The sequence below is a fragment of the Ambystoma mexicanum genome, chromosome 6p (assembly GCF_040938575.1).
Source record: "Ambystoma mexicanum isolate Mex_15411 chromosome 6p, UKY_AmexF1_1, whole genome shotgun sequence".
Lineage (NCBI taxonomy): Eukaryota > Metazoa > Chordata > Amphibia > Caudata > Ambystomatidae > Ambystoma > Ambystoma mexicanum.
In genome coordinates, this window is record NC_090935.1 from 231733216 (window position 1) to 231877394 (window position 144179).

Consider the following 144179-nt stretch of genomic DNA (forward strand, 5'->3'; position numbering starts at 1 on the left):
ATGGACCGTGCAATAGATTCTGCATCGAATGTACTAAATCAAAGTGTGGATACACCAAAAACGTTGCAGTTTTATCGAACTGCTTTGCTTGCACGCATCCCCAGATTGTTAGTCTTCGTATTTATCCATTAACCTAGAAACAAAACTGTCAGCAGGCAATAACGGGTTAAGGTAAATTGAATAGACCCAAATTCGTTGTCATAAGCTCTATAATGGTCAAAAGAATACCTTCTAAAGATGACTTAAGGTCTAAAATATTTATCAAATTTGCAAATACAAGATTAATACACTGAACGCTTATTACCATTATTTATTAGGATGCATTCATGTACCTCCATAGCACCAAGGCATTCGACGGATACGGGGAGAGGGGGCCGTTAGTCATTGAAAGGGACTAGTTGAGTTCATCCCACCGCCCTTGTGCAAGTAATTGCAATATTACGTTCTGGCAAACAATGCAGTCCCCGGATCAGCCAACATTACTTTCTACCTGCACTTGCAGATTCTAGAAAATGACATACATTTTAAGACCTAGACTTTATGTCAATAGGCAACTAGCGTAAAAAATGAATCACTGCATTGAGTAAATCACTAAATTTAAAAAAACACACCCTTTTTTACAACTAGCGTTAAATTGAATAAGTCATTACATTCCATTGCACAGAGAAGCACGGTATGCCATTGGCACAGTTAGCGCTTCAGCCCTTAAAAGGGTGGTCATACATTTGTCCTACACCAATGCTCGTTCGAATTCTATGTTCTGCTGCACGAATCCCAGTTTGCATTATGAACACGCGTGGAGAAAAAACGTGCATATGACCATCTCTTTCAGAGTTTTATTTGATCAATCATTGCTTAGTCCAGAAAACATGTAGAGGAATGGCTGTTGGTGACCGATTTTCAGTTCAGATTATGTAAAAGAGTTTCTCCACACGGTTTAACCAAACAGAAGGAGCAACACGATTGTAACTGAGTTCACTGCTATTAATGGCACTGCAATGAGAAAAAGGAAAACAAATTAGTAAAACAGCCTCCCTTACCCAAAGCTCATATCGAAACGCATTAACTAGTTAAGAAAAAATAAAAACACATTCTAACCCAGGTTATCCAGCACATTGGCACTTTAATCAAGTGGGATGTTACATTCTTAAGATTTATACCACAAACCACTGCCATATGAAGGTCTTATGGCATACCTGAAAGGGGGGAGCGAGAGAATCAAACTTGACGTCTTAATCAATTAGGGCCCAAACATGCACAGCGTCTTTAACTAGCCAAGTTCACCATTCAAAATGATGTTATGTTTATCAAGAAATTGGGTTGAGATGTGCCCCGATTAGTTCAAAGTGATCCCAGAAGCCTGAGTGGTACAATAACGCTGCCATGTTACATGCTGATTGGTCGACAAGTATCACCAAAGATATCAAGACATACGTAAGATCATAACCAAAGGGTCATTCACATTTAAGTGAACAGCATGGTGTAGGGAAATTCCCAGGCAATACGTCCCAGTATTTACTGTATTTTGCAATCCCTCTGGCAAAGCCATTAGTTTTGTCATTCTTACCAGCACTGAATAGTCATTTGCAATGGTATCACCAGTTAACCAGTTTCCTTCACCTGCGAGGTCGCTTAAGCATTGGGTCAGTCTAACCAACATCAAAAAGTGCGAGCAACTAAGCAAACCATGGCACTGCATGACAAATGGGACGGAGGGTGAGTAGTACCCGGGTGCTAAAAAATGTTTTTCTGAATACCATTGGTGTGGGGTTGAAAGAAAAGCCAGTTGTGCTGTGCTATCCCTTTACATTAAACCAAACTCACTGGAAAGCGTGATTCAGCCAAGGCTTTATTATTATAAGAAGTGGAACTGGTGTCAATGACAGATCACTAAGACACAGGTCAAGCAGTGCCCACGCAGTTAAGTACTGAAAATATATACTTTAACACTGGCCATGCGCTTCATGTTACAAGTGTTTGTTAAGTAAACACAGAAACAGAACAGTAACGGGTCCCAAGGTGTTGAGGTCAAGCCTTCAATAACCAAACGTGACAGCGATGTAACCACAGGCTTTATTCATTTCACAGAGGGCAGAGCAGCGACCTTTGGCTCAACAGCCAACTGACTCCCTTGAAACCTCCCCTCCAGATCATCCAATGGTTCCATGTGATTATTTGCATTGGAAGGGACCCACCCACACCTTTAACAATGCTGATGTGGACCACAAACACAAAATGCAATATTTACAACACATGAAATCCTGGCCAATCCGAACACCTCCCTTTCTTCCACTACCCAACAGCCACATTCCTCTTGCGCATAACTACCACTCAACTCCTCCACCTTTGACCAGAACAGATACCCCCAAATCTTTGACCACCTCCTTGGGCTCCGAAAATCTCACTTGGAGTGGCAGCTTCACCACATCACCAGGCTTTACATCAACATTTCTGAAGCAGTTTCTTTTCATCAAATCTTTTCTAAGTCTTGTAGCCACTAACCAACAACCTCTCCCTCGCACACTCCACATCCACGGGTGTGGGTCCATTCCAGTGCAAATCACCACATGGAAGCGATCGTTAATATATTTCCAAAATGGCTGCACGCAGGCAGAGGCTCCCAGGTGCCTTCCTTTAATTCCTGAGAGGATGTCAGCATTAACGTTGTACTGGAAATGCCATGTCCTCAACTGGTGGTCAGAAATTAATTCACTAAGGAGCGCGTGCGCGCATCACAGGGAAATCTACTAGTGCTCCCAAATGTACAACTGCGGCTCACCTGGGGACCTGCTCACAGTATGGAGCTTGGGCTCGCCAGCTCCAGTGTCCAATAACTCAACCGTGATATCTTCAACTCCCCAAAGTATGGCACAGCAAACACCGCTCACAGCTCTCGGAGGTCGCTGATCTCCTTTAATCCTGGTCGCCAGTTGTTAAGGTCAAGCCTTCAATAAGCAAACGTGACAGCGATGTAACCACAACGTAGGGTTCATTCATTTCACAGAGTAGAGCCCTGAGCAGCGACCCCTGGCTCAACAAACAGCCAATCGACTCATGGTACCTGGAACCTCTTCACTCCAAAAATGGTTCCTTGTGAGGATTCGCAATGGAAAGGACCCACACCTTTAACAATGCTGATGTGGGCCACAAATACAAATTGCAATATTGACAACACATGCAAAACTGACCAATCCGAACCGAAGGGCACTACCCAAACAATACAATATTAATTGTCAAAACAAAAGTGAAACAGTTATGGTTTAAAGTGGCTAGGAGTGCAACAGCTTTAAGATATACAACACACAAGATTGTAACTTTTTTAAAATTTAAATCCAGCCATAGCCCCATGGTCAATGAAAAAACGTCAGAGGTAACTTTCCTTAGGAAGCATTGAAAGCCCTCACAAAAGGATATAACGGGACACAGTCATTGGTTAGAACGCAGTTCTAGTGTCCCACCAGATATGTATTTTGGATCCCTCTAAGGAAAGAAAGCAGCCACATATTTTGGGTAGCCTAAGGAACCCCACTGGAAATTCCAGCACCCAGATTCCACCACAGATTAGTGGGAGCAATGGGGGAGAAGAGACTACTCGCACAGAGCACCAGGAGTCAAGGGTGCAGAGTGCATGTTTTCAACTTTGAATTTGGTCTGGCTGGCACTAGTTTCTGGTCCATACTTATAGACTCAAGGTTCTAGAAGACGACAGGGGCTGGACATTAGTTGCGGTTAGGGAGAATTCTCAGAAATGTGCTAATTCCTCGTACCTTAGAGACCCCCCACTCCCCCTAGCAAAATTACTGGATTTTGAGGGCTTGCTTTTTTTTTTTAACCTGGAGAGAGCGAGACCCTTTTTCCCCACACTCATGTATTTTAATGGATTTTGTACACAGTTTCTTAGTTGTGGATTCTGACAGACTCCGTAGGCATCATCTTTTACATTGTGTCACACAGAACCTTCAATGCAGTGACACAGGGAAGTATTTCAGATTTCCCAAAGATTTAAATACCTTCTCTGGGATAAACTACTGTTTCCCAGAGCAGTAAAGTGAAAGAACAAGTTACTTTCTTACCTGGTAACGTTCTTTCGATGGGATGGTCCGACGACGTATTCCATATCTATGACATGTAATCACCACAGCTGTGCTGCTTCGGAAACTTTTTTCGGCATCTGCGTCCTGCGTCGATGACGTCGAAGCGCCGTCGTCGAGGACCTCCTCCGACGTCCAACGTCATCCGATGTGATAAGTAGGACGCACGACGGCCGTAGCCTCAGTTGTAGTTCTTTCCCCCAGAACGTGTGACATTAGTCAACTGCCAGTCAGACACAAAGCCTTGCGGAACGTAAGCTGCAATCGCAAAAGAAATTCTGCAGCGGGGAAGGCAGGGAGGGAACGATATGGAATACGTCGTCGGACCATCCCATCGAAAGAACGTTACCAGGTCAGAAAGTAACTTGTTCTTCGAGGGGATTGGGTCCTCCGACGTATTCCATATCTATGACAGACTCCCAAAGCAGTACCAGAGCAAGGAGGAGGGAAAGAATTTAGAATCAAAATTTAGAATTGCCAATCAAATAGCAGAGCAAAGGACCGCCTTGCCAAAGGCCAGATCCTGTCCTCGGATGGAATCGAGGGAATAGTGACGTAAAAATGTATGTACAGAAGCCCAGGTGGCTGCATCACAGATGTTGCGAATAGGAACACCCCTCTGCAGGGCAGTAGATGCAGCCATACCCCTGGTAGAATGGGCCCGCAAGCTAGCCGGTGGGTCCTTACCCGCCAAGCGGTAACACTCCGAGATGGCCAAAATAATCCAGCGAGACAGTCTGTTTCGTCACAGCTTGCCCCAAACGCTTTCCAGCGTAACCAATAAAGAGTTGATCGTCCACTCTGACCCGGGACATGCGTGAAACATAAAAGCTTAAAGCTCTCTTAGGATCAAGCCTATGGAGCCTCTCCTCTTCCTTACCAGGATGCGGAGGAGGATAGAATGCCGGAAGAACAATCTTCTGGGCCAAATGAAATTCCGTCACTACCTTCGGGAGAAAAGAAGGACGAACTCGAAGGACAACCCTGTCCTTGTGAAATACAGTGAAGGGTGGTTTAACTGAAAGTGCCTGTAACTCACTCACTCACTCTGCGAGCAGAAGTAACTGCAACTAAAAACACAGTTTTCAGAGTTAACAGCCTCAAAGGGCAAGAATGTAAAGGCTCAAACGGAGCACCCATAAGAAACTTAAGAACAAGGTTTAACAGGAAAGGTGACGGAGGGAACACATTAGTGAGCCATTTCAGAAACTGTGAAATTAAAGGGATTTTAAAGTAAGAACACTCTTCAGACGAGCGCTTAAAGATGGACAGCGCCGCCAGGTAACCTTTAATGGTACCCACTTGCAAGCCCCTGTGGACCAAAGAAAGTAAAAAGGGCAGAACCATGGGGATGTCACATGCAAAAGGATCCACATTCTGAACTCTGCACCAGTCGCAGAACTTACGCCAATGGCAACGGTACAGAGACTTTGTTGCTGGCCTTCGGGCCGAAAAGCAACACCTCCATCACGTCTTCAGGCAGGTCCCAATCCTTATACCTCAACCTTTCAGAAGCCAAGCGTGAAGGTTGAGGGATCTGACCTCTGGATGGAGAACCTGACCCCCCCCCCTCCCGTGAGAGCAGATCGTCTCGGTAGGGAAGACGACGTGGAGGGCAGATGGACAAGTCGAGAAGGTCCGGGTACCACGTCCTCCAAGCCCACGCCGGAGCAATGAGGATCATCCGGGAACCGAACTTCCGTAACCTCCGCAGCACTTGCGGGATGACGGGGACTGGAGGAAACGCGTACAGCAGCGGGAATGACCACTCCACCACGAACGCGTCTCCTAAGGCTCCGTTTGGAGGAAATTCCCGCGAGCAAAACTCGCACTTCCGGTTGACACTGGAGGCGAAGAGATCCACTTGAGGGGTCCCCCAAAGGGCAAAGATCTCCAGGAGAATCTCCTGAGCCAACTCCCACTCGTGAGAGATCGTGCTCTGCCTGCTCAGAGCGTCCGCCGTCACGTTTTCGTCTCCGGCCAGATGAACTGCCGAGATCGAAACTTCCTGCTGGATGGCCCAGAACTCGAGCTGCATCGCCACCCTGCACAGAGGAAGTGACCCTGCCCTCCCCCCCTTTTTGTTGAGGTAGTGCATGGCCACTGTGTTGTCCGTCAGGATCAGGACACTCTTTCCTCGCACAGTCGGCAGAAAAGCCTTCAGGGCTAGCCTGACGGCCCTCAGCTCCAACAGATTGATATGGAGTCTGGACTCCGACGGAGACCAACGACCGCTGACTGTCAGCCCGTTGGCATGAGCTCCCGATCCCGTGAGGGATGCATCCGCCACGATCGTCACCTCCGGCCAGGGAAGCCAAAATGGAGCCCCCTTCATCAAGTTACCTTCGACGGCTCACCACAGAAGGTCCCGGGCGACCGAGGGCGGCACCTGAACCGGGTCCGACATCCTGCCGGAGGACTGCGACCATTGCATCTTGAGTGCCCACTGCAAAGATCTCATCCGCAGGCGAGCCTCTGGCACCAGAAGAATGCAGGATGCCATGAGGCCGAGCAACCTCAAGAACCCGAACGCTGGGAGCGTCTGGGAATGCTGAAACTTGTGCACCATCTGCTGAATGTGAAGAGCCCTCACCTGGGGAGGAAAACACTGCCCCAGGGAAGTGTTGAGCACTGCTCCGATGTACTGGAGCCGCTGTGTTGGCGTCAAATGGGACTTCTTTAAATTGAGGGAGAAGCCCAGCCTGTGAAGGGAGTGGCAGGTGACGGACAGATGATCCAGGACTTGCTCGGGAGAGCTCCCCCTGATCAACCAATCGTCCAGGTAGGGGTAGACGTGAATCCCCTCCTTGCCTGAGATGCGCTGCCACCACCACCACCACCATGAGCTTGGTGAGAACCCTCGGGGTGGAGGTCAATCCGAACGGCAGTACCCGAAACTGAAATTGCGAGTCGCCAACCGTGAACCTCGGGTACTTCTTGTGCTTGGGATGGATCGGCACATGGAAGTAAGAATCCTTGAGGTCGAGAGACACCAACCAGTCCTGAAGCTGAAGGGCCTGGAGGACTTGAGAGAGAGTAACCATCTTGAACTTGTCCTTCCTTAGGAGTTTGTTCAAACCGTGCAAGTCCATGATGGGTCTCAATCCCCAGTCTTTCTTCGAAATCAAAAAATAAGGGGAGTACCATCCCTTGTTCCTCTCCGCTACAGGCACCAGTTCTATGGCGCTTTTCTCCAGCAGGGCTTGAATTTCCTGTGCAAGGAGCGGATCCGGACTCTGCAAAGAGAGGTTCCCTGGTGGATTGTCGCGAGGCCTGTGCCGAAAGGGAAGACAGTAGCCGTGGGTTATGATCTCCAGAACCCACACATATGAAGTAATGGCACGCCACTCTACAAGATGCTGCGCCAGCCTTCCCCAACCGGCGAACCATGGGGCATGGCCTCATGACTGAGTGGTAGCGGCTGCGGCGTTACCTGAGGGCAAAGAGGCAACTGCCCGAGCGGCATAGGCACCACGGGTACCCTGTCGTCCACCTCTGGTACCCCTGCGTTGGCCTCTTTGACTGCCAGCTCCTCTCGCTTTACTGAAGGACGAGTAATAGCGAAAGGAACCACCCCTCCATTGCTGTCCCCTAGGACGAAAAGGCGGAGGTTGGCGAACTGCAGCACCAAACGACTTCGCTGCAGCTTTTGAGGTCTGCAACCTCTCAAGGCTCTCGTCAGCCTTGCTGCCAAAAAGGTGTTCACCGTCAAAGGGCATGTTGAGGAGCCGGGACTGCACATCAGGAGCGAACCCCGACTTCCGCAACCACGCAAACCTGCGTATCACGGTGCTCGCCGCCATGGACCTGCTGACGCATTCAGCCAAGTCCAAACCCGACTGAACGGACTCACACATGGCATCCTTACCATCCTGGACCATAGCAAGGAAACCATCCCGTTCGTCCCCTTCGGGAATATGTTCAGCCGCTAACGCAACACAGATCCACAGAGTGTGTGTGAAACGAGACAAGGCACAAATGGAGTTGGCCGCCTGAAGCGCCATACCACCAGAAGAAAACACTTTCTTCGCCCAGCCATCAAAACGTTTGTCGTCCCTATCAGGAGGGATGGTAGGGTACGACGTCTGCTTTGCCGGGGCCGTGGCCGCCTGCACCACCAAACTCTCCGGAGTGGGGTGCCTGGTCAAGTAGCAGGGGTCGCTACTTGCTGGACAGTATTTTCGCGACAAGGACCTGCCCACCGCCGGGAGACTCTACGGAGTAGTCCAAGCCGCCGCCACCCTTCTCCGTAAAGCCATATGGAACGGCAGTACCGGGTCAGTTGGGGGACCAACATCAAGGATGTCTGTGAGATCATCCTGCACAAACTGCCCTGGGGGAGCAGACCATCCCAAGTACCCAGAAACCCTAGCCATAAGGCGTCGGTACGAGGAATCGGCATGAGAGCCAGGCTCAGGCCTACAAAACTCCACCTCCGGAGGGGTGTCCAGTCCAGTGGCATCATGCAGTGACTGCCTCAAATCGTCAAACTGACTATGGCCCGAGACAATTTCATCTGGAACCTGACTAGGAACCAGGCCATCAGAATCCTCATCCGCCTCTGAAATATATTCCAGTTGGCGAAAAGAAGGCACTCGAGAGTGCTTGCTCTTAACCAGAGCCTTCCTAGGGGGTTCCCCCGTGCCACGGGGTACCTCCGACACCCCAGCCTCGAAAGGCGTCGAGTGAATCGGCGCCGAGAGAACAGGCATCGGCGCCGAGAGGATCAGCGTCGACGTCAGATGCAGCGCCGCCAGCATCGACGGCGTCGACAGTCCTCGAAGCCGGAGCTCCGAGCGTGTCCTTCGACGACCTAAGCGTCGACGGCTTCGACGACTTCCTCGGAGCCGGAGCCTCGAGAAAGCCTGTCGACGCCCTCGACGCCTCAGACGTCGATGTGTTCTTCGAAGACATCACAGGTGCACACGGTCTCGAACGAGTCAAGGACCGGGACCTGGAACGGGTACGTCGAGAACGAGTCCCCTTGTCCGAACGGGACCTCTCCCGTGACTCGTGCCGACCACTCTTGCGAGCGGCGTCCCTCGACCTCTCACGACCGACCCCACTCGGGGGCGGGGACAGCTTAGTACCCTGCGACTCGAGAATCGCCATCATTTTCTTCCCGAAGGAAGCCCATTCCTCCGGCGTTGCACGGCTGGTGGGGTAAGCGACGTGCCGGGCAGAGTCCTCCGAAGAGGACCTGGAAGATGACCGGTGTCGGCGCTTCCGAGAATGCCTCGAAGAGGCTGAGGAGTGGCGAGACCGACTCCTAGAAGGAGACCCACGAGACTTCCGACAATGACGCGGAGAGTCTCCTCTCGAATCATCCGTCGAAAGCCCCGCTGAATTCGACTTCCGGGGCTTGGACACCCGACCTACTGACAACTTCTTCTTACGTTCACGTAAGGCTTTGGACGTGAGCGACTGGCAGTCGATACAGTCATCCGTGTCGTGGGCCTCCCCGAGGCACCAGAGGCAGGCGTCGTGTGAGTCCGTCACCGACATCTTGGACCCACACTCCCCGCACTTCTTGAAGCCCGGACGCGGGGTCGAAGACGAAGTGGAAGACATCTTCACACAAAGGATTTTCACAAAAACGAACAGGTTCGAAGAACCGAGAAGAACAGAACTCCAAAGAGTCGAGGCGTTAACAGAGATTCACGAAGCAACACGTTCGCGGAAAAAAACGTAAATGAGGCTACGGGCGTCGTGCGTCCTACTTATCACATCAGATGACGTCGGAGGAGGTCCTCGACGACGGCGCATCGACGCAGGAGCCGAAAAAAGTTACCGAAGCAGCACAGCTGTGGTGATTACATGTCATAGATATGGAATACGTCGGAGGACCCAATCCCCTCGAATTGACTTTACTTACATTTGTAATTTTCTAGACCCAGCACACACTATCTCACAAAAGGGTGCCAGAGGGGGTTAATTAGTATCCCCTTTGTCTAGCTTCTCATGTAACATTTTTGTTACCCTTTCCTCACTGAATGGCTGGTGGCAGCAGTTTACTTTTTACTACCATTATGGGATTTTACCACAGGATACGTTCGCAGCCACGGTAAAGCACCCATGGGTGCCATTTTTGTCAAAATGGCCATTCTTTTTTCGCCATTTCTTTGTGGAAAGGATCTTCTTGAGATTTACTCTGCATGCCAAACCCGGTTTGGTCACTTTGTTCATTTTGCCTCTTGCGGGATTCACGAGCGAAGCCCGCCTCTGCCTCCCCTTTGTCTAGTTGCTCATGTAAAATGTTTATGTTGCCCTTTCTACAATTAATGGCTGGTGGCAGTGGTTTACTTTTCCCTACCATTGTGCATTTTTACCGTGGGCTGCAACTGCAGCTGCGGTAAGACACCCATTGGTGCCCATTTCGTCAAAATGGCCCCTTTCTTCTTTTTTCACCATTTCTTGTTGGGAAGGTCCTTCTGGAGATCTACTCTGCACGCCAAAACAGGTTTGGTCCCTTTGTTATTTTTGCCTTTGGCAAGATTCATGAGAAGACCGCCTCTGGCTCCAGCATGTCTAGCAGGGCAGGAAGTGAGGGAGGTGCCTGAAACTCCCTGTGCTTAGTCTCCCTGGTTACAGGATTGCACCCAAGGGTGATTGGCTGGAGGGCTGTCCTGGGAGGACAGCCACCCATGCTGTGTGATTAACAGCTAAGCTGCAAATGAATGGGAGAAACATGCATAAAAGGCGAGGCTTTTTGCTTGGATGGCAGAGTCGACCACTGGATGAAGGAATCCGAAGAACTTGGAAGAGATGCCTGCTGCAACTCCTGGACCATTGGTTTGCCTGGTGAAGCCCTGCTGAAGCTCCGAATTCGCCTAGACTAGAGAAGACCTGCAAAGGACGACTTCTCCCCTTGGGTTGGTGGGACCAATCGACCCCAAGACGAGCTCTGGAAATCCTCTCAGAGCTGGCTGTACTTCCATTGCTGCTGCATGAACCAAAGTGCCAGGGAGAGGAACGCCAGTTAAGTCGGACCCGAGCTCCAGGAAGATCCTCCACAGTCCGAGGAAGCAGGACTGACCAAGATTGAGCCACCTCAGAGTGCTGGACCCCACATGCGAGGAAAGTCCATAGTGGTATCTGAAAACCGCAGTGGTGCTATTTGCGAGAGCTGCAAGGAGCTGAAAATGTGAAGTGTGCGGATCTGAAGTTTGTCCATTGCTGCCGCCGACCTTCCATTAGTAGTGCAGGAGTCCCTAGACGTCCTCCCTCTTGTCCCCACGACTGAGGCCCAGGAACAACAGGACCTGCAGACCTAGACAGGAACAGAAGCCAGCTGGAACCAATTTCTTCTAACCAAAGGTACTGTAAAACTAAGGGGACCTACCTCTCGTCTTGTAGCCTTGCTAGTTCTCAGTTGAGACTTGTCTTGGTTGCTTTTGCAGCGTTGCTTGCTGCTTTGCCCCCCATAACACTCCCAGCTTGTGGCCCTACAGTGATTCTATTTTTTCTACAAAGACCTCTAAAACATGTAGCAAGACTTACTTACCTGCAAGAGGTATTTCAGCTCACCTAAACTTTTGTTCAATTAACATTGGCTGGCCTGGCTCCTTAAAAGACTTCTTACCTCCGACTTTGTGCTTTACCTTTCTTCCAGGAAAGGGTTAATTTACTTTCCATTGGGGGGTTAAAAAGTACTTACCTGCTTCAGAATATTTGTTTAACCTCTGTTTCATTCCCAAACCCTTTTCTTTGACAACAAACTTAGTATTGCTCTAAATGTACCAGTAATATATTAATGTCCAGTGTCCTAGTTATTTAAGTCACCTTAGGGCGTAGGAACCATCTGTGTGTCATACCAAAGGGGTACTTCCTGATTTAGAGAATCTAAGGTGGATTTTTGTGTTACATATATATTGCTCTCTTCTGAAGAAGGTTTATTCAACTGACTGTTAAATTAATAATTGTTTGATCAGGAAACCTTGTGTAAGTTTATTTGAATACTAGTCAATAAATTTGCGTAAAAACCCTGCTACTCACATTGACCCCTCTCGAGATGAGCCTGGCTGCTCAGTCACACTACCAACCTGTGTAGTACAGACTTATACCAAAGGTTATGTTACCCATTACCAGGAGGACAAGGTTGCTGTAGGTACTTCATATAATCCTGCCTAATACCACCCAAAGTGCTTGGTGCTAAAGGAAGTGGTAGCAACAGGAAAGAAAGAGGTAGAAAGACAAAAAGGAATCCAACTATGCAGAGTTCCCTCTGTCTACACTAAGCCTGGACCCTTCCCTTTGTTATGCAACAGCATGGTGTGTGGCTAATCCTCTAGCCTTGGATTAGCCCTCTGATGCTAGTTTCCCTGGACAGCCTCTGCTCAAGGCCAGACTTCCTGTAGAGAGGAGTTAACTGATCTCACAAAGGATCAAATGAGAGGCACAGTCATCCAGTCTCTTGCCCTGCTAGTGGCAGTCCCAGGCCGTCTCACCAGAATACACACAAGCCTTACACAGCTGAGTTGGGCTAACAGTGCAGACACATTTATGATATCAATCAATCAGATGTTGCTTTAATAGTTATGTTACTTGGCATTTATATAGCGCCATATGTATCATTAGTATGATCTCAAAGCGCTGGTAGGTTGAATGCCCTCGGGAACCGTAGTTCAAGTCAGTAGAGAGAGAAAGGGTCATAAGGTGCGTGTGCGCACCGGATGTGTGCAGCCGGTGTGGTAGTTGCATGATAGCTGCTTCTTAGCTTTAGGTGTATGATTGGGAGGTCAGGTATATGTGTTCATTCTGGAGGGATGACGGCCAGACTGATTTGTGGCTGCGTTAGGCCTGAGGAGACGCTTAAGCTAGCGGTGTGTGCTCAGCTTGCTGCGTTTAATTAGGATGAGGAGTATGTGACGGGTGTTAGTATGAGACAAACTATACCGAATGGGTCATAATATCGCTGTGTTCTAGTTGAGTGTTGGTGTAAAGGAGAGAGTAAGCATGGTAGTGTAATATGGTGGTTATAAGTTAGGCGCTTGAGATCGGGCACTCCATCTGTACCATCTATTCTATCCGTTTTATTTACTATGTCCGTTCGTTCTACTTTGTCTGTTCATCCATTTTGTCTGTTTTATCCATTTAATCTATTAATCCTTCCATTCAACCCATTGTCCATATAGCTTACTCCATCCATTCCGTAGACCAATTTCATCCTTCCCATCCGTTTAATGTGTTCAATCCGTTTTATCCTTCCTATTCATTCGATCAGCAATGTGTGTTCCACCCATTCCATCAGTTCCATCCGTTCCGTCCACTCCATCTGTTCGATCTACTCCATCCAGTCAGTCTACACCATCCGTTCCCATCCACTCCGTCTGTTCCCAGCCACTCCATCAGTTCAGTCTACTGTGCCCATTTTATCCACTGCATCCGTTCCATCCACTTGAGTCATTCGATCTGTTCCATTCGTTGAAACTACTCATACTTTTCGTTCGTCCCATCCGCTCCACATGTTTCAACTATTGTTTTTTCTTTAATGCATCCACTTCATCTGTTCCATCCACTCCATCCGTTCCATCCACTCTACATGTTTCATCTATTCTGTCGGTTTTTTCTTTAATGCATCCGTTCCATCCAATGCATCCATTCCATCTTCATCCATTCCATCATCATCCATTTCTTCCGTTCCCATTTGCTCCATCTGTTCCATCCGTCCCATCTATTCCTTTTGTTTCATCTACACCATCTGTCCCATTCATTCCAGCCAGTACGTCCACTCTGTTCCATCTGTTTCATTTGCTCCATCCACTGTCTGTTCCATCCATTCCATCCGTTCATTCTAACAAGTAGACTCAGTCCAACAAGCTCTCTGTTCGATCCATTTCATTCACCATCCATTCCATTCACTTAATGTGTTCTGTCCGCTCTATCCGTTCCATCCATTGCATCCACTGCAGTCCACTCCTTTTGTTACATCTACTCCATACGATCAATTTGTTCACCTTTTCCATCAATTTCATTCTTTTATCCACTTTATCCATGCGTTCGATCTACTTTTCATTTCATCTGTTTTTTATATTTCATCCGTTGCCAGCCACTTCATCCGTTCCCATCCCTCCTACTAAGTTTATCCGTTTTATTTACATTGGCCAATTTAGTTTTCTGCTTGTTTGATCAGTCTCTATGTTGGATTGTTATTTTTGATTCAACAACCTTGGGTTTCTGTTTATTGTGGTTGTTTGTTCTGTTTGTGCGAAGAGTCGATTTTAAGGAAAGAGCCACGTTTTCAGTAATTTGCGGAAAGACATGAGGTCTTCGTTGCGTCGAATGTGGGATGGAAGTGAGTTCCACAGAGTGGGGCCCCCAAGGCTGAGAATGATGATCCACCTAACTTGACTGAGTTGGTGTTTGGTATCACTAGGAGGCGGGCAGAGCTTGATCTTAAGAGTGCACGATGGATAGTAGGGTTTTAGCTTGTTCCAAAGGTATTGAAGTCCATTTTTATGCATTGTTCAGTGAGAGATGCATAAGGATTTGAAGGTCACCCTTCGTCCAACCGGGAGCCAGTGGAGAGTTTTGAGAGGTGTGATCTCTTGGGCCAAGTGCTAGTAGTAGTTTGGCTGCAGCATTTTGTGCTCTTTGTAGTTTAGTCAGGTGGTATGCTTGGACTCCGAGTTAGAGCAAGTTAGCATAGTCCAGTCTTGACATTAGAATTGCTTGGACTGCGGCAAGTCTGTTGGGAAAGGAGAGGTGTGGAAAAATGCACCTAAGAATTTTGGAGGTGGTAGTGGCAGGCCTTTTTTTTAACTTAAGTTGAGGCTGTCGGGGGATTGCCCATGGATGATGGCCAGGGTAGAGGGTAAGGAAGAAGTTTGGTGTTGCCACACATCAGGATTTCAGTTTTGGTGGGGTTTAAAAGGAGGTGGTTTGTAGCCATCCAGTAATCAATGTCAAGTAGGCAGGCAGCGAGGTCGGGCTGGCAGTTGGGTTTTGAGTTAAGGAGTTTTAGGATTAGTTGAGTGTCATTGGCGTAGTTGTAGCACAGGATATTGTGAGAGCGGATTATTCGTGGGAGGGTGAACATGTATAGATTGAACAGGAGGGCTGATAGGCACGCTCCTTGTGGAACTCCGGTATTGACTGGTTGGGCGGCGGAGACAAAGGAGGAGAGGAGGGTTGTTTTCTATTGTTAAGGAAGGATGCTATCCATTTGAGAGCGTTTCCACAGAGTCCTAGGGAGTGGAGGCGGTCGAGGACGATGGAGTGGTTGATTGTAAGGCAGCGGAAAGGTCAAGAAGGATTAGTGCAGCGCATCCCGCAGAGTCTGCAGTGTTTTTAAGGTCCTCCCAGATTGAGGTCAGGGTGGTTTTTGTTCCGTGTCTGAAATCTGATTGAGCGGGGTCAAGGAGATTGTTGGCTTCGACAAAGGCGTTTAGTTGTGAGTAAGCTGTTCGATCAATGAGTTTAGCAAGGAACCTGGTGTTTGAGATGGGGTCGTAGTTTTTGGCATCGAGGCAGTTTTCTTTTTTAGGAGGGGTTTGACACAAGCAGTTTTGAATGCGTCAGGAAAAATTCCAGAGGAGAGGGAATCATTTATGATGCTTCTCACGTATTCTCCTGTGCAGGTGGATGTGAATATTTCTTTGAGGGTTGAGGCTGGGCAGGGGTCTAGCGGGGAGCCGGATGGTTTCTGGGCAGAGAGAAGTTTGGTAAATTGGTCAGTTGATATTGGTGTGAACGAGTCGAAGGTCAGGTGGGTTGTAGTTGCAGGCAGAGGGTTGGCAGGTGGGGTGGGTGGATTGTATGGTGGGTGCAGGAGGGCCAGTTTGTTGATTAGGGAGTTTGTTCTTTCAAGAGCAGTGGTGGAGAGAGAGTGAGTCTCAGAGTGATTGAGAAGGGGTTAACTGGGTGGTGGTACATGATGGTTTGGTGAATTCAGAGATGATTTTGTGGAGTTCTTTGCTGGGGTTTCCACAGTTGAGGATTCGAGAGTTGTATTGGCCTTTTTTCGCTTTCCAGATTTTGTCTTTGTACTGGCGATGGTGCCAGGCTAAGGTGGATCTGCTCAGGGCGGTTTTAGCTTTCCGCCATTTGCGTTCGAGGGATTTATATAGTTGTTTTGCAGTCTTCAGTTCTGATGTAAACCATCTTGGAAAAGGGCCATGGTGAGCGGATGATTGGCAAGTGGGCGTGAGCAGGATTAATGAGGTATTGAGCATGTGTCAAAGGCATCAGGGGTTAAGCGTACATTGCATGTGGAGGTAGGGGGGACTGAAAAAGCGTGTCGAGAAATACTTGCCATCATACCCTACCCTCAATTATGTGGTTTGAAACAGTGGTTCCACATTAATTGCAGCCTATGTGCTAGTGTGACATTACTGTGATGTCACAGTAGCTGTCAAACAGGGCACCTGTGACCTCTGAATCTGCCCTATGCCACTGGGGTGTAGGAGCTACAGTTCAGGCGACTGAAAGCATGGGACTGGTGTCTGCTATTCTTTTGAAATGGAGCTCATGAAGGCGGGGGGTCTCGTCAGAAGCTCACACTCTGAGATGAAATACCTGCATAATATTCATTTAATCTCATTTCATCATTTGTATAGCACCTTCCACCATGGGTATAGTCCCAATGTACTGTAGGTTGAACGCTCTCGGAGGAACCGAAGTCCAAAGTATGGGCCATTATGCATGTGTGCATTTATGGCCATTAAAGGTTAAGGGAGGTGGCCAGGTCCCTGCCAGCCACCCATGTCTAAATGGTATGTGGATGGGTGGCAGGGGGGGGGGGGTGGGGTAGCACTAGAAAGATACATTGAAGGGATTTGCAGGAGGATAGACTATTGTGTATAGCTACAGAATTTTGGTCGTGAAAGGTAGCAGCATTATGGTAGAGGTGTTGTGCGAAGTGTCATTCGAGTTGTGCGTGGAAGCATATGCGTGCAGGAGTGTGGCTGCATCTTTGTCCACCTCCAAAAGCATGGGTGCGAGATGAAAAAGCAATGATTGTGCAATACAGTGCCTGCCTCCAAAATTCTTCCAAGTGCAATGCATTGCCCACCCCAAAATTAAATCCAGTGCAACTCATTGTCCATTCCAAAAATTCATCCAAGTAGAGGTAGGAGATTGTCATTATGTAGTGCTTTAATCCCATAAGTATGGCCCCAGTACACTTGTAGTGCGAACACCCTCTGTGAGGTAGAATCCCAAGGCAAGGGAAAATTGTCAGAGCACTACAATGTATGCGTGAATGGCCATAGTATAGAGATGGAGGAATGGCTGAGCAACAGCAAGCCACCCATGAAGGTGTCTGTTGCCCCCTCCCCATACATGCAAGTGCAATAAGATTCCTGCCCCAGAAATCTACATCCAACACATTGGCTCTCTAAGGGGCGCAGCAGGTAATGTTCTGAATTGCAATGACTGCTCACTCCCCTTACCATCGTAGCTTAATTGTTGCTGTAGGGTGTTCTGTCCGGAGTCCAAGGGCAAACAGAGATGGGAGCTGCCCTATGCCATGGCTCTTGGCCGTCTCCCCTAGGTCGATCGGTGAAGAGGACTTCCTAAAAGCATTGGCCAATCACACTGCGTGTGGGTGGAAGGTGCAGGGAAGGATACATTGAAGGGGAAGGAGGGGAGAGAAAACACACACAGGGCTCTGGTGTTTGCCGGGCAAAGCTGCTTTGGGAAATTGCCTCCGGGGACTGGGTCTTGCTGCACTCATGGGGTCTCGGCTCAAAAGGATTCATTGATAACCAAAAAAAATAAATAAATAAAGACAGGGCTTATATACAGTTGCCAGATGGAAATTCACAAGAGTCATGCAGTAGAGGGTATAACCTCACATAATAGCAGCGATGCATGATTTCACAACAGACAAGTGAAGAATGATGAGCACAAGTGTGAATGTGTATTTATTAACAAATGCCATCCTCCCCTCACTAACTCACAGTTTTGGATAGCATCTCCTAAAAAACAAATGCGATTTCACCAATATGGTCTTAATGAAACGCAATGGTGGCCCATTTCTGTCAATACTGGTTTATGAGGCACTACATGTACTCCTTACAAGCTCATGCCTATTCTTGGACTACTCCAGTCCATTAAATTGTGGCGGAATAGCACTTGGCTAAAAAGGAATTAAGTATCAGTACAGAGTATTCCCTTCATGGGAAAGGGAACATTGCAAACAGTAATCTGTGGAGGATTAGGACACGGATGCTGTGAAGACATTCTTACCATATAGTTTAGAGTAAAATAAGGCCGACCTTTCCCTAGGTTTATGGGTAGTTACCTACCTAGTTTACTAACTAATGTGCTCGTCAGTCAGAGTGAATGTCTAAAACAAGTCAGTCTATGTCCAAATCTAACCTACCTTACCCTAAGGCCAAGACAACGACTCCCTTCTACTAGATGCTTTGTTTCTTCACAGGGTTATACTCAATAGATCATATGCAAATAGTCTATGTATCCTTTAGAATAGGTTCTGCAGTTCTTTTAGGGGACTGGTAGCTTCCTTGTCCTCTTTCTTATAGATGATCTTTGTTCTGCTCAAGCTCCTTCACTCTCTCTCTTGTAGGACTCCAGACCCCCTTGTGTATGGTTCTACGCTCTGAATTTTTGTTTGGTTGCTCAACTCCCAATTGTAGTTAAACTAATGCTGGGGTGCTCTTCAATGTATGATATTTATCTTACTGACCGCACAGATCTTGACTCCCCAAATGCCTCCCTTTAGTTTCTGTCCTTTTATTTTCAGGAGATGGTTGACCTTCTCCCAAGGCAATAGGATTTCAACTATTTCACTGCAACTCCGTTTGTGGGATTCTCTTTATCTCATTAATATAGTTCCGATTCATCTGCTTATTTCCAGTTCTTGTCCCATTAGTTCTGTACCGTGTCTCGTTTCACTTATACCAAGATCAATTTGTGGTATACCCATTCCCATATTATCACCTTCTGCCTTCAGGGGGTAACGTTACCGGTATCTATAGGACTTTGGACACCCTCTTGGATTCTAGGTAGATCTGCGATTCACTTTCCGCACAGTCTCATATGCATCCCTTTCTCACCTCGTGGATAGAACTGTTGCTGGCACTAGCGCTGGGAGCGCTTCCTTTCCCTGGTGGCGACGCTGTCATTGTGCGGGCCAGCTGCCCACCACAATTGCTGCGTGGTCACACCACCACCAAACTCTCGGTTTCAACTTATTTGGATTTCCTCCGCTCACACACAGGAGTGTCACAGCATTTCACATTCCGAGTTGGCACTGCTCTGGCGAAGGCCTACTCTGCGTTCTGCGACAGCTCTGCCTCCTTCTGCTCTGTTACATACAGGTGGCTTACCCTGGTATTCTCGGCTTTTCACCCTCCCTCAGCTTTCTGCCTCCTCTCACTGGCTCTTTGGCTTAGTCATCCCTTTTCAGCATCCTCTGCACAGTTAATTGGAGACTCTTCATTTAAAGGGAAATCCTCAGTGTCTGTAGTTAATAACATAGGTTCACTTTATTTCATGAATCCGATAGCATTCTAGTGTATTGGTCAAGCCCGTATAAGCCATCACTTGGAGGGCATCAAGGAGTTTCTCACAGGAACGAGTGTCCTTGTCCCCAAAGAAGGAGTGTCGCCTGGAAAGGACTCACTTGGCTCGACCCCCAGATAGGGTGTTGCGTCGCAGGCTCACCTCCCTAGCCTTAGAGGGCGGACTCCCCCTTGGAGCGAAGGGATACATTCCCCTCAATTCATCAGTTCTTAATTGTTAAATGATGACTTCTTGTGCCATGTGTACGCTAGTTTAACGAAGGAAGGGGGCGACTCCTAAATCAATAGGAATGTAATCCACTCCCTCGCCTTTATTTAAGCACATTTGTCTAACTCTTTCTCCATTCTTCTCATCTACCAGTCACCTTGTACACAACCTCTTTTTTTAAGACTTATACCTACTTTCGCTGTCCTCTGAAGTGCCAGCCATGCTCATGGGAAACTAAACTCCTGAACATGACCAAAACAATTGCCAAACACAAATTCCCACACAACGCTCTAGTTACCCTCCACAACCAATCAACCCACACTGGTGCAAGCTGACTGGGCCTTGTTTCGCTCATTCCCCATCCAGTCTTAGCCTCCCTGAATTCACCAGTCTCTCTAAAAACACCCTACTGCACTTCACTGATCTGTCCCTTTGCCACTAGTTGAGGCAAGGGGAGTATTTTAAGTTCATTTAGAAAGCTACATTTGTTATATAAAAATAAATTGCTTTCTAAATTCACTTAACATGTGTGGAAGGGGATATTAGGGGGCCAAAAGTGTTTTGGGGTGTTAACTGGTCTAATTAAGCTTATATTTACTCAATTATTTCATATAAAATGTGCAACAAATGTCCATGGGAAGCCGTTGGTCATTTACTATATCCTTTTTTGTGATTGGACAAGCTTTTCATGCAACTTAACTGTGAAGATCACGATTCTTGATCCTGGGAGAGCTATAGGAGGGAGGATCACATTGAGGAGGGGCGGTGGGGGAGAGGGGTTTGGGGGTTGGACAACCTAAGGGAAGAGGTCATACCTAATGGCCTATTGTCATACTACATCTCATCCTGCTATGAAGGGTAGGAACCAACTGAAAGACCGCAGGAGAAACCAGGGACACCAACCAGGACTTGCGAGTTCACTCAGACAAGGGGAACACCAGGGCATATTGGTGGCACATGGAATACAAGCAATAGTAAATAAAGAAAGCAAGAGTGAAAGAGCGAGAGAGCTTATTATTAAAAGGGGAAACTGAAAACCTTACAAGTATGTGAATGTATACAGTTCAAGCGTATGGGAATCCTGGACAGCATAATATATCAAGTATTATCAAACAAAGTAAATGTGCAAGTCTGGGAGGGGGCAGAGAGCCCATATGAACAGAAGCCCTGGCAGGAGAGTATTCCAGGCAGTTACAAGAAATGTAAAAACGTTAGAGGTCCTGAGAAGAAATATACGGATTAGAAAAAAAGGATTGTGTTAACCAGAAGAGAAGGAGAAAAAACCCTGGCAGGAGAACATACCAGTATCTTAAAAGAGACAAACTTAGAAAACCATCTGGAGCAAGGATCTTCATCTTTGAATTTCTGAGCCGCAGCCATTTATTCTTCCTTTGTGAACACTTTTTTTAAACCACCCAAGGCTAAAGACATTACCATCTTCACATTAGAATTTACTTTATAGTGTTTGGATCAGAACAGAACTTTTGGACAGTTTTGTTTGGACATTCTGACGCAGACAGATCCTTAGTTCAGGTAGGGAGGCTCTTCATAGCAGGGTCAGGGGCATTTTCCCAACTCCTTCATTTTTTAATGAAAGTCTTTAACCAAAATCATGACTCGCTCGTTTGAGTTTTATTTCTGACTCCTCACAATGGATATTGATAACATACCGGATACCATTTGTTATCAGATGTCAAAAGGACAGAATTATAGGTGGGAGGTATAGAATAACGAAACCCTTGAAATTGTGGAAAAAACGATAGTTAAAAACAACGTTAAGGTGTAACAATCCGATGCAAAGAAAGCCTGGAAATTTGGTGTAAAACATTTTGTTGGCGTGACTTTGAAGTGCCGTTTAACACCACAAGACCCCGGAATTCGGCAGGTGCTGAAAGCTATGCCACCTTAACCATGTTACATACCCCCAAGCACAGAGTACATCACAAGTGGCAACAAGAGTGACATCACTGGTACAACAGATAATGCAAGCAAGAAAGATGCAACATTTAAAATCTGCCTTCAAGGGTGGATGCAGGTGCAATAGCTTGGTTGAGTTTAGTTTAACTACTGTCTATTTACAACCATTGTATTCTGACACATCAGAGTTACTCTTTATTGATTGAGCATTCTATCTAGTACCTTTATCACTCGTTCTCAAAACAGTCACCTATGTAAAAAAGACATCAGAGTATGACTTTACACCTGTCCGACAAAGAATACAACATATATTGACTTTAAAAACTGCCCATTGTTGTGCATCACATAAGGCAGGCAACTTACTGAGACGGGTCAGAAACGTGAGGTGGACAACTTTCCAAAGAGTTTTCAACTGTAGCCATTTTATTAAATAAACAGGTCAGATTAACGCCTCACTATCCCTACCCTGATTAGGGATTCCCTGCCTAAAATAAACTAAAAGAAAACCGCTAACAAAAGAATATCTGACCCTCCCACTTCAACAAATAAAGCAAAAAGGAAATATATGGCAATTCAATAATAATGCATAGCATATGATCTGATAAACAATAGGATCAAGGTTTCTTCTCAACCTCAGTGAGATTCCCTTCCCCAGATCTGAACAAGGATTTTTATCCACAGTTCAAAGGAAACAAGGAAATCCGCTTTAGTCCAAGGTTCCAATATAGTTCTTAAGGTTTGATAATCACACAAAGTTCTGTTGCTTTATTAAAGTATCTCAAATCACAGGTGCCCACTCCCGCTGAAATAAGAATGGTCTCACAGTTTTCTTCAAGTAAGCAAGAACATTTGTGTTTGTCAGGATAAAATTCTCCCAATCTTTTGACTTCAGGAAGAATTGAAATTGTTTATTTCTTTCTTAATTGAGAACAAGTTTCACCTCTGTAGAAACAACAAACGTCTGTCAGGATGGTTTACTACAATTTTGGTTTAAACAAATAGTAATTTTTCTTCTACAAGCTTTCACAATGAGTCAACACTAGTTATTGTTACAACCAAAATTCAGCACTTGCATTAACTACCACCTGGATCATTCCTCTGCCAGAATGTTTTAGGCATCTGCCCTACGGGTATACTAGCCTGCCTGTCTTCTTCAACAACAAGAACAGAAAAGTGCTTCAGTGGCAACCTCAAATTTTGAAAAGAAGAAAAATACTTAATTATGCTTTTTTAGCATCAAACTTAAACAAGTTGCGAGGAAAACAAGGAACCACCTTTCTTGGCAACTATGCTAATTTCCCTCTGGATATCCTTCTCCAGAAGGGAAGGCCGTTTGTCTCCTTTTTTCCCCCCGCTTTACCAACAACAAAATAATGACCAACAAGTAGTCTCACTTTCCTGTAGCTTGGCTTTGGCAATGTAGGTTTCTATCGCCTGAAGATCTGTAGGTCATGGCACATAAGCAGTAAATCGCACAATCATTAAGCCTCTCAATAGTCCCCTCTTGCCTCGAGTATGGTTTGTTATATTGGTAATATACTCTTGGTTGGCTTGGGTATGGCTTGTAAGCTTTAAACAGTTTAAAGCTGAACCATGGGGTTCTTGGCCTTTCCACACATGCATTTATACAGTTGTTTCTTTTTAACCAGCACCGCTTTTGTGGGTTTCGTATAGTTCAGTATTCAAGATTACTGTTGCTTTGACTCGCAAGTGAAGCAGCTTCCAGGGAACACACGGACATCATTGGAGCGCTCCGGAGTCACTTGCAAACTGAACTCACCGGGTAAGTCGTTAGATTATACTTCGCTCGGTGTTCGCAGGTCTACGATACTTGTGGTTCCTCGCAGCTGGGTGGACAGCTTCCTGAGAAGGGTCCTCCTTCGCTCACGCCACTGTTGAATGTTGCCTCTGCCGCTCCGGAGAGGTCCAGTGCAACCCAGCCACCTGGAACCTCCAAAGAGGGAACACTTCCCTCACTACGGCTACTTCCTGCTGCGTGAACTCTGCACAACTAAATCCTTTTGGGAAAGCATCTCCTTCGTGCTTCCCACTGCGCAACCTCTGCAACCGGGAGAGTCCGAGGAAAAGGCTGAAACAGGACCCGCCACTGCTTCTGGCGTTTGTGGTCCCAGCATTTTCCCCTCGCCACAGCCCTCCCGCTCAGCTGCAATCTCAGCCCGCAATGCTGCTTCTTCCACTGCTCTGCTTCTCGCTCGCTCTCTAATGCCTACACCGGAGGAGGCTTTTTAAGACTCAGTCCACTTTAGGTGTAGGTCATTTACGCTTACACTAATTGGGAGATCTCCCTCACAGTAGTGTTCCTCTGCATTCCCTCTGCCTCATCCTAGTACTGAGGGTATTCTGTGACTTGATGTCCCTAGCAACAAAGTTAAGTTTTCTAACTCTTTATACTTTACAACAAGCCATCAAAAGAGAAGGGTTTCAGGGAAAGTTAAACAGGGAGTGTTCCCTTCCTCCTGACCCGTTTCCTCCCCATGTGAACCTCCTGCTGAACACCACCACCAGGGTCAGGATCAGAAGGAGTCTGCCTTCCCCTAACCAGATGAGGAAGGTCCCAGGTCGAGGTTGGAGGGGGTCTATTACGGATTCATCTCATTACTGTCATTCTAACAAAACAAATGCTAGGCCTTGACCATGTAAAATAGTAAAGGGTACAGCAGGTAGCCTGCAAAGGTCAACAATGTTACAAATCACTTTTCTTGTTGTGAGGCCACAAAGTAATCAAGACTAGAGTGGCTGATGTACAGGATGGACAAACATTGCAATTGTTTTCATGCTGGGGTTAAAAGCCAGCATTCCACAACGCTTTGGACTAGGACTCCCATTTATACTCACCAGTGCCAAAGCTGGGTAGTGCTATTGGAAGTTGTAATGTAAAACCTCTGGGAATTCAAAGCTTGCAGCCTTACCCTAATTTCCAACTAAATTGTCAAGTGCTATGTGCAAAAAGAACTTTCTGCAGTTCCCCAATCATTATTTACAATGCTTGATGAATGTTTTCAGAACTTCATAAAAGAGTATATTGCATCTGATCATTTAGCGCAGATGCAATTGGGGCGTGGCCAGCGCATAGCTGTAAAGGCACATACCTGAGGAGCTCCTGCGCTGTTAAAAATAGCTTACTTCATAACAGAAATAACAGCTACAGACAGAGGAACCTCTCCCCTACAACTGGACGCCACTCCCGTGAGAAATCGGAGCCGGCAAGCCCTGAACGGGATCGAGGCAGAGAAGCCCCTCGACCTCCCAAGATGGCGGCACCCGCTACGCACTCTGGCGATGGGACCTGGCGCTTCTGAACAGCGAGGTCCGGACGAGCCAGAGGGGCACCATCCACGCTTGCCCCTTCCTCGTACAACCTGCATTGGGGCGCTGACTCACCCCTTGCCCCATGCAACCTGGCAGTGTCACCCCGAGGATCCCGAAGAGTCTGAACCGGGAGACGGGAGGAGACGTCTTCCTTTCTCTGCGCTGCCTGTGAGGGAACCCGGTCAGAGAAAGAGGCAGCGCACGGGCCGACGGGGGTTAGGAGACACAGCTGCGGGTCTCCGCACCGAGATCCACGAACAAAAAGACGCCCGGCCGCAAAGAGTAAGAGGCGCGCCCTGGGATTCCCACAAGGACCCGCCACGGCAAACAGTGAGTCCCCTTCTCCCGCGGGGGGCAGGCTGGATTAATCAACCAGTGCGCAAGACGGGTTGGAACGCCAGATCGGCCCACGGCACTAGGGTCCAGCAAAGCCCTGAGAGCAACAGCCCATGCACCAAATACACTGGCATAACGCCGCTTGAGGACGTCGTCCTGAGGAGCACATAGGGGACCGTCCCCCCCCCCCCCGACTAACGCAGGTCGAGGGAGATTTGATACACCTGGAGTGTGACCCGACCCCGGCGCAACCAGGAGATTAAGTACGCGCACAGGGGGCCCTACTGAACCTACCCAAGCTGGGGATATCACACAGCGACGCCAAATACAGAGGTGACGGTGCACCCCGTGTGAGACCCCGGGGGCCATCAAGCTCGAGTGCGGCCTGGAGACCCGTAAGCTTCACTGGGGGGTCCCCCTGACACTGCATAACGCTGTGCCCGCCTACACAGGCACACCAACTTGAGGCACAACAACCCAAAAACCCCAATACGCCTGGCTCGACGCTGGAGGAGACTTAGGATCTAACTGAGCATAAAGAGTCAGCATGTGGCATTCACTGCATAGCACCACAAAACCTCCCACTACGCGGAAGGGGCAGCACACTGGACCCAAAGGCAGAGATGTCCCCACCCAAATCCAAGACGAAAGTATCAACGACAATAGACTCCTACACGACGGTTAGGCCGAAGCAGTTACTGCAGCAAGACCCCACAGCCAATGCAGTGCCACCGTAATTGGAAACTGACCCCAAAGACACACCAGTCCTCCAAGCTATTGCAGCACTGCGCACCTCTGTTGAAACCAAGATAGAAGAAATGTGGGCAGACATGCAGCTCATGCGCCAAGATGCTCGGAACCTTACAGAGTAAATACAAACAAAGCTACTCTCCAGGACAATGTCGTAAAGACTTCAGAATTGAAAGCAAAAGGTACTGGACTTGGAGTAGAAAGTAGCGAGACTTGAGGCAAGATCTGAGGATGCGGAGGGGCGCGCACGGCGCAACATTAGGATTTTGGGGGTCCCTGAAGACATGGAAGGCCCAGACCCGACAGACTTTGTTGAGACACTGCTCCTACAAGAAATAGGGGCGGGAAAACATTTGCAAGGGTTTTCAGTGGAACACGCCCACAGGTCTCTCCAAAAGCGCCCCCCGTCAGGCTCACACCCACATCCGATAATAGCAAAAATACTAAATTTCCGCGACAGAGAAGTGATACTGCGACATTCCAGAGAAGGCGAGGAGATTAGAAGACAAGACTCCAGATTAGTCATATACCCCGGCTACACCCCTGAGTTCCAACGAGCCAGGAATTCCTTCATACCGGTGAAAGCCAGGCTGCGAACACTTAACCTCAAATATATGCTGCTCTACCCATCTCGCCTCAAAGTTTTGTATAAAGGAAAGGCAATCTTTCTAGAGACCCCTGCTGCAGCAAACATGTGGCTTGAGCACAATAATTTAGCAGAGAACGGAGAGGAACCACAGAAAAGCAGATAAAAGAGAAACAGGCGCCTTGAACATGAACACCAATGGAAGATCCCACGCTGGAGATAAGATGGTTAATAAAATAGCGCAAGGGACCGTGTCAAGATAACTGCAACATCGGCCAGGATCACAAAGAACCACGAGCAAATACATCGCTGACCCACCCCCGCGAGGAAAGTGCAGGTCAAATGCCTACACACTACCTGTGCCGAAAGGCCTGGAGTGGCCCAGAAGGGGAGCTCCCCCCCACCCCCCCGAGCGCTGCAAGTTGGAAGCAACTGCTGGGGGCAGTTTACAGTTAAACGTTTCCGTTTATTCATTCACCCGAATGAAAGTTACAAAAGTTGGTAAGTCTCCAGAATACATCGAGATGAAAGCAGGGGCGAGGGCGGGTGGGGGATACACTATGGGCACTCTCCCTCCGGGAAAACCAGCAACACCCACCCTATATTACCATGGCGGGGAAAATAAAAATAATGACATGGAACTTGAGGGGCCTTGGAACTTCTCTCCGAAGGAACAGAATCAAGTCATACTTGCACAGGAAAAAGGTGGGAATAGCGCCTTTACAAGAAACACACTGCACTGCAGAATCCATAGCCAAACTCCAGGAGCACTGGTACGGGCAGGGATTTGGAACAGCCTATTCAAAGTATGCTAGAGGGGTATATACCTGGATTCACACCCAACTCCCTTTCCGACCATCTAAATTCGTAAATGATCCGGAGGGCAGATATGTGATACTATGGGGACATATCGAGCAACAAGAGCTATGCATAGTGAACTCTTACTTACCCAACAACATCTCGGCCCACTTGGCCTCGATGTACACTAAAAATCACACAACATAGAAATAGTCTGTTCTTCTGGGGCGGGGATTTCAACTGCGTGCGTGACCCAACACTAGATAGATCATTACCACCACCCACCATCACAACACAACTGCGCTAAACACGCAAACAGGTTAGACTTGGCCGATATATGGAGGGAGCTCACCCCCAGACCCGAAATTAGTCGTACTTCTCATCCCCACATGGCCTCCATACAAGGCTAGAAACATCTACCCCAGATGAAAGGTGCAGAGTACCTGGGGAGAACGATCTCGGATCACTCCCCCTTGCTGATAGAATGGAACCACACCGGCCCCAGACCCCCCGCCCCCCATCCCCATCCCCATCCCCATGTGGCGCATGCCGATAGAGGCCCTGAAGGACCAAGCATTCAGGGATGAATTGCAGGACTCAATAGATGACTACATAGAACTGAATAAGGGGAGCGTAGACCATGTGAGCACAGTATGGGAGGCCCCAAAAATAGTGACCAGGGGTGCGATTATGGCAAAAGCAGGTGGCATCAGGAGACTGCTCTGTGATGAACTAGCTCAAGGGGAAGCGGAGATTGAGAGGCTTAGTACCGATCCCACAGACCCACAGCGACATGAAGACAGGCTTAGGACACTCCGAGACAAATGCTCAAACACCTGGAATGGACTTGCTAAGTTCGATTACGTTACCAGAACGAACAGGGCACACGGCACACAGAGGCAGACAGACCCAGTAGGCTCTTAGCCTGGCTCTGCAGAAAGGAACATCCCAGGCATACCATCACCATGATACAAGACGCGCAAGGTAATACACACCAGACCCAGCAAGACATAAATGACACCTTTAAGCACTACTACACACACTTATACGCTCATGAAACTGAAGTACCTGCAGACCAGATTTCGGACACCCTAGAAGAGAAAGGGTTGCCCAGGCTTTCTTCAGCACAGACAGAAGCCCTAGAGGCAGACATTACAACAGAAGACGTTGCTGAAGCGATTAAGACGCAAACTACGTGCAAAGCCCCTGGGAGCAACGGGTTACCCCCGGAATTTTACAAAACCTATGGCTCCACCCTGATACAACTCTTACATGAGGTCTTCCGGCAAACATACAAACGAGGTATCCTACCTGATAGCATGAGGGAAACCCTAGTGATCTCAGTTCTTAAACCAAATAAGCCGGCTGAACACTGCGACTCATATCGCCCGCTAGCTATGCTTAATTACGATGTCAAACTGCCAACTACGATCCTAGCTCAGAGGCTGTCCAGGCTGATAGGTTATATTGTGCATGTGGATCAATGTGGGTTTGTCCCAGGCCGGAACACGACGAACTTACGCAGACTTCAACACATTATTAAGCAAACAGACGCTAGCACCGAACCCTACGCCCTACTATCACTCGATGCCATTAAGGCGTTCGATTCTATATTTTGAGAGTGGCTGCTAGCAGTCTTGAAGGAATTTGGTTTTGGCCCAAGATTCATCAGGTGGGTTTGAATACTCTACACCAAGCCAAGGGCACGAGTTAAAACTGGGAGACACAGTTCAGAAGCTTGGGACATATGCAGAGGCACCCGGGAAGGCTGCTCGTCATCTCCGACGCTTTACATACTAGGCCTAGAACCCATCGCCATTTATTTTCGAAAGCAATTTTTTGATGCCGGAATAAGGCTGGGAGGGATAGATATCATCATTTCACTCTATGCGGATGATGTCCTGCTGTATGTCAGAGACCCACACCTTCATGTCCCAACCATACTAGAAGTTCGACAATTTTTCTAAAGTCTCAGGCATACAATTTAGTAGGGCAAAATCCTGCCTATTCCCGCTAGTAGGCCTTAAAGACAGGGGTGCAAAGGAGCTCCCAACGCTAGGGATACAGTGGCAGACTACCAAGTTTCGCTACTTAGGTATCCAGATCATGCACACCCCGCAACTGATGCACGAACATAACACAGAATCAGTAATACCCACACTGCACAGATCAATGACCTTCTGAGCAAAACTCCCACTGTCAGCAATAGGCAGAATTTCGATAACTAAAATGATCGTCCTCCCTAGGCTCCTGTATAGATTCCAAAACGTACAATATTACATCAGGAACCAGTTCTTCCGCCTACTAGAGTCGATAGTCTGAGAATTCATCTGGGGACGAGGCAGGCATAAAATAGCACACTCCACATTGGTCTTACACTATGCCCAAGGTGGAATCCAACTCCCGAACTTCGAGAAATATCTGGCAGCCCAACTCAGCTTTGAATCTAAATGGTTAGCCGACGAGACCACATCTGAGACGCCCCTGCTACAGTCCCTGATCTTCCCACTGCAGCTAAAGGAGCTTATTTTGCTGCCACCTACTGAGAAACACACCCTTCATAGCCACCCTGAGAAAACAAATTTGGCAAAGAGTGAGTCACTAAGACACCAAACACACTTGTACTCCCCAGAAATACCATTGGTCTGGGGCCTGTGTAAAACGGACTCGGACTTGCTACACCTTAGGGTCTGGGAAAGAAAGGGGTTTACACATGGGGAGACCTATACGAAGAGTGCTCCTTCAGGGAGTTTGGTTCATTGCAGAGCACAGATGGGATACCCACTGGTCAATATTTTATCGACGGATACGCAAAATAGCATGACATAAATGGGACACCTGGCCAGAAGAGCCTGAGGCGGAACCTCTCACAACTCTACTATACAACTTAGGCGAGGGACAGAAATTGGTCTCCCAAATATACAGCCAGCTCAATGAGACACTCAAAAGCAAGTGGGAGACGGACACTGGGCGAGAAAAGTCAGAGGGAGAATGGAACAGGGCGTGTCTAGAAACCACAGATTCTGCTTTATACAACTAAATGTCCTGCTCCGGACATACCTCACTCCACACAGGCTAATGACATTCAACAAGCAGGCGAGCCCTAACTGCCCATGGTGCAAAGAGGACAAGGCAGATCTCATACACATGTTCTGGGAATGCAACACAGTACAATCCCTATGGGCAAAAGTCAAGCAGACATACGAGAGCGGGCACCTCCACTTACAGAAGGTCCCCCGAGGAATGCCTCTTGGGAACATATCCCAGACCGGCCAAACTTAAACACTGGGTGAAACTAATGGACTTACTGTGCATAGTGGCTAAAAGACATATCGCCATGTCCTGGAAAAAGCCAGCGGGGCCCAGTCATAACGCTTGACACAATGAACTTATAAGATGGGTCAACGCAGAAACAAGAGCATGGGAAGATAGCGTCGCCAGGTCAACCGACAAATCAAGCACAACCCTGGAAGCATGGAGGGAGATAATCAGAACTATAATCTACCCCTCAGATGTTAAACCCCCCCATGAGAAAACATGGCCTGGACTAGGCAGAACCACATGAACATAGAAACCCATAAGGGAAACCCCCAAACAATTAATGAAACTGCTGAACTCAGGAATCCCCCCCCCCTTCCGTGCATCACGCCCTGCTGAGGACCCAAAAACTGAATGAAGACTAGATAAGGAGACAGTAAAAGTTCTTATGTTTATGTTTGAAAATGTTCTTCTCTTTTTTCTTCTGTCCTTGTCACCTATTATATAACACCAAAGATTTTGCATCTGATAATGAGCCTGACTTAACATATTTCACTATGTAATGTTATGATAAATGACAATAAACAAACAAGGTTGAAAATAAACAGCACAGATGCAATCAAAAATGTTTCTCCATGGCTGGTGAGATCGAGGAAGTCGCAGGTGCCGTTCAGCCAGATTTCTCATATGAGGTCATCGCAGATGGCATCTGACATGTCCTAAGTGACTAGGGAGTACGGTTAAGTGGAAGGGCTGTCATGTCGGAAGTATTGTCGAGTGCTGACATACATTGGTCTACATTCAGTGCTTGGTAGGAGAATGTACATGTAAACGCCAGTGTGCATGAGTGAAAGTCGCATGGCGACAGCAACAGTGCAATGTCACATATTTTATATTTCATTTTAGTCCATTGAACTTTTCTTTCACAATACATTATTAAAAAACAATATCAAAGTCACAAACTGTCAATGCACATGTGCGACTTACTTGGAACTGTACATGTGCATGAAACCTACCTGGATACTTCGCCAGATCACATCAACAGTATTTTTAAATGCACACCAACCAATGTATCTCTTGCACACACGATCTGCTGTACCAGTGATGTCACTCATGCCATAACTGAAGTCATATTTGATCAGTGATGTCATCAGTGTGCTTAGGGGTATCATATGGTTATGGTGGCGTGGCTTTCATCACCTACCAAATTTCAGGGATTTTGTAGTGTTAAATCAGCACCTTAATGTCACATCAACAAAACCTTTGACACCAAATTTCCAGGGTTTCGTTGCATCATATTGTTTCACCTTAACGGTGCTTTAACTAACGCTTTTTCACTGCATACTATAGTAAATTACTGGAGTTCACTCTGTACTGTAGAAGTAATAGTGTTAAAGTAACGTCATTGTTTCTACCGGTTCCTGTAGTTCACTTGGGACTTGTTGAGGCTCAGTACTGTATTTCGGATTTTTTCTGTCCATCGGGTTTGCCCCTGGGCCGATTCCTGAACGCCATCCTCGGCTTCATTTTCAAACTGTACAGCCCTCGTACTCACAAATTAGGTGAGTCACCTTTATGTTATGTAGTAAAATAGATCAATGCTGCATCCCTTTACTGTGTTTTTCTAATACACCACTGCATTAGGTGTATCTTCCTAAATGCCTGTTTTTAATACTAATGCACTACTGAAAGTGAATAAATGTTTAAATGTTTGTTTTTTGTTATTTTGTTGGGTTATTTAGTCTGGGACTCATTAATATCGTACTAATCCATCCAATCTCAAGAGTGAAGCCAGACTGCTGTGCTATGTCATCGATTGAGAGTTTTTGTCTTTTTGTGGACACCCCGTTCTCCACTCAGGCTAGGTCTCTTCAAAACAGTTACCAGGGGGGCGTGGAACAACCTCCCCAACAATAATCTGTACTGGTTCAATGCCCATTGATGCACCTACAAATTCTCCCTCCATGTAAAGACTGAGGTAAAGTACCAGACTTCAGAAAATAGTTATTGAACAGGCAGACAATGTAAAAAGAAAGGTCACCTCTGATATGGGGACACAGCCCTCAACTTAAAAGAGGAGACATAAATTAAAATAAAAGGCCGCTATTTTCTAAACATTCTTTCATATTAAGAGCATACTGAGAAGTACAAAAAAAAAATAACCTATGCAATCCTTTCATACCTCTCATTACTGTTCTCACTGATCGAATAAGGTTCATTAGCTGTGATTTTACACCAGGTTCATCTCCAAATCCTCCGATGCCATGGTCTGCTCCCCAGCCAACTGAAAGATACACAGAGGAAAGAATCGAACAAAGTAAATATACAAGTTCGTATCACAATTTGTATATAACTGAATACTTAAAGTAATCTTGTGTTGGGTACACTAGGTTACACAAAACATGTATCCATACAGTCAGTGGTGACAGGCGATATGTTTTTTGAGAAAGGGTATAATCTTTCTCCAAGTTGTCACTTAAGCATATCCATTTAAGGTAGTTATGGTGTGGTGCAGGGATAGGACTCCATTATGTGGTGCGACGATTCACGGGATCTTGTCACGTCCTGGGGCTTCCCCGTGAGGCTAGGCTGCTATCTTCCATGGGGTGGTGGAATGTGGGACCTCCCAGGGAGAGACTCCTCTCCTGTGGATAAGACTCCAGCCCCGTGACAGACCTCCCTATTTTCCTCAGAAGCCATGACACTGGCGAAAGCCACATTTAACATCAGAACAGATAGTGGTACTATTTTCTGTTGTAAAGTCTCACATCTAAGATGTGCTTTGACGGAGAAGAAGAAGAGTCAATTAAACATGCAGAGTAACCACAGACTGCATTACCAAGAGACTGTGATGGTGGCCCCAAGGAGGCATTACGATTGCAACAGAGAACTAAGTTGACGTCATGGTGGGGCAGGCCCAGCTATTCAAGGTAAATACTAAGGAAGGACTAGTGTTGTGGGGAAGCAGCAGCCATGAAGGAAGCTAACATCCATACTGCGCAACCTGGATGTTCAATCCCAGGGCATCTGAAATCCTGACAGACAGTGTCTTCGGGCAAGAAGCAGGAGGGGCTACACAAGCCGGTGGAAGAACGACTCGCTACTGTAGCAGCAAGAATCCGGTGGTGGCAGGAGGTGGACTTGGTGGTCCATTAACATCTTAGAGAACACTGTGGAAATCACTCTGAGGAGGCGCATAGACTGAAGAGCAGCAGAAAAGCATGCAGAAGCAACTCTGACCAGAGACCCAGGGAAGAACCAGCCACACTCCCCTATCAAGAGTTGCTGGCAAGCCTAGGGAGGTACAAGAGTCGAGCATTCCACGGGAGAAAACTCACTCATCGCAGTAGTGATATCCAGAGAACCAAGAAAGTCTTAGTTGGGAGTAATCTCCCTGGTCACAATAGTGACACCCAGCAAACCAAGGAAGTCACAGGAGGAATATCCCTGGTTACAAGTGTGATCTAAAAAGCAGCCAAAGCCAAGAGTGTATTGTGTGTGAACTCCCTTGTCACAGTGGTGAACTCAATAAGCCTGAGAGCTTTAAAATCAACGACTGTCTAGAAGCAAACTCCCCAACGATCAAGAGCAGCCACAGGACCCAAGGAGCCCGGACAGTATTTAGGAGCATAAGAAGATTGAGGCAGATTCCTACCCCTTGTGAGGAGATGACTTTTTAGGAACAGCTTTTAAGATTCCTCTAAACAGACCAGGAGAAGGGAGTCTTTCTCCTGGTCATATTGGTTGCAATACACCCTATGGAAAAAGACTGAATTATTACACCAGGAAAAGGGAGTAAGTTTATTGAATCCTTTTTGTTGGTCTACTAGTTGGGAGGATAGAGTAGTTTGGACAGAGGACAGTGTTTTGGTTTTGACATGCAGCCAGACGACGAGCACCATAGCCATCATTAGTTTAGGTACGGATAACCTTATAAAAAAATTGGGAAAGATAGGTTATTTGTCCTTTTGCTAATAGAGTCTTTAGACAAAATGCCATCTTGTTGTCCGCCTCCACACACTACTACGCCACAGTGGTTGGAATCGAGAATTTCACAACCGAGGTCAAAACATGCTAAAACAATAAAAGCTGTACAGGTCACAAACAGTGCACATGTGCTATTCATGCCTGCTGTTGCCATAGAAAGTGTTCCAACAAAATATGCCAGCATGACCATGGAAAATGTATTTTCATGTTGCCAATGAATAATATATGGCAGGATTGCTACTGTGAAAAAAAGTTTCACGATGGTTAAGCTACACAAACAAACACATATTGGCATAAAAACAGAACTGAGCCAGGACAGCTATGAGAGTATTAAGGAGATATTACAGAACATGTATTTTGAAGCTGGGCGCACAGGGCTTATAGCGTCATCCTGAATAAAGGGTCCTATGAGTAGATAGTGAAAATAAATCTATTTTGCTGGTCTATATCACAGTTGAAGTAACCAGCAACCAGCTCAGCATCATCATCATCATCATCATCTAGGACTTCCCATTAGGGTGTTACATTATAGAGATAACTTGAGCATGTTAAAAAGGGAGAAATGGACATGGTAGAAGGAGAAAATGGACAAATTGCTTTGAGCCTGGAGGGATGAGTTACGAATGGACGTGTGGAAGATTTGTTGAGTGGAGGTTTTAAATTCAGCATGGACCAAATACTTCTGTACATACACAAACATATTTTCTACTGTAAATATAGGTTGTAGTCCTACACAGCATGGGTCTGAAAGATGACAAATGATGGCGTGCGGCAAGGGGGTGCTGGTTTAATAAGCATGCTTTGGTCCTGTAACTGAGTAACAAAATGCTGCTGTGATGTGAACAAGTCTGAGGCGAAACTCTTGCAGACGCTGGGTCAACAATTCAGAACAGCATACGGGTGTCCATCAGAGAATTGTGTTATGTTGGCTGATTTTGAAAGCACACTTCCAAAAGGTATCTTGGCGCTAGATATCCAACACGCACAGACAGCAACTAAAACAAAAAGGCTTTTAGAGTATGTCTAAATGCTCGATGATACGCAGTCTCCCAAAGAAATTGTGGGATTGAATTCCAGCAGCAACCGAGAAAGCTTGGTCACCAGTTCTAGACAGTCTATAATGTGGGTTCTAAATTAAACATCTATCTTGGGAACAGATATGTGGACCCGGAATGTACATCTGAAAGTAAAGGTATTGCGCACCTTGCCCATCAAAGGCCTTGTGCACAATACATAGAGTACATGAGTTAAAGGGGACCAGCTTCTCAACTGGAAGCCAATGCATATTCTGCAGCACTGGTGAGATGTAAGATCCGTAGGGAGAGCCAGTAACCACCTAGCCCCAACGATCAGAAAAAGTTGCAGAGGATGAACAAGGTATTGGGGTTGAGCCAGATAAGAGTGAATTGCAATAATCGATCTATCCAGCTCAACACCATGCTGCAACTGGGGTGATGAAAGGGTCCCTGGAATTCCCCTCCTCACCCCCATGAACATGACAGCCCAAAGAGTCAAGAAAGCAAGATGCAACTCACTGTTTGGACAGCCCCCAGCAGGGCCAGTGACATCTACATATGCAAACAAATATTCACCAAGGCAACCATTCAAACCTTATCCAGTCAACGTCTTTATGGATACAGGTGCAACACTGATCATTGATCAAAACAGCTCAATGGATCAGATTGACTGAATAGCGAACATCCATTGTGCTGATGGCATTAGTAACCCCGTGACATAGCAACGTTAGTCATGAAGCAAACTCGTCCATGCATGAAGTTACACTGACACACACGAAGGACATGCTTACACAGTTCTGTAGATCGAGGACAGATACATATGCATACTGTCGAAAGCCTTCATTTTTTTTTCTCATTTACAAAACACAGAAAGCAAGACAGGGAAGAGTTGCAGAGCAAGCTTGCAGGCGTTTATTGCAATTAACCATATGAACTACAGGGTCATATAAGGAGCCTTGAAGAGCCAAATACTACTAACATATAAAAAAAGCATGGTATAGATATATAGAAATCATAGTGTAACTAGTGAGGTTACTTGAGGCCACAGGCCCTGGGAGGAGAGGCGAAGAAAAGCAGAATTAGGCTGCACGAAGCAGCATACCAGGGCTCGCAACCAAGGTCAGCGATGAACAGGCCATTCCTGGGCCTCGGAGACAAGGAGCATCCTGCAAAATACTAGCATAAATCCTCACAAACATGCAGACCAGAGAGCTCCATTTCATGGTCCTCAACCATGTGGTTCGGCCGAGCCAGACAAATGGTCATTCACCCGCGGTGGATTAGCAGTTCCCAGAAACAGAAGTGATACATGGATTCTTTAACAACGTGGCAACCCAGCGGGCACTCTGAAAGGCAAAGTGGTAATACTAACAGTTGCACTGGGAACAGTGTTTCTCATCACCTCGAGACGGTGTGCTGAGAACAGGTAGATCAGCTCCAGCCAGTCAGGGAACACAAATCCAGGGGTGGATGGCAGAGGACAAGGGTCGATGGTAATCCTGCAACAATGTAAGGGATGGGGAAGGGTCAGGCAAGCCACCTGACATACAAAGGCCAATAGAGTAACCTCTATAGGTGCCGTGTATAGGCACTACCACCCCAACTATACAATCATGTACCCTCGTAGGTTTTTGGGCAAGAGCCCCATGTTGTGATGCAGTAAATGAACAAAATTGCCCAGCACGGGCGCAGGAGCTGTGATTTTGGGAGATTCTCAATGTCCTGTATGATCTCAGTCTATTTGTGTAATAAACATTTCTAACTTGCCCTTGGCCGAGTCCTCACTCTGTGTACTAGGGGAAGGGTTTGTTGGGCCCTTGGTGAGCGAACAGTAAGCTCGTAGTGTGAACCCCAGTCCCTCTGGTATACCCTAGCCAATCAGTTGGTAGCATAGGAATGGTTCCGCCTCTTCCATCGCAGAGCCTGGAGGCCTGCGAAACTCGCAGAGTGAGTTCTACGGGAGGAGCACCCACGTGCAGAGGCCATCCGTAGCCAGTTTGGAGAATATCCTGGCCGTGGTCCATGAGGAGCCCAGTAGACCAGAGGGGTGATGCAGCAGCTTTGGGGGGAGCCGGTAGCCAAACTGCGTCAGTGGATCATAGAGTGCAAGTATTGACTCAGCCACACAGCAACTAAGGGGTGTGGTGAAGAAATGTTGGGTATGGGCTGGTGACTATTGGTGTTCAGTATCTTTGAACTAACGTGGAGTATCGTTTAGTAGTATTGAGTACTGTGAAGAATAGTAGTGAAAGGAGCGGGGGTAGATGTAATTTCTGTGGTTAGGGAGCATTCCGTCTTTACGTAAAAGGTTCAGGCGAATAACCTAGACCATTGAAGGGTATGGATGACAAGCATTATGTAAATATTAGATTTCCTGTGAATTGCTCGGGTCATGGATGATGGCATCCCTGTGTATAGGGCTTAGCAAATGGAGCTAGCTTAAATTGTGAAAGGTGTTCTTCTGGTTAAGTCTCATCTAGCGGAGGTGTTTTATCTACAAGGAGACGCTGTAGGTACAGCCTGAGCACAAGAAATATTGGTATCCCCGGTTAGGAGGCACGAAGACAGCAGTGGGTATATGTCGGGTTCGTGAAAATGTCTGTGTGATGGAACAATAGCATGCGAGCTTTGCCAGTGATTTCCATCATTCCCTTATGTAATGAAGCAGTGACGTCACCCATAAGGCCTGTGCATAGGACTAGGAGAGCACAAGGGGGTATAGAAGTAGGGGTTCACAATTTACAAAATAAGCATCAGAGGCAATCCGCGGAATGCGCATGCGCAAGATTGGCTGGTGTGCCTGAGGAAGCAGAGAGTTGTAGAAGGGCGGTGCAGCACGCCTCAAAAGGTTGGTTGGGAGCCAAGGAGGTTTGTGATAATTGACAAGAACTGGTATTTGTGAAGTTGAGAAAAAACAAGATTAAAGTATTTTTGTGTTTGAATAATAATGGAAGTAGAGGCATGGGAACCTTCCAGCATGAAGGAGGTAGTGTGGGGGGGGAATGGAAAGGCGTTCACAGCCACCAGACACAGAGATTAAGTGGACAAGGGGATTGGACTGGGAGATTTGGTTCACACAGGTGCCCTTACTGGAAAAGGGAGTGGGGGAGGGTGACCTCAGTACATAACATGGAAGCATATAGACAAGGAAAACTGGTGCAGGCTACCCACATTGACCGCGGGTGATGGTAAACGGATATGCGAGATTGAAAGGATGACAGCAGGACAGAATTTAGCAGTAGGGGACATAAAAGGTTTATTAGTGGTGGTCCTCTGAGAGGCTGCCGATGACATAGGGAAAAGGGTGGGGTACTCAGGAGTAACAGAGAACACAGCGCACAATGGTTCACCATTCGCTAACTGCCGAGCAGCCGTATGGCAAGCTCTGCGGACGCAGTACCCAGACACGTCAAACAGGGGAAGACTAAGACCCCTTCCAATATATTCAGGCTATTCAAGAATTATGGCGCCTTGAAACGCGGGAACCGTGGGATAAAACAGTGGCATTATTCTATCATATACTATGCCAGGGGTTACCAGAACAGGTGCAAAGGCAACTAAATAAGTTGGTGGGAATGGAAGCAAAACCATGGTCAGAAATACAACTCACAATAGTACATTACTGCAGGTTAATGCAAGAGAACAGGAGGAAAAAGCGTGAGGAACGAAAGCAAGAGGCGAAGTTAGCGCAGAAGAAGCAGTCTAAATACGCCATGGAAGGGTATCAACAAGCACGGGAGCGCAACGGGGCCAAAGACGCAGTACGCACCACCGCCTGCAGGAGGAGGGTTCATGGGGTGGGGGATGCGCACCAAGGGGACACTGGTATGGGCAGCAAATGCAACAGAGCCAAGGGGGATTTCAGGGGTATCGAGGATATGGGCAACAAATGCAGCAGGGTCCAGAGGAGTTTTCTGGAGGGTATCAAAGGCAAGTGAGAGAACCGCCCCAATGCTGGTTGTATGGGCAGATAGGACAGAACAAGGGTATGTAGAAGCAGAGGAGGGATGCAAGAGAATGTGGGGGATGCAATACCAGCCAGCATATCCAGGGGGGAACAGAATGAGTTATATGCCCAGGACCAGACGCAGCAACAAGGACAGACACCGGACACATAGCCGCAGCCCAAGACAAAGCCACCACAAATGCAGGTGCAGCAGTATTCGGGTAACAAGCAGCAATTATGCACAGCAGATACAGAACAGCACACAACCAACAATGAGAGTGTCACGCACAGACTCCATGACAATGACTCACGTTAGGAAACTGGGGTGTGGGGGGGTTCACTGTAGTGGGGGTAACCCATTCTTGGGAAACAATGTCATTATACCCTCAATAGGACAGCCAACAGACGGATGTGATGTGTTACATCCTGTCTACATCCTGTCGATTACAGCCAACCCTGTGGAAGAACCATGCATATGGGTGACGATAGGGGACAAAACTTTTTCCTTTCTTGTAAACACAGGGGCGACTAGATCCTGCATCCGGGAAGGGAAGTATGTATAGTATGTCAGGCAATGCCATGAATGCTCAAGGGTTCTCTCGGGGGGACGGAATTGGTTCTTTTTACATACAATATTGGCCTTTCTATAGGGGAGCACGACATAGCTTTACCCCTACTATATTCTTGACAGACACCCGTAAACCTACTGGAGATACCATGAGCAAACACAACATGACCATTTCATTCACTGACGAGGGGATAGTGTGTTCCACACTAGGGATACACCTAAAAAGGTGAGAGATTATTAAAGCCTATTGTGGGCTAATGGAACAGGGGGGAGGGATGTCAGTAGATGAGCAACTGTTTCAAAATGGGACTGAAATAATAGCATGGCTCCCAGGAATTCAGGGGAAAATGTGGAAACTTCCAAATGAGCAATTATTCAGGCCAGAAATACCATTAGATGAGAAGGAAGGGACGATAGTGCCACTAGAATCAGAGGCAGAAATAGTGGGGTGTTAGGGAATTTTGATTTCTGTGCTCATTCCCTTCAACCTTGGAGACACCCAGCTCTTTTGCTGGACTTTAGGACTTTCTAATTTTCACCCTGGAGTGAGCGAGACTTTCCCCTCACTCCCTCACATGTTTTGACCGGATTTGGACTATGTTTCCTCTGTTTCTGGAGTCTGAAACTCCATAGGCATCTACTTTGTGTAAATCGCACCTTCAGTGCAGTGTTACATAGAAATCCTTTAGATTTCTCATAAGGTTTAAACACCTTTTCTTACGTGAACTAGAATAGTAAAGTGTAATTGACTTTACTTGCCTTTTCTCTTTGTAGGTCCAGCACACCCCATCCTATGTGGAATCCTGGGAGGTTACCTAGTAGCCCCTTATCCTACATTCTTGTGTGACATGTGTATGTTACCCTCCCTACTTTAAAATGCTGGTGGCAGTGGTTTAATTTTCCTACCATTGTGCTTTTTTTACCAAGGCTGAATCCTCAGCTGCAGAACAGCACCCATGGGTGACCATTTTGTCAAAAGTGCCCTGGTTTTTAATCGCCATTTTCTGTTTGGGAGGTCTTTCTTGGGTTTTACTGTGTGTTGAGCCAGGTTTTAGCCCCTTGTTTTACATTTTGGCGGGCTACAGTGTGCCTGGAAAGGCAGGATGTGAAAGGTTCCCGAAACTCCCCGGCCCTTTGTCTCTAGGAGTGCCTGAATGCAACCAGTCCAGATTGGCTGGCTGGTTGTCCTTTAAGGACAGCCACCCTTCTGTGTGATTGGCAGCCTAGGCTGTACATGAATGGAGAAACCTGCTTAAAAAGGCAAGAGTTTTGGGGCAGGAGGCAGAGTCTACCACTGGGAGAAACCATGAAGGAAGCATGCTGCATCCTCCCAGACCTTTGAATTGTCCAGTGAAGCCCTGCTGCTGTGCTGCAAGAAAAGCTCTGGAAGGGACGACTTCTTCCCTTGGGTTAGTGGGACCAACTAACCCCGAGATGAACTCCACTGACCATCTTCCATGATTGGCTGTACTTCTTTGCTGCTGCAAGAACTGAGTGCCAGGGGTCGAAAAATCCGTTGTTGAGTGCAATGTCTGAAATCCGTCCAGAAGCTCCAGGAGTCTAAGGACCCGCCAGAAGCAGGACGACCAGAGCCCGAGTGCCCACACCAGAGTGCAGGACCCAAGGAGTGAAGGAAGCCCAACCAGTATCCGAGACGATGCTGTTTACTAAGCGCTGAAAAAAAATGCAAAGTGCTGCTGAACCGAAAGGAGCCTGTAGATGCTGAAGACCTCCAAACCACTGCCGCAGGCGCACTCCAGATGTCCTCCCTCTTGCCCTCATGACAGACTCAGGAACACGGGGTCTTCACCGCTGTAACAGGACAGAATCCAGTTGGACCAGTATTCTTCAAACCAGAGGTACTGTTTAGAATTGGGGTATTTACCTCACTGTCTTTTTGGCTGTGCTTTTCTCAGTTGGGAATTGCATTGGCTTACCTTTAGAGTTGAGCCCAACTCTCCTTCAACAGGCCGACATGACAGCGTGTGACCCTACAAGTGATTTTATTTTAACAAACTCTCCAGCTTTGTGCAAGCCTTTGATCTAAGAAGTGCCTCAGCTCCATAGACTGACTTTGGCTGCCCTGGCTCCCTACAGACTCTTCTAGCCCATTTACTTTGATATTGGTGTCCCTCATATGTGGTAACTTGTTTTATACTTATTGCTGGGAAAGGCTGGTCTAGACTTCACTGGAAGATGCAAGTGTCCTCAATCATACCGAGAACCGGTTTAACCTTTTTCCTTCCTTAAACCTTTCCTTTCTGCAACCTCAGAATCTGCAAAGTATAAACCAGTGTGATGTATAGAAATGCCATTAATGTCCTTGTGATTGAAGTCACCTCAGGATGTAGGAATTGTCCAGGAAGCATATCCAAAGATTATCTACTAACGTGTGCGGATCCTGAACAGTATTAACGTATATTTCCATTTTTACGTTAAATATTTATAACAGAAACCTTGAGTGCGTTAATTGGTTAGATTGACGAATTTCATTGCTACAGCTTTTCAGCTCACATACCCCTCTTGGCTGCTCAGTCACACTACCACCTTGTGTAGTACAGACCTATACCAAAAAGGTGGGTTACCAAATACCAATCAGATAAGTGTTGTGTATTCACACACAGTGCGACTGCACTAATTCTTACCCAACATGGGCCATGACTAGATTGCAGTGCATGGGACAGACGACACAGGGCGACCATGGTGGGCAGTGATTGCCATGGCAGAAGGATACAGGTTGACCATGGTTCCAGACGAATAACGATTCAAATACAGACCAGATCACAAGATTGTGTTCGAAATGAGCATCACATATTGGGTGAGGATAAATTACAGAGAAGTACCACAGAGAATGGCTATGATGCTAAAAGTACTGCCGACGTTTTTAGAGGAAGACTTGGCAAAGGTACCCAGCATCTTCTGGACCACAAGTCCCTATGATGTGAGGCTTCCGAAAGACAATCGAGCAGTGAAAAATCAAGCCGAAACCAGTAGCCATTTTACCAAGACTTAGACAAGATCGCCTGTCCCAGGAGGCAGACGAGGCCATCTATGAGACCATTGCAGCACTAGCGAAGCAGGGCATCCTAGTATCGGAATCACCATGCCATAGAGCTGTGTACGCTGTCAAAAATGCAACAACGGTGTGGAGGGGCATCATAGCGTTTTATACAGGACTTGCGCCCTCTTAACCACATTGTCGAAGCAAAGTTTCCTCTTGTTACGAATCCAGTGACAATTTTGTGTAGCATTCCCACAGAAGCAGCCGTTACGCTCGCCTGGTCTTTGCGGGGACGTTGGTGCACGGTTGCAGCCCTCCTTGGAAATGGCTACCGTGGGCCAGGCTTCTTCCCCTGCTCCCGTGTTGTGGACTGCGCTGGTTGTTGGTACTTCCCCTGCGAGAATTCGAAAGGCAGCGAGAATGCTGTGATTATGGCTGTGGTTTCCATCAAACTCTTCTTCCCAGAATGTGGTGAGCATGCACCTTCCCATATAGTCTCACCCATTTATGATGGTGAGCTCTCCGTCCTGCTTCTCACTGCAGGGGCGCCTTAGGTAGACCTAGTTTCTTCACTGGTCCATGTGCGTGGCAGCCCAGACCAGCTGTGGCTGAATGTTACGCTCACCTGGTTCCACGGGGGCGCCACCCAGCAATCTGTGTCCAGGTATCCCTCCCTGCGATGCCCAGTAGTAATCAGCGAAAGAATCCTGCCAGAAATACAGGTAAACAATGTTTAGGACCGGGTAACTGGGATTAACAGCCTCCCACCACCCGGTATGTCTGCTGTCCCTCTGGGCTTCCTCTCACCTTGTTCTTGATGTTGGCGGGTTCTCCGTCCTGCTGTCTCGGCAGGGGCGTGTGGTGCTTTGCGGGCAATGGCGATCGAGTTACTTCACTGATGCCGGCCCGAGGCAAGTCTTTCAGTTAGGTCTTATTGCTATGATGTTTTGCTGTCCTAGCATGCCTTTCTGGAATTAATGTCTTTTTTCTCGTCCAATTCGTGGCGTAAGTATTCGCGTTTTTTGGAGCGCCTAGACGCGGCGAGTTGGCGCTTAACGCATCGCTAAGGTGCCTTGCCTTTGCTAACCTGTTATCTTTTTTCTTCACAGGTCGCAGTGCTCCACCGGAGTGTATAATCCCAGAGATGTTGCGGAATGAAGTGCGAGTGGGAAGGTAAGCCTTTTGGCGGAGTTCGTCAACTGTGTAAAATGTCTAAAGCTTTGTCTTTCCCCTCTCTGCAGGTCCGTCGATCCGATAGAGTGCTGGTTCCTGGATGCCGGTCGGAAGAGCTGAGAACCGCTAATGATGGAATTCAGGTAAGCTGCAACCTTTTCTAACGAGGTCTTCTTTCTTTTTCTGCAGATGCTGTTTATCCGAGGTTCGTGGCTGAAGCTGAACGCGGTGAGCGTCACATTGCAGTATTGCAAACTAACGCGAAGCGTGTTAGTCCAGTCGGGAGTGGTTTAAATAGCTTCAAGAAAGAAGTCCAGGTAAAAGAGAACCAAGGTGCCACACCCAAACCATCCTTCTGCAAGCCAGGTTCCAAGAAGCCCGATTCTGTGGATGCTTCCACATTGAATGACAGTAACAAAGAGTAGTTCCCAAGCACAAACTCATTAAGTATGAGCCTGGGGCCAAAGGAGCCAGGACTGGCCCCAAGAAGGCCTCGGTTGGGATTTAGAGGAGACTGGGGTCAAGGCTCCCCATGGCCCATGGGTAGGCCAGGGGGGCTTCGGGGTAAGGGTTGTGACACAACCACTTCAAAGGTAAGTGTTCAACAATGATTATTGTCTGTATTCTTTTGTAATGGCTTTTTTTCCGTGATTTTTGTCCATATCCCTTGTAATGTCTTTCCTTCTCCCCAATAGGTGATGAGGCCCAGCGGAATTGTGGTGCTGGAAGCAAGCCCCAATGGAGGCCTGAGGAGTTTACGATGTCCCAACAGGTGGTATGTTTGGCTCTACGGTCAAGCGCGAGGATTGTGTTGCGCATGGCCTTAGCGTAATGTCTTCATGTTGTTTCTAACCTTTTTGTCCTTTTCTCTTGCAGGGTTGGCCTGGTGAAGTCAGACGGGACTGCTGCCATCTGAAGATCTGCCGGCGGGTGATGGATGCCTGGATCCGAGACGATGCTGGCCGAAGATGGGTTCCGAGTAAGATGGAAGCCGGGATCAGCTAAGGAGGCGCTCCGACTGCGGTGGCTGCTGGAATCAGCTAAGGAGGCGCTCCGACTGCGGTGGCTGCTGGAATCAGCTAAGGAGGCGCTCCGACTGCGGTGGCTGCTGGAATCAGCTAAGGAGGCGCTCCGACTGCGGTGGCTGCTGGAATCAGCTAAGGAGGCGCTCCGACTGCGGTGGCTGCTGGAATCAGCTAAGGAGGCGCTCCGACTGCGGTGGCTGCTGGAATCAGCTAAGGAGGCGCTCCGACTGCGGTGGCTGCTGGAATCAGCTAAGGAGGCGCTCCGACTGCGGTGGCTGCTGGAATCAGCTAAGGAGGCGCTCCGACTGCGGTGGCTGCTGGAATCAGCTAAGGAGGCGCTCCGACTGCGGTGGCTGCTGGAATCAGCTAAGGAGGCGCTCCGACTGCGGTGGCTGCTGGAATCAGCTAAGGAGGCGCTCCGACTGCGGTGGCTGCTGGAATCAGCTAAGGAGGCGCTCCGACTGCGGTGGCTGCTGGAATCAGCTAAGGAGGCGCTCCGACTGCGGTGGCTGCTGGAATCAGCTAAGGAGGCGCTCCGACTGCGGTGGCTGCTGGAATCAGCTAAGGAGGCGCTCCGACTGCGGTGGCTGCTGGAATCAGCCAAGGAGGCGCTCCGACTGCGGTGGCTGCTGGAATCAGCCAAGGAGGCGCTCCGACTGCGGTGGCTGCTGGAATCAGCCAAGGAGGCGCTCCGACTGCGGTGGCTGCTGGAATCAGCCAAGGAGGCGCTCCGACTGCGGTGGCTGCTGGAATCAGCTAAGGAGGCGCTCCGACTGCGGTGGCTGCTGGAATCAGCTAAGGAGGCGCTCCGACTGCGGTGGCTGCTGGAATCAGCTAAGGAGGCGCTCCGACTGCGGTGGCTGCTGGAATCAGCTAAGGAGGCGCTCCGACTGCGGTGGCTGCTGGAATCAGCTAAGGAGGCGCTCCGACTGCGGTGGCTGCTGGAATCAGCTAAGGAGGCGCTCCGACTGCGGTGGCTGCTGGAATCAGCTAAGGAGGCGCTCCGACTGCGAGGCGCTCCGACTGCGGTGGCTGCTGGAATCAGCTAAGGAGGCGCTCCGACTGCGGTGGCTGCTGGAATCAGCTAAGGAGGCGCTCCGACTGCGGTGGCTGCTGGAATCAGCTAAGGAGGCGCTCCGACTGCGGTGGCTGCTGGAATCAGGTAAGGAGGCGCTCCGACTGCGGTAGCTGCTGGAATCAGGTAAGGAGGCGCTCCGACTGCGGTGGCTGCTGGAATCAGGTAAGGAGGCGCTCCGACTGCGGTGGCTGCTGGAATCAGGTAAGATGCGCTTCAGACGGCGGTGAGCGGTATGCTGCTATAAGCAGACTAACACAAAGCACTTGCATGCGGGCGGGGCAGGCTTAAATATCCTGGCCCCAGCCACACCTCTTTGCTCTGCCTTGTGGCTCCTCCCTGCCACTCCCAGAAGATGCTGCACGTGCAGCCCATTGTATTCCTACGGTCACACCCGGCCTGGATGCACGTGGAGGCCCTGCAGGTGAGGAAATGGCATCTGCACCAGAATTCAAGTGTGCAGAGCACACTTTCTCATGAGCCTGGCGCCAAAGGCGCTAGGATTGGGTCCAGCTGGACCCTTTATGTGATGGAACTTGTGGTCTTTGCTCTGTGGCCATGACGGCACGTCCCCTCAAGGCCCATCATACGGGTGCTCTTCCTCCTGGTCCTGGTTTGGTGGGGTTGTCGCGATGGAATTGTCCGATTAGTCGCGGGGCATGGACAAATTCACAAGGCTCCCATGTACGGTCTTGAGGTCCATAACCTTTCCAGTCTATAAGGTAGTACAGTTTAGATTGCACCATCTTTGAATCCAGAATGGTTTTAACTTCGTATTCTGGTTCTCCTTCTAGGATGTCGGGTTCGGGTGGTGCCTCAATCCAAGTATCTGGTTTCATTGGTTTCAAGAGAGAAACATGGAATACCGGATGGAATCAAATATTAGCTGGTAAATCCAATTTCATGGCAGTAGGGTTAGTGATGGCTTTGATGGGGTAAGGCTTGTGGTCCTTTCAAGGGCATGTTCTTGGATGCCAACCAAACCTTATCCCTGACTTGATAATGCAGAGCCTCTCTTAGATTTCGCTCTGCAAATTTTTTCTGTTCTTTGGCTCTGGTCAGGTTTTCAGCTGCTTCTTTGCGGGTTCGAGTGATAGTCTTGTGCAAGGTTTAACTGCTTGCATTTCCAATTCGTCAAGTGAATCAAAAGGTGGACTTTCGAGGATGCCGACCGTGCACTGTGTAGAATGGGGTCTGTCCGGGGCTAGTGTGGATGGAGTTATTGTAGGCGAATTCGGTCAACCAGAGGATGTTTTTCCTGGACTCCTCAGTTTGTTGCAACATACACCTCAGGTATTGCTCCAAGGTCTGTTTGGTCCATTCGGTTTGGGGATGATGACTCGTGGATAACCGGAGGTCAATTTTGGCTATTTTGCAGCACCTCCTCCCAAGAGATGAGATGAATTGTGTTCCGCGATCTGAAATCAATACCGATGGGAAACCATGTAACTTGACAATTTGCTCCAAAAACACAGTGGCAAGGGTGGAAGCAGTGGGACGCCCCTTCAATGGAATAAAATGGGCCATCTTGGAGAATAAGTCTACTATAACCAGGATCGTGTTAAACCCGTTACAGGGAGGAAGATCAGTGATAAAAAGTCCATAGACGGCGAATGCCATGGTGCTGGTGGTACAGTCATGGGACGTAGTAACCCTGCGGGACTTAACTTGAGATTTGTGTTGCGCGCAGACAGCACAGGTCGCAATGAATTGGGCAATGTCTTTTCTCCAGGTTGGCCACCAATAGCCCTTTTGAATTTTAGCCCGAGTCTTGGCAATCCCTGGGTCTCCCTTCCACTAATGATTCATGGTAGTTTGCCATTATCTGGTCTTGTAATTTTGTGTCCTGAATATATAGTCCTCCTTGAAATTAGTCTAGATCATTTTTGATGGTGTATTGGTCTCCCCTAGCAAGCCACTCCTGTTGTGCGGTTTGGTTCATCCGAGATAGGAGATCGGTTTTCAAGTCATCCAAACAGGCGGTTGCAGCGATTTGGTTTTGGATCCGTTCTTCGGGAATGATGGCCGCAGGCTCAGATGTTGTGAAAGCTTCTTTGTCCTCACCCATGCATGATAGGGCGTCTGCTTTCCTTCCCATTGCATACTCCAGGTCTTTAAGTAATGACAAAAATCGTATTATGCAAAGAAGAGAGTCCAGCAAAGCTGGCGTGAAGATTGGGCCCTGGCAGCCTTCAAGTATTGCAGATTACAGTGATCTGTGATAACCGTGACTGACTTGCTCCCAGAAGATAAGTGTCCATGTTTTGAAGGCTCCTTTGATTGCTAGCAAGCAGTTCCTTGTCAGTGATGCATAGTTTAGTTTAATTTCGGCACGGAAAAATTACGGTACCAAAATGCTAGAGGATGCAATTGCCCCGTGTCCGGGTCCTTTTGTGATAATACTGTTCCCATGGCTACACTGGAGGAGTCCGTTTCAACCACATATGGCAGGTTGGGTTGAAGGTGCCGAAGAACTGTTGCTGAGGTGAAAGCAAGTTTCAGTTCCTGGAAGGCGTTTTCTGCTTCGGGGGACCAGAAGAATCTTATTTTTTCTCAGTAGGGAGGAAATTGAATGAACTATTTGTGAAAACCTTGTAATAAACGGTCGATAAAAATTGGCAAATCCGAACACACTCTGTCCCTGGATGTTGGTGACGGCCACTGAAGGATAGCATCCACCTTGCGTATGTCCATGTGTACTCCTCGTGGGGTAAGCTTGAAGCCCAAAAATGCAACTTCTGTGACATGGAAGAAAATGTTTTACAATTTGGCAAACAGCCGGTGCTGATGAAGCTTTTCCAGAACTGCTCTTAAATGGCCAACATGATCCTCCTTGGACGTCAAGTAAATAAAAATGTCGATCAATGTAGACGAGTGCGCAAACGTCCAATAATTCATGAAGCACATCGTTCATGAAGAATTGGAACGCCGCCAGGGCATTACATAATCCGAAGGGCATGACCGGATACTCAAATGTCTTCCACTTGTCTCCCCTTTTTAAGTCTCACAAGGTGATGGGCTCCTCGTAGGTCCAGATTTGTGTAGATTTGAGCATTCTTCACCTGGTCATGCAGTTCCGGGATGAGTGGCATGGGGGTATCTGTTCTTTACTGTGATTTGGTTCAGTGCTCTATAATCTATACAAGTTCTTAAGTCGCCCTCTTTCTTTGGTACAAAAAAAGAGAGCCGAGGAGGCAGGGGACTTAGATGGGCGGATGAAGCCGTTAACTAGGTATTGATCAAGGTAAGACTTCAGATGCTGGTTTTCGTGCTCTGTTAGAGCGTAAATTCGACTGCAGGGGATTTTTGCTCCGGACACCAGATCGATCTGGCAGTTGTAAGGTCTGTGTGGAGGCAGGGGGTTCGCTTGCTCCTTCTGGAACACATCCTGTTAATCCAGATATTCAGAGGGTAGGGAACCAGAGAGCCCCAGGATAGATTTCGTGGTTCTTCACGCTTTTGTGGTAGCAGATAAACATTCTTGAGGAAAGGTCAGCACTCGTGTTCGCCAGTCGATCCAAGGGTTGTGGGCTTCCAGCCAAGGCATTCCTAAAATCTGGAACTGAGGAGCCCCAATAAGATAGAAAGATGGCTTCCCGATGACCATCCTGAAACATCAGCATGACTTTGTCGGTATGTTGCGTCACTGGGCCGGATGACAACTGAGAACGATCCACTGCTGCAACGTTTTCCGATTTTAGCTTTTGCTGGAGAGGAAGACCTATTTGTGCAGCCAGATCTTGATCAATATAATTTCCCACCGCTCCGTCATCAATATATTCCTCCAAGGCATGTATGTACCTTTGACGATTGTTGGTGGCTGACCAAAAGTACCGGTATGACCAGATGTGAGGTCTGTACAGATTCCTTTCGCTCGACAAATGGACCCCTACGCCTGTCGGGCCTTGGAGTTTTCCAGGTTTTGTTCCTTTTATTCATCGTCATTGTCTGTTGCACCCTCTATCCTCTTAGGGGGTTTTACTGGGCATTCCCGGAGGAAATGTCCTTCTGTTCCACAGTATAAACAGTGTTATTGTTGTCTCCTTTTTTTCTCTCTCAGCCTTGGAGATAGGAGCCCGTAATCCCCCGATCTGCATAGGATTGTTTGGTTCGTGGGTTTTGATTGGATTGTCCCGGGGGTCACATAGACCGACCTCCCTTCAGGTCTTCAGGTGTGATCCATTTTTCAATTCTGCAATCTGTGGTCAAGCTGTACCGTCAGATTGATGTACTCTGCACAACTTTCAGGAGGGTTGACCACTTGGGCTAGAACATCCTTTAGTTCCCCACGCAATCCCCGATAAAAGAGTGTGGTCTTCTATTCTGGCCAATTTGTCTGTGATATGAGACGATTAAAGGTAGCGATATAGGTCAGCAGATGTTGGCCTTCCTGCCTGAGTGACAATAGTTTGTTATCCAGGGCTTGTCCATGGGGGTGTCTAGCAAACTATTTGTCCATCTCTCGTTGAAATTCCCCAATGTTTTGAAGTAGAGGATCATCCTGGTTTACTAATGGTATCGACCAGTCCGCTGCGCTGCCTCCTAAATATGAAAGTACAAAGGCGACTCTTGCGCCATCGTTAGAAAAAGACCCAGGCTGACATAGAAAGAGAAGGCGGCATTGGTTCATGGATATGGCATACTTATTGGGATTGCCGGTAAAGGGTTTGAGCGGGGCCAGTTGCACTGCACCTGGAAGCACCACTTGAACTGGTGGCGATGGCTGCGGCATAGGAGGCTGTGCAATCCCTGGTAATGGAACCTGACCTGTGTGTGTCTGAAGCATCTGTCTTGCCAAGTCAACAGTTTGTTCTCGAGTTACAGTAAGGTCCCTTCTTAAGGCATTGGTTTCTTGCCTGGAGGCAAGAACTTCGGCCCGTAGTTCCCCCAGTAGTTGGGCCAACTGGTCAGTTTGAGGTCTCCATAACGCCCAGGCAGAGATTCTGAGAGGCTTTGCGTTGTTACGCTCACGTGGTCTCTGCCGGGACGTTGGGGCACGGTTGCAGCCCTCCCTGGAACTGGTTCCCCTGGGTCAGGATTCTTCCCCCTGCTCCTGTGTTGTGGACTGTGCTGGTTGTTGGTACTGCCCCTGCGAGAATACGAGAGAATGCTGTGGTTTCCCTTGAACCCTTCTTTGCAGAATGTGGTGAGCATGCGCCTTCCCATATAGTCTCACCTGTTTATGATGGTGAGCTCTCCGTCCTGCGTCTCACTGCAGGGGCGCCTTAGATAGACAGAATTTCTTCACTGGTCCATGTGCGTGGCAGCCCAGACCGGCTGTGGCTAAACCACTTCAAAGATCAGTGTTCTTCAACAATGATTAGTGTCCGTATTCTTTTGTAATGTCTTTTTTACGTGATTATTGTCCATATCCATTGTAATATCTTTCCTTCTCCCCAATAGGTGATGAGAGGCCAAGCGGAGTTGCCGTGGTGGAGCGAGCCCCAATGGAGGCCTGAGGAGTTTACAATGTCCCAATAGGTGGAAAGTTTGGCTCTTAGCGTAATGTCTTTATGTTGTTTCTAACCTTTTTGTCCTTTTCTCTTGCAGGCATGGCTCTGACTGCGGTTGCTGCTGGGATCAGGTAAGATGCGCTTCAGACAATGGTATTGCTGGAATCAGGTAAGATGCGCTTCAGACAATGGTATTGCTGGAATCAGGTAAGATGCGCTTCAGACGGCAGTGAGCGTTACACTACTATAAGCAGACTAACGCAAAGCGCTTGCATTCGGGCGGGGCAGACTTAAATAGCCTAGCCCCAGCCACGCCTCTTTCCTCTGCCTTGTGGCTCCACCCTGCCACTCCCAGAAGATGCTACATGTGCAGCCCAATGTATTCCTATGGCCAAGCCGGACCTGGACGCACGTGGAGGGCCTGCAGGGGAGGAAATAGCACATGCACCAGAATAAAAAAGTGTGCAGAGCACACTTGCTCATGAGCATGGCGCCAAACCTTTATGTGATGAGCTTGTGGTCCTCGTTCTGTGGCCATGACAGCTCCTTACTACACGGTCAGATTTGATAAATGCGTTCTTCTCTATACCATTACACCCAGACTCACAGGACTTAACTTCATTTCTATATAGAAATAAGTGGAAACATACAATATTTCCTCAAGGGTACTGTGAATCACCTACCATATTCAACAGACAACTCCAAATGGATTTAGGCAATGTACAGACGGAGAGCACGGTTATACAGTATGCAGAGAACATTCATTTGCGGCAAGACAGGGGAACAGTGTAGAAATGACTCTGTACACATGTTGACAATACTAGCAGAAAAAGTGTACAAGGTAGACTAGGCTAAACTACAATATTGCCAGACAGAAGTGTTGTACATTGGACAGCTGATAACCCAAGACAGGAGAAAAGTGACACCAGAAAGTGCAGAAGCAATACGCAGCACAGCAAACCCCACAACTGTACGACAAATGCAGCAGTTCATACCACTATGTAACAACTGCAGGCCATGCGTATTTGAATACAGCACATACATTAGGCCCTTACCGAAGGAAGCGCAAAGAGGGGAGAACAATTTGACGAGCTGAAGGAAGTAATATGCACAGCTCCAGTGTTAGGGATCCCAGAATATCAAAGGGAATGTTTCCTAGTCTCACGCTCCGATGGAGTGGTGGTGACTGCAGTACTTACAAAGAAGACAAGCATGGGGCACAAGCCTGTAGCATATTGCAGTGGGAAATTAGACCAAGTTAGAGGACACTATGCATGCGAACAGATATTGGCTGCCGCATCATTCGCAGTGGACAAATCAGCAAGCATTACCATCGGATGCAGCACCACTCTTTATGTGGAGCATGCTCTTGTTGCAATACTGGAAAGACCAAAAATCACATTGACGACACAGCTTCAGGGTACAAGGTGTTACTGTCAAACCCAGCTCTCAGGATGGGGAGATGCAGACTTGTCAACCCAGCAACTTTCATCGCCGACATCCTACAGAAGGGTGACTATGCACACAGCAAATATAGAACAATTCAGTGACACTCGCAAACTATAGGACGCTGCACTCCAGGGGGGGGGGTCGGGAAGAAGTGCTTTACATTGGTGGGTGGCCAACAATTGGCCAAACGACTGGTGAAAGACATACTAAGACAGCAATAGTGAGATTGAGGGAGGACGGGACAATCGAGTTGGTGACAAGCGCACATCTACAGTGACATTTTTCAGCACAAGCAGCAGAACTAGTAGCTTTAATATTGCCACTAGAACACAGCAAGGAGCAGGAAGTAACAGTGTATTCAAATTCAGCCTACGTGACATCCACAGTGCATTCTTGGCTGCCACGTTGGCTGAGGAGGGGCTTCAGACATGCTCATGGGTCACCAGTGCAGCATGGATTCCTATTGGGCAGACTGATAGACCTCCCACAGCGAATAGCAGTAGCAAGTGCCAAGCACACATGAGGGGGCGGTGGGATGGGGGGGAAGAGGACCCCATCTCCAAAGCAGCAGACGCACCTACTTGGGGACATTTTAGAAATGGATGCTTCGTCCAGACGTGCGCGATTATGCGCGAACAAGGATACTGAAGGAAATCCCATTATGGAGCTGCATCCAGGGAAGAAAAGGAGTTATGGATAAAGAGGGATGTGCAGTGCCAAAGTGGTAATGCCATTCTCATTATTGCATACTGAACTGACAATTACACCCGCCGACCTATATAGGGAAGGAGGCGTTTGCTGCTCATATTGGAGAAACATGGTTCTGTCCTAACTTGGCAGAACACGTGGGTGAATTAATGACTAATTGTCTAGTGTGTAAACCATTTACTGCAGGTCATACATTGAGGGTAGTGAGGGGAGGCAAACCTCGCCCAGTAGGTCCATTACAACACCTGTACGTCAACATGATCAGAGTATGCCAAAGTTATCGCTACACTATAGTGTTTGTATGCCAATTTATCCATTTGAACGAAGTCGGTCCTTGTTCCCATCTTGACGCCCTTAGAGCAGCTAAATTCCTGGTTCGGGAGATATTCCCACAATGAGGTGTATGAAAGGTCCTGCGGTCTGTCAATGGCCCTCGCTTCGACAATGAGCTGTTCCAACACATCACAACCTTGTTGGAATCCAACACAAATTCTCTTGTGCTCATGACCCGCAAGCAAACTGGCTGTGTGAGCGCCTCAACAGCTTGCTCAAGGAAAGTATATCAAAAACTAAATATACACTTCACAAAAGCTGGCTGCATTGTCTTCCCTTAGCGTTGTTCGCATTGCACAATAAACCAGGGTCAGACCACCATTTAACCCACATGAGGTGGACAGGACGGCGCATGTGCCTTCCGACTTCCCCTAGCTCCTCCCACTAGGGCAATCAAAGATGCAGAGAAGGTATCCGATGTATTGGGTCAGGAAATCTAGCGTCCTTCATTATTAGTGCTTATTTCTCATCAACTGCCGAGACAAAGGGAGAGGCCTTAAACAGGAGAAGAGAGCGGCCACACCAAAGCCAAAAAGGACTTAAGCCGCCAATGTTGTATCCAGGGGACTAGATATTTTTCCAACAAGTGGGACACAGTGCACTTAACAGGACCGCATACTGTTGTACTAATCACTGAGCGAGCAGTGAAACTGGTCATGAAGAATACTTGGAACCATCTTGGGGACATCAAGCCCTACAAAGCAGTGGCCTCTCCTAGCACCAATATCGAAAGGGCCAACGATCCACAAACAGAAGAGCAAAACAATAACTTGGAATCAGCACAGCGCAGTAGAGGACATCCAATGGTTACTCGCTCACGTGCAGGAGAGATTGAGCAAGAACTTCCTACACATCCAGAGTGAAGGCACACTTATTTTTCTTTCCGCACACATTCATCGTGAAAGTGCAATTGTTTTTACTGCATTTGTTGTAGGATTACCAGTGATCCTCATCCTGAAACTTTCCAAGGCCAATTTGTCAAATGTGTTAGGAGATCCAACAATACCACAAGACGACACAAACGTGTATTTCCATGTCTTCCTAGCTTATTTGTCCCAACTATATCCACACCTGAAAAGGGGGAAATCCATCTGTACTCCCATGACTCCAAAAACAAAAAATAAAATGTTGCGTGGGAATAGTTATTCCTTCTTGCTATGGCAGACTATTTTGATAGCGGGCTTGAATTATTAAATATTAACAAACTAACAAGTGTTTTGTGCATTTCAGGTGGGCAACGGACACCTTTAAACTACACAAGGATCCAAAGAGGTGAAAGTTACTTTTCGTAGTGTCAATTTTAGGGAAGTCATCTATCTTGATGTCCTTCTGTGGTACTACTAGTGCTGGCATGTGTACCAACGGACATACTCCTCCCCAGTTGGGTGGAAGTTTCTCGTATGCCTTAGATCTGCACGCCCAATAGTGATCCATTAATATACTTCCGTCCCAATCTTCATTGCTGGATGCTTTTCTGTGTGCCTACACTCCTTGTTTTCTACAACCTTTACCACTCCATCATTCTGGAAAACAATGCTGGTTTCTTCAGTTGTATTATGGGCATTGGTCCGGCTTCATTGTCCACCGAGATCAGTAACTTTGTGCTTTCATCCCATTCTTTTAGGCACTTGTCATTTTCTCCTTGTACTGTGTTTTCTGGTGCTTGTACCAGTGTGTGTGCCCTCTTCCCTACCACTCCCGCCTTCCATCCTTCAGCTGTGTACTTGGCCATACACTAGCATTTGTGGCCTTTCCCAACATCATGGTACCCCTCCCATTTCCTTGGGTCCTTTCGTAGGACACAGTAATTCTTTCAGTGTTATTGTTTTTGTGTCTCCTTTCTGTGGGCCGTCAGTTACATACTGTATAGCTTGGTCTAGTTGCCAATAATTGTTCATCATGTCAAGTGTCTTTATAAAACGATCTTCATAGGGAAATGATGCTTTGGACATCCATCTCAATGTTGCGGTTTTCCCTTGGCATCTTCCTCGGGTTGTAACCATGGATAGGTACATAAGGCATTGTGCTCTTGCTGCTGGTATTTCACTCGCTATAAACGTTCTGGAGGAACTCAATGCGTAGGGGATTAGTGAGCAGACATAGAAGCTCTCCTCAGTGGTTTCTTTACCTACATTGGTCCTTTGCTTGTACCACATGTTAGATACTCAAGCAGTATCAGCGAGATAGAGTTCCACCCCTCTCCCCCATGTCTGCATTAGCACTTTGTCTACCTCTCTTTAGCGTGCCTCTCTTTAGTGTGCTTACTGTTCCACCCGCTAGAGTTGGGGTTGTGTTAGTAGAGAACAAAGCAGCATTTCTAGCAACACAAGATTCTCGCCAAAAGATGAGGGCAGAAATACTACATGAGAATTAACCACAGGGCACACTGATCATTCTTTTAATAATGCTTTCCATAAGGAACAGGTCAGTAGAAGTGAGTAGAGTGAAAAGAGACTATCAGAATCAGAAGCATCACTGGACGATGTGCCACCCTAGCACCGGCTGTTCAGTAGGACAAATGTTTTTCGCGTCAGCTGTACAGACATACACAAAAGCAAAATGGATGCAGATAACAAGATGGGAGATGATGCAAACAAACAGTAAATGGCTTCTACGCAATAGACATATATTCGAGAACTTCTTACAGCAATGGAAGGAGTTTGCGCCAAGATCGGGTGTTCCCGTTTCACGTTTGTGCTTGCAAATGGAGAAAATGGCACCGACAGAAGCAGTAACAATATTGTCGAAAAAAATACATGCCAAAACGTAGGAAGCTAAAAGGAACAGGAAAAGATCAGAGCTGGCTGTCATATATTTTCCTGTATGCCAACATTGCTGGAAGATGACTGAAGCTACTACTTGGAGCACTGATCCTAGTACTAGTAGGACTGTGTGTGATCAAGATCTGCATTACACAATGTCTGAAACAACTGAGAAAACAATAGGCATGACAGTATTGGTAGATATTAATGTTGAAGAGAACAAGGACAAGATAGCAGAAGAGAGAAAAATAACCGTGCCCACTGTTCCAGACAGATGATTTTCGATGATACCTTTGACAACAAATACTCGGCGAAATGGGTATGGTGCAACCCAGAAGGAGACTGCAGTTACATGACATGGAGTTCCGATAACCATGCAAATTACTACGGACATCTTGGGGGAGTGACAAAGATATGGCTACCAAAAGCAACAGTGACTAAGTACGGTGGTTTGGTCGACAAGTCGACCAGAAAGGGGGGTGGGGAGGGAGGAGGAACTGAAGAGAGGGTCCCTGGAATGCCCCTTTTCACCCCATGAACATGGCAGCCCAAATAATCAAGAACGCAAGATGCAATTCACTGTTTGGACACCCCACTCAGCCCCCCAGGAGGGCCAGTCACATCCACATATGCAAACAAACTCGGACAACCATTCAAACCTTATCCAGTCAACGTCTTTATGGATACAGGTGGCACAACACTGATCATGGATCCAACCTCACTGGATCAGATTGACTCAATACCGAACATTCATTGTGCCAACGTCATTAGTGGCACTACGACATAGCAACATTCGTCATGAAGCAAACTCTCACCCATGCACGAAGTTACACGGACACAAAAAAAATGCTCAACCAGTTCTGTAGATAGAGGACAGATACATACTGTTGAAAGCCTTTATTATTTTTCACATTAGCCAAACACAAGACACGGAAGAGATGCAGAGCAAGCTTGCAGACATGGAAGAGATGCAGAGCAAGCTTGCAGATGCTTATTACAACCATAGGAAATCACAGGATCATTTAAAGGAGCCTGGAAGAGACAAATACTACTAACCTATAAGAAACTTAGCACGGTATAGATATATAGAAATCATAGTATAAACGGTAGTGAATTTATGTGAAGCCCCAGGAGGAGAGGCATAGAAAAGCAGAATTAGGCTGCACGAAGCAGCAGACCAGGGCTCGCATCCAAGGTCAGCGATGAACAGGACATTCCAGGGCCTTGGAGACAAGGAGCGACCTGCAAAATACTAGCATAAATCCTCACAAATTGCAGACCAGAGAGCGCAATCTTGCTGTGCTGGAGCACGTGGTTCGACCGAGCCAGACAATGATCATTTACCCACGGTGGGAAGATAACAGTTCCCAGTGACACAGGCATGAAGTGAAACCTGGATTCTTTAACAATGTTACAACCCTGCGGGCCCTCTGACAGTTAGACTGGGAACATGTAGTCTTCTCATCACCTTGAGAAGGTGCAGTGAGAACAGAGCTGGGTCCCAGGCCTCGCGAGATCAGCTCCAGCAAATCGGAGAATACAAATCCATGGTGGATGGCAGAAGGCAAGGGCCAAATGGTAATCCTGCGACCCTGCAGCATTTTAAGAGATTGCTTTTTTTGGTAAGGGTCAGTCAAGCCACCTGACACACAAAGGCCAATAATGTAACCTCTAAAAGGTGTCATGTATAGGCACTACCACCCCAAGTATCCAATCATGTACACTCGTAGGTTTTTAGGGAAGAGCCCCATGTTATAACTGAACAAAATTGCCAGGCACGGGCTCGAGCTGTGATTCCGGGAGATTCTCAATGTCATGTATGATCCCTGTCTGTTTATGTAATCAACGACAGCTTGAACTTGCCCATGGCTGAGTCCTCTGTGTATTGGGGAGGGTTTGTTGGGCCCTTGGTGAGCGAACAGTGAGCTTGTAGTGTGAACCCCCAGTCCCTCTGGTATACCTAAGCCAACAGGGGCATGAAGTGTTGCAGGGAGAAAAGGTAGTACTTTCCTCAAGATTACTAATTTGAGCTTCCATAGAAAGAGATGAGATGCGTTTCACACCCAGATCCTTCACCACAGGTGCCGGAACAGGAAGGGAACCAAGAGGAGGCAGATGTCCACAGAGAGGTGGTGGAGGTACCAACCACCAGAATTTCCAACTTGTCCCCAATTTCAGGCAATTGTCACCCACCGCCCCACAGACTCTAGGCACCCCCTAAACTGAGACGAAAGTTAAGATTCCTCCAGATTAAGTTGTATAATAATCAGGGTATCATCAGCATAGGAGTAGTAACAGAGGCTGTGCGAGTGGATGAGACCGACTAATGGCCTAGATGCAAACATTGAACAATTTTTGGGACAAGGCAGAACCCTGCGGTACACCACATGAAAGAGCATTAGAAAGGGAGACTTCTATCAGAAAGAAAACCTGAGAACCAATATAGAACTGGGCTGGAAACCCCTCCCCAGACAGCCAAGCAGGGTGGGGTGGTCCTCTATCAAAAAGGTGGCTGATGGACCTAAAAAAAATAAAAGATAAAATCAGTTCAACCACTGCACCCTCATCTAATAGCCAAGTCATACATAGCTGACACAAGGATGCTCTCAGTGCTACGGCCCAGTTGAAAACCTGCTTGAAATCAAAAAAAGAGAATTTTCCAAGAAAGTACTCAATAGTGGAGGGATAAGAGACTCCATACGTTTCATAAGAAATGAAAGAAGAGAGGGCGGGAATGGGGGTGGGGGGGGGGGGGTCGAGTGTGTGTTCTTTTTTTTTCTTAAGTGGGAGAACAAGGGCCTGCTTTAACACTGAGGGAGCCAGCCCCTCAGCACATGAAAGATTAACCGCCTGAGTAAGCAGAAGGTGCTATGCCAGGCATAATCTCCTTGATAACCCAAAGAGGTTGTTATAGACAACCACTCACAATTCTTCAAAAACAATTTTTTTTTTAAACATTCCTCTTCAATAAATCCTACAAACTCTGCAGGACTGACTTACTCTGCCACAACATGGTGCTACAATAGGGCCATCCCCTGGCTTGCCTACCGGGGACATATGGACGGTTATATTTCTGTAACTGGTACTGTTGAGAGTTTGCCTCTACCCTATATCCTAAGCACATCTGATATACTGCTACCACTTTAATGTATCCAGCAATCATCATCCCCCTCTGCCCCCCTTTTGCATGTTATGGATCTGAATGTTCCTGGAGCCTGCAGAAGATTGTATTCCTATCCCAATTTATTTGCTTGGGGGTGCTACAAAATGTCTGTAGTGGTACCTTACATAAAAGCAATACAACAATAACAAAACATTGATGAGTTATGATACAAGATTCAAAACCTTATAGTGATGCGTCCGTCAGATGGATGGCAACTTGGAAAAGACTGAGTAGGGCTGTTCAGAAAGATTACAGAAAAGCACTGTTAAATCAACTTTTTGGGGAGGGGTAGACACAGAGTACTCTAAAGTCATGAAAATGTGATGTTTGTGGTTAGAGGAGTGTCTCAAAATAGAGAGGGGACCACGATGGCCAAGTTGGATCTTTGCAGGGAAATGGTTTCAGATGGCACAGAGTGGATTTGTTAGAATGTAGCTTCCACCATCTCACCCCTTTTGTACTGTCTTCCCCATGTATTTTAGTCCATGTGTTAATGTACTGAGTACTTAAAGGAATGGTTCGGTTAGAAATTTTTATTGTCCCTACGGGTCGGCCATGTGTTTTTAAGCCCAAGTCGCTCGATAGTAGAAAGATTTCCTATGGACCTTACCCGAGTTTGTCCATTAAACGCACACGAAAACAGGCAGCAGGGCGCAGCCATTTTGTGATAATCCTATCACTTGCCCCATCGCCCTGGGTGACCTGCTTTTGCAGCACTAGATCATATCCCCCGCCCCCGAGCCTGTCATCAGCTGACGCGTACCGCCCATTTCACAACGCCAAAGCACATCTCGTGTCAACCTTCGCTGCGCTTCAGCTAATGACGTGTCGCCATTGAAATGGCAGGACACCTCTTTACTCAATAAGTATAAACAGACCGTTTGACAACACACAGCAGCAGATTTTCGATTCCATTACTCTCTGTGTTACTTTGAGTATTCTGTGACTCGTTTCTGTGCTCTGGTCAGCTACCTTCGCCGCTTGTAGCCCGTGTGAACACCTGTACCATCGCTATAAATTATTTTAGTTTGTTTACCACACAATGGCTACAATAATGCCCTACATTGGGGCTTCAGACGGCAGGACGAATCAACTGATGAAGACACTGGACCTAGTCGCATGGACAGTGTTTCCACCTGGTGCACATGCAATCAGTGCGAGCTAATGTCAACCGAGGACGAGAACTGCTGCTGCTGTGAAAACTCGGGATGCGTGGCCTACATTTCGGAAGGCGAGCCACGGCCGCAATGCATCACCGAGCTGCCAGACTTCAGGGCAGCCTGCCTTACACGGTCCGTGTTGAGGATAATGATCGTGCTTATGCACGAACTTCGCGCAACTGTTCGTCCTCTTAATCCGAGTAACGAGTAAGTATACTCTGGTTGTGATGCCGCTACTATTTCATGGTCGTCTCCTATATTCAAAATTACATCTACATTTCATTGTAACGCATGAAAGTCGTTCAATAGTGTGCAGTGTCTAGATAGCATTTGTCCGAGCAGAATGCCATTAGTTACAAGAATTGTCATTGACAACAAAGGTTTAATAAACTTATCTTGGTCATTTAAAAACAGTTTGTATCATTCTTTTTCACAGGTGGTACAGGCTGGTGGCCTATCGTTCCTTTACATGGTGGCTTCACGGGAGGCTTGGACACCACGTTCAAAGAGTAATACCCGCCTGTGCTGTTGCTGCCATAAGACAAACTTTCCCCAGTGACAGCGGTCAGTACAGGGGATTTTCCCCTGCTGCACCCGGACCTATACAATGTGTACATTTTTTGTATTTTTGTGCCGTCAAAATGAGAAACAAAATAAAACCACATATATTTTAACAACGGTTGTTTCAATTTTTTAAATGAATCAAGTGCGTCTCCATTCAAGAGTCTTCCTGTGCCTTTCCTGCACGCCCACCGGCCTATCCACACCCCCCCTGCCTATCAAAAGGCAGTTCGCACCCGGGGATGAGCGCTGCCATGGTGTGCTGTCAGGGGCGCAAACGGCCAAGGTGCCAAACAGCATGTACACTTCAAAAGGTATCCCACGCCCAGGGGCCATCGCTCACATGGCCTCCTCAGACCCGTCTCTCCAGGCAGGCCTCCTCTGACGCTGGCAGCCCCCCTGCAATCCACATAAGTATGTCTCCATTCAGCAGTCTTCCTGTGCCTTATCTGCATGCCCCAGACCCATCCATCCCACCCCCTTTATCAAAGGCAGTTCACGCCAGTGGATGCGCGCTGCCATGGTGTGCTGTCGGGGGCGATAACGGCCAAGGTGCCAAACACCATGTACACTTCAACAGGTATCCCACGCCCAGGGGCCATTGCTCACATGGCCTCCTCAGACCCCGTGTCTCTGGCCAGGATTCCCTCCCCTCCCTTCACGCTGGCCGCCCCCCCCGGCAAACCACATAATAGCACGACATATGCGTCATTCATTCACAAACACACCCATGTTTCTAATACTTTATAAACCACTTGATTTGTCTCATGAGAACATCTTTGTGCTTTGCAAGTCAACTCCTGAACGTGCTACCTGAGAACAAACTGAGATCGATGCTAATCGGCTCGTCGTCGTGCTATCTGTGAACTTCTGTGAGCGCTTCGAGCAAACTCATCAGTGTGCTAGCTGTGGCCATCTACCGGTTCTCCTGCCACAAACTACTGGGCTTGCTGAATCTGTTTGTTGGTCAAAGTAAGGCCATGTATCACAGTCACATTTCGGTCATTTTTCAATAATCTATTTGCGAGCAGAGTACTCAATAGTGCAATGTTCATTGGTCTCATTGCTATTGACTTGAGTTTCAATTGTTATGCTATCAATAGATCCATTTATTTTCATCTGTGTAAATTGTCATCGAATTGCATCCTTCGCGGGTCCTGTCTATAATGTAAGCATGTTTTCTTCTCGTGCAAGACAGTACATCCAAGGGACGAGTCACATGTTCAGAGTTTAGTTCCATCATTTTTTAATTTGTGAAAGTAATGCAGATACTAAGACGCACTTGATGAACTGGTATAGTTCCGGCAACCAAAACAAACCTTGCATTGAACATGGTATGGTTCATTTACTTTAATGACATTTTTATTCATCAAGGTTTTCATCTTGATATTTACTTCAGAATTTTCAACAATGTCTGCCTGTTCGATTAGCGGTTGCCCTTCGAAGACCCATGCTAAATCTGAAGGCACTACAATGCATGTATTCCCTAAAACTGTTTATCGAATAAAAGAATGGGTCAGACATTGCGGATCCACTGGATGAGCTTGAAAGTAGAGTCCAACAAGTCTTTGAGGACAAGAGGGCTGATCAATACCGCATCTGCAACCGGCACTTTTCCTCAAACATGTACACCACATCTTGGGTAACAAAGAATAATAAAGGGCGAACGACACGAAAATTGCTCGCAAACGCTATTGCCACTCTATTCGTCCACATTCCGCCACTGGTGAGTCAAGTGTCCGGATTTAGCTTTAGGCCTTGCGGTAGTGTGTAGGTAGCCGAATGCATTAATTGATATTTTAGGTGTTGTGTCCCTTGTAATACTTCCGATATTGATATGAGTATAGCTTTTTGAATAATGACATTTATCAATAAATTATTTTTCGATTTTATAACCCCCAAAGGAAATCTATTTATGGGCACAGGGAACTGTGCTATATTGCGCATTTTCAATAGCATTATTCTCAAATATTCTATCAGCTTACATGGCAATTTTTAATATTGCCATTTCATTATCAAACAATAATTTACCTTTACAACTGCTTGACTATATGAAGCAAGAACATTCTACATCCGCGACGTGCCTGCAGTTATCAACCACTTCTAGCGCGTATCGGGTAATCTTACTTAGCTATTCCGCTACAGACTTGTTTTATGCGTGTCAAATAATAGATTTTATGTATTGTGTAATTATTTTACCAAATGTTTGGTTAGTGCTTTCAAATTGATCTACACCTTAGTTGTCATCCCCTGGTGATTGTTTTCAGTTATAATTAGTGTTATCCATACTAATGCAAGTAGTGTCTTTCAGGGAGATGATGAAGCGTCCACCACATTGACAACATCCATAGATATTCTTCAGCAGCACGAGGTATGGATACTGACAGCTCCATCGAACTAGATCATCAGAGCTGGAATACTTGTCGTTTGATTGTTTTACACAATGTTTCATTTGTGATTAGCCATTGATATGTACCTGTGCGGTCGACCCCAAGTGTGTGTTATGTTTTCAATATTGTAATCCTTACTAATGCAAGTACTATGTTTCAGGCAGTAGATGTAGCGTCAACCCCTGCACTTGAGGCGGAGCCTGACATTCAATAATTCCAGGGGAAGTGGAAGCGGGACCATGCGTATACGTCGGCGCAACAGCTTTCGAAAGTGCGCACTACATTTACAACATCCATAGATGTTCTTCAGCAGCACGAGGTATGGATACTGACAGCTCCATCGAGCGTGATCATATAACGTGATCACATTTGCTATACTTCCTTCCTTATTAACGCAAGTACTGTGTTTCAGGGAGACGATGGAGCTTCCTCTACAATCACAACATCCCTTGTAGATGATGCAGATGTAAAGAAATCGGAGAAATAAGTCGATTAAATCGGATCATATTTAGATATCCATTGATTCTTTTAGACAATGCATCATTTGTGGTTCTCTTTATATGTACATGTGCCATTGACACCAAGTGCGTGTTATGTTTAAAATATTGAAAACCATACTAATGCAAGTACTGTGCCTCAGGGAGTTGCTGAGGCGCCCTCTCCAATAAAATCATTCATGGCAGTCTATGCGGAGCCAGAGGTATGGATACTGAGTTCCATCGAACTAGATCATCAGAGCTCGAATACTTGTCGTTTGATTGTTCTACACAATGTTTAATTCGTGTTTAGCTATTGAGATGTACCTGTGTGGTCGTCCTCACGTGTGTTTTATGTTTTCAATATTGTGATACATAGTAATGAAAGTACTATGTTTCAGGGAGTCGATGGAGCATCATTCCGTGCTGTCTATGCGGATCCAGAAAATAGTCATTGCAGCGCAAGAGGAAGGGAAGACATGCAGAAACGATTCGGAGCAACAGCGTGCAGATGTTGAAGTTCGAGTCAAGAAAGTTGCAAAGAAAAGAAACAAAAATAAGGTTAGTTACAGACAGGTCATATTTTTAGAAATCGTTTTGTGCTGGGGACTATATTATGTTTTTTTTCTGTCAATTGTATTATACTTTATCTTGTGTTTAAACTGAACATCCCTTTCCCAATCTGTCCTCTAGTTACCCGTGGGTGTACGAACTATACATACACAGACAGTGAAGCAAATGAGAGATGTTGCTTGCCAGACCATTTACACTATGGAGGAACTATTAATTCAGGCGCGGCGTGTTCAGACTCGAGATGCTCATGTCCAATGGCCAGAACATGAATTGAATGTGTCCAGAGAATCCAGTAAAGTTTTAATGGACCATTGCTACAGTGCGACTGCACCACCACAAGAAGATAATACTGGATGTATTGAAGATAGCTCTGAAGTAGTCGCAGATCAATTCACACAATCTACACCAGCAAAACAAATGCCACCCAAAAAGCTGTCGACATTGTTGTGTTCTCCCATCAATGTTCAAGTAACAGATGTTGAAATGACAGAATGAACCAGCAGCACCATTCACCGACGCATCAGAACCTGCTATCAGCGATAACTGGGCCACCCTGCATGCCCCTGGCTAAATGCAGAGGTTTGGCCCCTTTTGGCTAGTGGTCTGGGTCCCGACTTTGGCAATCCCGTCCACTTGTGCCAAAATGCAAACTCTGGTTACCCTATACACTTGAAAGCTTTGGCCATCTTATATATTTGACCGGATGCCAGCTTTTAGGCCACCCTGCACACTTAGGACAAGTGCAGACTTTGTTATCTTAGACAGTTGGCTGACTGTAAACTTTGATCACCTTACACACTTGGGTCAGATACAAACTTTGGCCTCCCCAAGAAACTAGCTACCTTTCCACCCTTCAGCTAATTTGCAAACTGTGGCTACCCTTAGGCTAGCTGCAAACTGTGGCTACCTTAGAGAATTTACATGTTTTGGCTTCCTTACACGCTTGGATCAAGTGTAAAATGTTGGCTATCTTGGACCGTTGCCCATGTTTAAGTTTTAATTTTCATTGTTCCGTTGGGCTAGACGCAAGATTTAGCTGCCCTATACGCTAAGCAAGATGCAAGCTTTGGCTATTCTAGATAATTTGCCAGGTGTTGACATCAGCTACTTCACACCCGTAGGTATAAACTCAAGATATGAATAGCTCACACAATAAGTGGAAGGCAAAATATAACTCATACAATGGAACTGAATGCAACAGAGACTATTACATGAGATGTGAAGTATGTTTGCCCACAATTATGCCAGATGTTAAGAAATGGCCATTTCACACAACAATGGGGAATACTGCACAATATGACCAGTCCCCAGAGTTAGCAGAAAAGCAAAAGATAGCTCTCATAACAAATGGTCGGAGAGCAAAAGGACTCACACCATTAAGAGGGATTCACAAAATAGCCAGTTCACAGAGAAGGTGACAATCAAAGTATAGCCATCTCATACAATTATGCAGGTTGTGAAATAAGACTATCCCACATAGCCATAGAAGAAGCAAATCATCATGTGGGCAGAGACTACCTAACACAATCGGAGCCAATGCAGAATATGCCTACCTCGTACAACAGGAGAAATTGGGCAAAATACGAGCAATGGCTCACTAACACAGGTGGGCCAAAAGTGAGATACGGCCCAGTACCACAGATGGGGAAAATGCAAGAAATGGTTCACTAACACAGATGGGCAAAGTGCAGGTTCTACAGCATGGGGTCTGGCATGGATTCCTATACTCATGAATATTCCCTGTCATCAAAACAGTTTCAATTTCACTTGAAAACCGTATTTCTCCTCCAATCACTGTCCTCTAGTCTGACTGCCTCCTCTCCTTAAGCACCCCTGGAGGCCATCTTCAGATGTTTACTGCACGCTTCAGTGCTGGGAGGCCTCACCTTGCTCTCCGAGCTCTTTATGCACAATGTTTGATTAACAGACATGAGCTAAATGCAAGATATGACATATTGACAGACATTATCTATGTTCTATTAGGTAAAAAGAGTGGTGGGGCCTTACTGGAGTACGCAGGAGTATTTTAATCTAAATTTAAAACGAAAATATGCAAACGGGGGTGGGGGGGTAGTCGCACCTCCTAGGGATTCACTGCAGCTGTTACTGGCCCTGTAATGGACAGATACTCTCTTAGAGGATGGTACTTAAATGCGAAGGTCTCCTTTGACGTAGCTATCTTGCAATTAATTATTGTATAACCTTAACTAATTTAAATTATTAGAAACTCCATTCCATTAGCTTATTTATCAATTCACTACATTCAAGGGCAACACTTGTTCTCTCTTCCTCACTCAGGCATAATACGATCTGGCTCGAGTTAGGAGGATGGCGTATTCTGTGTTAAACTCTCATTTGTGTTCCTTTTGTGTCCCCATTTTACTTCACCCCACAGTCTACCTGCCACCCTCGGCTGGGTCACAATCTGCCTCTACATGGAGAAGGCTTGGCACCAAGGCCACTACAGTGCTGATTTGAAAGGCCTTTTCACCTCCAAAAAGGTGCTTCAACTGCACCACCACAACCTGCACTCATTCCATATGACAGAGCCTGCCTGCAGAGGTCAGGGGACCTGCAGGAAGCATCAAGGATCTATCTAGGGGCTGCTCAGGTGACCTCTGACCCCCCATAACCGCCATCTTAGAAAGGTCTTGCCACTTCCATGAGAAAGCTAAATGCAGTGTTGGCAGGGAGCAGTTGGAAGTGCCACCATTCTAACCACCAATTGGGGGCAATGGTCTCCAATCATGTGACTGGGGTTCTAGAGACAAAAGAGACGGTCATCTTAAGGTGACTTTGTCCGGTCACATAGTTTCATAGCTCCATATGGGCGTCCAGCACAATCTCCCAGCCTTCTTCCCCACAAACCTTTGCTGTGTTCCGTCTGTAAGTACCCAATATTGCTGCTCCGCCTCACCCTCACCATGCAATTCTTATGCCAACTCTTCCTTTCCTCTTCTAATTCTCTCTGCACTATCCTCAGAACAATCCCAATTCTCTCCCAATCCCCATCATCTCTTCTTGAATCCACTCTCTTCTCGCTCTACTATCTCCATTCACAAAACCTACTCCAACCGCAGCTTTCATTACACTTCATCTTCTCGCATATACCCAGAGCGCCTTCCTATTTCTCAGACTCAACATCGGTATGCTTCAACATCTCACTCTTTCCATTGCTCTTTGGGGTGAGCAGTCGGTCTTAATAAAAGCTCTTTTACCTCCAACTTCTTCCTTTCTCATTCTCCTAACCTCATTATCCTTAACAAAACCTGCATATCTCCCTCCGATTCTGCAACCCTGGCAGGGGTGGTGGTGTAGACAGTTTTCATCTTCCAAACTTCCCATCTCTCCTACTCCCTCATCTCTCACAAATTCTCCCTTACAAATACAATATCTCAAAAATCACTTCCCCCCCCCCCTCCAGCAAACATATTCCCTCTCCATCAGCCACTGTAGGTCAATTCTTTGACCACCTCTCCCAACTAATGGAGGCGCTCCCTCCCAATCACCACCTTATTGTCAATGGTGACTAACAGCCCCTCTCTCTCTCCGCTTCTCTAACCACCGACTAACTCTCTTCCCCTTAACCACTCATTCTCTTCTGTTCACTCCCTGCCTACCCATTCAAATGGAAACTCCTGCAACCTTATTCTCACCTCATTTCTAATATCTCCATTGCTCCTTCTCCCTCTGATCACTATCATCTTTGCCTCAATCTCCACTCCTGTATTGTCCTTAATCTCTCCATCTAATACCACTGTTACTAAGCACATTTATGGAGTGCTTTGGAGAGTGCTGCTAGTGACTTTCTTTGACCTCGAGCATCTATAAGAGATTCTGATAAAAAACAAGGAAAAGGAGTAAGCCCGGGCCCTTTTGAGACCAGAGCAGCTTTTATCAGCAAGGCTGCAAGCAGTGCTTTGGAGAGTGCGGTTGGCGACTCTCTTAGATGCTCAAGGTCAGAGGTAATTCAGTGTTTTTTGGAAGCTGAAAATCATCCTTAAGACTTTAATAGACAATGTGGACACTGTAAAAATAATGTATTCCTAATGGCAGATTCTGATAAAAAACAAGGAAAAGGATTAAGTGCTGCCCCTTTTGCGACCATAGCAGCATTTAACAGCAAGGCTGCGTGCTTTGAAGAGTGCTGTTGGCTGTGCCTGGGTGCGTACATTTAACATGAACTCCATTTTAAGAGGGCCCAAGAACCAGCCGAGAGAACAATGGTCCCGTGCACTTCGGCACGGGTGGCTGCTTTCCTTTTATCTACTGTTTAGTCCAAAGAATGCCCACTTTGGTAAATTCATTTAACAAATACATTAGCACACAGGGGAGTTGGGAAAACCGGCACTTAGCAGATCTAGGTGTAACCTGCGACGCTGTGGGTGTTCCTTTCTTTTGTGAGTAGTGAGTTTATACAACAGTATCAACACTAAATAAGACGCTACCATGTTCACCTCCTCCACTGTCAGCGACAGAGTCGGTTTGGCGGGGAGTGAAAGTGGTATCTGGATATCCGGATACTTATATGCCTCGTGGAAGCAAGAAAACGATATTGGTGTCAGTAAAATTATTGAGGGAGTTACTTGGTGTTTGTTTGGACTACTGTAATCTTAAAATTCCAGCAGAATTGAGTTTCGTGGTGTCTGTTTGGGATATTGCTATTGAAAACCTTGTTAGCTTTGCAACACAGAAAAAGAAAGAAAGAAAAAAAAAGGCACATCATCCAGACGTGGAGTTTTAATAGCCCCTCGTGCTCACTAATAGGAGAGATAGCCTGTCGAGCGCAGGGAATGCCGCAGCCCCCTTCCGCTCAAATTGTTTTTGGAGATGAAGCTCTCCACGGAATCTAACAAATGGGGAGGAGGGGAGTCAAAGGATCCAGGGAGGTGCCATTGCAGAGAGGCCCCAGGAGAAAGTCTTCCCTGAATAGCTGGGAGACAACCGCAGTTCTCTAGGCGAGATAAGGGGCCTTAAGGTGCAGAATACAAGAATGAGACTCATTTTCCTCCTGCAGTCCCTAGCAGGGCGGATAATGCTTTATCCTCGATTGAAGTGGAAGTCAGAAATCTGGTTTAAAATCTCACAAGGTTGTTGTAATCTGCTGCGCGACGACTGATACTATACAGACATCATTCCGAATAAATGTCAAAGGGAAATAGAATTATCTGGAATAATGCTAAAACAGAACCTTTCAACAACGTGATATTGAAAGATTGATACTTCACCCCTCGAAATGAAACATCTCATATAATCTCTATATATGAAGACTGTGATGGTGGATTTAACACTTAGTGAGAAGCATAGAAAGAAGAACATTGTTCATGTACATAAGCATAAGTGCAAGAAAAAAAGAAAACTTACGCAAATGAATACCTTTAACTAAGAACGGACGCTGATCGGGCAGCGGCAGACGAGATTATTCATAAGCTTAAGCAAAATTTGAGAAATTGGTTAAAACATCATCGCTTTAGCTTGTATCAAAAGGGATAGAGAGATCATGTTGGCCTCACTCAACGTTTATAACATTGAGGTTTTTGGGCTCTTATTAAAATCAGATAGAGGTGAAGCAGCAAATGCTACAGACTAATACTATCCTTGAACAGAGCTGGATAAACTTTTTCAGAATATATACCAATTTCGATGATTCAGTTATGTGATTGAAAACGTAACTACGTGGGTCCTTGATATTTCAGTTCAAGAGCAGGGGCCCAAACCAATTAAGCTTACTGATGAAACAGAATTCTGCTTTATGGGCAAAAATTTGATGTATACTGTGGGATGTTTTTACCCATGCATCCGAGCCCTACCACAAAAACTGTGCAGTACTGGCATTGAAAACATGATAACCAGAGCTTCCCAGAAAATGCATGAAGAATAGGCTGCCATCCATTTTTGCCGATGTTATGGGCACAGAAGGGCACTGCCTAAAACCACCATTGGACTACCCACACAGTAGCCTGAAACCATTGGGAATGGCAATGCTGATTGCCAAAAGCAACCTAGAACTGCGGGGAATTCATTTTCTTAAATCCCAAAAATGGTTGCATTACCAGTACTGACCACTATCAGAAAGCCGGCGTTTTAAAACCACCAGACCTTTGTGTAAAACTGAATAAATTAACCCAAAGCAGGCCAAAGAAAGACTTACTGAGAGGTGGATACAATTTAAAGTTATATTCTGAAGTGACTTGAATGTTCATAACAAGACTGGCTGAGCTCTGCAGGTCTGCAGCAGCCTAACTGAAACTGGATTTAAAACTACCAAAAATTGAAAATGTTTAAATTAACTGAGTGACCTACTTTTGAGTGGCGCATAGTTTGTCACTGTTGAAATGTCATAGTTTTGACCTTAGAATCAGCATTCTAGCTGCATATGTAAAAAATTGTCTCAACTTAAACTGGGGAACAAAAAGTGACATTTTATCTGAAACCTGGCTTAATGAAACTGAATTCTGCCCACCAGCTACCCCCGACAGGAGTTGAGACTTGCACAACAGCTGTGTTCCCAGGCCTAGCTGCCTTTTGCTGTTCCCACCAAAAAGGGATATGACACTTCTCTGATTGAATTACCGGGGCTCTGCAGGAATTTGAACAAAGCCCTGTCCTGACTCAGGCAAATGTTTTATTATGGGGGTCGTAAAAGTGGCTTCCTCCTGGAAGGAAAGGGGAGGAGCACTGCCTGTGAGAGCAAGCTGGCTTGGCAGAACTGGAAAAACCAGAAATTCAACCTTGTGCTGGGGGAACCACACCCCTTTGGGGCCAGAACATAAATCTAAAAAGATGGATCATTCATAGAGCGGACTTGTGAACATTTTATAAGGGATATCATTATTCTTGTTATTTTTCTGTGCACATTTGAAGACGTGTTAGGACCCGGTGGTATGTTCAGGCGGGTTTTTAGCGGAAAAGAGGATATTACTCAAAATGTATGTATGTTACAAATCTGACACTCCACCACCTAATGCCCACATGCTTTGTGAACATTTGTGTAAATGCGGGGACAAATCCAATATTGGTAACCCGACCAAAAAGTGAAATATGTTGCCATTTGTGAACCCAAGCTCCTAGAAACGACAGAATTGGAACAGGGGCTACCATCAGTAAATGCATGATGCGTGTATGAATTGCCAAACAACTGTCTATCTATGAAATATGTCTATTAGGATCAGATATAGATTGTGTGTAAAGTTGACAAGGGTGCGTTCTCTGTATCATAAACAGACCTCATCATGATGACACTTCATTTCATTCCCCCAATCAAGGGGAAGAGGAGGAAGTGGCCAATGACAAGTGGAGAGGGGTAGGGCCTAGAAAGCTAGCCTCTCCACCCACTTTCAAAACACATAAAAGCAGACAGTCAGGACAGATAGGGACATTCAATTCCATTTGCTGCGGAGCATGCTGCCGGATCATACAACATCCAGGGATCCAGACTTCAAATCCATCAATCTCCAGAACCTGTAGCAGTACTTCGAAAGCAGAGCAGTATCCAGAATCCAGAGAGGCTAGACCAGCAGAGCAGAGCTGACCCAGACCGCTGTTCGCAGAACCAGAGAGCTGAACCGGAGTCCAGTCCAAAACCTGTTGACCAGATCCGTGGCGAGGCCCATTTCTAAATATATTGCGAGTACCTAGCAGAACCAATCTTTTAGTTAAAATAATATAATCCAAACTATTTTAATCTAAGTAGAACTGCCTCCTAGTTGTCACCTGTCATTTTCTATCTGCAAGCTGTAACCTGTCGCTTTGAACTTTTAAAGTTTAAAATCCAAAAAACTACCTTTATTTAATCGTTTGTATCTCTGGAACCGTTTGGGCTAGGAACTTGGTTTAACTTTCCTCTGAAAGCTTAGAATCTCACCTTTTCAACAAGCCTAGAACCGACTTCCTTATACTTTCTCCGTAATCACGATTCTCGCACTTGCGAATTTTACCGCGATTTGCGATTTGGTTAAAAATCCAGCCACATGTGAAAACAGCAGCTTCATTGCTTTCCTTTGCCAAAAAAATCGTTTAACCTGCTAGTTACTCCTAGATCCTTGCTAAAGTGAGCCTGAACTCATCCCAAGTATATTTCACTCACCCTGAACCTCCTAAAGGGAATTAAAACCATTTTCAGCATATTTCTCACTGCATTGTCACCATATTCAAAGCATTTTGCCTGTTTTTCTAAACTCCTATCTGTTGTATAAGCTGCTGGGGGGGAATTGAACTGAATTCTATTTGATTGCATTCCTAAGAACTGTGTCATCTTCATCTCCTTACAGTGCATAAAAGGGGGGGGAGGGTGAATTGTCCAAGAAAGTGATTACATTGTCTTTTGCTGAAATCCTATCAAGTTAATTTCTGTACTGCATTTCATTCCACATTGCATCCATTTGAAACCATAAAAGTATTGTTGCTATCGTATCCATCCTATAACCACTCATCATTGATTATAAAGAAGTGGGCTAGTGCCGGACTATCCATTATGGATTACTGCTCAGATTTAGTGTGAGATTCAATTATTAATTTATTATAAAGTGTGATAATTTAAACCATATATATATATATATATATATATATATATATATATATATATATATATATATATATATATGGTTTAAATTATCAAATAAACCGTTTAAACTTGCAAAACAGAACTACTTCGTGGGTCGGGGGGATTCCAAGAGAGGGGTGATATATAGGGGTAGTCATCCAGAATGCATGAACTGGACGTAAAGATATATCCATAAGGGTTTCCATTCAGTATCCCAGACTAGGCATTGACTTAGCTGTAGTGTTGAACTGAATCCTCTTACAAATTGGGGGCTCGGGCCGGACGTTTGGGTTAGATCTATCACCTGTGCAGATTAATACAGTGTGCCAGCTGACCAGATACACATATCCGGTCGGATCACCACGCTGTGTTACGCTGTAAAGCACTCCTCAAAGGAACGCTCTAAGAAAAAGGTCTGTTTTGCAAAAATAAAATACTAATTTCTGTAAGTCAGGACAGAGACCAATCTCTAGAATGACGACCTTAGTAGACATGAAAATAGCCAGAGAGCACTTCTTACATAAGTTATTAATGAGAGGTGAGTGGACTCACCAGGACCACATGGTCTGGTTGCAGGCCATCACGCAACAGGTCACTGAAACAGGGTCAGATATATGGGGAGATCAGGGTCCCCTACATGTGGCCCTGAGTGAACTATACATGGCTCCTAAAGCTAAGGATGAACAAGACAAGATGGTTAGGATAGCGGCATACCTGTACCTATATATGGGAGACATGCAGGATAAATGTACGGAAAGCCAAGATCTGGCGAACAAGCGACAGATGGCGTTAGAGAAGGTCCAATCTGACCTGGTCTCTTCTGAGCAGAGGCTGCAGGGGAGCCAGGAGTCAGAAAATGACAGTAGGCAGTATATCATTAAAATAAAGAGGACATGGATATACTGCAACAGGAAAATACAGACCAGGATACAAGAATTCTGGCTTTGCAGAAGGAACACCAAGACAGTTTGGACTCCCTACTGCAGAGCCAGAAAAAGCTGGAGCAACAGATCAATTTCAACAGGGCATTCACAGAGCAGGTAGCCACCCTGCAAATCCAACTAGACAGAGAGAAAGAGGAGAGCAATAAACTGATCCTGAAAGACCTGGATACCCAGGCAGAGTTTGATCAGGAGCGCCAGAAAGCTGGTGCCTTCCAAAGGCAAAGGGACGACCTGGCGTCACAAATTCAAGCTCTTGGTCAGGAAAGGGACACCTTAGGCCAGGAAGTCTGCCACTTAAGGAGAAAAATGGAAAAAAATCACCTGGCCCACCAGGGGCTGGGTGACCTCCAAAAAGAACACCAGGACTTGCTAGAGCACACCAGGAGGGTGGAGGAGGCTCTGGCAAGACAGGAGCAGGCCAATAGGGACACAGCTCAGGAGGTAACCCTCCTGCAGAAAAGACTGGCCCAGTACTCCAGGACCAATCAGGAGGCACAGAGAGAAAATGAGGCTCTCTGTCAGCACAATGAGAGGCTCCAACAACAGGTAGCGATGCAGGAGCGACTGATAAGAGTCTAGTAAGGCCTTAACTGAGGAACTGAAAGCGCAGGCTCTTGCATTGCAACAGGGAGCAGGGGCGGATAGAGACCAGGTTCGCTGGGAAAGGGAAACTCCTGAGCATAACCTCAGGAGCCCTAGTACCAGAGGCCTTTATCTCTCTCAGTCCCTGGACTCTGCCACCCCCCTGTCCCCTGGCGCACACGAGCACCGGGCCACAGGGATGGCAGATTACTATCCAGCCAGAAGCATGGGGCTCATAGGCCAGTACCTCCCAGGAATGGATGGGCGGGCATCCGGGTATGGGCACCCAAGCACAGTGCAATTTAGTGGGGAACCCCAGGAGAATAGGCCCATTAAGGGCATCCTGAAAACTTCTGCCCAGTTAGGTCAGTGGGGGGGGTACCCATCAAATCCTGGCAGCAAGGAGGAATCTGAAGACTCCTCTGAACGGCGCAGGACACAGGAGACCAGGTCCCCACATTCTGCCAGCCACTCCCAGGCTCACAGAATCCGGGAAAACCTGGAAGAGCAGACAGGAACCTCTGGGAGCAGTGCCTCTGAGTCAGAGGATGAATGGACCAGGGTTACCCGAACCAAAAAGGCCAATAAGGCAAAAAGGGCTTTGCTTAAGGACCCATTGAAACAGATTAAGGCAATCAGGAGTGTCATCACGCCTTATCATAAGAACGCCAAGTACTCTGTTTGGGAACACTTGGAGCTCTATGAGCAAATGATGGAGACTTTTCATTTGAAGGACAGCCAAAGCTGTATCCAATATGTAAAGTGGACCTTCTCACCAGAATACTCCAGTTTCTTTGCGGGGCTGGAGGACCAAAATCATTTAAGATGGTCCACCTATAAGGCAGCCATCTTAAAACATTTTTCTGTTCACAGAAATCCTCAAGAGGCTCGCAAGGCAGCCTACAATTTGCAATGTGGGGAGGATCAGGCCCCACAAGAATTCGTGCAAGAACTGAAACGTGCCTTTGCGCAGACCACTAGAAGGGTGCGCACAGACAGCAGAGAATTTGTTAATACTTTTTTCCATGCCTTGCCCAAATACATAATGACCCAGCTCGTGAGAGATTTTCATGAGAAAAGATCTTTAGAATGGGTCATTGAACAAGCCACCCGCATCTACGAGGTGCAGAAACCGGTGGAAAACAAAAACCAGCCCAAAAACCCCAAAACCAACAGCACCCCTGCTGCTGCCAAGGTGGCAGAGGTAAAGGTTGCCCATGTTTTGGAGTTGGAGATGGGGGGGCCTAAAAACCTACCTGCACCTAATAATGCTAGGCCCAGAAGGTCCTCGGGCCAGTCACAGACAGAGAGCCAAGGAGGCAGCCCCACAAATGGGGTCCCTCGCTCTCCTGATTATGTAAGTCGAAATCGACCCATCCTGGGTTATGTGTGGACTCCTCCAGCCCAAGGGGGGGGGGGATCCAGCCAAGCACCTAACCCAGGGAACTTCCCTCCTAACTTCCCACCGGAGGGCAGAAATTCTCCAAATCCTGGGCAGAACTTTTTCCCCAGGTATCCACCCAACTTCCAACCCCAAAATGATCCATCCTTCTTTCCCCAATTCCCTGAGCCCAGACAACCTAATCCGGGAGAGGGGAGGCCAAGGGTGGAGGGGTACCCAAATCTTCCCAATCGGGGATCTTACCAGAGAAGGGATAGCTACCCTTCCCGGGATCAGCCCAGGGGAGAAAATAGAGCCCCGTATCAGCCTGAGCGGGTTTCCCAGTAGAGCGCCAGGTCCAAAATATGGCACGGGATCTGGGTCACATACTGAGGGCTCAACAGAACCCTCAGATGAGCATGCCACCGCAGAATGCCACAAACTCTGGACCTGGTCCTCCAGAACAATGACGGGGGCAGCACCCCGATAACACACCGGTTCCTAGGGAGGAGGCGGAAGGGGGGTGTAAAGCCTTGGAGGAAGCTTCCTTCCCAACTTGTAAAAAGCCCCTGGAAAACCAGGAACCGGAAACAAAATCTCCTGCCCCTGAAAGCCCGCCTCCCAAGGAGCAGAGGGGGGGGTAGGAGAAACAAAGGACCCAAACAGACCCACTTTGTGGAGGAGGTACAGGTCTTCCAATTTGAGGGAGAGGGATCCTCAGAGGATCCTGGGGAAAGGACCTTCTCCTTCAGAGATGGGGGGAACTCCTCCCAAGGAAAAATGGGTTCCAAGGGATGTCAATTCAGACTGGGGAGATATGGAGACTGAGCTACCGTCACCCATCATCTCATCCCAGAACCCACAATACCGAAATCCCCTGGTTCAAACCCATCCTGGTGACTGCCTCCAAGAAGGGGGAGGCGGCCCAGAACCGGAACCAGGGGAACCCACAATGGCTCGGATCTCCAGTTGCCAACTTTTTCTTTCAGATTCCCAAGGCTCTCCACAGAATTCTGCCCAAATCTCTTCTCTAGCAATGTCCGAAACCAGAAAGTTAGCCCACCAGTTGTCCAAAAATGTGCATTATCTGTGCCCCCTTGAGGAGGAGGGGGGAAGATACTATGCCCCGGTACAAGTACAGGGGCAGGGTACAATTTTGGCACTGGTGGACACTGGATCCCAAGCTACCCTTCTGTCCAAAAGGGCCTTTGAGGAACTAAATGCAGGAAGGGGGGGAGAATTACCGAATTCCTTTCACCTCTCCTCCTGGACAACTGCAGAACTTTGACGGGAAGGAAATTCCCGTTGAGGGGACTGCAGACTTGGACATTAAAATTGGGCGACACAAGGTGAAACACCCGGTCATAGTAGTGACTCCAGAGGCACCCCTTGTTTACTAGGGAATGACCTCCTGAGAAGGTTGTCACCCCTAATAGATTGTGTAAACAAGGTCCTCTGGACCCAGACTAGCCGACCAATAAAATTAAAACAGAGTGTCAACCATGTTAGCTTAAACGGCACCTGCCACATGGTTGAACAAAAATCTGACCAAGTAGGATTTCACTTCCAGAACAACCAAACTCCCGACGTGACAGTAATAGCAGTAGGACAACGGACTGGTGATGGGGGGGGTCCTCTCTATTTCTGAAAATCAACCTTCCTTCCAGTTTAAGTTGGTATTCCACACTGGAAGGAAACACCCTGAAATTCTTTACTAATCCACAATCAGAAACTCCCACTCCTATAGTCCAGAAAGATGTGAAATCAGCTCAGAGCCTAGCTGATATTCAGCAAATTTGAGAGCAGTTGTTCATCCCTGTTCAGTTAAATGATGGGAAGGACTCTGTTCTCGCTTGAGTGTGTGTGAACAACGGTAAGAGCTTCATCAGCGAAGCCATGTTCCGCCAACTCCCAAAAGATCCAGCCATTCCCACATTCAAACTGATAGACAAATGGGAAATGGACCTGGAAGCACCCAATTCCAAACATCTCCTGCCAAGCAGGTGTATGCTCAAAATCTCCATTGGCAACCAGAGCATAGTCCAGAATTGTTGGGTCGTGCGAGACGTCACTGCCGCTTTTTACTTAGGCAGTGACATTCTCAATCGCTTTGCCATTAGTTTGGACCTAATAAACTTCAAAGCTTGGTACCGATTAGCAGATAATCCCATGGGCTTTGATGATCCAGAAAAAGCATTTAGGTCAGCTCAATTGCTACCTTATGCAGTTGAAATTCAGATTAAAGAGGAAGTCACCATCCCAGAAAGGACCTGACAATTCTCCCTGGAAGTGAAAGTTAAGAGGACAACATTTGAAAAACCCTGATGCTTACATACATCTAAATGCTTCTCTCCAACTGCAAGGATTGGGGGTAAACCCAACTCCATTAGTCAATATAGAACATGACACCATTCTAATAGAGGTGGATAACAGCGACTTAAAGAGTATTACTCTAGCCGCAGGCACCATTATTGGAATGGCGGTTGATGACCGACATTTTTTCCATCGATTTAGGAAATGAACTGTTAAGACCAATCCCCAAGGACTGTTTTGACAGTGATAGTGATGACAATACAACACCAGACAGGATTTTTACCCGGCATGGGGGGGGAACTCCCTGGTGTACACTTCCTGCCCTTATGGTAAGGAAGGTGGGAATTGTGACTTCAGGAGGGATGAGGTGATTTTCCAAGTCCATGAGGGTTGCCTTTCCCACCTGAAGCCTCCAGTCCAAATCAGCACTCTGACCAGGGACTTCTCCACCCAGCTGGAGGAGGCCGCTGAGATAGCCAAACCAGAAGTCTTTCCAGGCTTCAGGCAGATGGTGGAAGAGAGTCAACCTAGCTGATGCCTGTGTGACCCTGGAACAAAAGCAAAAGTTGAAACAAGTTTTCTTGGATTTCCAAGATCTCTTTGCGGTAGACTCATGACTGTGGCCGCACCGACATCCACACAACAACAATCCCCACGGACCCTGGCATGACTCCAGTGTTTGTGAAGCAATATCGCTTGCCTCTCGCATCAATGGAGTCCCTTACTGAAATAATTAAGAACCTTGAGTCCAGGGGAATAATCCGTCCCGTCCACAGCACCTTCAATAATCCGGTGCTGGGAATATTAAAGCCAAACGGCCAGTGGAGACTCTGCGCTGACCTTAGGGAGCTCAACAAACGGGTCCATACTTCCCGATGGCCTATTCCCTACATTGACCAGGGGCTGGCCCAGATCCAGGGGTCACAGGTATTCACTGCAATAGACCTGACCAATGGATTCTGGACTGTGCCTGTCAGTAGGGAGGACCAATACAAGCTGGCTTTTACCTTTGGGGGCCAGCAGTACACATGGACCCGGACTCCCTTCGGATACCCCAACTCCGGCAATGAATTCAACATTTTCCTACACAAGGCCATGCCCGACCTGGGTGCAAGGGGTAACCTGGTTTATGTAGATGATGTCCTCATCAAAAGTTCATCTGTGGAGGAACACATAGCGGAGATCCGTTATGTTCTGACGCAGTTGAGGGCCGCCGGAGCAAAACTTTCCTTTCAGAAAGCACAGTGGTGTAGAACCCGTGTTAATTTCTTGGGGCATGAGATTACTCCTCAGGGTCTCTGTCCCCAGGAAAAGAAGGTGGAAGCACTCCAAAAACTGAAAGACCCCACAACTCTGCGGGAACTAAGGAGCCTCCTTGGACTGACTAATTACAGCAGAAAGTTCATTGAGGGCTACGCAGAAATCACCAGACCCCTGATTCATCTCCTGAAGGGGGGGGGGGAGTCAAGTGGGAATGGGGTCCAGAACAAGCCAAGGCGGTAAAACAACTCAAAAGAAGCCTCTCACAAGCGCCTTGCCTAGCTTACCCTGTCAGGAACAAGGAGTTCTTCCTGGAGACGGGGTTCTCTAATACGTGCTTGACAGCAGTATTATACCAAAAGCATGACAAGGTCAATAAAGTAATCTCCTATGCGAGCAAAACTTTATCCTCTGTGGAGGAAAAATTCAACGATTGTGAGAAGGCACTCCTGGCAACGGTGTGGGCATTGAAGAATTACCGCCCGTTTATCCATGGGGAACACATCATAGTGGAGACTCCACACCAGCCTCTGCCATATCTCCAAAGTGACAGAATCCGGGCCGGAAATGTGAGTAATTCCCGAATTACTTCCTGGATTCTGTCAATGCAAGGCTTTCCTGTGGAGGTCAGATATGGCCAAAACAAGAAGAGTCCCCTCGCGCAAGGTCTGGCTGACTTGCACGATTGTGCCAGAGAAAACTGTCTCGTGGACGAAAGTCTAAAAATCAAGGACAACACAGAGGCATACCTTAATTCCCCACACAAAGTCTTTGAAGAGGACAAGTGTGAGGGAATGCCCACTGTCTATGTGGATGGATGGTCGTACCATGTTGACAACGACGGGGAGAAAGAACTGGTGGCTGGCGTAGGGAATGCATGGGTGAAGAAGTTCCCAGAACCCTCCGCTGGATACAAAATTGGTCCCCGAAGTAGTCAGGTGGCAGAATTGATGGCTGTGCATCAGGCCATCCTCACTGCTGTCCAGCATCAACTCCACGAACTGGTCATAATCACAGATTCGGATTATGTACGGAACGGGTTCGTGGAGCACCTGGTTAATTGGAAAACCAGAGGCATGTTATATGCTAACAACAAACCCTTGAAACATGGGAAGTTGATCCAAAACATTGACGATCTGGTCACCTCGAATGAGATGATCATCTATTGGAAAAAGATCAAGGGTCATTCCAAAGTAGAGGGACCAGACAAAACTGGAAATGACTTAGCTGATCAGCTGGCCAAAACCGGGGCCATCCAAGGGGATCTAATTGAGATTGAGTCCCTGTTGGGGGAAATCCAGGTCACTGCTATCACTAGGTCCCAGACAAATGCTCACAATGATCTTTCAATTGCACAATGGAGTAAGGAGACCCCTGATGCTGATTTGATTACCGCTCAGAAGGGGGATCCAATTATTGGTAAGTTTTACCAACACCTTGAGGACCGTGAGAACTTTCCCCTGACGGATACCGATTACATTGGGAAAGAGGACCTAAGAGTGTTGATGAAATGTCCAAAAATGTTCCGAATCCAAGACGGTTTGTTGGTAAGGAAATCCAAAGCTGGCCACGATCAGTGGGTGGTTCCTACCTCATTCCGAAGCCTGATGTTAAGTCACGCCCATGATGCGGCCACCGCCGGTCATAGGGGGTTTCACACAACACTGGAAATCTTAGGAGAGGTTGCATACTGGCCACACATGGGGCAGGACCTTGACCAATACTTGAAGGGGTGTCTTGTGTGTGCACAATTTCAGCCATCATCCCTCACGCACCGTGCACCCCTCCAAAAGAGGGGGATTACACTGCCATGGTCAGATTTGCAAATCGACTTTGTAGTCCCCGTGATTCGCTCTGCTAGGGCGAATAAGTACATGTTGACTGTGACATGCTTGTTTACCAAGTGGGTGGAATGTCTCCCAGCCCCAAACTGCAAGGCAGAAACGGCAGCTGCCTTGATGATTAACCACATATTTTCCCGTTTTGGTCTACCTCAAAGGATTGAGTCAGACAGAGGTAGCCACTTCACCAGTGAAGTGATGACAAAGATGTGGGAGATACTGGGGGTCAAAAGGAAGTTGCATATTGCTTACCGGCCAGCTTCTTCTGGGGCAGTAGAGAGATATAACCGAACCATTGTGAGCATCTTAAAAATGTTTGTGGCAGATTCTGGGCCAAGTTGGGATATCCGATTACCTCTGGCCCTAATGGCCATCAGATCTACCCCTTCATCTGCAACCAAAATGTCACCATTTGAGTTGATGACTGGACGCAAGATGGTGCTTCCTCAGCATTTGCTCTACAGAACCCAAGAGCAAACGTTGATAAATGCCTCCACAACTCATGAGTATGTGGAGAATTTAAGGAAACACCTTCAGCATGCTTTTGCCTATGCTCAGCGGAATCTAGAAAGATCAGCTGAGAGTATGAAGACCCACTATGACCTGAAAACTTCCAGGAAGGAATATCAGGTGGGGGACCGGGTCTATCTATACAATTTCCAAAGGAACCAGGCCAAGCAGCGAACATTTTTGCCTACATGGAAGGGATCCTATGAGATTATAGACAAGATCTCCCCTGTGGCCTACAAGATCCGCATCCCCAAAGGCGGTTTGGCAGAGGGGGGAAGACAAGTAGGTACATATAAATCAGCTAAAGTGTTGCCATCCCAGGCACACTCTGCAACAACTGGAGGAATCCTCTGGAATCCTAGAGGGTACTGTCTCAGATTAATTCAGTTCTAACTTAAAATATCCTACATATCGCCTATCGAATTCTGAGTTTCTCAATGTGGGTGTTTTCGTTTTTGAATGCAAAAAGAAATGTGCATGTTCATATGTTTTGACTATAAATTTATATGCCACCCCACTATATCAATGGTGGGGGAAAAATGTCTATGAATAGGTATTGCCGCTCTTCCTTTGTCGTCCTAGGAGAAAGAAAACCTTGAGACTGGCCAGGGAGGACGATCCGGAGACCGGGAGCAGAGACGCCAGGGGCCCGGGGTACCGCCCAATCTTCCCATCAGGACCGGCGAGGAGAACCGATCGATCCGACCGGATGGAGAAAAAGATGCTGAACTGTGCCATCTATTGGAAGAAGATGAGGAAACATCCCAGATCTTGCGAGTTCTATCAGTGAAACAGAATGGCCATCGCAAGAGGGGGGCTTGTGGGATGTTTTTACCCATGCATCCGAGCCCTACCACAAAAACTGCAGTACTGGCATTGAAAACATCATGATAGCCAGAGCTTCCCAGAAAATGCCCAGGGAAATGCATGAAGAATAGGCTGCCACCCATTTTTGCCGATGTTATGGGCACAGAAGGGCACTGCCTAAAACCACCATTGGACTACCCACACAGTAGCCTGAAACCATTGGGAATGGCAATGCTGATTGCCAAAAGCAACCTAGAACTGCGGGGAATTCATTTTATTAAATCCCAAAAATGGTTGCATTACCAGTACTCACCACTATCAGAAAGCCGGCGTTTTAAAACCACCAGACCTTTGTGTAAAACTGAATAAATGAACCCAAAGCAGGCCAAAGAAAGACTTACTGAGAGGTGGATACAATGTAAAGTTATATTCTGAAGTGACTTGAATGTTCATAACAAGACTGGCTGAGCTCTGCAGGTCTGCAGCAGCCTAACTGAAACTGGATTTAAAACTACCAAAAATCGAAAATGTTTAAATTAACTGAGTGACCTACTTTTGAGTGGCACATAGTTTGTCACTGTTGAAATGTCATAGTTTTGAACTTAGAATCAGCATTCTAGCTGCATATGTAAAAATTGTCTCGACTTAAACTGGGGAACAAAAAGTGACATTTTATCTGAAACCTGGCTTAATGAAACTGAATTCTGCCCACCAGCTACCCCCCGACAGGAGTTGAGACTTGCACAACAGCTGTGTTCCCAGGCCTAGCTGCCTTTTGCTGTTCCCACCAAAAGGGATATGACACTTCTCTGATTGAATTACCTGGGCTCTGCAGGAATTTGAACAAAGCCCTGTCCTGACTCAGGCAAATGTTTTATTATGGGGGTCGTAAAAGTGGCTTCCTCCTGGAAGAAAAGGGGAGGAGCACTGCCTGTGAGAGCAAGCTGGCTTGGCAGAACTGGAAAAACCAGAAATTCAACCTTGTTCTGGGGGAAACCACACCCCTTTGGGGCCAGAACATAAATCTAAAAAGATGGATCATTCATAGAGCGGACTTGTGAAAATTTTATAAGGGATATCATTATTCTTGTGATTTTTCTGTTCACATTTGAAGACGTGTTAGGACCCTGTGGTATGTTCAGGCGGGTTTTTAGCGGAAAAGAGGATATTACTCAAATTGTATGTATGTTAAAAATCTGACACTCCACCACCTAATGCCCACATGCTTTGCGAACATTTGTGTAAACCCGGGGACAAATCCAATATTGGTAACCCGACCAAAAAGTGAAATATGTTGCCATTCTTGAACCCAAGCTCCTAGAAACGACAGAATTGGAACAGGGGATACCATCAGTAAATGCATGATGCGTATATGCAATGCCAAACAACTGTCTATCTATGAAATATGTCTATTAGGATCAGATATAGATTGTGTGTAAAGTTGACAGGGGAGGGTTCTCTGTATCATAAACAGACCTCATCATGATGACACTTCATTTCATTCCCCCAATCAAGGGGAAGAGGAGGAAGTGGCCAATGACAAGTGGAGAGGGGTAGGGCCTAGAAAGCTAGCCTCTCCACCCACTTTCAAAACACATAAAAGCAGACAGTCAGGACAGATAGGGACATTCAATTCCATTTGCTGCGGAGCATGCTGCCGGATCATAAAACATCCAGAGATCCAGACTTCCAATCCATCAATCTCCAGAACCTGTAGCAGTACTTATAAAGCAGAGCAGTATCCAGAATCCAGAGAGGCTAGACCAGCAGAGCAGAGCTGACCCAGACCGCTGTTCGCAGAACCAGAGAGCTGAACCGGAGTCCAGTCCAAAACCTGTTGACCAGATCCGTGGCGAGGCCCATTTCTAAATATATTGTGAATACCTAGCAGAACCAATCTCTTAGTTAAAATAATATAATCCAAACTATTTTAATCTAAGTAGAACTGCCTCCTAGTTGTCAACTGTCATTTGCAAAGCTGTCACCTGAACCTGAACCTGAACCGACTTCCTTATACTTTCTGAGTAATCACGATTCTCGCACTCGCGAATTTTACCGCGATTTGCGATTTGGTTAAAAATCCAGCCACGTGTGAAAACAGCAGCTTCATTGCTTTCCTTTGCCAAAAAATCGTTTAACCTGCTAGTTACTCCTAGATCCTTGCTAAAGTGAGCCTGAACTCATCCCAAGTATATTTCACTCACCCTGAACCTCCTAAAGGGAATTAAAACTATTTTCAGCATATTTCCCACTGCATTGTCACCATAGTCAAAGCATTTTGCCTGTGTTTCAAAACTCCTATCTGTTGTATAAGCTGCTGGGGGGGAATTTAACTGAATTCTATTTGATTGCATTCCTAAGAACTGTCTCATCTTCATCTCCTTACAGTGCATAAAAGGGGGGGTGAATTGTCCAAGAAAGTGATTACATTGTCTTTTTCTGAAATCCTATCAAGTTAATTTCTGTACTGCATTTCATTCCACATTGCATCCATTTGAAACCATAAAAGTATTGTTGCTATCGTATCCATCCTATAACCACTCATCATTGATTATAAAGAAGTGGGCTAGTGCCGGACTATCCATTATTGATTACTGCTCAGATTAAGTGTGAGATTCAATTATTAATTTATTATAAAGTGTGATATATATATATATATATATATATATACATACATATACATGGTTTAAATTATCAAATAAACCGTTTAAACTTGCAAAACAGAACTACTTCGTGGCTCAGTGGGGTCAGGTGGATTCCAAGAGAGGGGTGTTATATAGGGGTAGTCATCCAGAACGCATGAACTGGACGTAAAGATATATCCATAAGGGTTTCCATTCAGTATCCCAGACTAGGCATTGACTTAGCTGTAGTGTTGAATTGAATCCTCTTACAATACCTTGTACTGACACTTTGGCTACGGTCCCCCTCATCCTGGAAAACCTCATACAGAATGCCAATATTTTAAAAAGGAACAAGAAAATCACCATTGAATTATAGACCCATAGCTATTATGACATATACTCAAAGATATTTGCAGCTATTGTCCTGAAACACATTGGTGATCGGTGTATGAAAAATCTGGACTACAGACAAATGGGGTTTAGGAGACAAATGGGAACAGACAGTGGGGGCCTTTTATTAAGCTGTTTGCAGAGACAAGCGTGGCATAACAGTCCCCCCCCTGTGTATGTTGCGGCCATGGAACTAACCATGGCTTTTGACCTGGTCAACAGACATGTGGAGGAAACTAGATGGTATGCAAGGGGCCTACTAAGTATTGTGATACATTTGCATAGAGATTCAAATTCAGCTCAGATATCCTATTAACAAGACGCATTATTACTAGAAATGGACTGAGACAAAGATGCATCCTTGCACCTTACTTATTTAATCTCTATGTTGTAGATGTTGGCAAGTTTTTACTGGAAGCATCATTTGCCCCGCCTAAAATTGGCAGTCTAAATACTGTATGGGCAGCCTATGCGGATTGTGTACTTTGTGATCATACTCCGATAGGTCTGCAAAGACAGGCAGTTCATGATATTACATAAACTGACAATTAACCCAGCTAAAACGGTTACATTAAAACTGACAAGGGGGTCTTGGGGGGAGCGCGGGAGGGGGGGAAAGAGAAGAAGAAAATCAGTTAGTTCACTTGGTTGTTGGATCGTACCAAACTGCAAGTGCAAACAAATATTTTATAATGTAGGATTCCCCAAAATTGCCAGTCCGACAAAATATTTCTATAGAAACAAGGAAAAGTCATTGAAATTGGTTAAACAAATTAAGCTGTACAAATATGGGAAATTTTCTACTTTACCATGTATCAAATTTTATACAATGAAGGTAAATCCAAGACTATGCTATGGGCTGTTTTTTCCCCGATATATGGATACTTTAGAAGCTGAAACACTTTGAAACCATGATCTGGCATTCAATTTTAGTTTTATACCCAAGTGTGTCCCATATGCATTTAGTTTTATAACCAAGTATGTCCCATACGCAGTTTTAATGATACAAATTAGGACTCCAGTTGTTACAAAGTATTGTCATATGGAAGAGATTGATTAGTTTGAGAAAATGCTATGTGAATACAGAGTGCAATATTTATCATTTGTTGGGCAAAAAATTCAAAGGCGGATTTTTGAAGGCGTGAAATGGAGGACTGATGATTTTGTTTAAGATGGGAACATCAAGTGATCCATTGATCAAAAAGATTAAATGTCAAGATTGGGGTATTACTATAAATGATGTTGTGGGTTTCTGCCTGTATGAACAGGTGGTGTCTTCCCAAAAAGAACCAGGGGTGGTGGAATCTTATTTGAAACGTTTTCCAAGTAAAACCATGAGGAATAGTAGTTTGAATTTTAGGTTAAATTTAATGCTAACAAATGACATTTTATCCATTAGAGAAAGAATAGGCAGGCGCAAAGCATATTAAAGAAACTAAGAATGAGAGTGAAATCGAAACGATTGCCACATTTTCTTCTTTTATGTCCCACATTAAGGAATCAAAGAATTCAATATTTAATTAAGTACGTTTCTAATACTGAATGGGTTCCTATTATTGTGGTTAAATAGCTAGCATGGTAAATCCTTTTCCGTAAAAATAGCAGTAATGAGTTTCTTAAAGAATGCTTGCAAACATTTTGAGTAAAGTTTAAAGAAGAATATTAATTTATAGAATGGAGAGATGCGATCTTAATATGAATGTTATATAATTTGTGAAAACATATGGTTATGTAAATAGCAACTATTGTAAATTTCATTTTGTCATTATGTTTTGTAAAGATTTTACAAACCAAAACAATAAATCATACAAATAAACTAATTGCACGTTTCGTTCCTCCAAACTCCTGAACTACATGTCTGACCTACACCATTCTTTCTCCGCCTATGCTGAACTCACCTTTCCATCCACTGAAGAAGCCTTCAATAACTTTAACACTTCCCACATTTATTAGGTATTTATAATGAGCCTATAAAGCAAAAGGTCAAGGCCACTCCTAAAGTCTCTCCTCCACAGCCTTGGATTGCACCTCTCATCCGCATCCGGAAAACAAAGCAGAAAAAGCTTTGCACTTGGACCCACCCATCTGGAATCCCGCCTCCAAACCCAGGTACCTACAGAATCCCTCAACTCTCATCTCTTAATCCCGGTCACCTCCTTTTCCACTCTTTCTGCACAGGCCTTTGCACTCTACAATTTCTAACATTTGCAGTACCCTCGCTACTAATTTTTCCATCCTCAAGCTAACTTTTCTCCACCACTCCCTACCCTCCTCTCCTGTTAGTAGGTCTTACTTTGCACCCCACCAACCCAGATATGATTCTTGCCTACACCTCATGGCTAACCCTTCCTATGCCCCAACTGTCCTCGCACATTGTGAAGCACGTAGGCTCCCAGTGTTGCTCCACATCTTCAACTCCTCTCTTGATAATGCTTTTTTCGGCCTCATCCTACAAGTCAACTACCGTCATCCTACTTCAGAAACCTGGTCTCAAGCCCAACTGTCCTGCAAACGTTTGTCCGGTTTCTCTTCTACCACACTATTCCAAAGTCCTAGAGTAAGTAATATTCAGGGAGAAGGCCCTTGATTGGTTTGGTTCAAATCTTGCACCTAGACACTTTCAGGAGTGCTGGAACAGCATTACCTCCCTAGTCACCCCCATTATGGTTGGATTTCCAAGGCATAAAATAATCTGTGTCATAGCAATTCTGTATGTTTACTAATTAAATTGACACTTGTGTAGCACAGCTAGCTGTTTAAATTATCCAGTTCAACGAAAGTACAGTTCACACTGCAGTCCTCTCTTGCTCTTGGGGCTCACACACTTTTCTGTTCACTGCAAGCTCGAAGGGGCTAATGGTGAGGAAGAAGTGATCATTTCTACTCTTAAAAGTGGCAAAAGCATGTGTGGGAGTGCTAGCTAAAAAAAACATTCTTTAAAAAACAAATTGCAACCAGAAGTAATCAGGGTGATACTTTTATTAAGCGAACTATAACCTGTTTCGCAAAGACAAGTATGTGAGTTAACTTCTTCTTTTCCAAGACAGTCCTGCATTTCCATTCCTAAAAATACTATGTTTACATAATTACAGTATTGTCCTGCAAAACAAGTTTCAGTCAGTGTATCTCATTTTGTCAACTATATTTATTTTTTGTTGTAGATGGTGCATTATTGACAAGTGAACACTTTCTTGAAAATGTTCACACGAACAAATGCTTTTGATGGCAAACTTGGTTCTGTGATCTGCTGGTTGCATTCATCTATGCAACGGACTCTCAACCCGTGAGTTGTTCCCCAACTCATCCTATCTTTTCACCCTGTTGCTTTATTCCAGCTATCCTAAAAGTTAGATGGCTGCATAATTACAATATTTTCTCTCTTTCACTCAGGTCTCTGCCTGCTACGCCATCCACTCTGCTTAGTCTCTTACATTCCTTCAACCATACACAAAGCCAACTAGATGTTTATGCAAAGTAGTGATCAATAGTTCCATCCAGTCTCTACACACATAGGTCTGCTGCAATGCCATACACTGTAGTTACCCTCCAGAGCTTCCTCTGCTCTACAATTATGGTTGCATTATATATTGGTGGTCAGCCAAATGTCAAAAGAAATTTATGGTTTTTTTTGGGTTCGGTAAGTAAAAAAAAAAAAAAAAGGGGGTAAAAAAAAAATACAAAAAGGAGGGAGTTGGGGGGAACCCCCCCATTTCGAAAAAAAAACCTATTGAAAAAAGAAAATCACTATAAACCTTATATATTAGCACCTGGGGGAGGGGGAAGAGTGCTGGCCAGTCTGGGGGACGGGAACGCAAGGGGAATATGCAGTAACTGCCCGAATTTTATGCCAGACCGCGGTGCCACTGCCCAGCATTCACCCTGTCCTTTGTGGTGGTTCCCCAGGCCCGTTTCTTCACTGGAGTGCCACACCTGGAACTCCCGCCCACTTACCTGCACTCCTCCTGGCTCACTTGCAGGTTCTGGAAAGTTAGGGACATGTATATTTTCCTTTTAGGGGGAAGCTTAAATTGTGCAAAGCCTGGGTCCTTAAAAAAAAGAAAGTATCCACACCTCAGATGACGGCTCGAAGTGCTAATGGTGATAAATACCACTTTCATGGGCACTCAGGGCTAAAATTCTGTGTTTGGGTCTATCTGGGCAGGCGTGAGGGCAGTTAGCGACCCCACCCTTCCCCAAAAGTGGCAGTCACACTATATTGAATTGATCTCAAAGCCCGCCAAAGCCCATATTGTCCACTTGAAGTTGACAAGTATCATGCCTGTTGCAACACCATACTACTTATCTAGTCTCATGCTATGACTTTGCTTTAACATAGTTAACGTTTTGATTTATGAAATGTCTAAACTTCTCCCTACCCAGCAAATGGGTCAAACATACAATGTATGGGACACTGCACAGAGCTTTCACTGAAAACTGTTATCCGAGACTTTTCATCATAGCTATTTATGCGTGCCTATTTATGCAGCCAACCTTTACATTTTGCAGAAAACTCATCTCACTAATGTCTTATTTCAGCAATAAGCAGAAATGCTGCATTGTTGCTCATTTTTTGTCTGGGTGCAATTACATTCTGGGGACATTATTAATACAAAATATGCCAATCAAGAAAAATGGTATTGCAAACTCTGCTAATCACTTAATCACTTTTTTTTAATCCAATTTATGCCTTGGGCTTCCACCCATGGGTCTGTCCTTGGCCCACTTCTCTTCATTCTATAAAGCTGTTAGTGCCCTGATCTCCTTGATCTCATCTTACGGCTTCTCCTATCAACTCTTCGCGCACTACACGCAGAGCTTTCCCTCCTTATCCGACAAACTGTTTTTCAATCAATAATAAGTTTATTCGGAAACAAATTGTCCATAAAACACAAGATAAAAATACATAAGACAATACAAATTTCAATTCTACAATAGACATACAAATTGTTAATTAGATTTTTCAAAGTTCGGTCAAAATTTGAGAAATAAGTTTAGTTCTCCGGTGCCAGGCCCTTCTCAGATATCCACCAAATCCCAGGCCACTGACATTGTGGCAGCCGAGAGCAAATAACATAAAGCAGGCATAGCCTAAAACATGCCAGCAGACCTGAGAAGTGGCAAAAGTGTTTTCCGTCTTAGATCTGTATAATATGGGCAAAACAACACAAGTGTAAAAGGTCCTCCACCGGCCACTGACAACAAGGGCAGGCTGCAAGTTGTACATTGTAAAACCAGCTTTTTGTTCGAGCCCCTAGCCATAGGCAGTCAGATCAGGCTCGAGTCAGGGCCCAACAGTCTGTGGGTAGGTCATTGTGGAGCAAGTACAGATGAATGGCATCTACAGTTGTTAAAACAACGTTCCTTCTATTTGCAGAAACGCCCAGGGCAGAAGACTCCCCATTATACAGCACACAGGGTCAGATAGGTTGAAGGGCAGATGAGGTTAACAGAGTTTAATTGTCTGATACATTTCTGGATATATTTAAGCCACAATTTTCTTTAAATCTGGGCTTCTCACCTATGCTCTTATGCGAGATTCCCCTAGTCTGGATTCCCCTAGTAACTTAGGGAGAGACCCAAAGTTACTTGCATATGCAAATTAACAAGGGGGGTCCTGGGAGTCCCTCTGCCAGACATTAGTCCTGGTTGCGAGAGACTTACCCAGAGTCTTTAGCTCACTATCTTTCACAGAGAAGAAATATCCTAAACATATCAGTCCAGCCAGACCGAAACACGTGTCTGGGGATGCTGTTGGTACTCTTGTTCAGAGGAGAATTGCCTAGCATTTCGGTGCTGGACTGCCCCAGGGCAGGACAAAGACTGATATGTTTAGGATATTTCTTCTCTGTGAAAGATAGTGAGCTAAAGACTCTGGGTAAGTCTCTCGCAACCAGGACTAATGTCTGGCAGAGGGACTCCCAGGACCCCCCTTGTTAATTTGCATAGCCTAGTACTGGGAAGGGGGGGGCACCTCCTACTCTGATATAGTCAGTGTTGGAATTGACCAATGCCTGATAAACACTGTTTATGTAGAGGGCAGGCAAACCGTACCAGTGCCACAACACATGCCTGGCGAATGCCCAAAAAGGTCTAAAAAAAAAAAACGGTGCACTGTCCCTGGTCACCGAATCAGACACAGGCTGATGTCCTTCAGATAATCCATGAACATACCTTAACCAAATCCTCTGGGCAACCCAGGGACCTCCGCCCAGAGCATAGCCCTGTCCACTTTATCAAACGCGGTGCTCAGGTCCAAGAATACTAAATATAGTGGCTCTCCCCTCACATAAATGGACGTAGCACTGTTTTTCAAAATGTCCAACTATCTCTTCACCATCAAGTATTGGATTGTGTCTCACTCCCTCATACAAAACTCCAACAAGACTGGCATTCTCTACTTCCCAGCCAAACAGGCTTTCGCCTCTCTCTGTACTACTTTAATTACTCTGCTCATAACCACTTTGGTGTCTTCTTGGACCCATCTAACAACTTCCTGCTCTTCATCGCGAAATCTGCCACTGCAGCCAAACTCAACCTAACCAATATTAGAAAAATCGGTCATCTTTTCCATTCAATACTGCTAAACGGTTAATCTCCTCAGTCCTTTCTAGATCAGACTACTCTGCCAGCCTCCACTATGGCAGTCCCAACTATGCTTTTCAGCTCTAGACAAAGTCCTCAACTTTGCGGACGGCACACTTTTCAACCTTTCTCGCTTTACTTCTACCTCCTTTGCCCGTCACCAAATAAGCTGGCCATCTACGAAACAAAGTCAAGCAAAAACTTGTTGACCCCTTACCTATCTGCGCATCTCACTCCTTACTCTACCAACTCACTCGTTATCATCCTCGGCTCACCTCCTTGTGACTAGAGCCCCTTGCGCTCCCTCATTTCAGCCCTCTCCTCACTCCCCTGCTCTGGAATGCTCTTCCTCTCCCTACTACTCCAAGTCTACCACTATTTAAATCCAACTTCAAAACCCTCCTCCTTTCGGAAGAACCCGTTTCCTAGCACTATACGTTACTCCATCACCCTGCTTCCCCATCTCCCTACCCTATAGGTCTAGGACAACCCTACAGCACTGTCACCCTCCATCCTTAATTTAACACTCTGTCCGCCATCCCGTTCCTATGTTATTTTGTCCTGTCCTTGTCCCTGGTTTATATTTCCAACTTCCCCCGCAACATTTGGTCTCGCAATCCCATTCTCTTATCCCATTGTCAAGGACCCATGTCCTCCACTCTGTTGTCAATGTAAAGTTTTGTGTGCGTTTGTGTGTAAAAAAAACAACATTGCTTTCTATAAAGATGTGTGTAGTATAAGAGACAAATACCTATGCTCCGTTTGATTTTACACATTGGCAGAAAGATTTTCAGGGGGTTGGTGGGGAAGGGGGCATACTATACTAAAACATACCATTCGGCATACTCACCCTCAATCCCTGAATTAATTGCAACCATACTACTGCACCACAAGCCACCCTCGTTTCACAACACCCAACATGAAACCAAACCTTACACAACCAGACCTCAACACCACATGACAGCTACCGACTGAAAACGCACCAACGCTCAGTGACCGGTTTCTCCAAACTGAAGCTGCCAACAGCACATCAAGGCTCTCTTGTTCCTTCTCCCTCTTAATCACGCTAACAAACCCCCAAGCCTCTCCCATTGCAGAGCCACCAGAGCACCAAGAGACCACGCAAGTGGCAACAGTGCGCGGTACAAGAACCTTTAACCTGGTAGTTTTAATGGGAAAATATTTGTATTCTATGCATGGGGCATATGACCATGACAAGAAGTGTTTCAAGATTTCAGACATGTAATGTTTGAATGAACTTGAGCGGCCTATTTAACAGCTGCCAAGTGAAGTGTGACATCTAAAACCAATCCTAGTTGAACAGCCAACCAGAGGTCGAAGTGGGAGAAACTAAAGGGTAAGACGTTCCTCTACTTCTTGGTAAATCAGCCATCTTTGGTTTCCCTTTGCAGAGAACAGGTGCTGGACAGCAACCAATGGTTATATTTGTTTTTTCAATCTGGATCTGTTCTAATGGAACATTCCGTTCAGTTATCGCCAGCCTCTGGCTAGCCAGTGTAAATGTCAGTGGCCTGCTTACTTGGCCATACCATCATACCCAAAGTCCAACATAGCCCCGCTCCTGCAGTAATCAACGGTCTTCTGCATTTACGCATGGATAACCATGAAGTTGATGGAGGCACAGCTGTGTGTGTAGGTAAAGGGTGCATGGCTTTAACAACCAAGTCCCTTAAGAGGTGTGAAAGGTGGGTGATTAGAAACGTGGTAGTATGCGTAGTTTCAGGTACTGGGAAGGGGCAAGGACTGAGTAATGGTGGTCGTATAAGTTGCACTTCCTTAGACTATACCTCCGAATCTTTGTAGCACATTTGTAAAACACACTGGTCGGGAATGGAAGAATGGCAGGGGCCATGTATGGGGCTTTATTGCGGGGGGGGGGGGTACACAGTTCCAATGCTTTTTTGGTACACTTCGAACGCAGCCAACAGATGTTGACATTCTGGGACTTGTAGTTTTCCCATTATACGACGGCATACAAGTGGCGGAAACAAAGTGCACTTAGGTGGCTTAAAAGACAGGACTGTCGCAATATGTCACATGACTTTGGGCAACTAGGAAGTTATGGTGTTTGAGAGGTGATAAATCGGTCTGAGGGAAGGATGGAGGTTTGCCGTGTTACATTAAACGCCATAGCACATTCTGCTGACCCTTCTTTGGGTAGCACACCTTTCTTGAGCGCATCTACTCAAAGAACACATCCGGTGAGGCAGTCGTCACCGGACCCGGTGTCACCCTTGCCCAGTCACTAAAAATCATGCAGATTAGACCCATAAGTGCGTGAATGGAAACACGCCCGTTACCCGTGGCCTCCCCAACCGCACTCACTCCTGCTGAGGAAGCGCTCCTCGTGCAGCACGGCGACGGCGTTGACACACAGCAGAGCCGCCTGAATGAGGGCGTACAGGGTGAAAGCCATGTTGCCAGTCCAGCACCAGCTCCACGGAACTGTGACGTGGACTGCCTGGATGGAGACGGAAATTCCACGTCAGACTTCCACCCGAACTGGAAATCGCTCCAACCACGTCCGGGATGCGCAACAGTAAAGACTCGAAAGTCGCACGTGCAGTGAACTGCGAGAAGCGTAGACATAGAAAGAGGCCTATGGGCGGACGCTGCGGGGTGAAAGTAAGCTGGCGGCCATGTTGGAAAGGGATACTCGGTGTTTGGATGTAGGCAGAACGCGGGCGAAATCGATTAATACCAATAGAATCAATTGTTTACTGTGGCTGCACTCAATGCAAATATGAGACGCTTGGAATTCGAGGCGTTTCTCGAATCAAACTGATCTCAAGCAGTGGCGGATTTGGCGAAGGGCCCCTGGTCAAGATTGACAGTGGGCCTGTAGGAAGAACTTGGAGGAGTTCATAGCTGTGTGACTTTGGTGACCTTTAGGAACACATGTTTCAGTTGTAACTTTATGGGTGTGACTGGAAGGATCCACTACTGATACCTTTCATCCACCTCCCTTGTCTCCACAAGAGAAAATTGTCTTTTCCTGGCCATGAAAAACGAAAACTGCACACCCCTAACAAGAGCTGGACAGTTGAATTCAAATTAATCATGCCCTAAGAATGAAAGTCGTTTTATTCAGCATATATGTGTATAATCTTAGCATACTTGCCAACATTCTGTGACAAAAAATATGTAGGATTTTTCAAATTTCAAAAAATAATAATTTGCATAACAATGGTGTTGCGTAGTGCCTACGCATTGTTTACGCATGCGCGAGTGACATCGAGGCTCGCGCATGCGCGTTAAAAATAAAGACGGTCAGGCCGGCAGTTCGAGCTAGGGGCCTGAGCAGCACACACCCCGTGTGGTCCCTGGCGAGTGAATGCGTGGCTGAGTGTGAATGCTGGTGTAGGCCCTGGCAAGCCCACAGCATACAACATTGGCGACGAGGACGACTCCGGAGTTTTACATCTCCGCTCCGACGGCATCGGAGCCCGAGGGTTTTGCTCCGTGTTGACACGGACTCGCGCGCACGGCCGACGGCCATCTTGGTTTTCACACGCGGATCGCAGCGGTAGCGGGCCAGGAGGGTGCTTGTGCGCCGGCTGCGATTCCCAGTGCCTGGACAGTAATTTTTGGAACCTTTCACAGCCCTAGCCTGCAGCAGGGCTGTGGAAAAAAAAAGAAAAAAAAAGGAGGACCAGAAGAACTGTGAGGAGAGGCCAGAACTTCCCACACCTACACCCACAAGGTTTGGTGCCATACTCTACAAGTGGTGTTGGACTTTCACCGTCACACCTGGCGATTTAACCATCTCTACACCCTTGCGGGGCAGCAATCTACGAGTACTACATCCAGCCACCACCATTGGTGAGGAAGGCGAAGGAGAGGAAGCCCTTCCCACGCAGGATGCACAGCACTAAGCCCCATGCCTGAATTTGACACCACTAGCCCACCATCTAAATTAGGCCCGAAATGGCTCTTGCGGGTCAAGAAACTAGAAATGTTTTTCAGGGCCTCTGGGGAGACGGATGACGAAGCGAAAATTGCCATCATGGTGTACTCTGCAGGGACGGAGGTCCACAGAATTTATGACTCTCTCAACATCCCGGTGGTCACGTATGACGCTGTGAAACAAGCTCTTCGAGACCATTTTCTACCCATGGCAAATGTGGACTTTGACAGGTTTGTCATGTGTGCGGAGAAGCAGCTAGAGGAAGAGTTGCTGGACCAGTTCTGTGCGTGGCTGAGGCACGTGGCAAGTTCCTGCAGGTGGGTGAATGAGGAGGAGATGGTCCGAAACCAGCTGCTGCAAGGGTGCAGTTCGGGGAAGTTAAGGAGGCAGGTGTTGAGAGAGCCTGGGTTGACCCTACAGCAGATACTGGACACAGAGAGAGCTTACAAACTGGCGGAGGCCAGGGGGGCGAAGATGGATGCCGCCATGCACCCTGGCAAGGGCGAAGAGGCACTTGCCATTGGACGCTCTGCTCCAGGGAGAGCGAGATGGACACCAAGGAGAGGGGATGGCCCTTCAGCGCCTGGCAATACTCAGTCGTGCCCCTATTGCGGGTATGACCAGCCGCACGTGGGGGAGTGTCCAGCGAAGTCGATGGTCTGCGGCCGGTGCGGCACACTGGGACATTAGGTGAGGGTGTGCAGGGCATCCATCCAGGTAGCGGCCTCGAGAGGGTCAGCGAGAATTGGTGGGAGCAATACCCGAAGGGTGAGGGGTGTGGCGTCAGTCGAGCAAGGCCTGCAGGACCTGAACATAGCAGAGGAGGAAGAGGAAATCTTCTTCATCTCAAGCATTGCCACTGGTCCCAGAGGACGCCGACAACCGACATGCACAGTAAACATCGGAGAGGTCCCCACCCCAGTTCTCATAGATACGGGGGCGTCAGTTTGTGGGCTAGCGACTGAACATCATGAAGCCCTCCCAGGCCCTCCCGAGTTGGCCGAATCCAAGGCGCTGATCTATGCCTTCGGCGGAGACACCCCACTTCCAATCCAGGGGGTGTTCATGGCACCAGTGTCCCATGGACAGAGCAGGATTAAGGCGAGATTCTTCATGACAAGCGTGAGCCTGCACTCCCTCCTCAGCTGTGCCGCCTCCGAAGCACTAAATATTGCGCATTTCACGCTTGCTGTGTATAACACGGACCTAGAACGCCTGCTGCAGCGTTTCAACACCATCTTTCATGGGATAGGGAAGCTAAAAGGGGACCCCATCAGGCTCCACATTGATGGGTCGGTGAGACCAACAGCACTCAAGCATCGCCGCATCCCGTTCCACCTCAGGGCACAGGTGGAGAAGGAGTTACAAACACTTGTCAACCTAGACATTATTGAGAGAGTGGAAGGCCTGACTCCATGGGTTTCTCCGATCATGGTCGCCCCAAAGCCCAAACAGCCGGGAGCCGTCTGCATCTGCGTGGATATGAGGTTGCCAAACATGGCGATCAAAAGGGAACGTCATCTCACGCCCACCCTAGATGACATTGTCGGCGAACTACAGGGGGCGAGAGTCTTTTCTAAACTGGATCTGAGGTCCGGCTACCATCAACTGGAGCTCCACCCCGAGCCAAGATACATTACCACCTTTACGACTCACTAGGGGCTATACCAGTTTAAGAGGCTCAGCTTCGGGGTCTCTTCGGCAGCAGAAGTTTTCCAGAACGCCATTAGGGGAGCCCTGTCGGGGCTAAAAGGCGTGATCAACATGTCGGACGACATCCTGGTATTCGCAAGATCAGAAGCGGAGCATTTGAAGCGCCTGGAGAGCACCCTGGAAAGACTCCGTAGCCTGGGACTAACCCTGCACCGGCAAAAGTGGGAATTTTTGAAAGACCGGATAGAATTTTTCGGGTTTATGTTCCACGCCGGGGGCATCTCCCCGGACCCGGAGAAAGTGAAGGACATTCAAGAGGCGGCCCCGCCGGAGACGCCCGCAGAAATCAGGAGCTTCCTGGGCATGGTCAATTATTGTGGCCGATTTATTCACGACTTGGCCTCGCTGTCGGAACCCTTGTGGGCGCTGTTCACCGCCACCAAGAACGCCCTGTCGGGGCAAGACACTATGGCTTATTTTAATTCGGACCGGGAGTCGGAGATCGTGGTAGACGCCAGCCCGGTGGGTCTAGGGGCAGTCCTCATGCAGGCGGACCCACAGGGGATCATGCGACCCATTGCCTATGCCAGCAAGGTGCTCACCTAGACTGAAAAGCGTTATTCGCAAATTGAGCGCGAAGCCCTGGCTATCTTTTGGGGGCTGCAAGCACTTTCGGATCTACATCCTAGGAAAGCCTGTAGTCGTCGTGACGGACCACCAGCCCCTGATCCCGATCATGTCCGGGGCATCGTCCAAGCCACCACCACATATCGAGAGGTGGATGCTCTCGCTCATGGAGTATGGGGTGAAGTTGCTGTACCATCCTGGCACCCACAATCCAGCGGACTATCTGTCCGCCACCCGGGAGCGGGGCGCCCCCGAGACTCGGCGGAGGTGGCAGATTGTGTAGAAGCGGTGGACCTGGTGGTGGAATCAGCGCTGCCTGTCGCCCTTGCGCGCCAAGAGATTGCGGAGGAATCGAATGCGGACGAAGTATTCCAGATAATAAAGGAGGCTTTGGCTAGTGGAGAGTGGCGCGAAGTGCTCATGAACAATGCCAGGAGGGACGCTGGTGCACAGAAGGACCTACAGGCTCTCTGGAGGGCACACCACGAGCTGTCGGTGGCTGAGGACAGTCTTTTGCTGAGGGGGCACCAGATCGTGATCCCACGTGCACTGGTGGGCAAGGTGCTGCAGCTGGCCCACAAAGGGCACCAGGGCACAGCGAAGAGGAAGGCCCGTCTCATGTTGAAAGTATGGTTCCCGGACCTGGAGAGTAGGGTGGACGAGTGTGTGAGAGCATGCATACCTTGCCAAGCAGCAAGTCCAGTGGAGAGAGGGCCGCCCATCCAGGCCATGGAAAAGAGTGAACGCCCGTGGGGGACGGTGCATGCTGACTTCGGATCCACGGGCCGAGGGATGTACTTTTTGGCGGTGGTAGACCAGTGGTCACGCTATCCTGAGGTGGAGCTGGTTGAATCCTCAGCCAGTGACCACACCATCCTGGCCCTGGAAAAAATGTTTGCCACCCATGGTTTCCCCATTGAGATATGTTCGGATAACGGAGCGCCGTTTATGGGGCAGCAGTTTGCTCAGTACTGTGTGGAAAGAGGGATCAAGCATCGGAAGGTCACCCCACTCTGGTCGAGAGCAAATGGGGAGGTGGAACGCTTCATGCGGACGCTCAATAAAGTGTTCCGTATATCACTGAATGGAGGGGAGGAACTCCGGCGAAACCTGTTTGACTTTCTGTGCGAATACCGCACGACCCCACATCAGTCCACTGGGGTCGCGCCAGCGGAGGCCCTCTTCAAACGAGCTCCCCGGGGGCTACTGCCCGAGGTAGAAGGCCGCTGTCCGGGGGAGACTGATAACAACCGGGTGCGAGCGGAAAGGGCCGCCTAGAATGAGCGGGAGAGTGTCCGACAAAGGTTACCGGAGAATGTGATTGCCGTGGGGAACACTGTGCTGGTACGGAATCGAAGGCCGGAAGGAAAGTTATCTTTGCCCTACGAGGCACAGCCGTTGGGAGTGACCCACGTCAAGGGGTCCATGATCACCGCAGCCAATGCCCGAGGAACTGTCACAAGGAATGCATTGTTCTTCAAGTGGATAGAGGCAGCACCAAACCCCGAGGTGAGCGATGCGAATAAGCCAGAGTCCGACGCAGGAGATCCACCACGAAACGATGGACCGCCAGAGGCTCCAGGGACACCAGGGATGCCCGCTGAAGAAGCACGCAGGTACCCGAGCCGGGCGGGGCGCCAGCCACTGCAGAGGTTCCAAGACTTTATCATGGACTCTGCCTCGTAACAGGTGGAAGACTGCTTGTTTAAGTTTGAATTGTTAACGTCAAGTATACTTGTTATAACGTGTTCTTGTTTGGGGGAAAAGGAGGGATGTTGCGTAGTGCCTACGCATTGTTTACGCATGCGCGAGCGACAACGAAACTCATGCATGCGCGTTAAAAATAAAGACGGTCAGCCCGGCAGTTCGAGCCGGGGACCTGAGCAGCACACACGTGTCCCGTGTGGTCCCTGGCGAGTGAATGCGTGGCTGAGTGTGAATGCTGGTGTAGGCCCTGGCAAGCCCACACCATACAACAAATGGGATCACAGGAAAATAGAAAACATACATTGTTGGCACCATTGAAGCATTCTAAACTACATAACCCATCAAACAGCACAACATGGAAATATGTTCAAATGGTAAAAATGTATAATTCGGAGGGGGCGAGGCCAACTGCCGGACGATGCAGACGTGAGTCTCTCTGGATCCCGTGGCCACCCGAAATATCCTACTTAAATATCCTGCTATCCGGGGATAACTGATACTCCACATACATCATCCGATAGGGCACGACACAGAGACCCACTGAAAGCGGAATCAACTGTGAAGCTACGACCCTTACTGGGGAAATTGAGAAGAAAAATCAGCGCTAACGGTGCGCTTTTCCCCCTCCAAGATGACCGCTGCCTGCAGCCTCGCAGAAGGCAGAACGGAACGAGACACTGCAGGAGAGCGCGAAGTGCAGGCCTGATTGACCGGTGACTGCCCTCCAAACCAGCCAGCGGATACCGTGGGTGCTAAATATAGTACTGCCGACCTGAGTGTGCTGCGACTGTGCGACGCGGCCATGGGAACGACTCCCCTCCAGCTGCACGAGGCTCCATAGAAAAGGTGAGATCTGAGGCAACCAAGTAGGACTCCTGCTGACACCGCCGACCAAGGCACCGAACCGGAGTGAAGGCACTGACTAGACCTGGCGACCCCCCGCGGAAGAGGCTGACTCTAGACTGGGCCCCTCCCTACCCCCTTTCCCAGCAGGAGACAGAGCTGCTAACCGTGGGCTGTGGAAGACGACGAGGCAAACTCCCCGAGAGGTTCGGGTGCCGAAGCAGGATCCGCAGTGAGGTGGGTGGCGCTGGTGGAGACGACAGGAGTGGCTGACAGGGCCCGGGGCCCAGGACTGTAGCAGCTATGGTGTGGGGGTGAGCCTGTGCTGGCGGGGGAGCTGCCGTGGCACCAGTATAGGAAGGGGGATATGGGCGAGCGGTGCAGGCCTGAGACCCAGAGGGTGCGGACTAGAACAAGCGAGTTTGCCGAGGAGTCCCCCCAATGCTGACAGACTGCAGAAATTCATAGAGCGGTTGACCGCTGACTAGCTCGCCGCAGGTCCGAAACACAACGAAATGCAGTAGGACGATTGTGCAACAACGTGGGACACTTGTCTCCACCTACGAGGGACTGAGGCAGACAGACTGTTCGCATATAGAGTGGCGCACCCCTGGGCACAATTTGCTACGAACCGCAGGCGTGAAACGTGGGCATAAACAGACTATGGAGCAGGTGAGGTGAGGCAACACTGTAGTAGACACACACACCCCCGCTCTGGTAGGGTGCCACTGGGATCTGCATGGTGGTGAGGTGAGGCAGTAAAAAGAACACATCTGAAGACGCGGTGTCGGGGCCCTGCTCAGACTTGTTGCCCCAGCAGGAACAGCGCCCCCGCCGATCTTCGTGCAGTAAAAGATACAGAACCACACGCCACGCCCGTGGGGTCCACCTAACAATCCAATCCGAACGCCGGACAGCAACAGGGAAACACTCCTCTCCCTCCTCAGCACTGGCAACTGCAACTGCCTGAGTGTACACGCTAGCGCCCTTACAAGCCAGAAAGGGAGATGCACTGTGGCCCTATGATCAGGGGACTGGAAAACCGCAAATAAAAAGTGTTCTATTAACCTCACCCATAGCAACGCAAAGAAGTGCCCGGACACCGATGCCACTCCAGAACTAAGTAGTAACATAAAGGAGTATCGTACCCAAGCACGGCGACTCGGGGGGGGGCCCTACACTGGACCACGAGTGGACTGACAAGAGCTAGCAAATGTGATTGTATCTGGGCTCCTAGACTATAATCAGCCCAAGCACTAGAATTCCTGAGGCCTGACACAAAACCGCCACAAAAGATTGCAACCATCTACAGAGCTAGCCGGTGGCACAGGAAGATGCACTGAGCTCTGCCAGCGACCGATCCCAATATGGGAAAAGACAAATCCAGGAGGCCAACCACTCAAAACAAGATTGATCAATATACCACACCCGCATTGAATATCCAGGCTGAGCAGGACCTGCTAGACACCATGGCAGATGCGGAACATTCGATATCCTTGAAAGATGTCATGGCAGCGATTGCAGATTCACGCGCATCCATGGAACCGAAGATGGACGGCATCAGCATGGACGTTTCACTCCTCTGTCACGATCTGCAAAAGCTGACATCTCGCACTGGGGAAGCGGAACAGCGAATATCTGGAACGGAGGATGGACTACGTAGTCTTGAGCAACAACTGGCAGGAGTCACGGTGTCGGTCCAGGAAAAGTAGACACCCTTCAATCATAAAGCCATGTACTATATTGGCCGAAGACCAACCGCCTCATGTGTTTAGTATTAGAAATATATAGCCATAAGCTTGACTAAAATGCGGCCATTTTAATGTGACTGAAATCGCCATTTTGTTTTCCCTCTAACGTTTGCCTTTTGCCTTCTGTTAAACTGCTTTGCTGAAATATTATTCTGCTCTACTAGTGCATAACGCAAGGCCGCGAGAGACATGTTGAAACATAACGCAGAAACCCAGAATTAAAAGCTCGGTCTCCTCCCTCACATACCCTTGGAGGTAAGCAGCAAGGCATCCTAATCAGTCCACAGGTGCCAGTTAGTCTCGAAAACACAGTAGAAATGCTAGAAGCGAACATTATTAGCCTGGAGAGCAAGTTGACCCCAGTACACAAATAGAAACTAGGAGATAGCAAGGCCTGGAATGTGTCTCTCCCCTGCACGCAGCTTGCTTGCAAGGACAGAAGCATTGTGTTCTTTTAAACAAAGACTTGTGTCTGTAGGCTCACGAAAAATGGAAACTGTTGCTAAATGAATGTTCAAAGGTGTCATACTCGTCACCATTGTCAATCATCGTGCCCAATTCAAAGGCAATGTATTAGGGGCGGTATTGGATGTCTCACTACTGATTACAAGATGCTTGATTTGTATATATGTAACTGTTGTACGATTCTCTCGGCTCTTGCGTCCCCTGGGAACTGGAAACACACGTCGCGGGGCGTGGGACCCAGTTGGCCAACTGGGACTATTTGCTTTGCAATAAACCCTAGATTTTGGGAATACAACCTCGTGTCTGGCGTATCAGTTTGGGTGTGGTGATTGTGCATTATTTCCATCTGCGAGGATCCCTCAGGGGCCCCTTCAAGATGGTGCCCAAATAGGGACCCTCCCCCACTTGTTCCATCGTGTACGTTGTAAAATAAGGAAGGCGGAGAGAACGGTGAGGACGGGATGATCGAGCCGGGATCAAGAGTTGTTCGGGGCGCCCCTGCGAAAGCGATGAGAGACTCCTTTGCAGATCTGCACACAACTGATCCCTGATCGACATGCCAGGCCAGAGAACAAGGCGGCGAGGGTCCCCAAACGAGGCAGAGTGAGCCAAGATACGCAGACACGACATCATTGGTTGCGTCACTATGCGGACGAATTGTGTCTTGAAAAGACAACTTGATTGATCAGGTGAGTTGTGCCCCGATTCAAAGTAATCCAGATATTGGTTGAGAGTTGATTTTGCAAAATCAAACACCCAGTGTAAGGTTGATTAGCCGAGGGCAAGGTTAAAACATGCCTGGGGTATTGTCCACCTTAGCGGGATTTTTCCGCTGCCGTAGACTGGCCAGGTCGTGCCACCTGTGGGGACACCGGCGTATGAGATGTATGTGAAATATGGTTTGGGAGCTATAATGTTTTGTGAGACTTGGCATAGGCAAACCAGAAAACAGGAAGATCTTCAGTGGCCGAATCATGGGAGTTTTGAGATTACGACAATAGATAACTTGGAGAAGGTGTTGATGAAAAAGAAAACACGCCCTGCAGCATTTGATATCCTTAGAGACTGGAGAAGGGAAGCTATGCTTCGTTGGAGAAGTAGAGAGAAACATGCGCGCAGGCATAAGTCGAAAGCAGAAAGAGCGAAAGAAAAAGAGCAGGAGGAGTGGAATGATAGTTTGAGAAAGTCAAATAGACGCGACCAGTTGAGTATAGAAAAGATACAACGAGAACTGCATTCATCAGATGAATTGATAAATAAAATATTGACTGCTACAAAGCGAGGCCCAAGGGAAGAGACTAAAACGACCGTGTCAGTAACTATTGCTCAGCCCCCTCCTATTTCTCAGCCCCTCCCTACTGATCAAATTCCAGGCCTTCCAGCACACCCACAGACCACACAATCAGCGCCTCCCATTAGCCAGTCCGCACCACAACAGACACTTCCCGTTGTCCCATCTGCACCTCCCTCCCCAGCGATCGTTTCTGTCCCATCTGCCCCTCCTGTAATTGAACTTGAACTTGTTGAAACAAGAGAAGGGACCGGACAAAGTGGATGCGCTAGAGTGACTCGTAGTGCGATCAGCAAGGAGAAAAGACGGGAGCTGCAAGAGCAGGCAGAAATGTATATAAACGGGAATGATGAAACGTCAGCACTAGCTTCGATGTATGACTTCAGGAGGAGCAATGAAAGACAGGTAGTGTTGGAATGCATGGGGGGATATTTAGTGGCGAGATGGAAACAGTTAATTGGGAGGCTACCGCCACAACGATTGTTGGATTTGAATGCATTAGCACGTTGTAGAGAGAGAGATGAAGCAATAAGGGAACATGTAGACCGACTTTTTGAATTTAAGAATGAACTTGATGATGAATATGCTGAAATGTTTGCCAGGAGTAAAGATATTAGGAGAGATAGGAAGAAAGCGGTAGAGCCCTATATACAGCAGCAATTTTTGCCGTCGTCAAGACAGACAGGCGATAAATTAAGAGTATGTATACGAGAGGCATTAAAGTGGATTTAAGATCCTAGTATCCCCACAATGGAAATACATGAGATGTTTGATGAATACCCCTTGCCAATGAGGATAGAAGCACTACGAACAATGGTTGAGGTGCTACTCCAGCGAGTGGCGGGACGCAATAGAGGAAGAGGAAATGCACAAGGCACAGGTAATTTGAACATGCATGGAGGGCCTCGGGGTTTAAATCAATGTGCGTATTGCAGAGAGGAAGGTATCTGGCGAGCGCAATGTCCACATCTGCAAAATAGAAATGGGTATGGCCAGAGAAGACAGCATAGGGGGCATCCAGGAACAAATGGGCAGAATAGAAATAGCATGCAGCAGCACCAAAATAGCCAAGGGAATAGTGCCCAAAGTCAGAACCAAGCTCAGAATCAAACTGCCTCTACTCGGAATCAGAGGCATCAAAACACGCATAATGTGAATAGAGGTAGGGGTGGAAACATTTTTGACACTCAATCAAATGCGTACTATAATAACAGCAGCGATTACACATCGGATGATGTGTTGTTTCCCCAATAGGACAGCCCAAGACAGTCAGAACCAGTGCCTATTCCCGTGAATCAGAAAGGACCCTACGTAGAAATGAAAGTCGGGAATAGAGAGCATAGCTTTCTTGTAGACACAGGGGCACAAAAATGCTCGATAGATCATCACTTGGTTCCAGAAATACCACTGTCAGGGCAAAGAAATATTTCGGTAGGGTTTGCAGGTAGGTACCCCAGTAATAAATCCAGTGTCCCAACCAGTAGCAGTGACGTTAGGCCCATTCACTGGATATTCTCCATTTCTCTTAACCGAAAACTGCGGGGAAAATTTGTTAGGATTAAATCTATTGAAAAAACTGAGTGCAGTTATCCACTGTACGCCAGATGGAGTATTTTTGACCATTTCACCACAGAATGTACCGGTATCTGAATTTTTGTCCAAACCTTTGCCAGGAGAATTGAGTGAAGTGCCAACTTGTATATGGGCGATGAATGACACTGATGTGGGATGTTTGAAGATAGAGCCAGTGAAAATTGCTTTGAAAGAAGGAGTAACGTTACCGCATATTCCACAGTATAAAATCTCAGCAGAAGGAGAGAAAGGATTGAAAAGTATTGTGTCTGATTTGGTAAAATTGGGAGTGATTGAAGAGATTACAGGCAGCACTTGCAACAGTCCCATTCTCCCGGTGTATAAAAAAGGAGGTAATGAGGTACCATATCGTTTCATAATTGATCTGTGTGCATTAAGCAAGGTAGTAGATCCTCAATTCCCAATTTTAACAATGATTCCTGCCTCGGCAGAATACGTTAGTGTTATTGATTTGAAAAATGCTTTTTTCAGTATTCCATTACACAAATAAAGTAGATATCTGTTCGCCTTCACGTAAGGAGGACGATCATTCACATTCACACGCATTCCACAGGCTACACAGAGAGTCTGAGTATTTACAGCAGGGCATTGAAAGAACAGCTAGACATGCTAGAATTACCGGCAGGTTGTGTATTGTTACAGTATATAGATGACTTATTGATCGCTGCATATACAGAGGAGATTTGTAAAAAGAGCACTGTTTTACTATTAACACACTTAGCAGCGCATGGCCACAAAGCAAGCTTAAAGAAATTCCAATAGTGTCGAAAGGAGGTGGTTTATTTGGGTTACCTACTTTCGAGAGAAGGGAGAAGACTGACACCAGAGAGGATAGAAAGCATTTCTGGTATGCCTTTTCCAAAGACACAGAAAGGAGTCAGAGCCATAATAGGCATGGCTTCTTATTGTCGGCAGTGGATTGTGAATTTTGATTTGATTGTGAAGCCAATGGTGGAATTGACAAAAAAGGAAATTGTGATGCCTTTGCAGTGGAATGAAGAATGTCAGAGAGCATTTGATCTGCTCAAAACTGCATTGTGTTCTGCTCCAGTTTTGGGCACACCAAATTATGAGAAAATGTTTAGATTGTTTGTACATGAGAATGAAGGCTGCGCATTGACTGTTTCTGACGCAGGAACAAGGTGGAAGAAATAGGCCATGCAGCTATTTTTCTTATGCGCTGGACCCTGTAGCGCGTGCATTACCACGATGTTTGCGAGCTGTTGCAGCGGCTGCTGCGTCAGTGAAACAAACGGAAGGAATGGTATTGGGGCACACCTTAATTTTGATGGTGCCACATGGCATAGACGTTCTATTAAATAGAACGCAGGCGCAACACCTCACCTCTGCTAGATTGACTAGATACAAAATTGTCCTTTTTGCGCCACACATCCAAATTATGAGCTTGAATCCTGCAGAATTAATTCCACTGCCCATGGAAGAACTTGGTGAGAATGAATCACCTCCCCACGATTGTTTAATGGTTACTGAGGAAGAAACGAAGGGAAGAATTTAACAGACACCCCACATAAAGAGCCAGATGGAGAGTTGTTTTGTGACGGCTCCTGTTTTAATTGTATTGTGGAAAGTAAAAGAATCCCCAACAACTCTGCGCAAGCAGCAGAGATAATAGCCTTAAGTAGAGCCTGTGAGATTTCTGAAAATCTGAGTGTAAACATATATACTGACAGCCAATAAGCCTTTGGCGTGGTTCATAACTTTGGCCGACTCTGGGCTGAGAGAGGTTTCCTGACATCACATGGGGCCAGAATCCAACATGGACCTTTGATTGTACGCTTGCTGTCTGCACTTACGTGTCCGAAGCACCTAGGAATAGTGAAATGCAAGGCGCATAAAAAAGTAACATGTAAAGTGGGAGAGGGAAACGCATTTGCAGACAGAATTGCAAAGCAAACTGCCACTGATTTGAATACCAAAATGTTGACAGTACAGTCTGAGGAGGTGCCCTGCATGATAGAGAATGGAATTGCTACTGTCAAAGAAATGCAGGCAGAAGCCACTGCTGCTGAAATACAAGGGTGGGCTGAGGGCTCTGCTGAATTAGATCTAGAAGGTTGCTGGGTGGACAAGAAGAGTAGAAACTGGATGCTGCCCAACTCCTATGTAACTGCAATGGTCACGATGGCCCACAGCCCTACTCATATTTGTGCAAAAAAGATAGTTCAGCATCTAGCCACAGTATGGGAGAATGCACACATAAAGAAAAATGCTGAGAGGCTGGTTCAGAACTGTATCACGTGTCCACCACACAATGTGGGGAAGGGAACGGTGACTCCAACAGGCAGTTTTGGTCCTCCCTCTATGCCTTTTGAGGTAATCCATTTTGATTTCATAGAGATGGAGAGATGCCAAAACTTGAAGTATGTCCTAGTGGTCATATGTGCATTCAGTAAGTGGGTGGAAGCATATCCATTGAAAGACTGTACCGCCATGAGCACGGCGAAAGTAATGTTGAAGGAGTATTTCTCCCGTTTTGGTCTGCCCCGTGTCATATGGTCAGATAATGGTCCGCATTTTGTGGGCGCAGTGATATTACAGATTTGCGCAGGTCTCCAGATTGATAAGCGATTCCATTGTTCTAGACACCCCATGAGTGCCTGTCTTATTGAACGCCACAACGGCATCTCCAAGTCCAAAATAAGCAAAATATGCACAGGAAACAAGTTAAGCTGGGTAGACGCATTACCAATAGCGTTACTGTGCATGCGTACATCTGTGCAGGCAAGAACTGGGCTCTCCCCATATGAGACAGTGATGGGGAGACCGGCGAATGTTTGGTGTGCACCGCAGCCGAAACGGTCGAGGGAACTCAAATACCCTGTGCTCAACATTTACGGTAATCTTTTAATACAAAAATTGCGTTTGATTCATCAGCAGGTGCAGGAGGCATTACCGATAAGATACACTGGTCCGGGACATGCACTGGAACCCGGAAACTGGGTGCTCGTAAAAAACTTTGAAAGGAAAACATCGCTTGCACCCAGGTGGCATGGACCCTATTTGATACTCCTCACAACGCAAACGGCCATTCGTGTAGACGGAAGGAAAGCGTGGATTCATGTGACGCACGCTAAAAAGTTCCCGTCACCGTCTGAAAAACTGCCTGATCTGAACGACCAAAAAGGGACAGCGGTCCCAGAAACGAAAGAAACGGTTGCCAGTTCTTTGACACAAAATCTGCCTAATCCTGAAACGCAGCCTGAAAAGATTGCTGTAAAAGAGGAAGAGCAAAGAGAGCCCCAACGTTGTCCGGCAGAACCTGCATCACTGCTGGCTGACACAAAACGTGTACCACTTTGGCACCCACCATCATCTGTCATTGCGCCGCAGGCTGACTCCGAGCTTGAGTCTGGAAGTGCATCCGCACTATTCATTGATCACTCGATACCAGGAGCAAGGCGGTACAATTTACGGCCTCGGAAGAAGAAGTGATCAAATCTACATTTCTTTTGATCTTTGTTGCCTCTGTTTCCTATTTGCGGATGAAGTAGGAACAGGAGGCCTAGAGGAGAGCAGCGTGAGGGTTGTGCAAAACGGACACCCCAAAAAAACGAGGCTCCTCGGTGTTAAAAAAAAATCCATGTGCAGATCACCCCTCCCGGACAAGAGGGGCTCACATGGTACAAAGGCAATTGATAACTGCTCTGTAGTTCTTTGAGCAATGTGCAAATGCACAGAGATCTTGCCCAACGCATAGCAATCCAGGCTGCTAAGAACTGGCAGAACAGACTGCTGACATTTACTGAATTTATTGACATCCGAACGAGTGCAACGAGGAGAGATATTCACGACATAGACACAAATCTATTTTTGATCCAAATGCAGATTTATCTATGTACAATTTTTCTAATATTATATGTCCAGTTAACATATTTTCTGTAGCACCAAACCATCTGATCCCTGTCTTTTAAAGATTTCGTGTCCACTTCTGACAGAATTCTGCCCTTTTCATCCCAAACACAACATCTAAACTTTTCCAGAATTTACACAAGTGTGCGCAAGGAATATGGGCATCAAATGATGACGTGTCAGATTTTTAACATACAAACGTTTGGAGTAATGCCTTATTTTCCGCTACTACCCCCCCAGAACATACCACAGAGTTCTAACACTTCTTAAAATGTGCACAGAAAAATCACAGGAATGATGATATTATTTACATAATTTTGACAGTACCGTATTATGAATTATCCATGTTTTTAAAAATTATGCTCTGGCCCAGATGGGTGTGGTTTAGGTTCCAAAGCACATGGGGGGATTTCTGTCTGTCCCCGCTGCCAGCTCAGGTGGCTCCCAGAAGCACTGCTCCTCCCAGTTTCTTCCAAGAGGAAGCCATTTACAAACCCCCTAATTTAACATTTGCCTGAGCCAAGGAAAGCTCATTGTTCTGTTTCCTGCAGCCCCAGGTACCCCATCCCCAATTGAATCAGAGAGGTGTAATCTCCTTTTGGTGGGAACAGCAGAAGGCAGCCAGGCCTGTGAATGCAGTTGCTGGGTAAGTTTAAACTCCTGTCGGGGGTAGTTGCCGGGCAGAATTCAATCTCTTCAAGCCAGGCTTCAGCTAAATGTCACTTTTGTTCCAGTTGTCTTCATTCAAATCAAACTTACAATTTTTACACATGCAGCTAGAACGCTGATTCTAAGTTCAAAACTATGACATTTAAACAGTTGCAACCTATGTGACACTCCAAAGTAAATCACTCATTTATTTTAAATATTTCGATTTTAGTGGCTTTAAGTCCAATTTCACTTGAGCTGCTGACATCCACAGCTCAGCCAGTTTTGTTATCAACATTATTTTAGGCTCTTCATCTTTCCAGATTTTGTATGCACACAAGACTACATTCTGCCAAATGTCTACTGGTGTTCAGTGAGATTTTTGAATATCTTGCAATGTTTGAAATTGGCATTTTGAGCTTGCATTTCGAGAAACAAATGTGATTTCAAAGCGCTTTTTGAGCTAACAGGCACTGCTGTTTTTCCTTTGGCACCACGTTTCACTCATGGCGCTTCTGGCCCATCATGCTCGCACTGGTGGGTGGTAAGTCAGATGACCATTTTGGTGTGCGCCAAACTGCGTGGTTTTCCTGGATTCTGGCGCAAATGTGGGCTTTTCTGCCATCTTGGATTTTCTAAGCCCACAGCACCAAATGTTGCAGCATAATAACTTGAACGTGGGTCAAGACACCTGACAAGCCCCCCGCCTGACTGCGCTTTGATTTTGAGTCGAGGGGGAGTCGGGTGCAAAGGATGTTTTGATCCACGCGCTGGCATGTCTGCATCATCTTCTTCCCATTCCGCAGATGGCACAGTTCAGCATCTTTTCTGATTCCGCAGATGGCACAGTTCAGCATTTTTCCTTCATCAGGGTCGATCGATCAGTTCTCCTTGCCGGTCCTGATGGGAGTATTGGGCGGTACCCCGGGCCCTTCAGATCTTTGCTCTCGGTCCCCGGGTCGTCCTCCTTGGTCAGTCTCCATGGTTTCATCTCTCCTAGGATGACAAAGAAAAGCGGCAGAAACATATTCTTTGACATTTCCCCGCGAACATATACATTTTATACATCAGGAAACATTTGCATTCAATTTGCATTCAAGAATCATAGAATTTTATAGGCTATATGTGGAATATTTTAGGGTTGGAACTGTATTACTCTGGAGCGGCCCCCTCTGGGATTGCAGAGGACTCCTCCAGTTGCTGCAAAGTGTGCCTGGGATGGCAACACTTTAGCTGATTTAAATGGACCCACTTGTCTTCCCCTTCCGCCAAACTCCTCTGGGGATGCGGATCTTGTAGGCGACTGGGGAGATCTTGTCTACAATTTCAAAGGGTCCCTTCCATGTAGGCAAAAATTTCTGCTGTTTGGCCTGGTTCCTCTGGAAATTGTATAGATAGACCCGGTCTCCCACATTGTATGCTTTCATGGTAGTCTTCAGGTCATAGGGAGTTTTCATACTCTCGGCTGATCTTTCTAGATTCTGCTGTGCATAGGCAAAAGCATGTTGGAGGTGTTTCCTTAAATTCTCAACGTATTCGTGAGTTGTGGAGGCATTTATTAATGTCTGCTCTTGGGTCCTGTAGAGCAAATGCTGTGGAAGCACCATCTTGCGTCCAGTCATCAGCTCAAATGGTGACATTTTAGTTGCAGATGAAGGGGTAGATCTGATGGCCATTAGGACCAGAGGTAATCGGATATTCCAACTTGGCCCAGAATCTGCCACAAACTTTTTTAAGATGCTCACAATGTTTCTGTTGTATCTCTCCACTGCACCAGAAGAGGCTGGCCGGTAAGCAATATGTAGCTTCCTTTTAACCCCCAGTATCTCCCACATTTTAGTCATTACTTCGCTGGTAAAATGGCTACCTCTGTGTGACTCAATCCTTTGGGGTAGACCAAAACGCGAAAAGATGTGGTTGATCATCAGGGCAGCTGCTGTTTCTGCCTTGCAGTTTGGGGCTGGCAGACATTCCACCCATTTAGTAAATAAGCATGTCACCATCAACATGTACTTATTTCCCCTAGAGGAGCGAACCACGGGGCCTATGAAGTCGACTTGTAAATCTGACCATGGCAGTGTCATCCCCCTCTTTTGGAGAGGCGCACGGTGTGTGAGGGATATTGGCTGAAATTGTGCACACACAAGACACCCCTTCAAGTATTGGTCGAGGTCCTGCCCCATGTGTGGCCAGTATGCAACCTCTCTTAAGATTTCAAGTGTGGTGTGAAACCCCCTATGACCGGCGGTGGCCGCATCATGGGCGTGACTTAACATCAGGCTTCGGAATGAGGTAGGGTCCACCCACTGATCATGGCCAGCTTGGGATTTCCTTACCAACAAACCGTCTTGGATTCGGAAAATTTTTGAACATTTCATCAACACTCTAAGGTCCTCTTTCCCAATGTAATCAGTATCCGTCAGGGGAAAGTTCTCAGGGTCCTCAATGTGTTGGTAAAACTTACCAATTATTGGATCCCCCTTCTGAGCCGTAATCAAATCAGCATCTGGGGTCTCCTTACTCCATTGTGCAGTTGAAAGATCATTGTGAGCATTTGTCTGGGACCTAGTGATAGCAGTGACCTGGATTTCCCCCAACAGGGACTCAATCTCTATTAGATTCCCTTGGATGGCCCCGGTTTTGGCCAGCTGATCAGCTAAGCCATTTCCAGTTTTGTCTGGTCCGTCTACTTTGGAATGACCCTTGATCTTCTTCCAGTAGATGGTCATCTCATTCACGGTGAACAGATCATCAATGTTTTGAATTAACTTCTCATGTTTCAAGGGTTTGTTATTAGCACATAATATGCCTCTGGTTTTCCAATTAACCAGGTGCTCCACGAACCCGTTCCATACATAATCTGAATCTGTGATTATGACCAGTTCGTGGAGTTGATGTTGGACAGCAGTGAGGATGGCCTGATGCACAGCCATCAACTCTGCCACCTGACTACTACGGGGACCAATTTTGTACCCAGCGGAGGGTTCAGGGGACTCATTCACCCATGCATTCCCTACGCCGGCCACAAGTTCTTTTTCCCCGTTGTTGTCAACATGGTAACAGCATCCATCCACATAGACAGTGGGCATTCCCTCACACTTCTCTTCCTCAAAGACTTTGTGTGGGGAATTAAGGTTTGCCTCCATGTTGTCCTTGATTTTTAGACTTTCGTCCTCGAGACAGTTTTCTCTGGCACAATCATGCAAGTCAGCCAGACCTTGCGCGAGGGGACTCTTCTTGTTTTGGCCATATCTGACCTCCACAAGAAAGCCTTGCACTGACAGAATCCAGGAAGTAATTCGGGAATTACTCACATTTCCAGCCCGTATTCTGTCACTTTGGAGATATTGCAGAGGCTGGTGTGTTCCCCCTGGTTAAACGGGCGGTAATTCTTCAATGCCCACACCGTTGCCAGGCGTGCCTTCTCACAATCGTTGAATTTTTCCTCCACAGAGGATAAAGTTTTGCTCGTATAGGAGATTACTTTATTGACCTTGTCATGCTTTTGATATAATACTGCAGTCAAGCATGTATTAGAGAACCCTGTCTCCAGGAAGAACTCCTTGTTTCTGACAGGGTAAGCTAGGCAAGGCGCTTGTGAGAGGCTTCTTTTGAGTTGTCTTACTGCCTCGGATTGTTCTGGACCCCATTCCCACTTGACCCCCCCTTCAAAAGATGAATCAGGGGTCTGGTGATCTCTGCGTAGTCCTCAATGAACTTTCTGCTGTAATTAGTCAGTCAAAGGAGGCTCCTTAGTTCCCGCAGAGTTGTGGGGTCTTTCAGTTTCTGAAGTGCTTCCACTTTCTTTTCCTGGGGACAGAGACCCTGAGGAGTAATCTCATGCCCCAAGAAATTAACACGGGTTCTACACCACTGTGCTTTCTGAAAGGAAAGTTTCGCTCCGGCGGCCCTCAACTGTGTCAGAACATAACAGATCTCGGCTATGTGTTCCTCCACAGATGAACTTTTGATGAGGACATCATCTACATAAGCCAGGTTACCCCTTGCACCCAGGTCGGGCATGGCCTTGTGTAGGAAAATGTTGAGGTATCCGAAGGGAGTTCGGGTCCATGTGTACTGCTTGCCCCCAAAGGTAAAAGCCAGTTTGTATTGGTCCTCCCTACTGACAGGCACGGTCCAGTATCCATTGGTCAGGTCTATTGCAGTGAATACCTGTGACCCCTGGATCTGGGCCAGCCCTTGGTCAATGTAGGGAAGAGGCCATTGGGAAGTATGGACCCGTTTGTTGAGCTCCCTAAGGTCGGCACAGAGTCTCCACTGGCCGTTTGGCTTCAATATTCCCAGCACCGGATTATTGAAGGTGCTGTGTACTGGACGGATTATCCCCCGGGACTCAAGGGTCTTAATTATTTCAGTAAGGGACTCCATGGATGCGAGAGGCAAGCGATATAGCGTCACAAACACTGGAGTCATGCCAGGGTCCGTGGGAATTGTTGTTGTGTGGATGACGGTGTGACCACAGTCATATGAGTCTACCGCAAAGAGATCTTGAAAATCCAAGAAAACTTGTTTCAACTTTTGCTTCTGTTCCAGAGTCACACAGGCATCAGCTAGGTCCACCACCTGCCTGAAGCATGGAAAGACTTCTGGTTTTGCTATCTCAGCGGCCTCCTCCAGCTGGGTGGAGAAGTCCCTGGTCACAGTGCTGATTTGGACTGGAGGCTTCAGGTGGGAAAGGCAGCCCTCATGGACCTGGAAAATCACCTCATCCCTTCTGAAGTCACAAGTCACATCTTCCGTACCATGAGGGCAGGAATTGTACACCAGGAAGTTCCCCCCATGCCGAGTAAAGATCCTGTCTGGTGTTGTATTGTCATCACTGTCACTGTCAAAACAGTCCTTGGGGATTGGTCCTAACAGTTCATTTCCTAAATCAATGGAGAAATGTCGGTCATCAACCGCCATTCCAATAATGGTGCCTGCGGCTAGAGTAATACTCTTTAAGTCGCTGTTATCCACATCTATTGGACTGGTGTCATGTTCTATGTTGACTAATGGTGTTGGGTTTACCCCTAACCCTTGCTGTTGGAGAGAAGCATTTAGATGAATATAAGCATCAGGGTTTTTCAATTTTTGTCCTCTTTTAACTTTCACTTCCAGGGAGAATTGTCGGGTCCTTTCTGGGATGGTGACTTCCTCTTTAATCTGAATTTCAACTGCATAAGGTAGCAATTGAGCTGACCTAAATGCTTTTTCCGGATCATCAAAGCCCATGGGATTATCCGCTAATCGGGACCAAGCTTTGAAGTTTATTAGGTCCAAACTAATGGCAAAGCCATTGAGAATGTCACTGCCTAAGTTAAAGGCGGCAGTGATGTCTTGCACGACCCAACAATTATGGACTATGCTCTTGTTGCCAATGGAGATTTTGAGCATGCACCTGCTTGGCAGGAGATGTTTGGAATTGGGTGTTTCCAGATCCATTTCCCATTTGTCTATCAGTTTGAATGTGGGAATGGCTGGATCTTTTGGGAGTTGGCGGATGAAGCTCTTACCGTTGTTCACACACACTCAGGCGAGAACAGAGTCCTTCCCATCATTTAACTGAACAGGGATGAACAACTGCTCTCCAATTTGCTGAATATTAGCCAGGCTCTGAGTTGATTTCACATCTTTCTGCACTATTGGAGTGGGAATGTCGGATTGTGGATTAGTAAAGAATTTCAGAGTGTTACCTTCCAGTGTGGAATACCAACTTAAAATGGAAGGAAGGTTGATTTCCAGAAATAGAGAGGACCCCCCATCACCAGTCTGTTGTTCTACTGCTATTACTGTCACGTCTGGAATTTGGCTGTTCTGGAAGTGAAATTCTACTTGGTCAGATTTGTGTTCAACCATGTGGCATGTGCCGTTTAAACTAACATATTTGACACTCTGTTTTAATTTTATTGGTCGGCTAGTCTGGGTCCAGAGGACTTTGTTTACGCAATCTATTAGGGGTGACAACCTTCTCAGGAGGTCATTCCCTAGTAAACAAGGGGTGTCCTCTGTGACCGGGTGTTTCACCTTGTGTCGCCCAATCTTAATGTCCAAATCTGCAGTCCCCTCGACGGGAATTTCCTTCCCGTCAAAGTTCTGAAGTTGTCCAGGAAGAGAGGTGAGAGGAATACGGTAATTCTCCTCCTTCCTGCATTTAGTTCATCAAAGGCCCTTCTGGACAGAAGAGTAGCTTGGGATCCAGTGTCCACCAGTGTCAAAATTGTACCCTGCCCCTGCACTTGTACCGGGGCATAGTATCTTCCCTCCTTCTCCTCAAGGGGGCACAGATAATGCACATTTTTGGACAACTGGTAGGCTAATTTTCTGGTTTTAGACATTGAGAGAGAAGAGATTTGGGCAGAGTTCGGCAGGGAGTTTTGGAACTCTGAAAGAAAAAGTTGGCAATTGGATATTGATGCGGTTTTAGGTTCCCCTGGTTCCGGTTCTGGGCCGCCCCCCCTTTTTGAAGGCAGTCACCCGGATGGGTTTGAACCCGGGGTTTTCGGTATTGTTGGTTCTGGGATAAAATGATGGGCGGCGACAGCTCAATCCCCACATCTACTCAGTCTGGATTGGAATCCCTTGGGACCCATTTTTCCTTGGGAGGAGTTCCCCCATCTCTGAAGGAGAAGATCCTTTTCCCAGGATCTTCTGAGGATCACTCTCCCTCAAATTGGAAGACCTGTACCTCCTCCATAAAGTGGGTCTGTTTGGGTCCCTTGTTTCTCCTACCCCCCCTCTGCTCCTTGGGAGGCAGGCTTTCAGGGGCAGGAGATTTTGTTTCCGGTTCCTGGGTTTCCAGGGGCTGTTTACAAGTGGGGGAGGAAGCTTCCTCCAAGGCTTTACACACCCCTTCCCCTTGTGCCTCCTCCCTGGGAACCGGTGGGTTATCGGGGTGCTGCCCCTGTCATTGTTCTGGAGCACCAGGCCCAGGGTTTGGGGCATTCTGCGCCGGCATGCTCATCTGAGGGTTCTGTTGAGCCCTCAGCATGTTACCCAGTTCCCGTGCCATATTTTGGACCTGGCGCTCTAACTGTGAAACCCGCTCAGGCTGATACAGGGTTCTATTTTCTCCCCTGGGCTGATCCCCGGAAGGGTAGCTATCCCTTCTCTGGTAGTACCCCGGGTCGGGAAGATTTGGGTACCCCTCCACCCTTGGCCTCCCCTCTCCCGGATTAGGTTGTCTGGGCTCAGGGAATTGGGGAAAGAAGGATGGATGATTTTGGTGCTGTAAATTGGGGGGATACCTGGGAAAAAAGTTCTGCCCAGGGTTTGGTGAATTTCCGCCCTCCTGTGGAAAGTTAGGAAGGAAGTTCCCTGGGTTGGGTGCCTGGTTGGATCCCCCTCCTTGGGCTGGAGGAGTCCACACATACCCCAGTATGGGTCGGTTTTCCTTGTAGCGGGGACTTACATAGTCAGGGGAGCGAGGGACCCCATTTGTGGGACTACCTCTTTGACTCCCTGTCTGTGACTTGCCCGAGGGCCTTCTGGGTCGAGAATTATTCGGTGCAGGCAGGTTTTTAGGCCCCATAAAGTAGGGCTGGACAACTTCCATCCCTGGATGAGCTCGCTCTCTCTCTCCCCTCGTTGGGTTTCAATTAACTCTCATCAATGATTTGTATTTCATTCATTAGTTCCTCAATAATAATCCACCATTCTTGATATGATTTATCAGATATGTATGTTTACTCCTGGCCAATCAGTGTTCCAAAATTATTGCCAATGCATTTCGGACCTGCGTCCATCATCAGGGCTATCAACACTATTATATACAAAAAATATGCAAATCAGTGACATTGCCATCATTATGATTCATTCCCAATTTTTCACCATTGTGTGAATTTCGTAAAGAAAATTATTAAAGAAAATTATATTACACATACCGGGTTTGGTTGTGTTCCGTCATGGCGTTCAAACAATATAACAAATACAAAAAATACAAAAACATCCATTATAGATAATTTTTAAGCATAATCTTCTTATGTGAATATATAGTATTCCAATAGGTTTCTACCTGTTTGGCTTTTTGTCCCCAGAACATGCATTCACCTCTGTCTGTAGTATCCTTATCTAGCGCGTACTCTGTAAGTTAAGTGTTCATACTTTTTTTTTAAATTTCTTTATTGGTTTTAAACAACAACAAAACAACAAAAAAACAAATCATACAATTTGGCATGACACAGCATCGCTGGCGCGTTAGGATGTTCCTTGGAGTCTGCCATACTTCCGCAGCCTCGGGGATCTCAGGCGACCGTACCCTTCATGTCCATCACCTTTGTTGGGTCTACCGCTGAGTTCTTTACAGAGGTGTCTCGTCACGGCGTTCGTGCCGGGTAACCTCATTCTTGCTCGTTATTCTGCCGTCCCCACGGGGTCCTCATTATCTCCCTCTTCTCTCATGTCGAATAAGTCCTGCATCAAGGAGTTCCATGCGGCCAACTTGTGTACTGTTTACCCTTCCCCTCTTTTCACCGCTCTTACCCACACCACAGTCTCTGTCTGCGCCCACTTTCGGAGATCTGACCACCATGCATCTATGTTCGGGCCCTGACTTCCATGACATTGCTATTCTTCTTTCAGCCAAGATGCATATTAGGTCCTTCATTTTTGCTTGGTGCGATTGGTGTCTGCTTCCTCTCGGGAAGAGGCCCAGTAGGTATCTCTCTGGATGCTCTGCTTGTAGTTGAAGTCCGCCTTGTGCTATCTTGGTTCTGATTCTGTCCCAGAAAGTCTGTATCACTGGGCATGTCCAGAACATGTGGAGCATGTCGGCGTCCTCGGCCAGGCAGCGTGGGCACCTGTTTTGGTTCTCCGTCCGCATCCTGTGCATCCTCTTGGGGGTGAGATATGCTCGGTGTGTGATATATAGCTGTGCCTGCCTGAACCGTGCATTCCTTGAGACCTTTTTTGGGTATCTTAGCACCCTAGCCCATTCTTGATCACTAAATGGCCTCTGGAGTTCCTCCTCCCAACGTCGCCTCGTATTTGATCCTTGCGGGTCTGCTGTTTTTAGCAATTGTTCATATAACCTGGAGGTTGTGTGGGTTCCCTCTGAAATGTCGTACCATACGTCTAGCTCTGTCATCTCCTCCTCCTCCGGGTCTATCCATTCCGGCCATCTTTTTTTGATGTTTCGTATTATACAATTATATAGGATGAATTGGCCTTCATGTATCTCGTGGTCCTCTACCATTTCTCGAAAGTCTGCCCACCTCTCTCCTCTCCTCAGGTCTCCAATTTGTGCTACACCTTTGGCCTCCCAGTGCACTCGGTACATCGCCAGCATGTTCGTGTTCCCCCCTAGGAGGCCCGCCAAAGGGATCTGTGTCGGGCACGGGTCCTTCATACCCTGGAGTTTCCATGCCCTTTTCCATAGCCCCACTGCGATCTTAAGCATGTTCGGCAGGGTCCTGAGCTGGGGTGTGTCAAGCCACAAGATCTCTCTCAGATAGTATCGTTTCAGTGCTGGCTGAAAGACGATTGTGTCTATCGTTTCATCCTCTCCTAGCCACTTGACTGCGAACTGCAGTTGTCCTGCTAAATAGTATTTTTCGAAATCTGGTAGCCTAATGCCACCGTCCTCGTAGTCTTTCTGGAGAGTCTCCATTGCAATTCCGTTCCTCCCTCCTCCCCATAGGAAATTCTGTGTTATCGTATTTAATCTGTTGAAGAAGGCTCTGGGAATGGCGTGTGGGATGTTTGTGAAGTAACATAGCAGGCGTGGTAGCACCACCATTTTCAGGAGGGCCGCCCTCCCCATTATCCCCAGTGGGAGTGTTCCCCAGAAGACCATTGATTTCTGTGTTTTTTCCAGTGCCGCCAGTGTGTTTTTCCTATGGGTGTCAGCAGTGTCGTGGTGTATTTCTATTCCGAGATATTTGAAGGAGTTTCGTACCCATGTCAGGCCCAGGTCCGGGAGGCTGCCCGGGGGAACTTGCCTTAGCCCCGCCAGAGGGAATACCAGGGATTTATCTCTGTTAATTGCTATGCCCGATAGTCTGGTGTATGCTCCGATCGCCTCTAGGAGGCATGGTAGGTTGGTGGTTGGATTTTCTACATATAACAGCATATCGTCCGCGTACAGCGAGATTTGGTGGAGCACCCCGTCTATGTTTATCCCGGTGTCCCCATATTCCGCTCTAAGGAAGGCCGCAAGCGGCTCTAGGGCCAGAATGTATAATAATAGCGACAGTGGGCATCCCTGCTTGGTGCCCCTGTGTATTCTCCACTCCCTTGAGATGAATCGCCCCGTCTTTACCCTTGCTCTAGGTTCGTTGTATAGCAGTTTGATCCATCTGAGGAATCCCTCACCAATGCCGAAGTGGGCGAGTACGCTCACCAGCCACTCCCAACGCACCGAATCAAACGCTCTGGCAGCGTCCAAGGACACTACTGCGCTCTCACCTAGTCTTTGGTTTGTCTCTTCTAGTACATGGTGCAATCTGCGAAGATTCCACGACGTGTTCCTCCCCGGTACGTAACCCGTTTGGTCCGAGTGGATCAAGGTGGGCACAACTTGTTTCAGGCGGTTGGCTAACACCGCGGTCAGAATTTTAGCATCCTGATTGATCAGGGAGATTGGCCTATAGGAGGCACATTGCTTGTGCGGCTTCCCCGGTTTTAGGATCGGGACTATCGTCGATTCGGACATGCTGGGTGGCAACCGATTGCTCTCGTATGCGCCATGATACGCATCAAGTAGCTTCTGGGAGATGGTACTCTTGAATGTTTTATAAAACTCCCCCGGGATTCCGTCCGGGCCCGGGGTTTTCCCTGTGGGGAGCTCCATAATCACGCCCTCTATTTCCTCTACCGTGATAGGTGCATCCAATGACTGAGCCTGTTCTTCTGCCAATTTTGGTAATCTAATTTCTGCTAGTGCGTCCACTATGTCCTCTGAATCTATCTCTGGGTTCGGGGCATATAGTCGCTCGTAGAATTGGGCAAATAGGTCGTTAATATGTTCCTGATTTCTGATCTCTTTCCCTGTGTGATCTTCTAACACTGTTATGGGGTCCCTTTTGTTTTCCTGTCTAGTAAGCCACGCTAAAAGTCTACTGGGTTTATCTCCTTCCGCATGTAGGCGTTGTAGATATCTCCCGTAATTCAGCCTTCCCAGTTTTTCCCAAAGTACCATACAGTCTGACCTCAATTCCACTAGCTCTCGGGACTCACTCCCTCCCGTTCCCGCTCGCCGCTCTTCCTTTTCTATCACCTTCTCAAGTTCACCGAGCTCTTTCATAGCTGCTCCCGTTAACCCCCCTGTCCTGCCTATTGCCGCCCCCCTTATTACCACTTTGAACGCGTCCCATAGTGTAGAACTACTTTCCACGCTACCCTCATTCTGCTCGAAGTAATCCTCTATGACATGGGTGCACAACATACGGCCCGCGGGCCAGTTGCGGCCCGCCATGCCGTCTTGTCCGGCCCGCAAGGCACAAAGACTTTCCAAATGGAGGGCGGCCCGCAAGCAGCATCGGCCGCCCTCCATCAGGAAAGTCTTTGTTGTCTTACGGGCCAGACAAAACACTGGCCCTCATTGGTTCAGTGCACACGAACCACGCAGCTCCTACGAGCCACGTAGTACGTGTGTGCTGCACCAATGGAGTGCCAGCACTACAGCTGGCGTGGCCAGTAAGGCTTGATGCCGGAAGGCACTTCAGCCTTGCTTGCCACGCCAGCCGTAGTAACAGAGACACCGCCAGCGTTCCAGCACGTCTGGGTAAGTACATGATGGGGGGGGGGGGCTGTATGTTTGTGTGTGTGTGTGTGTCTGTCTCGGGTCCGTCCTGACTGTGTTTTTTGTTTTTGTATGTATGTTGAGATGCGGAGGTGGGGGGGGGTGTCGGGTGTGTATGGGTGTGTTTGTATTTGTATGTCTGCAGTGTATGTTGAGATGCCGGGGTGGGGTGGTGTGTCGGGTCTGCCTGAATGTGTTTGTGTGCAAGTTCAGTGTATGTTGAGATGCGGGGGTGGGGTGTGTGTCGGGTCTGCTTGAATGTGTTTGTGTGCAAGTGCAGTGTGTGTTGAGATGCGGAGGGGGTTTGGGGGTCGGGTCTGCCTGAATGTGTTTGTGTGCAAGTGCAGTGTGTGTTGAGATGCGGAGGGGGTTTGGGGGTCGGGTCTGCCTGAATGTGTTTGTGTGCAAGTTCAGTGTATGTTGAGATGCAGGGGTGGGGTATGTGTCGGGTCTGCTTGAATGTGTTTGTGTGCAAGTGCAGTGTGTGTTGAGATGCGGAGGGTGTGTGTGTGTCGGGTCTGCCTGAATGTGTTTGTGTGCAAGTTCAGTGTATGTTGGGATGCGGGGGTGGGGTGTGTGTCGGGTCTGCTTGAATGTGTTTGTGTGCAAGTTCAGTGTATGTTGAAATGCGGGGGTGGGGTGTGTGTCGGGTCTGCTTGAATGTGTTTGTGTGCAAGTGCAGTGTATGTTGAGATGTGGGGGTGGGGTGTGTGTGTCGGGTCTGCTTGAATGTGTTTGTGTGCAAGTGCAGTGTGTGTTGAGATGCGGAGGGGATGTGGGGGTCGGGTCTGCCTGAATGTGTTTGTGTGCAAGTTCAGTGTATGTTGAGATGCGGGGGTGGGGTGTGTGTCGGGTCTGCCTGAATGTGTTTGTGTGCAAGTTTAGTGTATGTTGAGATGCGGGGGTGGGGTGTGTGTCGGGTCTGCTTGAATGTGTTTATGTGCAAGTGCAGTGTGTGTTGAGATGCAGAGGGGGTGTGTGTGTCGGGTCTGCCTGAATGTGTTTGTGTGCAAGTGCAGTGTGTGTTGAGATGCGGAGGGAGTGTGGGGGTCGGGTCTGCCTGAATGTGTTTGTGTGCAGGTTCAGTGTATGTTGAGATGCGGGGGTGGGGTGTGTGTGGGGTCTGCTTGAATGTGTTGGTGTGCAGGTTCAGTGTATGTTGAGATGCTGGGGGGGGAGGTTGGAGGGGTCGGGTCTGCCTGAATGTTTGTTGTTGTTGTGTGCACGTTCAGTGTATGTTGAGATGTGGGGGTGGGGGGTCCGGGTCTGTATGCGTGCATGCTTGTGAGTTTGTTTGGTGAGTTGGGGGTGGGGGGGTTCGAGTCTGTATGGGTGCATGGTGTATGCTTGTGGGTTTGTATGCTGAGTTGGGTGGTGGGGGGTTCGGGTCTGTATGGGTGCATGGTGTATGCTTGTGGGTTTGTGTGCTGAGTTGGGGGTGGGGGGTTCGGGTCTGTATGGGTGCATGGTGTATGCTTGTGGGTTTGTGTGCCGAGTTGGGGGTGGGGGGTTCGGGTCTGTATGGGTGCATGGTGTATGCTTGTGGGTTTGTGTGCTGAGTTGGGGGTGGGGGGTTCGGGTCTGTATGGGTGCATGGTGTATGCTTGTGGGTTTGTGTGCTGAGTTGGGGGTGGGGGGTTCGGGTCTGCATGGGTGCATGGTGTATGCTTGTAGGTTTGTGTGCTGAGTTGGGGTGGGGGTGGGGGTTCGGGTCTGTATGTGTGCATGGTGTATGCTTGTTAGTTTGTATGCAGGGGTGGGGGGTTGGGGTCTGTATGAGTATGTATGCATGGTGCATGCTTGGTGGCATGGGGCATAGCGTTTGCTTGAGGGGTGGGTGTCTTGGGGAATAGTGTTTGCATGAGGGGTGGGTGTCTTGGGGCATAGTGTTTGCATGAGGGGTGGGTGTCATGGGGCATAGTGTTTGGTCGGGGAGTGGGGGCTATGGGGCATAGTGTTTGCATGAGGGGTGGGTGTCATGGGGAATAGTGTTTGGTCGGGGAGTGGGGGCTATGGGGCATAGTGTTTGCTTGAGGGGTGGGTGTCTTGGGGCATAGTGTTTGCATGAGGGGTGGGTGTCTTGGGGCATAGTGTTTGCATGAGGGGTGGGTGTCTTGGGGCATAGTGTTTGCATTAGGGGTGGGTGTTATGGGGCATAGTGTTTGCATGAGGGGTGGGTGTCTTGGGGCATAGTGTTTGCATTAGGGGTGGGTGTCATGTGGCATAGTGTTTGGTCGGGGAGTGGGGGCTATGGGGCATAGTGTTTGCATGAGGGGTGGGTGTCATGGGGAATAGTGTTTGGTCGGGGAGTGGGGCCTATGGGGCATAGTGTTTGCTTGAAGGGTGGGTGTCTTGGGGCATAGTGTTTGCATGAGGGGTGGGTGTCATGGGGCATAGTGTTTGGTTGGGGAGTGGGGGCCATGGGACATAGTGTTTGCACGAGGGGTGGGTGTCTTGGGGCATAGTGTTTGCATGGGGGGTGGGTCTCATGGGGCATAGTGTTTGGTCGGGGTGTGGGGGCTATGGGGCATAGTGTTTGCTTGACGGGTGGGTGTCTTGGGGCATAGTGTTTGGTTGGGGAGTGGGGGCCATGGGACATAGTGTTTGCATGAGGGGTGGGTGTCATGGGGCTTAGTGTTTGGTGGGGCCATGGGACATAGTGTTTGCATGAGGGGTGGGTGACTTGGGGCCTAGTGTTTGCATGAGGGGTGGGGGCCATGGGGCATAGTGTTTGGTTGGGGAGTGGGGGGCCATGGGACATAGTGTTTGCATGAGAGGTGGGTGTCTTGGGGCCTAGTGTTTGCATGAGGGGTGGGGGCCATGGGGCATAGTGTTTGGTTGGGGAGTGGGGGCCATGGGGCTTAGTGTTTGCATGAGGGGTGGGTGTCATTGGGCATAGTGTTTGCTTGAGGGGGGGTGTCATGGGGCATAGTGTTTGCTTGAGGGGGGTGTCTTGGGACATAGTGTTTGCATGAGGGGTGGGGGCCATGGGGCATAGTGTTTGGTTGGGGAGTGGGGGCCATGGGGCATAGTGTTTGCTTGAGGGGTGGGGGCCTTGGGGCACAGTGTTTGCATGAGGGGTGGGAGCCATGGGGCATAGTGTTTGCTTGAGGGGTGGGGGCTATGGGGCATAGTGTTTAATAAAAATTAGGGGTTGAAAAAGCCTCCCGCCACGCCACGCCACGCCTACCGCCCCACCCACATTTACTTTTCGGCCCACTATAGCCATCATGCAGGGTACTTTTGGCCCTCTGTCAAAATCAGTTGTGCACCCCTGCTCTATGGACTCTTGGAGGTGTTCCTCCAGCTCTCCCTCTTTTAGGGCCTCTGCCCGGAGCCGCCAGGTAGGTATCGGGGCTTTTCTATGGGTGTGTGCCCATGTTGCTAATACTGGGGCGTGATCAGAGAGTGTGCGTGCTTTGATAGTGATTTCTGTGAAGTCATGTAATGATTCCCTGCCCGTGAATATGTAGTCTAACCGTGTAAATGTCCCATGCGGTGCACTGTAATGTGTGTATCCCCTCCCCTCTCCATGTACCTGTCTCCAGATGTCGACCAGTTGTAATCCCTCTAGGGTCCTATGCAGTTCCTTCGCCGGGGGCGCTGGCTTCCTGTGCCTGTCGTCCGACCTGTCCAGCAACGGGTTTAAGGTGCAGTTAAAGTCGCCGGCCCAGATGAACGTCGCTTCCCTGTACTGGGCCAGCCTGGGCGCCAACTTTTTAAAGAAGTCTGCTGCGTCACAATTTGGGGCATAGGTGTTGATCAGGCGCACTTTCTTATGTTCCAGCATTCCGTGCACCAACACCATCCTTCCCTCCGAGTCTGACTCCTGCCGGAGCATTTGAAACGGAACCCCCGGGGCAATCCATATCAGTACTCCCCGTGCATAGTTCGAGTACGTGGCGCTGTATGTTTGTCCTCCCCATTTCTTGGTCACCTTGGCCTGCTTTTGTGAGGTTAGGTGTGTTTCCTGGAGCATCGCTATTTTGACCTTCATTCGATTTAGCCATGCATAGACCCTAAGTCTTTTGATATACGCATTAAGGCCTCGCACGTTCCAGGTGACTATTGACGTGCTGTCTTGCCCCATTGTACTTTTTTGCGGTCCGGCTTCCTCATCCCACAGCCGGGTCTCCGTGTCGTTCTCTCAACTCTCCCCGTGCGGGAGTCTCCCTCGGTTCCTGTTGCGGGGCCCCCGCATCTGGTGCGGCCATGACTGTCATCTATTGCCACTTGCCGTATATACCTCTGGTCACCTTCTGCTCGCATCTTCCCTTCATCCTTTGCGGTCGTTTTCCTGTTGCCTGCGCCATATGCTGCCCATTCACCACACTCAACGTCTTTAACCAGAACAAAAACTAATAAACAAACGCCCAGTCACCCTTCTCCTGCTCGGGCTCCACCGCTTCCCTCCTCGTACTCCCTTGGAAGGGGCCGATTTGCAGCGGCGTGATGCCTTAAAACTGGCATCTAAACTTGGTGATCACTCTCTCTCTGCGGGGGCGTCGCCTTTCTCAGCCGACCTTGACTAGAGTGAGGTTGATCGCTCCTTCATACTTGTCTTCCGGCTTAGTTGCTTATCAATTGTTTGGTAACATTGCGCGTGACTGCGTTTTCTCTCCCTCGTTTCGCATTATCAGGGTCTGTTTGAATTGTTGTTGGCGTTTTTCTGCCTTAGCTGGGGGATGCCCTGCGCGTCCATCCACCTGTGGGTCTCCTCCGCCGAGTCGAAGAAGCATGATTCGTCCTGGTGTATCACCTTGAGTTTGGCGGGGAACAACAGCATGTATCTCACCCCTGCACACCTAAGTCGTTCTTTCGTTGGGCCAAACTGTGCTCTCTGCTCTTGGACCAGGGCTGTATAGTCCGGGTAAATCATGATCTTAGAGGAGTGTCTGACAATTCCCCCCCCCCTCTTGAGAACACCAGTATTTTGTCTCTGTCTTTGTAGTTCATGATCCTGGCAATTATCGGTCTCGGAGGGGCGCCCGGTTGGGGTCTTTTTGTCAGTGCTCTGTGTGCTCTCTCCACCACAAAGCCCTGAGACAACTCCCCGGCCCCTACCTCCTGGAGAAGCATGTTTTCTATGTACTCCGTAGGGTCGTTGCCTTCTCCGCCTTCCGGAAGTCCGATTACACGAATGTTGTTCCTCCTAGCCCTGCCCTCCGCGTCCTCCGCTCTCCGTTCCAGGGCCTTGACTCTTTGCAATACTTCCGTTAATTGCGTCCGTGTTGTGGCGACTCCTGTCGTGTTTTGCTGCACCTGTTGCTCTGTCGCCCCTACCCTCTCCGCCAGGTTCCTCGTATCTTGACGAAGGAGGCCCACATCCACCATCACCGCATCCAGTTTGTTTTCTAGCGACACCTTTAGGGCCCCTATTGTTGCGTCCATTTTGTTTTCAAGAGATGCCTTCATGGCGGCTATTGCTCCTATGATTGTGCCGTCGTTTGTATCTTCTGTCGGTTGAGGTGCAGCCATTTCCATGTCTGTTGGCGTTGTCTGTTTTTGCCCTGCCGTCTTGGTGTAGGTGTCCATGGTGCTCTGCTTGACCTTCCCTTCGTTTTTCTTATTTGGCATTGTGCCCCTGCGTGTCCGTCCGCCCTCGGTCCCGTGGACAGCTGGGTCGAGGGTGGGGGACGGCGTTTCCAAGGCGGGATGCTAGTACCGAGTCCTGATAATTCCGTCTCAATTTTCCCGACCCGGCTCCTCCTCTATCTTCTACGGGTCGTGCACTGTAGCCCTTCACCTTATTGCGTGGGCGCCATGTTGGTCCATCGGGGGCCCAGACTTTGCCTTGTCTTGGTGGTGTAATGGCGGCAGTTAGGCAGTCCTGCCTGGTGTGTGTTGGTGTCCAGGGAAGCGGGCCGCCTCCCCCTCGCTCCGGCACCGGGAGGCCTGTTCCCTATGCCGCTCAGTCAGTGACCTGGAGCCGGGGGTCCTACCGCTTCATCCGGCGTGCGCTGCCCGGTGTCTCCCCCACGGGCCCTGGCTCGTTCACCATCAGAAGTCCGCTGCGCGGCGACCTCCCTTCCGCTGTCCGTGCCCATCGGCCTCCCCACAGGGTCTGTCTCTTCCTGGCCGCTCCTTCCCCCGGTGAGGTGCCCACGTCCTTTTCTTGCCGAGCCTGTTTCTTGTTTTTCTCCCCACGAGGGGGGGCCGGCTGCCGCTGGATCGCTGGCTGGTCTGCTCCTAGGCCCAGTCGGATTTACCCTTTACTTCGAGGTCGCGACTCCGTCCGCCATCTTGGATTTTCGCCGGGCTTTTTTACCGTCGGCCGTTTTACTATGTAAACGCTCCGTTTTTTCTCGGGATTTCGCTCAGATGTTGCAGGAATACTTCTTCCTCCTTTCCCTGCGCTCGGGCCGCTGCAGCGTGCCCCAGGATGTCTCTAAGTTGGATATATGCGCGGATCGTAGCGGGAGCTCCGTCTCAAGACGACCTCACTCCATGGGCTCAGGCCACGCCCCCCTAAGTGTTCATACTTATTATTCCCATATATTTAGGCCACCACTCTCCACTCTGCTCAATCCTGCTCCACTGTGCTTACCTCTATTTTGCTTTGCTCTTCGAACGCGTCAGCTGTCTAAAAGAGCCGCCGCCGCTTGTGATAGCATTTATGAACACTATTCATTATCGTACATGCGCGCGATGCCCTATTCCGTGACACTAATCTCTTTCACGCATGCGCGCTCATTTCAGTTACGTTAACAACAAGGACGGTTCGGTATAGTTATATACCTACTCAAGGACAATTTCATTTGATTTCTTACACTAGTAACCTAAAAGGGATCAGAGTTGTATTTAATTGCACAACATTGGATGCAAATCGACATTCCTTTGTTGCGCGTGCACGCACAGCATAAACTATGATCTTGGGGATCCACGCATGCGCTGTGGTCCCGTGTATAATATCTCTTCTTCACTTAACAAGATATTGTTGCTTAACAGATATTTAACAAATATTTTAAAATAATAAAATAATGAATTGTCCAAATTACTTATTCCAATACATGTTCATCACATTTCCCCAGAGGTCCCATTACAGGGGGCCAATTGGTTATCTCTTACAGAAGGGTGTTATCGTGTCCCCTCATTGGTAGTCTTATGCATGATAAAATCCAATGAATCCACTGTTAGGCAGTGATAAGCTGCCTTACGTCCCACAGGGAGGTGAATCCCTGCGGGACATACCGTGGACTCTAACATTTTACACACTATATCAACAGGTCATTGTACTCCTTCTTTTATATGTTCATCCTCATAAAAAACACATGAAGTTCAGCTCCTCATTGATCCACTGTTAGGCAGTGCTTAGCTGCCTTACGTCCCTATGGGAGATGAATCCCTGCGGAACATACCGTGGATTCTAACATTTGACACACTATATTAAAAAACACATGAAGTTCAGCTCTTCATTAATACCCCCTGGTCTCAGGGAGTCAAGCCGGTCTATCCAGAATGATTCACGTTGATTCAATCTTCTTCCCATGTCCTCATGTGTATTTTGCTGTCTCACAACTTCCAAAATCTGTATCCTCATCTGGCTGATATTGTGCTTCATTGTATTCCAGTGTCTAGCCACTGCCGAATTCGGATTGTTGTTCCGGATGCACGACCTGTGCTCGTTCCACCGTAATTTGTCTAGTCTCTTTGATTGTCCTACACAGTAAATGCCACACAGACATTTGATGCCGTAAATAATGTTCGAACTGTCGCATGTTGCATATCCCTTAAGCTTAATTTTTTCACCTGTGCGTGGATGATCCACTGTGACCCCTTTTGTTATAAAGTTGCAGTTGCTGCAGTGCAAGCAGGGATATGTTCCTTTTCTTAATGTGTCTAGTGTTTTCTTTTCAGGTCTTGTCTTAACCAATCTGTCTCTCAAGTTTGCACTCCTCTTGTACGCAAACGTAGGTTCTTCTCTAAACAAGTGTTCTACTCTCATGTCATTTGTCAGTGTACTCCAGTTCTTCTTAATCACACTTTTTATCTTGTTACGCTGTACTGAGTAACATGTCACATACACTGTATTTGGTTCTTTCTTCTCTCTTCTGGGTCTCTCTTCTGGTGCCACTCACTGTGGATTCTCTTAACCGCTCTTTGGCTGCTACTATCTCTGCAGGTTTGTACCCTCTTGCTTCAAACCTTTTTCCCATGTTCTCAATTTCTACCGCACACGTTCTTGGGTCATTGACTATCCTCTTTACTCTCATCATCTGGCTGAAGGGAAGATTCCTAATCAAACCCGGTTGGTGGAAACTTAGTCGGTGAAGTAGATTATTCCGATCTGTCTCTTTCCTATAGATGTTGGTCAAAAAGTTTTTATTACAAATTCGTATCTCCACATCAAGGAAGTGGATTCGTGTTTTTGAAGTTTCGTTTGTGAATTGTATGCGTGGGTCTATGTTGTTAAGATAACCAAAAAAGTCTGATACAGAAAACAGATACTTACATTAAAGACACTAATCACTTTTTGGAAATACTGAAGAAAAATGCATTTACAGACTCTTCAATTATGTTCATGATCGATGTAAAAAGCCTTTACACCTCTATCCCCCACAACCTGGGTAGAGAAGCAATAGAATGGCTACTCCTCAAAGAAGGAGATTTGAAGGCTATCAAGGAATTCATCGTGGTATTACTACAATTTATATCCGAAAATTCATACTTTCAATACAGAAACAAATTCTTCATCCAAACATCTGGCACAGCGATGGGGACCTCAATGGCTCCGACATATGCAAATACTTTTATGCATGAATTTGAAAACGAACATGTACTCGACCATGCAGTATGGAGAAACTACATAACTATGTGGGTCAGGTCATAGATGATATTTTCGGAATATGGAACGGTCCAGAGGAATCTCTCAATGACTTTTTTGGTTATCTTAAGAACATAGACCCACGCATACAATTCACAAACGAAACTTCAAAAACACGAATCCACTTCCTTGATGTGGAGATACGAATTCCTAATAAAAACTTTTTGACCAACATCTATAGGAAAGAGACAGATTGGAATAATCTACTTCACCGACTAAGTTTCCACCAACCGAGTTTGATTAGGAATCTTCCCTTCAGCCAGATGATGAGAGTAAAGAGGATAGTCAATGACTCAAGAACGTGTGCGGTAGAAATTGAGAACATGGGGAAAAAGGTTTGAAGCAAGAGGGTACAAACCTGCAGATATAGTAGCAGCCAAAGAGCGGTTAAGAGAATCCACAGTGAGTGGCACCAGAAGAGAGAAGAAAGAACCAAATATAGTGTATATGTCATGTTACTCAGTACAGAATAACAAGATAAAAAGTGTGATTAAGAAGAACTGGAGTACACTGACAAATGACATGAGAGTAGAACACTTGTTTAGAGAAGAACCTACGTTTGCGTACAAGAGGAGTGCAAACTTGAGAGACAGATTGGTTAAGACAAGACCTGAAAAGAAAACACTAGACACATTAAGAAAAGGAACATATCCCTGCTTGCACTGCAGCAACTGCAACTTTATAACAAAAGGGGACACAGTGGATCATCCACGCACAGGTGAAAAAATTAAGCTTAAGGGATATGCAACATGCAACACTTCGAACATTATTTACGGCATCAAATATCCGTGTGGCATTTACTATGTAGGACAATCAAAGAGACCAGGCAAATTACGGTGGAACGAGCACAGGTCGTGCATCCGGAACAACAATCCGAATTCGGCAGTGGCTAGACACTGGAATACAATGAAGCACAATATCAGCCAGATGAGGATACAGATTTTGGAAGTTGTGAAACAGCAAAATACACATGAGGACATGGGAAGAAGATTGAATAAACGTGAATCATTCTGGATAGACCGGCTTGACTCCCTGAGACCAGGGGGTATTAATGAAGAGCTGAACTTCATGTGTTTTTTATGAGGATGGATATATAAATGATGGAGTACAATGTCCTGTTAATATAGTGTGTCAAATGTTAGAATCCACGGTATGTCCCGCAGGGATTCATCTCCCAGCGGGACGTAAGGCAGCTAAGCACTGCCTAACAGTGGATCAATGAGGAGCTGAACTTCATGTGTTTTTTATGAGGAGGAACATATAAAAGAAGGAGTACAATGACCTGTTGATATAGTGTGTCAAATGTTAGAGTCCACGGTATGTCCCGCAGGGATTCACCTCCCTGTGGGACGTAAGGCAGCTTATCACTGCCTAACAGTGGATTCATTTGATTTTATCATGCATAAGACTACCAATGAGGGGACATGATAACACCCTTCTGTAAGAGATAACCAATTGGCCCCCTGTAATGGGACCTCTGGGGAAATGTGATGAACATGTATTGGAATAAGTAATTTGGACAATTCATTATTTTATTATTTTAAAATATTTGTTAAATATCTGTTAAGCAACAATATCTTGTTAAGTGAAGAAGAAATACTATACACGGGACCACAGCGCATGCGTGCATCCCCAAGATCATAGTTTATGCTGCGCGCGCACGCGCAACAAAGCAATGTCGATTTGCATCCAATGTTGTGCAATTAAATACAACTCTGATCCCTTTTAGGTTACTAGTGTAAGAAATCAAATGAAATTGTCCATGAGTAGGTATATAACTATACCAAACCGCCCTTGTTGTTAACGTAACTGAAATGAGCTTGCATGCGTGAAAGAGATTAGTGTCACGGAATAGGGCATCGCGCGCATGCGCGATAATGTATAGCGTTTATAAACGCTATCACAAGCGGCGGCAGCTCTTTTAGACAGCTGACGCGTTCGAAGAGCAAAGCAAAATAGAGGTAAGCACAGTGGAGCAGGATTGAGCAGAGTGGAGAGTGGTGGCCTAAATATATGGGAATAATAAGTATGAACACTTAACTTACAGAGTACGCGCTAGATAAGGATACTACAGACAAAGGTGAATGCATGCTCTGGGGACAAAAAGCCAAACAGGTAGAAACCTATTGGAATACTATATATTCACATAAGAAGATTATGCTTAAAAATGATCTATAATGGATGTTTTCGTATTTTTTGTATTTGTTATATTGTTTGAACGCCATGACGAAACACAACCAAACCCGGTATGTGTAATATAATTTTCTTTAATAATTTTTTTTACGAAATTCACTCAATGGTGAAAAATTGGGAATGAATCATAATGATGGGAATGTCACTGATTTGCATATTTTTTGTATATAATAGTGTTGATAGCCCTGATGATGGACGGAGGTCCGAAATGCATTGGCAATAATTTTGGAACACTGATTGGCCAGGAATAAACATACATATCTGATAAATCATATCAAGACTGGTGGATTATTATTGAGGAACTAATGAATGAAATACACATCATTGATGAGAGTTAATTGAAACCCAACGAGGGGAGAGAGAGAGCAAGCTCATCCAGGGATGGAAGTTGTCCAGCCCTACTTTATGGATATTGTTTAAAACCTAGTGCCTAGGCTTGAGGGTGAGCCCCCACAATTGACTGTATAATTAGTAAAAATCTGAAATTTAAGCAGTGCCCACCCTACTCCCGATTTGTAGGTTTTTAGGCCCCCCCATCTCCAAATCTAAAATGGGGGCAACCTTTACCTCTGCCACCTTGGCAGCAGCAGGGGTGCTGGTCGGTTTGGGACTTTTCTGGGCGTTATTTTTATTTTCTATGGGCTTCTGCGCCTCATAGATCCAGGTAGCCTGTGCAATGACCCAGTCTAGTGACCTTTTCTCATGAAAATCTCTCACTAGCTGGGTCATTATGTATTTGGGTAAGGCATGGAAAAACGTATTTACAAACTCTTTGCTGTCCGTGCGCACCCTTCTGGTAGTCTGCGCAAAGGCACGCTTCAATTCCTGCACAAATTCTTGTGGGGCCTGATCCTCCCCACATTGCAAATTGTAGGCTGCCTTGCGAGCCTCTTGGGGATTTCTGTGAACAGAAACATGTTTCAAGATGGCCACCCTATATGTGGACCATCTTGAATGGTTTTGGTCCTCCAGCCCTGCAAAGAAACTGGAGTATTCCGGGGAGGATGTCCATTTTACATACCGGATGCAGCTACTGCTGTCCTTTAAATGGAAAGTCTCCATCATTTGCTCGTAAAGCTCCAAGTGTTCCCAAACAGAATACTTGGCGTTCTTGTGATAAGGGGTGATGACACTCCTTATTGACTTAATCTGTTTTAAGGGGTCCTTAAGCAAGGCCCTTTTTGCCTTATTGGCCTTTTTGGTTCGGGTAACCCTGGTCCATTCATCCTCTGACTCAGAAGCACTGCTCCCAGAGGTGCCCGTCTGATCTTCCAGGTTTTCCTGGATTCTGCGAGCCTGGGAATGGCTGGCAGAATGTGGTGACCTGGTCTCCTGTGTCCTGTAACGCTCAGAGGAGTCTTCAGATTCCTCCTTGCTGCCAGGATTTGATGAGTACCCCCACACTGACCTAACTGGCCAGAGGTTTTCAGGATGCCCTTAGTGGGCCTACTCTCCTGGGGTTCCCCACTAAATTGCACTGTACTTAGGTGCCCATACCCGGATGCCCGCCCATCCATTCCTGGGTGGTACTGGCCTATGAGCCCCATACTTTTGGCTGGATGGTAATCTGCCATCCCCGTGGCGCTGGGCTCATGTGCACCATGGGACATGGGGGAGGCAGAGTCCAAGGACTGGGAGAGATGAAGGCCTCTGGTACTAGGGCTCCTGAGGTTATGCTCCGGTGTTTCCCTTTCCCAGCAAACCTCATCTCTATCAGCCCCTGCTCCCTGTTGCCATGCAAGAGCCTGTGCTTTCAGTTCCTCAGTTAAGGCCTTACTCGACTCTATCAGTCTCTCCTGCATGGCTACCTGTTGCTGGAGCCTATCATTGTGCTGACAGAGAGCCTCATTCTCTCTCTGTGCCTCCTGGTTGGTCCTGGAATACTGGGCCAGTCTTTGCTGCAGGAGGGTTACCTCCTGAGTCCCATCCCTACTGACCTGTTCCTTTCTTGCCAGAGCATCTTCCATCCTCCTGGTGTGCTCTAACAAGTTCTGATGCTCTTTTTGGAGGTCACCCAGTCCCTGGAGGGCCAAGTGATTTTCTTCAATTTTTCCTTTTAATTGGCAGACTTCCTGGCCTAAGGTGTCCCTTTCCTAAGAGCCTGAATCTGTGCCGCCAGGTCGTCCCTCTGCCTTTTAAGGGCACCAGCTTTCTGATGCTCTTCCTCAAATTCTGTCTGGGTATCCAGGTCTTTCAGAATCAGTTTGTTGCTCTCTGCCTTCTCCCTATCTAGGTGGCTTTGCAGGGTGACTACCTGCTCAGCACATACCCTATTGAAGTCCAGTTGTTGCTCCAGCTTTTTCTGGCTCTGCAGTAGGGAGTCCAAACCTTCTTGGTACTGCTTCTGCAAGGCCAGAAATCTGGTATCCTGGTCAGACTATTCCTGTTGCAGGATACCCATATCCTCTTTTATTTTAATGATATACTGCCTACTATCATTTTCTGACTCCTGGCTCCTCTGCAGCCTCTGCTCGGAAGAGACCAGGTCAGATTGGGCCTTCTCTAATGCCATCAGTTGGCTATTTGCCAGATCTTGGCCTTCAGCACATTTGTCCTGTATGGCTCCCATATATAAATATAAATATGCCGCTACCCTGGCAATCTTGTTGTGCTCATCCTTGGCCTTAGGGGCCATATATAGTTCACTCAGGGCCAAATGTAAGGGACCCTGATCTCTCCATGTATCTGACCCAGTTACAGTGACCTGTTGCACGATTGCCTGCAACCACCCATTCTGGTTCTGTTCCGTCCATTCGCCTCTCACAAATAGCTTATGTAAGAGGTGCTCTCTGGCTATTTTGATATCTACCAGTGTCGTCATTCTGGAAATTGATTTCCTTCCTGATTTACAGAAGTTAGTATTTTATTTTGCAAAACCGACCGTTTCCTTAGAGCGTTCCTTTGAGGAGTGCTTTTACAGTGTAATACAGCGTGGTGATCCAACAGGATTTATGTATCCTGTCAGTTAGCACACTGTATTAACCTGCAGAAATGGTAGATCTAATCCAGATGTCCCGGGTCGAGCCCCCACTCTGTTAAGCGACTTCAATTCAGCACTCCAACTAAGTCAATGCCAAGTCTGGGATGCCCAAGGGAAGCCCTTAATTATATATTTTTATGACAAGTTCATAGATCTGGTCAACAGGTTTAGCTGCGGTTCTCTTGCCACGGACGGTCTCTGGTACTGGTTCTGCTCACAGCGATCTGGGTCAGCTCTGCTCTGCTGGTCTGGATCTCTGGTTCTGGCAAAAGTTCTAAGCACTGCACAGTGGTCTGGTCTGGATACAGCACTGCTTTCTGGGTTCTGGCATAGGGTTCTAGCCAGAATCAAACTTCACAGCCGACTGTTGAATAGTTTGGTTAGATGGCTGGATTCTGAGGCCTGCTGAGAAGGATTCAGCTTTTGGACTAGGCCTCTCTGCTGCAAGTTCTGAAGTCTGGATTCTAAGTTCTGGTTCTGGAGTCTTCTGGATATTGTCTGGTCCGGCAAAATGCTTTGCAAGAAATCAGTTTGAAGTGGAAAGTGAATGTCTCTACCTGGATCTCAATGACTCCTTTTATGTCTTTTGAAAATGGGTGTGTGCGTGGGCATAACTAAGCCTGCCCCTCACAACTTATCATTGGCCAAGTTCTCCTCTCTCCCTTGATTGGGGGAAGGAATGGAGTGTCATCAGGCATCAATTTTATGGCATACAGAAATAACACTGCCCTTGTCACTTTGCACACAAATCTATTTTTGATCCAAATGCAGATTTATCTATGTACAATTTTTCTAATATTATATGTCCAGTTAACATATTTTCTGTAGCACCAAACCATCCGATCCCTGTCTTTGTAAGATGTCGTGTCCACTTCTGACAGAATTCTGCCCTTTACATCCAGAACACAACCTCTAAACTTTTCCAGAATTTACACAAGTGTGCGCAAGGAATATGGGCATCAAATGATGAAGTGTCAGATTTTTAACATACAGACGTTTGGAGTAATGCCTTATTTTCCGCTACTACCCCCCAGAACATACCACAGAGTCCTAACACCTCTTAAAATGTGCACAGAAAAATCACAGGAATGATGATATTATTTACATAATTTTGACACTTCCGTATTATGAATTATCCATCTTTTTAAAATTATGCTCTGGCCCAGATGGGTGTGGTTTAGGTTCCAAAGCACATGGGGGGATTTCTGTCTGTCCCCGCCTCCAGCTCAGGTGGCTCCCAGAAGCACTGCTCCTCCCAGTTTCTTCCAAGCGGAAGCCATTTACGACCCCCCTAATTTAACATTTGCCTGAGCCAAGGAAAGCTCATTGTTCTGTTTCCTGCAGCCCCAGGTACCCCACCCCTAATTCAATCAGAGAGGTGTAATCTCCTTTTGGTGGGAACAGCAGAAGGCAGCCAGGCCTGTATATGCAGTTGCTGGGTAAGTTTCAACTCCTGTCGGGGGTAGTTGCCGGGCAGAATTCAATCTCTTCAAGCCAGGCTTCAGCTAAATGTCACTTTTGTTCCAGATTTCTTTATTCAAATCAAACTTACAATTTTTACACATGCAGCTAGAACGTTGATTCTAAGTTCAAAACTGTGACATTTAAACAGTTGCAACCTATGTGACACTCCAAAGTAAATCACTCATTTATTTTAAACATTTCGATTTTAGTGACTTTAAGTCCAATTTCACTTGAGCTGCTGACATCCACAGCTCAGCCAGTTTTGTTATCAACATTATTTTAGGCTCTTCATCTTTCCAGATTTTGTATGCGCACAAGACTACATTCTGCCAAATGTCTGCTGGTGTTCAGTGAGATTTTTGAATATCTTGCAATGTTTGAAATGGGCACTTTGAGCTTGCATTTCAGAGAAACAAATGTGATTTCAAAACGCTTTTTGAGCTAACAGGCACTGCTGTTTTTCCTTTGGCACCACGTTTCACTCATGGTGCTTCTGGCCCATCACGATTGCACTGGTGGGTGGCAGGTCAGACGACCATTTTGGTGTGTGCAAAACTGCACGGTTTTCCTGGATTCTGGCGCAAATGTGGGCTTTTCGGCCATCTTGGATTTTCTAAGCCCACAGCACCAAATGTTGCAGCATAAAAACTTGAACGTGGGTCAAGACACCTGACAAGTATAATAGCCCCAATAATGACAGTACTGGTATTATGGTACTTAGAGGAAATGCACCTATTAGAAGTTCTCTTGCCTGTAAGAAACATCTCCACTACTGAAAGCCTGGTTCATGTAATTACATGCACTCTGTCCCCAATGGAAGAAAGACATAGGGAAGGATATGGTAACAATACATTACTGCAAATAATGAATATGACACATTCAATTCTGAGAAAGAATAATTGTTGGGTGTGTGCCCATTTGCCACAACATGGTGGTAAAGGAATAGGTTGGTACGTGCAGCCACTGACATTGACTTCTGCATGCAGTGAATCTCTTAGTGCCTTATATTATGTGAAATGGAATAAAAGTGAAACGGGTCAACAAGATAGCACAAACATGAATGAATTTGAAAAGATAATCATGAAACCTGTAGGTTGCTCCATATTTCATAGAGCATGAATAATGACACCAAAAGTTACACCTTCCAAACTTATGACACAAGATAGATTGTTTGCGCCATATAAATCATCTGTAATCACGTTTCATATGAGATTAGAAGGAAATAAAGATGCAGTGCCCCCCTCCTATACAGTAAATTACAGCCCACGTTCTGTGCCTTTTTGCTTAGAAAAGAAAGGCTCCTATTCAGTAGGGACATTCACTAGATACATGAATATAGCGATTCTTGATAGGGAAGTAGAACCTGTATATGTAGGTGATCCTGTGTATTTTATCTGTAGAGAAAAAACGTATCCCTGGTTGCCTAGAAACTGGGGAGGTACTTGCTATTTAGGACTTTTGTTCCCAGGAGTGTTTCTTTTAAAAACAACAGCCATAGCCAAACTATCTAGATCTAGGCCATGGAGAAGTAATGAAGGAGGATTGATTGCGGAAGACGTAGCAAAATCATTTGTACCATTTAAGGCCCAAGCAATAAACTCCTATACTATACGACAACTATCCAGAATCTTAGAGAAAACCATAAATGGAACAACAGATATATTATACAACATGACATTAGAGGAGAAAGGGATTAGATTAATGACACTTCAAAATAGAATGGCTCTTGATGTAATCCTGGTTGATCGTGGCGGTGTTTGCAAAATCGTGGGATCAGCATGTTGTGTATTTGTAAATGACTCCTCCCCTATGATTTTGGAGGCGATAAGAAAATTGCACGTCTTGAGCTCTGAACTCCATACCCAAGAAGGGGGTTGGGATATAGGCTCCTGGTTCTGGGAGATATTATATTCATGGGGATTGAAATTATTTGCGATCCTAGTAGTAGTGCTAGGAATATTCATGACATGCTGTTGTTGCATACACTGCTTACCCATAATATGCACTGAAACAAGTGAAGAGTGTGTACAGATGATAGAAAAAAAGAACACTATTGAATTAAGTACCCACGGTAATGAGGAATTAAAAACAGTTAAAGAATTCATGTCAATCAATATTGACGACAATAAAAGGAAAATTAATAATGCACAAGATTCAGAATCAGAATCAGAATCAGATACTTGGTCAGAAGAGGATGCAATGTATGGATGAGGCGTTTGGCATACGGCCAAAAGGAGGGTTTGTCGGTCCAGGAAAAGTAGACACCCCTCAATCATAGGGCCATGGACTATATTGGCCGAAGACCAACCGCCTCATGTGTTTAGTATTAGAAATATATAGCCATAAGCTTGACTAAAGTGCGACCATTTTAAGGTGACTGAAATCGCCATTTTGTTTTCTCTCTAACGTTTGCTTTTTGCCTTCTGTTAAACTGCTTTGCTGAAATATTATTCTGCTCTACTAGTGCATAACGCAAGGCCGCGAGAGACATGTTGAAACATAACGCAGCAACCCAGACAGAAATGTCCGGTCTCCTCCCTCACATATCCTTGGAAGTAAGCATCAAGGCATCCTAATCACTCCACAGGTGCCAGTTAGTCTCGAAAACACAGTTGAAATGCTAGATGCAAACATTAAATGACTTGAATTATGCTCTTCTTTGCGGCCCCCCTTTCCTGAGCCCTGTAGAGCCCTGGAGAGCAAGTTGACCCCCAGTACACGAATAGAAACTAGGAGATAGCAAGGCCTGGAATGTGTCTCTCCCCTGCACGCAGCTTGCTTGCAAGAACAGAAGCATTGTGTTCTTTTAAACAAAGACTTGTGTCTGTAGGCTCGTGAAAATTGCAAACTGTTACTAAATGAATGTTCGAAGGTGTCATACTCGTCACCATTGTCAATCATCGTGCCCAATTCAAAGGAAATGTATTAGGGGCGGTGTTGGATGTGTCACTACTGATTACAAGATGCTTGATTTGTATATATGTAACTGTTGTGCGATTCTCTCGGCTCTTGCGTCCCCCGGGGTCTGGAAACACACGTCGCGGAGCGTGGATCCCAGTTGGCCAACTGAGACTATTTGCTTTGCAATAAACCCTAGATTTTGGGAATACAACCTTGTGTCTGGCGTATCAGTTCATGTGTGGTGATTGTGCCTTGTTTCCATATGCGAGGGTCCCTCAGGCGCCACTTCAGCGACACGTCTAAAAACCATGGAAGAAAAGGTTGACAACAGTGGATGAAGATCAAGGCGTAACAACGTCCGAATATTGGGCCTGCCAGAAAGGACTGAAGGGCCAAGTATGGCGCTTTTCCTGAAACAGTAGCTCATGGATATGTTTGAACCCAAGTCATTTTCAATTTTCTTTTCGATAGAACGTGCCCACCGAATGCCAACCGGATGACCAGTGCCAGGAGCACCACCACGCACTGTAATAGCAAAACTATTGAATTACAGAGACCCTGATGCACTGCTTCAAATGGCACGCGCCAAAGGCACGCTAACCTGTAATGGATCTAGGATCACCTTCTTCCCAGACTATACAAGGGAAGTACAGAAAGCCAGACAATCGTTTGACCAGCTCAAAAGGCAGCTACAGTCACTAAATGTGAAATATGGTCTTTTATTTCCGGCAGAGCTCAAACTATACCATAAAAGCACAACAGTCCATTTTACAGACCCCAAAGATGCATGAAAATGGGCGGAGAAACACATAGAAGGAGACTGGAGATCGGCACAGGGCAACATAAATAGGAATAGGGAGCTGTGACCCCTGCCAGAAAGAGGACCGCCGGCCCCGAGGCCGCCTGAACAGGGACCACCGCTACAAGAAAGAGAGGGCTAGTAATCGGCCAACTGGGAATCGCCACGTCCTGCCACATCGCACAAAAGGAGCACAAGGAAATCATCTGTGATGTGAAATGTGAAGCTACACTGTGCACTACACGGATAGACTAATAAGGGGCGGCCGGCTCTGACGCTACACCCTCTAACCCCCAACTCTAGGGAGGTCACTCCAGTAGCGCTGTATCGGAGATGACTCATACTAGGAGTGAACTTGTTTGTTTGTTTGTTTGATGGCTGATCTAATCAGCAGTGGTTGTGGTTGACTGTTCGGGCGACAGATGCTTCAAGTTGGGTGGAGTATAGGTTAGGGGAGGGGAAGTTTGGCTGTTTATGTTTATTTTTTTGCTATGAAAAGGGTCCAGAAATCACTCATACACACCCAATAAGGGAACCACACATCGCAATACAATCAGTGCCACACCCACATACAAACCATGCAACACACTTCTAACTGCTCCACGCCTCGTACCAAATGGCCCCCACTAACACTGATGTCAGATCCCTGCGACTCCTGACCTGGAATGTCAACGGGATGGGCAGAGGGATCAAGAGACGGCTCATAACACAGCTTTTGAACAGGCACACACTGGATGTGGCTCTCCTAAACCGAGACACACCTGGCGGGCACCACATGCAACCTGTTCAAACGCACCAATTACAGACTGGCAATATATGCTGGTTTCACCACGGGCTCCCGAGGAGTACTTATACTAATACACAAAAAGCTGCCCCTAACCCATGTAAATGTGATACAAGATACTGGTGGCAGATTTGCCTACATTACAGGGTCCCTCTGGACCCAGACCCTTGCAATACTGGTAGTGTACTCACCCCCAACGCTGATAACGGCATTGACTCATGATATCACGCCCATAATTTCCGAGGATAAATCAGACCTCATAATTGGCGGAGACTTCAACGAAGTCATGGAAGTGGGGATGGACCGCTCACACTTGCAAGGGAGAAACCCTAACACCCGTACTAAACTTGCCATATTCACTGCTGCGCTGGGCCTGAGGGATGTATGGCTTAACTTGCATCCCGACCTGAGATAATACTCGTATCACTCTGGAGTACATGCCTCACTATCGCGATTGGACTATATTTTTCTCCCAGCATCAGATAGCCACAGGGCCTCTACGGCAACCTTGCTACCCTGCGGTATATCAGACCATTCCCCTCGGCTGATCGAACTAAACACGACCAGACAAAGACCTCCTCCCACGTGGCAGCTAAACAATTATTACCTAGGCTTCCCAGAACTCTTAGAACAGGTACAGCTAGCGACAACAACATATTTTGAACTAAACACAGGTTCAGTAGATGACCCGGGAGAGCTATGGGAGGCATACAAACCGGCACTGCGAGGAGAGATCATCTCGTGGTCCACGCCGCACAAGA

At 47.1% G+C, this 144179-nt stretch overlaps 1 protein-coding gene across 1 annotated transcript; it reads right to left on the minus strand.

Moving 5' to 3' along the window:
- Positions 1-242: 242 nt before the first annotated feature.
- Positions 243-95975, minus strand: IER3IP1 (immediate early response 3 interacting protein 1). The gene is made up of 3 exons (XM_069626936.1): positions 95704-95975; positions 32945-33046; positions 243-993 (listed from the first exon to the last, which is right to left on the minus strand). Exons 1-3 carry the CDS (start codon positions 95792-95794, stop codon positions 938-940), a joined length of 249 nt encoding a protein of 82 aa, XP_069483037.1. The 5' UTR covers positions 95795-95975; the 3' UTR covers positions 243-937.
- Positions 95976-144179: the final 48204 nt, after the last annotated feature.

Coding starts and splice junctions, on each gene's coding strand:
- IER3IP1 (XM_069626936.1), bottom strand. CDS start 95,794: ATGGCTTTCACCCTGTACGCCCTCATTCAGGCGGCTCTGCTGTGTGTC. Junction 33,047..95,703: donor GGAGCGCTTCCTCAGCAGGA/GTGAGTGCGGTT, acceptor TGTATCTTTCAG/TTGGCTGGGGAGCAGACCAT. Junction 994..32,944: donor AGTGAGAACAGTAATGAGAG/GTATGAAAGGAT, acceptor TTCTCATTGCAG/TGCCATTAATAGCAGTGAAC.